Source organism: Boleophthalmus pectinirostris, unplaced genomic scaffold (assembly GCF_026225935.1).
Source record: "Boleophthalmus pectinirostris isolate CB_2022bp ecotype Guang Dong unplaced genomic scaffold, ASM2622593v1 HiC_scaffold_6, whole genome shotgun sequence".
NCBI lineage: Eukaryota > Metazoa > Chordata > Actinopteri > Gobiiformes > Gobiidae > Boleophthalmus > Boleophthalmus pectinirostris.
The window spans coordinates 22,615,518-22,759,696 of record NW_026571447.1 but is presented as its reverse complement, the minus strand read 5'-3'; the positions used below and the strand labels follow the sequence as shown (position 1 = coordinate 22,759,696).

The 144,179-nt window shown below is 38.3% G+C and overlaps 3 protein-coding genes and 1 non-coding gene across 4 annotated transcripts; 3 read left to right on the top strand and 1 right to left on the bottom strand.

The window, feature by feature from the left end:
- The first annotated feature begins 82,170 nt into the window (after positions 1-82,170).
- Positions 82,171-123,953, top strand: LOC110171466 (A disintegrin and metalloproteinase with thrombospondin motifs 16). Its single transcript, XM_020937176.1, has 24 exons — positions 82,171-82,314; positions 88,101-88,191; positions 91,178-91,530; positions 98,099-98,402; positions 100,577-100,779; positions 102,251-102,334; positions 102,720-102,879; positions 104,178-104,283; positions 104,367-104,504; positions 107,002-107,155; positions 108,823-108,918; positions 111,971-112,119; positions 113,392-113,564; positions 113,704-113,834; positions 113,976-114,099; positions 114,701-114,945; positions 115,087-115,222; positions 116,673-116,799; positions 122,201-122,405; positions 122,779-122,973; positions 123,055-123,111; positions 123,215-123,439; positions 123,519-123,666; positions 123,838-123,953. The coding sequence occupies exons 1-24, from the start codon at positions 82,171-82,173 to the stop codon at positions 123,951-123,953; spliced, it is 3,864 nt and encodes a 1,287-aa protein (XP_020792835.1).
- Positions 123,954-126,539: 2,586 nt separating this feature from the next.
- trnae-cuc (transfer RNA glutamic acid (anticodon CUC)) lies at positions 126,540-126,611 on the bottom strand. The gene has a single exon. It is a non-coding gene; the product is annotated as a tRNA-Glu (tRNA).
- Positions 126,612-127,116: 505 nt separating this feature from the next.
- On the top strand, positions 127,117-133,651 carry ice1 (KIAA0947-like (H. sapiens)). Its single transcript, XM_055164202.1, has 20 exons — positions 127,117-127,322; positions 127,477-127,535; positions 127,742-127,853; positions 127,941-128,017; positions 128,108-128,145; positions 128,262-128,344; positions 128,424-128,500; positions 128,616-128,653; positions 128,736-128,818; positions 128,898-128,934; positions 129,012-129,068; positions 129,160-129,228; positions 129,327-129,661; positions 129,782-131,920; positions 132,017-132,191; positions 132,300-132,460; positions 132,528-132,718; positions 132,800-132,900; positions 132,992-133,090; positions 133,176-133,651. The coding sequence occupies exons 1-20, from the start codon at positions 127,233-127,235 to the stop codon at positions 133,355-133,357; spliced, it is 4,203 nt and encodes a 1,400-aa protein (XP_055020177.1). The 5' UTR covers positions 127,117-127,232; the 3' UTR covers positions 133,358-133,651.
- Positions 133,652-134,201: 550 nt separating this feature from the next.
- Positions 134,202-140,894, top strand: LOC110171704 (terminal nucleotidyltransferase 4A-like). The gene is made up of 12 exons (XM_020937467.2): positions 134,202-135,099; positions 135,277-135,400; positions 135,953-135,999; positions 136,138-136,258; positions 136,768-136,875; positions 136,940-137,068; positions 137,281-137,494; positions 137,584-137,710; positions 137,792-137,895; positions 137,969-138,150; positions 138,235-138,375; positions 138,626-140,894. Exons 1-12 carry the CDS (start codon positions 134,408-134,410, stop codon positions 139,049-139,051), a joined length of 2,415 nt encoding a protein of 804 aa, XP_020793126.1. The 5' UTR covers positions 134,202-134,407; the 3' UTR covers positions 139,052-140,894.
- The last annotated feature ends 3,285 nt before the right edge of the window (positions 140,895-144,179 follow it).

Here is a 144,179-nt window from a genome sequence, read left to right as displayed (position 1 = left end):
CATCATAACCACTCACCGTACTTTAACAACAGATATACTTTCAGTACAGCCAAGTTTTGACCAGTGTTAAAGGCACAGTACCTGAATTTTACTGTATTAAACCGTTGAACTGAGCTGAACTAGTTCATTCTGAACTGTCCACAGTTGTCAAAACCTATTCTTCACTTCCCTAATGCATACCTAAAAGCCTAATTATTCCCTGCAAGGAGTTTATAAGTGTTTCTCACAACTTTCAATGGTAGTAAAGTTGAATGACAAGCTAGCTAGCAACTAGCATGCCAACAGCGCACTTCCTGGTTATAGAATAATAAAAAGCCCACAGCCGTCTCGTCTTTACTCCAGTCCGGTCACTGGTGAATCAGCCAGAGTTCAGACAGGCGTACTTTCAGGTGGATTAGTGACTCCTGGTCCATACTAAAACAAATATCTCAGGAGAAGTAAAAAAGATCCTGGAATCTAAGGTGAGAGAAATTAGATTTTGTTCTAAATGAGAGATGATAAATGGGCTTCTATGTTTCATATACATCACTGAAATAAACAAATGTGATTGAACGGCCATGACAAAGGGAGTGGTGACATGTATAAATATAAAATATAAAAAATAAATCATTCTGGACTTGCCAGGCAACAAATTCTGTTCTATTTGTGTATATTTCCTTAGTCTTCACAAAGATAAAAATAAATTACACACACAGTAGAATCTGAGAGATAATAAGGTGGACTGCATGTTTCAGTGATTGTAATGCTACTGTTCTATCACGTGTGTGGGTGTCAGTGTAATCTCTACCAAAACAGCCAAGCCTCCTGCCAAATGTGACCATTTGCAGATCATTAGCAGATTTCCCTCTCACACTATAGGGGTGTAAATGTGTGCTCCATAAGTCTGTCTGCAGAGCTTCCTGCCATTAGGGTCAGCTGAGGATAACAATATGCCAAAGTAATGGGAGGTTTACTCAACAATCGTATCGTATGCTTATGTGTGCGTTAAAAGTTAGAGAAACACTTAAAACAGCATTAACAACCAAATACTATGGAAGGACCTTTTTACCCTTTTGTGAACTCATTTATTCTATATAGTGTAACATAATTAGTCAATCAGCCATTAATTAAATGGCATAATAGCATAACATAATATAGAAAACACAGTAGCATTTTAATGTGGGTATTGTTGTGATTTATTGTATTTATTTATTTATTGATTGATAGATTTTTTAGCAAATCCCATAGCATTGCCCTGGAAGCACAAAGAGTGTTCTTGCAACTCCATGTGATTAATTTGGACTACACAATACTATGGAGCTCAACAGAGGCCACCCACCACTCAGTTCCAGACCGAAATTTTCCATTCATTTTTCTCATAGACTTTCCAAAAAAAAAAAATCTAAAGTTCGAAAGCTTGTTCAGGGATAATCAGCTATGTGGTAACTAATGTCCACTAGACCTATAATTTATTTAAAGCTTGATTTGGAAACTTTATAAACCACAAAGTTAATAAAACATTTCACATAATTTTAAATGTTCTTTTTGGACTTAAACAACAGTGATATGGATATTAGTGACCATGTAGCTGCTTAGCCTCCATGACGCCTTTCAATTATTAATCTTAGAATTTTTCTAAAAGTATTGGAACGGGAAAAATTCATGGAAATTTACTTCCGGAACCAGAGCACACGGTCACTGCTGAGTTTCATTGTTTAGAAGTTTAAATGAACTATGAAAAATGTGAAATGTTAATTAAATATTGACCTTTATCATAAAATTTAAAGTCTATAGTGACACTAAACATATATAGTAATGCATGCAGATATGTAGACAAGTTTCTCCTTTTGCTTGCTGTTGTGGAATAATTATTTTACAGGGAGACAGACGTGCACATCTCTTGAAACCTAATCCCGCACCCACCCACGCACACAAATGCACCAGGACCATCTCCCCTTGCCCTCATCTCTCAACAGCTTTTGAGGGCCCTAAGTATAAAATAGCCAGGCGCACTAACAGTATCTGTCCGTTGCAGGATACATATAGTGGGGTACGAGGAGAGGCTCAGGTAAGAACGCGCATCAATCTGTCACTCGCTTCCCTCCAGGCGATAAGAGAAATTCCAACAGAGAGATAACGCTGGACATTCAACTTAATTCCAAGGAAGAACTTTTCATCAGCAGGTCACATATTAGCTTTCAGAAAATCGGACTGCTGCAAGTTCCTGTCTTTTTCTTCTTCCCTTTGCTTGCATCGCCCTGTCGAAGTATGAGAATGACATTGTGAACTTGAGCTTATAACATTTCCCAAGCAGACAAATGTTTTTTAGTTTATTTTATATTATAGCAACATGTTTACCTATATGAAAGAAACTTGTTAGATAAGGCACTGACCATACCCTACATAATCTCCAATGTGTGGGGCCAACCTATTACAAAGTTTACAAGAAGTTTGGAGGTCAACTACATTTCTCATCTCCCTGGTTGGCTTAAGATGGTCTCCGCAGCTGTCCATCTGGTGGTGAAAAAAGTACAGTGTGTTCATCTCATTACAATAAAGTCGATATATAGAGATAATGTAGACCGGTTTATCAGTCGGCCGATATATGAGGTCGATATTTGCACTTTTTAGCAAATGATCAACCTTAAATTTTCAGCACAGGCACATTATTTTACATTAATTTACTACCAAGTAATCTTCAAAGCCTGTTCAAAATGAGAGAGAGAACTCACAATTTTAGCGGGTATGGAAATTTCAAACTGCCCAATGTTCGAACTACCCGTAAAAGTTTCTGTGTGTCTGTATATGTGGTGTAAAACTCTGGAACAGCCTGGATACACATCTCAAGCAATGCTGAAATACCCATAAATTCAAGTTGTTATATAAACATATGGTCTGGTCACAGTATATATAGAGTGGATCTCTTCTGTAGCGCTGGTTTATGTTTGTTGTTTTCTTATCATTGCTGGTATGTGCTGTCCATTACCATTGTTGGTATCTTTAAATTTCATTACCATTGTTGGTATCCTCATGTATTCTTGCAATACAGTTATCTTACCAATCTATAACAGTGACACTTTGTCTGCACTTGTAAATAGATGATATAGTTTAATGTAAAATGCCGGGAAAATTCGAACTAAAGTTCTTTGTGTTTGATTAGAAGAGGGGGGTGGCCCAAAATAAATCAATGTTTTGTTTTGGTCAACCTGCTGCCTAAAGAATATGGATCAAGCTTCATTTGAACACTTTAGTGCCAAGAGATAACAGTTCAAATGTGACTACAAAGTGCTCTTGAAGTTTTATGGTAAAAAGAGATTGTAGGCAAGTTTGTTTGACATAATTTGACAAAAATAATAAAAATTGTCCCTCATATATCGGCCCAAAAATATCGACAGAGCTTTTTTGGTCATTGGTTAATCTGGCTTCTAAACAATCGGTATCAGCATCAGCCATGAAAAAAACAAACAAACAAAAAAATAATAATATTGCGACACATACACATGCAAACATTCACTCACACATTCATTTACAAGGTTAAATAGACATTAACCATTTTGCTAATTGAATGCGTGTCTTTGGGTGGAAGAAGCTCCAGAGAGAACCCACAGTAACATAAGGGAGACATACAAATGTCATCTTTGCAAACAACAATTTCTCAAGTCAGCTCATTGTAATAAATATTATTTTGCAAGCTGTGGCAGTTACAGCTTACCATATGTGGAAAAAAACAAGCCCACATTCCTTCAAGTCAACACCAAAATCAAGAGAATCAAATCCGTAATTTGGGTGTACTCTGTACGGTTTTATTTATGGAGTTGAAAAGTTCAGCTAAATTTCATACGACACATGGAAGTCCAAAAACTCGTTAGTGACAAAAACTCCCATTGCACATGTTATTTTATGTTTAGCTAGATTTTTTTAAGCAGTTAACATACACTACACTAAACCAGTGGCACCATCATTGCAACAGCATCATGTACTCTCAAACAGACACACTGAATTGTACTTGGTAAGGATTAACCGCCAATATTTGACTCAAAATGACAACATAGATTTCTTATAACACTTCCACGATGTAAGGATGCTGAAAAAGTGTGAGGGTTAAAACAGCTGTTATAGTTATGTGGGAGACAAGCCGTTCCATACAGAGACAATTGATTAACTTGGTAGCACAGCGATAGCCCTTACTCAGCTGGGGTTGATGTGTAAGTGCTAGTCTGGCTTTTTTTGCACAAAGATCATATGGATCAATACGACATGGCACATTTAGGAGACCTCTACACTATACCCTGGGACTATAGGGCCTCACCACCACCTCTGCCTTTTCTGCTGATTGGAAGGGGGTTGGGTTAGCGTGACAATAATAGCCATAGCCAATACTCTATATACCTTTGTTCAAGTGCATGACCAAACGTTAGGACTGTTTTATTTACTGCGTCTCAGTGTCTCTTAGGGTTTTCTCAAAGCTATTTATTGCATTGATAAGTCACATACGAAATATGACTCTTGACCTTAAGTTTAATAGCTGTTTTTTGTTAGGTTTTAGCGAAGGGAGAGACGAACAATCAAGATGTCCCCCCTGCAAACAAAGACTTATGGGCAGGTGGAGAGGTGAGATAAACACAATTAAAGGTGACAGCAAAAAATAGACTGCCACGCACAAAATTGTCACTCAAGGGCAACACGAGGTAAGAGCTCAAGCTGCTAAGATATATTGTTTAGGTTAGTAATTGTTTTTATTTGTGTTTACGGACGTAAGAATATCATAGAAAAGTTACTTACTCAAATTTAATTGTGATGTTTGTGTTATATTATAATAAACTGATTACAGAGTACAGCAAAACATTGTGCTCCGAGTTCCAGCCCAACACCCAGAAGGGCATCTTGGGTGTAACAATAAATACGATTGACTTCGGGTTTCATCAATACTAATAATCACAAAAATAAGTAATTAAATAAACTGTCTATGAATAAAAAAAAACATATTTACAATAGCGTAAATGTGGCTTTAACGCTTTTAACTCATTATAACTAAAGATAATCTACCAAATGTGCTCCATCTCTGAATCATTATAAAACAGAAAGTAGCAGAGGCTAACACTGTGGTCACAACCCACTGTGTTTAATAGCCCCATGTTGAGTCATTAAAGCAGGATGAATTGCTCATTTAGTGCAACACAACACAAAAGACACAATTAAAACTGCTCCGCACCAGTAAAAGCAGTTGGACGCTGAAATTAGAAGTGGAACGAGCGTTATACATTCTCAGTGGGGTCACCGCCGCTGCTGCTAATATATTTCTTTATCTTTTCAACTGTGTTAAAAACAGCTGTTTGGGCCTGTAGCAGATAATTCAAGAGGGTTTTTTTGTCTGTGTGAGCTAGCAGGGAGACAATGGAGAGGCATCGATTGGAGAGGGGCTCGACATCCTGCCTTCTTGTCAGCTGAATAAAAAGACCATTACCCCTTCAGCTCCCGTTTGATATACACCGCCAGGAAAGAAAGAATTAGGACTTTTACTTCCCCTTCCATCAAGCCATATCTATTCTCTTTCCCTGTACCCTTTTTGTCTTGTTTTCCACAGTTTGTCCAATAATCATCGCAATCTTTTCCACATTACCGGGCTGGAGTTTAGAAACAATAGCGAGAGGGTAATAACTTTAGCTTGGAGGAGAAAGGCAGTGAAAATAAAAGGACTCCAGCCCAGGGTCATAGGTCAACTACTACCGGCGCATTTCCAAAGCCCTTTTGCTTCTCACCAGAAAGGACTAGTGTTTTTCATTACCTTTGGATAGGATTTAACCTGAGAGGGTGTCAAGGAGTAGAGGGTGTTAAGAGGATGATACGCATGGATATAAAAATATTGTTAAAAGGTACAAGTACACAAGATGCTAAGCAATACAAAGTAGATTAGAGTCAATTGTAAAGCTGAAAAAAATTAGATTAACCTGTCTGTGGAATAACATTGTACAGACACATGTGGTTGAAATGTGAGTGCACATAATACGGTACACAAAGGCCTAAATTGAAGAATGAATACTGACTTAATAATTGTCATTTATTTTTATCAGAAGTACTGTTATTGTCCTAAAAACTAACTGATCATGATAAAAAGAAAGTGTTTTTGCTTCATGTTTTAGTATGATATTCTCTTCTTCCCTAGACAGTGGGCATTAAGTGTGATAATCTATGTAATGCTACAACGTCAGTTTCATAAATACAGCTCATGGTTTTCCCTCTATACTACAGTTTATATGAACACATTACTTCACAGAAAGAGACAAGGGACCACATTGTCATAGAGGAGGGTTGTGTAACTCAGTGTAATGCGGTGTTTTGATTAAAGGGACGCAGGCCTGCAGCTTGTAAGGCCGTCTGAGGACACATTTATGTATCCAAACACAGCGCAAGTCCCTTCTCAGATATGGATCAGAGCTCAGATTTAAGTTGATATACTCACACCCTTCCTCCCCACCACCAAATTGATTAATACACTCCAATTTTCTGAAAGATAGTTTTCTTGCAAAGAGGAGATCTATTTCGCCCGCAAGATCGAAAGTTAGAAGGCGCAGCATAATTGATGACCTCCCGGGACAAGCGCTCTCATATTTATCACCAGCTGACCTTTCGTCCCGTCTCATCCATCATAAATTAAAGTTGTACAGCGGTGGCGTGGCCCGGGCTCCACTCTCAGCACAACCTTTTGTCCAGAGGTCTTCTCCTCTGCTTCATTTGGAGCTGGAGGAAAGAGCAGTGCTCAAACCTGCAGTTCAGCACCTCTGCTGTTCAGGGCAGATGGTCATCACCGAGAGCATCTGTCAAACTCAGGCCCGCACTAGTGGCCCACCGCACGCTGCCTCCCTCTGACCACTCACATAGACCTGTTCACATATTCTGTCCTGGTTGGTTTGACTCAAATTAATGTAACTTACAATTTCATTCACTATTTTCATATTGATTTGCTCAAATTGATCTTTTCCACTATTAAAATGACAAAATTATGTTGCACATACATAAATCTATATTAACCGTAAAACTCATCAACAAATTCAAAAGAAAGTAATCCCAGCTCCAACTAGTGCATTCTGACTCTGTGTCTTTGAGCAAAATACTTAACCCACTGGTATATGAATGAGTGATTAGTGGTTGGAACAGCAATGACACAGACTGACAGCTATGTTTCCATCAGTTAGCATCCTGGGCAGCAGTGGCTACAAAAATAATAAGTGTGGAAGTGAAAGAATAATGAAATGCATGTTATTATACGACTATTGGCCAAACCTGCCACTAGCTTTTCCTGTTTTAAATGTATATCTGGAATAACTTGGCAAACATGCATTACAACTACAGATCAATAGATAAGTTTCTGTTGTTTTTTTTTTTGTTTGTTTGTTTGTTTTTTTCATGGCCAATGCTGACTGTTTAGAATACACAGGAAATGATGGCGAATAAACTTTGCTGATTATTTTGCCCATGTAACTATGTAGAGAGAGAGAGAGAGATGCATATTCACGGTTTGTCCAGCTACTTTTTTCTATTTACCAATATAAAGCTTTGTATGTATTTTTTAAGAAGCAGATTAACCAAAACTAAATATTGGTCTGTGGTGGAGATTTAAGGCTGATAGTTGATAAGATAAAAAGTCTATTCAAATATTTTGAACTATTATACATACTGCAAGCTATTCCTGAAGTGACTTAGCCAGACTATAGGCCATCACAGACCATTTATTCCTTCTTTTTTCCAATCATCCAAGTCCACGCACACACTGCTCTCCCTTACTAAAGGCATCTATTAATATTGATGAGAGCAGGGCATTAATGTTAAAACTGAGCTTTGGGGCCGAGCCCTTATGACACCACTGTAGTGATTAACACAAAGCAAAGGAATAATTTATCACTTGTGCCATAATATTTGGGTGAATTTTCAAACATCTCTGGTGTGCGAGGGGTCAGTAATTATAAGCTAATATTTCAACCAATTATGGATTTAAAGAGTCCTGCCTAATGATGGGTTAAATTAGTATTGTATGGATATAGAAACATGCATTTTAAACATCTTGTCAGTTCACCCGGGGTCATATCAAGTCATTACTCTTGCCAGGGTGTAACATATTTTCATAAATATTGAGAGGTAATCATTGACATTATTATTTGAAGCATTACTTTTTATATAGAAAATCAGAATGAGGAAGAAAGGTGGAAGTATACTGATATAGTAAAATATCGCAATGGTTATGGTTCATATATTGTAAAGATTTTTTATTTTTTTTTAATCATACTGCATTCAAACAGCCCTGCCCAAAGGAGGACACAAGATCATGCAAGGGTTAAATCATCAACTCTGAAATAACTATTAATTTGAACTATTTTTATGAGGGCGCTATATTTCTTTCACTTTTATACATAATATTCCAATTCCAGCTTTTAACTATTTAAAATTCATTAAGCAAGTAAATATCTTAAATTTGCAGAAATAAACAAAGCTCGGTGGTGCTGTAAAATAACTCTTTGGCAGTGAGTGAAGAGCAGAACTGGGAGTGAGTGATCCCTGTGTTTATACATTGTCATTCAGTGCATGACTACCCCGCACTCCCACAAGAGGCAGCCTACCAGTGACCCCTGAAAAGACAGGGTCACTAAAGAGGTCGTGCGGAATGGCCCGGCTGTGGGCTCCAGCGCTCTGTGACAGCTTTAAGTAGATCTCTTTTTAGCCATTTATTTGAGTGTCCAGAGGGAGAGAGAAGGAACAGGATGAACAAGAACAGAGCATGACTTACAAGAGGAAAGGAAACTAGGAGTGTGGTGAATATCAGAACTCATAAATGTGTTTGAAAAGAAATAATGACTTCACAGGTTTGGTATGGGTGGCCTTGTTTGTCTTTATTACTAATATATTAACTCCAATAAATTTAAACACTTATATTTTAATCTGGTCAGTTGTTAATACATTATCAAAATAATCTAAAAGGGGGTACTTTTTCAGTTGAGGAAAAAGAATAAATGCATTTTCCTTGACTTGAAACTGGACACAAACAGATTTTTTTTTTCCCCCCAATATTGATTATGCATCAAAAACTCTTTCATGGCGTGGCTGTCCTGTACCTGTACTTCAAGAGGCCAATTCAATACCAACTCTCTTCTGTATAATGCATCTTTATCTCCAGTGCTCCAGCAGGCCATAGATTAGCACTATAGATTCTAATTTGAAGTCTAACATTGCTTCCCTTGTCTAAAATTCTAATTCTAGGAGCTGCCATCTGCTACAATAATGAGCCTGACAACCCTGGTAAATGTGCTTTTGACTATCATAATGGCCGGCGTATTGATCTTAATGGACAGAGCGTTGCTTGTTCTATCAGTCAGAGGAGAACAGTGGGAGACGCACAGCAACAACACTCCATATCCAGCCCTCATGGACAATTCATTGATATCATTAAGTAACCATATGTTTTGCTAATTCGCCATAGTTTTAGAAAGCTACGGACAGAAAGGCACGCTCATCGTGAACTTGCTTGTGACAAAGTGACAGAAAAAAGTACCTCATCCCTTTGCCTCCCCAGGGGATGCAAATATTATATCGATATCGAATATTGATATTCCGTGATACTAAATTTGTTGATGCAGTATTTTAAGTATAAGTATGCAGTATAAGTAGTTATTGTGGGCTGCTGTATCAATATATATTTTATTTATTATTTTTTTGTTTTTTGTGACCACACTACAATTTTGTTCTTAATTAGTGTAAGGAAACTTCTTCATGCAACACACTTGACATATTCACTGTTTTGATGAATAAAATAGACTTATTTTATATTCACTCAAGTGTTGTTTCAACAAAGAAATACTGTTGCTAAAATGTATTTGGTTCTTTAAAAACAGCAATATATCACAAGGTGCAATATATCAAGTATTGTGAGCCATGTAAATCATAAGCGACCCTGTGATTCCCAGTTCTATGCTGCATAAGTAGATAGAAAAGAATGTTTCATTATACTGTTAGTTAATGTGATATATTAGACCAAATGGATCAAACTGGTTTTAATTATGGAATCTGGCAACCCAACGTAAGAGGCTCATAGTCCTACAATTTGTATATCACGTGCAATGCTTTTGTAATTATGAGTATATCAACATTGCAGTCATGTAAACACATCATCTTAATAAAGTCTGCATACAATGTTTATAAAGTATTGAAGAATCCTTCTAGAGAACTAACATTTTAGGACTTAGGAAGTTATGTACAGTAACATATTACTGCACCAGAAGTCAGAATTACTGCCAACTTTTTCCCAAATGTTTATATGCCTGAAGCCAGTGTCCCATCCTTTTATCTCATAAGCAATATGTTCCTCCTTGAAAACACTATACAAAAAATGATCAACAATACCCTCTTGTCTCATAGTGGCACAAAAGATAGAATTGAGATTCTTCAACATGGAGCCATTTGTAAGCTTCACTTGTTACCAGTCGTGTTTGAAGTGGTGGGAAAAGATTCATCACAAAGTCTCATTTGTAACATCATTGACACGGCCATAATGACTCTTTGGCAGTATGGAGTAATGAGTGTCTTTGCCCTTTGACCCCAGCCAATGAACACATTTAGTTTAAGCCGGTGCTCAGTGATTTATTTGTGACAATATTATGGCTTCTGAAGTCGTAGAGGATTACACATTGGACATTGAATGGGACAATCATTAACTAGTCACGACACAGTTTACTTTCACTCTCAGTGCACTATATGGGGGCCATCTCTCACCTTTCGCACTGCTACTGGTTTATGGAGAGAAACTAATGGACCTGCTTTGGTCAAAATAATATATGCCAAGGCTAAATATTAAGCCATGTGGAAAATTGTGCCACTTAAAAATCACCTTGCAAATACGTAGATTACTGCTGTTAAAATTTCTCAAGCTATCAACAAACTCAGCTTTTATAGTTTTATTTGTTTAAAAAGTAGTTAAGTATGTAAAGTATCTTATTACAATGTACCCCATGGCAAGAAGAGCATCTGATATAGAATGTGAAATGTGAAAATGCTAATAATGAGCAAGTTGTACACAGAAGAACTAACAACCTTGGTGGCGCATGTTATTGACTTTTGGACTGTTCAAACAGAAGAGATCTGGTCCGTGTAATGACCTCATCATCAGGGCCAACTAAACCATTAGTCGTAACTCAGGCAGAGTCGCAGAATTGGGATATAGAGCCAGTGCCTTTCCAGAGATGTAGTTGCCCACTTTTTGTGCTTATTACACTATATCTAAGAAGAATAAATGGACAGAAGATGGGGAGAAGGATCAGGAGAGAATGGGACTGTATGTGTCCGCAAACAAATCACATACATCTATCATTGCAGGCTCCTGTAAAGGCCACTAGGTCACTGGTGTGTTTGCCCCGATCCCATCACTCACTCAGGGTCGGCAGCCAACCCACCACAGTCTGCTTTTCCAATCCAGTCAACAAAAGCCGGAGCGCTGGCACTGTCTGTTTAGCTAGAGGGGGAAACTGTCAGTAAAAGTAAGACGAATGAGCTGCCCTGATTGACTATTTCCTTAGATAGTGAATCAATGGGCTTATTATCACCGGCAATTACAGTACTAATACAAACAGATGCTTGGGGAGAGACATCTGCTTAGAGAGAGCAGACAACTAGATTTCCAGTCAATAGAGTGAGGAAAGCTCAGGCTCTCAGTAGCCCTTAACAGAGGTATTTGTATTCATAGAAGCCCTAGGAGCAAATACACACTCCCAATACATAGAGGCAAGAGGATTGAAGATATAATTGTCAAGTTAAAAGCATGGCTGTTAAAGGAATTAAAAAGGAAGTTGGCAGTCTGTTTCGTTAGAGGGAAAACTGTCAGTAAAAGAAAATCTGTAATTATAATATTTTATACTTACTGCAAATTCCTTTTAAAGAAAACAGGTGCAAATGTACTTGTAATGTAAATTAAAAATAAATGATTATGTAGTGCATACAAATGAGACTGAGATATTGTGCCAGAGCTAAGCCTGTGTAAATGTCAATTCCTCTATGCTAGGAGTATTGTTACTGCATTAGAATACAATAATTTCATAACAATGGCAGACAATCTAAGCAAGTATTTACAGAACAAATGAAATGTGTTACAATGTATTTTGGGACAGACAGCACTGTTTCCATTTATTCAAACCATTTCTGGCTCAGGTTTTAGGGCAGTTTCTTTTTGTTTTGTGACAATAGCTTACTTCATCCAACATATTTGACCGGGACACCAAACATGGCTGCCATGTCATGTCTTGTTGAAGGAGAATAAAAACCAGACGTGCTCCGGTTCACTTCTTTATTATGATGTGATTCAGTCCACGGATCTCAACACAGAGCCCCAACAGAGACACAATCATTTTTAACACTTTCCCCTCTTGGCCATTATATGTCCCCAACAATAGCTCCGGCTTACCGCGCCGCTCTCATTGCTGCGACAGTCAAAACCGCTCTATGGAGTTTCCAAAGGAGAGTGAGGCATATCATTGGAGCTTAGGCTATGCAAACAGCAAGAGGGCCCATTCAGGGTGCCCTGTGATGGACGGGGTGCCACTTGAGGAGGACATGGCTGACTTGCCGGTCCCTGACAACCGTCTGTGTTTGCCAGGTGGAGCATTGAGAGGCCGTGCCGTCCTTTTTGTCACGGTCTGCTCTGTTACCGTTTCCACGCCACACAAGCCCCATGCTATATAACCTCCAATGCTAGCACGCTCGCTATGCTGGCTAGCTCCACGCCTGAGCAGGTAGCCTCAAGAAGGTAGCCGTGCAGAAAGTTCCATCCCCTTTTTCCTCTCTCTTTCGAACATGGTTTCTCACATTTAATTATCCGATCTGGTCTCTGCTCCTGTTGGCTGGGAGGAGAAAGAGATTGCTCCTCAGGTCTTAGTTCTTTGGAGAGGTTTTGATTGTTCTTGGTAAAGCCTGCGATTCAGCAAATAAAGGGACGCCGTCTTGTTTCACATCACATATTAGACCTTTGCACACAGGCCAAGCATTAGAGGGCACCAGACTTGTGTTTGGAGTCAATGACAAGAGCACTTCATCCGTGTCACCACAATGCCTTCAGGAAAAGAGGAAATCTTTATTTGCAGCTTGGATGTAGGGAGTTATTGTGGTTTCATGTAAATTATTCTACATTTTCCAAATAAAAAATACAGTAAACAAACAGTTGAGATGAACATAAAATATCGCAATTCATACAAATCCAACAATAGGTCCTTCAGCAAGGTAGTCCTGACCCAGCTGAACTCTACTGACAGGTGGGATAGAAGGATGGGTCGAAGGTAGATGATAAAAACTGAGATACCATTTTACCTCCTTATGATTATAAAGAAACACTCAATAAATGTATTGTAGACAAACAGATTCAATAAAATTACTGTTAATCCTGGCATTATATATACATTTTTTTTTTTTTCTAATGTAATTTTGGAAATTGAAAACATGCCACTAATATTTTGGCATTCCCACTGATCTTCACTTTCACATTTCATTTTGATCAAATGCCGTCTACAAGGTACACCACTATATACTGTAAATAGAACCAGCAAATAAGCTGATAAGACCAGGGAGGGAAATCAACCCCTATTTACGTGGCTATTCTATTTGAAAATGGTCTAATTAACGTGATTATGTCATTAAGATTGTGGGGGATGTGTGCATTTCAGAAGCCCCCAGTGAGTCTGTCTGTGTAATAAAAGACGCTAAAGGACCTTAAAGGTAATTAATCCATTTAACTCCCCAGCTCCAGCTCGACATGCCACAGCAGACAGCACAGAACAAGACTGGGACCAGAGAAGAATGCCAGTGGATTGTTTTACAGAAGTGGGTCTTTGAAATATATACAGAAATGACAAGTGTGCCATTCTTCTGACGCACAGGCCACTTTGGGAAAATCACTTTTCCCATTTCTGCTTCTGTTTTCTGTGTGATTTGCCAGCTATTATCTCTTAGTATGTTATTGGAAAATTTGAAATTGTTTCTGTCATTTCTCCAGTAATTTATTTTCTATATTATGGTTAATAGAAGTTAAATCATTCAAAGTTTAGATGTTACTGATGTTAATATACTGATATAATATACTGAATTACATTGTTTTGAAGATATGCAATATCTGTATATTAGCTAATTTTACAGTCTTGTCCGACCCTAATCTCAACTAGTACATTGGAAGAGACGTTCTCGTACATTTCTTTAATGCGGCAAGTGTATTTTGATTATTTGTATTAGTATATTAAAAAAAATACCAATATACTTTTTGTTAGTATCACCTTCCTTCAAATATAATCAGGTATAAATACTATGACCACAAAGGTTAAGGAACACATCATAATGGCATAGAGGTTGAAGAAGTGTATATTTGTGATTGGCAAGGGTCAAATTGCAAGTAACACGGAAGAAGGAGGGAGAAGATAGATCAATGTATGTAAAGCTGTACACTAACACAGAAAGCATTTCCTAAACATTGGATGGAGGGTGAATTTCAATAACGTGCATAGATAGTCAATATTTAATCCACTAAATGCAACCTGTTGTTGTTATGGCTTGGTTAATTAGGAGGGAGCTGATTTATGGTTGTTTAGAAAAGTGAACCTTGCCCCTGAAAGAAAAATAATGATCCGAGATTCAAAAAAAATAGTTGACCGTGATATACCACCACTAGAGGGAGTATTTATGACTAGCTGTAGGTTGGCAATAAAAAGAGCCTAGTTAATTTTAATGCTTGTTTTTATTAGAGAAGAGAGTGTTGTGTGGACAGTTGGGTATTTAACAGGAAAATTGGCATGCATTAAATAATCATGGCAGATATTGTGAGTTCATTTACAAAATTGTGTAATTAATCTGATTTTAGTACAAGAAAATGTAGGTTGAGGTCGAAGATGTTGCATTGTTGTACAGTAAAGCCAGGTCTCGCTCTCATGGCTTCGGTCCCGTGTGATGTAATAACTCAGCCAGGCCGTCCTTGTCAAACCACCTGGGCCCATGATAAATATGTCAGTCTTTATAGCCCCCATCAGAGTCCCGAATAGATTCATTTGAGAATAAAAACAGGATTCCCCCGCCCAGTAAATCCATCAGGGTGATGAACAGTCATTTAAACTGAGTGCACAACTCCTGACATCTGACTTTATGTGTTCAGTAATTCTAGTTGAAAGGCCCACACTGGATTTTTGGCACACATCACCATCTGTTTGTTACAGGTAAAAGAATGAGAATATTACTTGTGATATACTGTACGTTTATATTTTTACAGTACAGAGCTAAAGGCTGAGTAACAAATTTATAGTCATATTAAAATTGTAGAATACCACTCATAACAGCGTACTAGTGTATTTAGCAATGATGAACCACCTCAGCCACAGGCCCTGGGGGATCGACAGGTGTATTTTGGAGCCAAACTCCAACAGATTGGCAGAACAGTGTGGTGTAGGCCATTTGGCACCAGCTCTGGTTCACTGGCTGCTCCATAGGGAAGAGACTCCATGACCTTATCCCTCACGCACTCTCCAGCTCAGAAGTGGGATCATACATACTTTTGTCCACTCGCCAACAAAGAATACTGATACCAAACTACAAACTAAGTACAGTCTGAATATCCATTTTAAAATTAAACAAAATCAAAATGCATCTGTTGCACATCATTTTCAACTGTGACATCTTAATCCACAGGTAACTTCTTGGATTTGAAGAGTGAGGTGGAGATGCTGCGAGAGATTCGATGCAGTGAGAGTATCAAGATGGCTCTGTCTCCAAAGCACTTACCAGTGGCTTCTAGCACGCGGTCTCTCTTTACCCCTAAACTGGTCTCCATCTCCTTCTAACGCTTTACTTAACTCCTGTTTCACTCACATTCACCCTTCTGTCAATTCTGCTCCTCCTTCAATCTCCTCGGCCGCTCACCTCCTCTAATACTCTGAGTGCAGCTCATTCCCCCCTGAACACACTAACATTTACCAGGCAGCGCTGGTGACTGCTGGGCTGTAAAATGGCCATATGAGGAGAAAGCGCCTGAGAGTGAGGTGTTGGAGTCTTGACAGCAGGGTCCCCCATTATCTCTGTAATCTGGTGATAATTAGAATTAGTGCTTGGGCACCCCTAGGGCCACACTTTCAGTGTGTCACAATGGCTCCAAAGGACCTGGAGCTAGCCCTGCACAGAACACACACACCAAATCCTTGACCTAACCTCGCTCCTTGATGCACATGCCCCAGAAGCACACAGTCAGTCAGTCAGCGCCTGTCCACTGCTCCTGCCCTGCGTCTGCCTCGCCCCTGGCGGTGCACAGCTGAAGGTAACAGTGGGTCACTGATGCTGGGAGTGTGGAACTAAGCCTTCACTGGCCATTAATCTGCTGCTAATTAGAATGCTCAATAGACTCCTAAAAGAGATGTTAGCTGCCTAATTATACTATCATCGTGCTAGCTCACTATTAAAGGGAATTGATAAGTGGATAGGAAGCGATGGAAAGTGTAACTGCACTTTCAGACATAGTCAATTTCACAGTCATGCCCCGTGGCTGCTGCTAAAGAACATGTAATTCACTTACAGATGATTTTAAAATGACAGCCATGTCACCACAGTGTTTCAATGAGAGCATAATAAATGTGCAGTTATAGGTGAGAGTTGGCTTATGGGCACAACACAGTCACTTGGCTATCTTGTGACCCATGAAAATGCACTGTTACAAGTCCATGTAATTTACACAAAGAAAATAAAACCATGTGACTGAACCAAAGAAACAAAAGCACCATGAAAAGTATGGGTGGGTGCTCTTGGGGGTGTGGTCATGGGTTAGTTTGGCCTTTAGCCGGTGTTGGTGCCATGAAATGTTGTTTTGGTGTCAGTCACAGCCAGTGTGACCCCTGCTGCAGTGACACAATGCCTTCAGTAGCTCTCAGCCCCTCTCGGCCCACTGTGCAGTGTATTCAAGCAGCCTGCTGCATTCCTGCTATTCATGTCCCCTGGAGACTCCCTTTCCCCTGTCTTCCTCTGCTCTCACCGCGTCACTTACTCTCACTGGCTTTCTTCTCTCACATGTTTTGATCTGGGTTTAGAATAGAAAGCACACGTTTGGAGGTACATTGAGATCTGTACAAGCTACTGAAGAACTTGAGGAAAGACACAGTGAAAAGGGATTGTAACATTTACAAATGTATTTAATAGTAAAACTTTTTCTCAGCCAATAAAAATAGACACACATAGGCACAATAAGAACTATTCTATTTTTTTTCTATAACCACATAAACTTGTATTATATTGCTTATTACATTAAGTCTTAGTCAATTAATTACAAAATGTATTTAATGTATGTAAAAGTATTTACCTTTGCTGCTCTTGAAAATATCTCCCAATCAATACAAACCACATTTATTAGACAGACCATTAAAGCAATTTTCAATGTCCAATCAATTTACATGTTTGAGGAATCAAGTGCTGACCTAAAGTAAAGTATGTCGAGGGAGGAGCAGGTTAATATTGATCTAGACCAACATGAGCTCTTTCTCTCTGTGCTCTGTGTATAATGCAAGACTCAAATTGACAAAATTGCCATTTAGTCATGAGGATATTGCTTCTTTTATGATGTCCAAACTCAATGAAACATGGATGTACACACAAAGTGAACACATGGGGCTAATAACTGCCGTTGTAAGTGCCTGTAGTCATCTAAAAAAATGCATAATATACCTTATGATTTGATTAAAAAAATATATATTATTTTTTATTAAGTTGATTTTTATAACGCAAAATAAATTATAGGAAAAGTAATGATACAATTTTCAATGTAATTCCATGTTATCCTTCATAAAACTTGACTTTATGCTGCTCCATGAATTTACTGTAGAATTTTAGGTTGTGTCATGATTATTTAAAGCATTATTTTAACATGTTTAATAGACTGCTGAATTGAAAATTTGTATCTTTGTTGTTTGTATAAACACCAAACAGTTGTATTTGCATTACTGATGGGCGAAAAAATCCATATAATTGTTAAATAAATGTAATTTAAATGTTCAACAAACTTCAACAAAATTGTCACTTCAATATTAATAAATCCAAATGAAAGGAGGGAGAAAGTACATATGTTCAGGTTTTGCCATCTCCATGTGCCACTGTCTCTCGTTGTGCTTCTCTCTTGCTGTTGTTTGGAGATCGATGGAGTCACCTTGGTTAGCTATTTGTAGCCTCACGGTTGGTGGGGTTATATGTGTGTGGGAGAGTGTGTGTGTCCGTGTGCACAGAGCACAAGCCTCAGCGCAGACTGTGAAGAAAGCCATGGGGATCAGCATTAGCTACAGACCCTTTTTGCTCCTCTTTAAAATTGATCAAAGCGAGGAGTAGTTGAAACCTATTAAGCACGTCCTTCTCAAATGTGCGGGATAAGAGCACTGCATATTCAGGGGAGGCACGTCATTTTAAAAAGCCAAGCGGTCCTGTGCACTTTTGGGGGGCGCAAAAGCCAAATACATAAAAAGAGTGCACTGAAAGCTACACCTTTGAAATTATAAAGGGATTCATCCACACTTGCTAAATGGTTTATCAAAATTACTGTGACGTTTTTGCTTTGTGCTCAACTTTGCAAAAGTAAATTCCTCTTCAGTGAAATAACATTTTAAATTTAGAAATCTCTTCACAGTACCTCATCACATTTGAGGTGAAAGAAGCACTAAGATAGAGCATATATGTAATTAAAAATACTTCACTTAATAGGTTAAATAACAATGTATTAATAACAATGATAATTGATTATTTGAAATGGAAATAAAATTTGCATTTATTAACATGAGTCTGAATAAAAAATATGTCTTTTTTACAATTATGTAATTTACATATTAATTTATGCCTTATTTTAATAGGGAAATACTTTGTAATATTAAACTTAACAATACTTAACATTAATAAATTATTTAATTTTATTTTTTTAATTTAAGATATTATAGGAAATAAGGCAATATTAGATAATGAAATATTATATTGTTCTGTACTTTTCATTTTTGATCAATAATCAAACCAATGAAATAATTATTCTAAAGCTACATAGGATCAAAAATAGCCAGAATAAACAGCTTTGGATACCGGACACAGTCAGCAGTGATACAGTAACATATCGTTTACATCCTGCATTAAGATGCATCTTTAGCTCCCCTATTCTGTGTCATTAAAGGCTCAAACACAAACTGAAATTGGTGGATAGACTGAAACAGATCCACATATTTTGACTGAAATGACAAATTGTGAATGGGTGAGCGGATGTTATAAGGAGAGCCATTACTGGTGAAGGGGAATTCCTGCAGCCACTTAAATAGCTGGTGCATGTGGTGCCTGGTTTCTCCGCGCCTCTCCCCAGTCCTCTAGAGGGATGAATTAGAATAAACATATATAATCAGATAATTAAGCATTCATCACTGATCTCCACACGCCGTACTGCCTGCCTCAGGCTGGGAAAGCTACCGAGAGCAGATTAACAGATGTTTAAAGACAGTACTGGGGACCCATGTGTTACTTTTTGTGCAATGACCAAATTAAGGTTTAATATTTTGATATTTAATCACAGAACAGGTGAACACAGTTACTGAGAAACCACCTTTATCTCTTGTGTAATAATGAATTATAATTTTGTCTGGGAGCTTCAAAGATACACTTGTTATTAGGGATTACAATGTCAGCTATTATTTGGAAGCTACAATAGACAATATTTTCTGAGTGTGTGATGTTGTCAAATTAATACCGTCATTAATTTGGCTCCAAAACAGGCTGTGACCCGCTAATACAAGCCCACATTGATATCAAATCAAGCATGTATACCTGTCACATAAATTCTCATATCCTGTCACATTTCTTATTCAGGGAATCTGTCAAAGTTAGCACAGCCTTAGCCCTCTACTCCTCACAATGAAAACAATCAACCAGGAAAAGATATGCATTTGACAGTTATGACAAACCAGAAGGGGGCTCGTCAGCTTTTCAAGATGGAATGACTGCACCCCCTAAAGGCCTGACGAGGAACTTCCACCATGCCAGTCACTTCAAAACGGTCAACAAGCTCCACGCAGAGAGGAAGGGAGAAGCACAAAAAAAGTGTGTGTCCGCCACGCCACCAACGTCATTCTGTCCCTCTCTTGCAGCCAGATCTCGTCGCAGTGCCGGGGTGCTTATGATCCATTTTCCTGCAGATATGAGAAAGTTGCTCGCTCAGAGGAAGAAAGCAGTCAATCAATGCTACTGAAATAGCCCCACTCCATTAGCAGTCGGTAACAGGAGCTGTGCCCTTGCTTAGGGGACTTTGGCTCAGGCGGCTCCAGTCCCCCTAGTCACTCCCTGCTGTCTTTCACTTACTGACACTATTCGCTATACCTACCCATCTACCCCCATCATTCCAAAACTGGATGCAGATAGTTTTACATTTCCTTTGTCCCAACAAGTTCATATTGTTTTCATTACATTTTAGATCAATGCACACATGACATTGGAAATTCTTAAGAGAAGTGTATTTGGTTACATTTTATCACTGTTACTAAGTGTATTGTATTAAAATTTTATTAAATTCACCGATTCACTACCAGTTAACTAATCAATATTTATTAAATATATTTATTAATTAATGTAGCACATGATTTTAAATTTTTATTATTATTATTTTTTTTTACAGCAACATTTATGAGTGATTTCTATATCTGCAAAATGTCTGGTGCAGATCTTAAAAGAAAGGCACATGGTAAAAAAGGTAAAGTAATTTGTGTGTTTTCATTTTTTTATTAACAAAACTATTTCATAATTTCATGTACTTTTAAATGTGTTAGTGTGCTTTAACCATTATCTGACAATTGAATTATTGTACAGGTTTCACTTCAGATTTTTAGCTAACCCTGCCAAGCACTGGTTCAAGCACTAGTGAGCCAGAGCGGTGTTCCCCTGTGTGTCTCTAAAGACCCCTAATTGTATTAAAAGTACTCCCCTCTGCAGACCCTTACACCCCAAGCTTTGTGTCTCCGAAAGCCGATCCCTCAAAGCTCCTTTTGTTTTATACAGGGGAAAATCGTTTGGGAGTGGACCCGGGCTTCTCCACCTGGCGCGCATGCCTCTCTCAACTGCAGATTATTACAAGGAACATCTGCTCTGGGGTCATCAGTAGTGTCAGTTGGCACCGAGAGATAGGCAGCGTGGATCATCTTGAGCTCCTGGTGCACTCCCCTACTGCCTATCCTAAGTATACAGAGTAGGCAAGTGCTGAAAATGTTTGTGTATTTCTGCTAAAAGATTGGATACCCTCCCTGACACAATCCTCTCCATTTATCAAAGCATGGAACGATGGAGTAATATTTTGATGTGGCTGAAGTTCTACTCTCGATACCCTTTCAGATCCTGTTTATTCACAGTTAAGATTGACAGGCTGATTTGTGTTCCTCTTCAATCTGGATTAAAGTTTGTAAAAAAAAAAAAAAAAAAAAGCAAGTAATAATAGGGGTAAAATGTATATATATACATCATTTTAGGTGCCAAAATAGACGTGTATGGGTGTTGAAGCTACATTAATCTCTGCCCTGTCTACTGCTGTCATATTTGATGCTGTCCTTCCGGAGGCACACAGACCCTACCCATACCCCCGGCTTTATCCCACACCCCTCTTTCCCCTCTCCTCCCTTTCCCTTTTGCCTGTCCTGAACCAAATCTCCGCTGGTCGGCTCTTGAGATCGCAGCGCGTGTAACACTGTGTCAGGTGCTATTAGGGGCTGTTAGGTGGCAGCCTCCATCACTCTCCGCCTCTCCCCTGTCCACTCCAGGGGTGAGCCAATGCAATTGGCTTTACAGCGGTGCGTGCTGCAGTGTACTGACAGGAAGGCCTGATTGGCAGTGACACTGCCATGTTGCAGCGGGACTAGCCGGGGAGATAGAGAGAGAGACAGGGACCCAGGTGGTGTCAAAGCGGCTCCGTGGGGTGTTATTGTATCTATCCTGGATGACCCTAAGAACTGATGGGAGAATGTGTGTGCGTCTGTCCCAGGTGGTAGCATGGCCACTTCCCCAGGTGCTCTGTTGGGACATATTACATATACTGTACAATGACAGAGATGGCCCTGGATGAGACTGGATGGACTGGTCAGGGGAAAGGTGCGGTACAACATGTGGAACACTGAAAGATAGACTTGTTGGATCTCCGAAGAGAGCCCTTTCTCTGTAGGCGACAAATCACTGTTCGTGAATACTGCATTGGGCAAGACTGAAGCGGAATGTGTTAAAATGTGTGACATAGTGGCTAGCTTAGATACGCATACAAAAAAAGTTCACAGCTTTTCAATTTATTGAAGTTCTGTGTGGCTGAAAAAGCTTACATGACTAATATGAATTTGCCACAGTGGAACACTGCAGTCATGTACAGTCAAGATCACCAATACAGTTTCAAAAACAGTGTTTACTCTTCTTCACTCTAGATTACATCAGATTTAATGAGCAGTGATACACAAATATTACAATGATGCTTAATGAGATAACACGTGTCATAAAGAATCTTACAATAGTTAATGGAATTTACATTTTGGCAAATATATTTGTCAATCTTCATGCATTATATTTTATTTATGTACTGTGTTATGTGTGTATTAAACATTTTCATATACAGCACTGCTGTAATAGTGTTACTGTTACCTTCCACAGACAGTATATTGTGCTCTCAATTTCACAGGTCACCCACAAATCGGATCCTTCACACAATAATACCTATACAAGTAATTGCCTTTCTTTGGGGTATAAGGCCCCGAGGTCCTCTTGTCCACTGGAGGCTTTACTCATGAACTCCTGATTCTCAAATTTGATCATGTGAAAGCTACCATTGTTATACTTGTAACAGAGCTGGATGATACTGTGTGTGCTAAATCTCCTGTTCACTGCATTGTGTCCTAAATAACTTTGTTAACTTCTCCAAAAACAAAACGCTTCTGCAATGCTTCAAGGGAAGTCATTTATCAAAGTTAAAAGAAGACATATAAGGTACAAGGAAAGGCATGTTTGTGTGTATGCAACTTCAGTGTGTTGGTCAGATTTTGAGCAACATCATTTCAGATATTTTTAATTATTTTCAATATTTTAAATGTGATTTTAAATGACAGAGATAAATAGTTGTTTTTGTTAAATATAGCTTTGTGTAATTTTTAGCTTTAGACAGCATGGTTTGTCATTTCTTATTTGATTGAGTCTGTGTAAATTACATTACAATCTTTGCTTTATGTTGCAATGTCGCCGTTGGCTATGTGCCAGATTTGTTGACAAATCAGGGCCTACAAATGCATTTAGCCGACCTATTGTGTGCCGAGAAAGAAGAATCAGATTTCATCAGGTATATATGTTCTCCTCACTCACCCACTTATAAAGCCATGTACTTTAGTCATACCCTTACACTATTATGACTGTTGTCACAATACTTGCTTTAGCTCAAACTGCACAACCCCCTTTCTATTTGTACCACGCCGTTATTAAAGAAGATGACAAGCTAATATGCAGCCATGTAATTAGGCTTATTTGCCTTAATATATACTGCACGGCATATCACCAAATGGCCCCTTCACCTTGTGGGAAGCACTGGTGTCTGTTTACACTAGTAGTTTATGTTAAAAGGGACAGACCTTATTAGTATTTGTTTGTCCTTTCGCTTGAAAATCTAAGCAAATGACAAGGGAGTTCATTTTGAATCCTTTTTGAGCTGAACATGAAAGAAGTCAGTGGTAATTAGTATATAGTCATTAATGATTGTCAGCATCATAGCGCCGTCTGCTTTCATCAAATGGCCACAAAAACATATATGTATTGCATGCCCCCTTTATTCCCAACTGAGCACGGTTTGTAGATCTGAATCCCAAAGCAGACCAAGGAAAAGCAAGTACATGTCACACAGTGTACGCTTTTTGTATAATGATATTTGTATGGTCCAAAGATAATTAGCAAACAAGACTTTCATGCTAAGAGTATTTGCCACATTTATGGTTATATTATTCCATAGGATTATGAAGACAAGGTAAGCTAATATGTTTAGGACACTAACAGCATTTGAGGAAAAATCATTGCTAATTATTTCAGGCAATACACTGATCAATCCTTCAAAACTATTGGTTGTGTAGATTTGCGTCTCAAATCTGATTCTAGTAATGTTTTTAAACCGGCATGCCTTTAGGATTTTTATTGGTTTTATGGATTTTGTTAAACTGAAGAGCATACGTCAAATTCTGTCCTGAAGGAGAAGGTCTATCAAAGTCCATTTGATTAGCATGGCAAAAAGTTCAATAGAGAGATTGTTAGCTGTAATCTAATAACACTCAATATAATGTTAGCAGAGGATTTAAAACTGAATACCCAATATTCTCTTTTCTTTATTTGAATCATAGTTGTGAATTCCTCCTGAGTCCTTCTCGTCTTTTACATTTTCATGAGTTTTGAAATACAAGGGCGGGCATATGGGTATTAGCACCCCTGGAAATGTGCAGCCCTGTGCATTTATAGGGAGAGAAAGCTTGACTCCTGCTTGGATTTCTTGGAGGTGAAAGGTGCCAAATCCCTCTTTAGATGGGTTGATCTTCTCAGGCCCATTATGCCCTTTGAGTGTGACAGACTGGAAGCCCGGAGGCAGCCAGGGTAGAACTAAGATAAAGAAGCGGAATTAAAGAGGAAAAGTGAACTCAACTTTGGCATTTGTATAACTTACCCTCCTACACCTGAGCATTAGCACTATTCCCTTTGTATTTCACTAGAATGTCTTGTTTCCCAGCATTCTTTGGTACAGATTTTTCATTCTTCATAGCCACAAAAAGACAATCCCAGCTTGACTAAGTATTAGGGTTGTGAAAAGATCTATACAAAAGATACAAATTATTTCTAAATCTAGAGATACTAGATACTCAGTCTTGCTGTATGTCCAAAAAACATGGTAATATAAAAGACAGCTCTATTATCTTGTGCATTTATTGTCTAAAAAAAGTGTGTGTTTCGTGATTGTCGTTTTGAAATTGTTGTTGACCTTTATTTCCAGCTCTTATGTCAAGTAGGTGCAGAGCGGCTTAGTGGTTAGGGCACTATTCGTTTATTAACAGAGAAGTTATGGGTTCAATCCACGGTCTCTCCATGTGTCGACAGGAAATCCTCCTTGTGTTACTGTGGCTTTTGCACCATCTGAGAAATGTGTAAGTAAATTGATAAGTGGTATATATAAACTTAATGAGCGGCTATCAGGGTGTGAAAAGCGCTATCATCATAGTGTGATTGCCATGGTGTGATGTTGTAGACCCTCAGATACACATATCATTGAATGCTAGTCATTTTGTGGAAAGTGCTTAGTAATTTCCCTTATTTAGTTATCCCCATATAGATAATGTGTTATTATTACTTAAATAAATCACTTAACTGATACAAATACAACCTGGTTTTGTAATATTATGGACATTTTGGATGACAGGTCACATTACCATCTCATAACAATGCACTTTCTGTCAAATGAATCAAATATATTACTATTTTAACAGATTTATGCAGAGAAAACTGTTCCGACAATGAGGCCATGTAGAGAAGATCTGTGAACAAAAGGTGGCAGGGAAATAACCTTGACATTTATGTACAATCATAATGGATCTTTTTAACCTTGGGTTTACACACTGTCCAGTCCTTATTGCAGTACAGGACACCTCGTGTGCTTCATAACTGAAGACATTATCCAGGTCCTCTGAGAGCGCAGCCATTGGGCAATGGGAGACCTGGGATACAATTCGTCCCCTGGAGCAGTTGATCACAACACAAATGACAAATAATTGACTGGATGATGGATGAAGAGATTAGATTTATGGGTTCAAACAAGGTCAAATATCTCACTCCCATCTGCTAAACCACAACACTGCTCAAAATGAAGGAATCAAAATGACGCTTATGTGCATAATAATTCTCTTATCATAGCCTTGAGAAGGTTGTTAAGGACTTGCGTGATATCCAGTAGGTATTGAGTTTAACAGCCTGCTAGGTCAAAATGCAAGGTCAACGTTACAAGGAGAGCCATCCATTAATGCTCCTGGGCTCGAGTGAATGGACAAGTTCAGCTAATGTTCTTTCAACACTCTGTCCTTCGGAGAAATAAAAGACACATTAAGGTATTCCCACTTCTCAATTATGATAATATGGGATACCATGTTAAGACAGAATCAAAGATTTTGTTTATGCATTTTTATTGTCTTCAATGGGTCTAGTGTAGAGGTGCTGGAAAAGGCAGGCAAGTATTAAAGGTGCTTGAAAGGTGCTTAAATTTTAACATAACCAGTTAAAAAAACGTAACAAGGTACGTTCCACTGAGTTTTTAACATTTGTTTAGATGCTTGTGCGTGAGTTTGGTTGCTAAGGCAGTTCTGTTTGGTATAGACAGATTATTTGTTTATCAAAACAGCAGATGCGCACGCAGCCTGAGTGCAGAATGCGCCGCTGTCTGTGCAGTTAACATGAAGTTTCAACGTTACCTAGCACTGTTGTCAGCGGACTAAACAGTGTGACAGAATAAGTTATGATCCTAAATGAACATTAGTGAGTGGGATACATCTTAATGACTCATATGTGTTAAATGCAGGTGAGTATGAAAATGACAAGAAGAAATGGCTCAAACTTCCGTAGCTGGACATCCACTCATCCCTGATCAACACAACCAACCTAGTCCCACGGGAGAGCCTGAAATCGTACTGAAATCCTATGAGACACTTACATGATACAAGATAGAACACCAGCACTTCCTGCAGGAGACATGCTCAGTACAGAACAAAGTGACATAGACTGATAATCTCTATAGGTCAAAATTGGGTAATTTTAGTCTAAAATTTTAGTTAATAGTATTACTTGTAATGATTTGACTATCTGAATATCGATGTTAATTTTGTGCCATTATTGCTAAAAAAAAAGTATTTTTCACATTGTAGAATGCGATGATGCCATGTTCCCAGATGGGGGAAAGAGCCGGATTTTCCTATTGATTGCATTGTACTTTAACATGAAATATCCAAAAGGTAAATTCACAAATGCTCAACTTGGTATTTTCAATTATTAACTAAACTCAAAATCTCACTGTATCACAACATCATTTTGCATTTTAACAACAATAATTTTAGCTGCCCCCCATCTGTATTCATTAATATTGGTCCATTGAATTCTATGATGTCATCCAAAACCATGCAATAAGAAAAACACAAATTGTTATGAGATAACAAGTGAAGACTATCTATATAAAATCATTAAGGGCTCAGATTGTACACTTGAGTGCATGAAGGCCATGCTCCCATCTGTGAGGTACTTTCTGGAACCACAATGGACTCCGCAGACCCGTTTAAGTCCCTACAGTTTTATGAAGAATAAATGACCCATTTTCTGGGTCTCCAAGTTCACGGATGGTGAAAAAGTAAGATGTGTTTACTATTTATAGAAGCTGAGTAGTTAACTTTTATATGTACTTTGGGAGTTTTTGCACTGTTTGTCTCCTTCATCCTTTGTTGCTCTAGGATAAGTGAGCTGTTAACTCTTGAGGGCCAATAAAAGTCTTATTGCCTCTATCTTTAACATGCGCTGAAAGAGCAGACTGCAAAAATGATTAACAATTGTCGGTGTAATGTTTATTTATGAGTTGGTGGTCTCAAGCAGCCAGCCATATTTTGCTTTTTCCAAATGATAAAATTTTATGCTTGAAATAAATTCAAAATATCCTTGTCAGCTTATCTTTTGACTTTTTTCTATCTTTGAATAATAAAAAAATATGATTTATTCATTCAGGAGAAAATGTGCAAGACCATTCAATGTAAAGTTAACTAATAAACATACTGAAACTAATATTAATTCAAAACGGTAGGCTACTAGTGACCATAAGTGGTTAGATATGCAAAGAGAGCATATTAAATATATTTCCAGTATTGCCTAAGCAAGCAAAACAAATGCAATGCATCATGTACGACGTCCATCCATATGGTACCTTTATGAGAGACCAGCAAGTGAGTTTTCTGGAGAAGGGTCATTACTTAAATAACCAATACATACTCACTGCTTTTGGACAATAATTCATCAAAGGCCAAAATAAATCAATGCACATTTAGAAAACATATGTTAGTAGATTTCGACAAGCTGCAAAGCCCAGCTCCATTATTAAATTGAGAATGTGAGGATTCATTACTGTATGGATTTCACCAGCAGATCCATGCAAATGACAATGAAATGCAAATGTGCCATCAACTAAAGTGCTCAGAATAGATTGGTCTAAAGCAAACATGGCCTGCCTACAAACATTTCCAGCGCTGAGCTATCAATCCAAAAATAATAATGTCACCTGTCTTCAGCAAAGGCATACATTATGTATCTGCTTTAGCTGTTAATCTAAAGTTTGTAAGCTCAAGCAGGCCCACTTCTCTGACAAATGGCAATTTAACCTTAGACTGAAGTTATTAGTTTTCCTTAATTACCCCTTAAGACCGCAACACCAATTATTAATCAATGCATGCACAGGGGAGCCAAGCACTCTGTATATTTAAAGCCATAAATTGCTGTATTATATTCATATTTATTCTAAGTATGTCCTCATTGTAATTGGCATGTTATTAGGGTGAAGGCTTTTAGTCCGTATCAAAGTAATTCAATTAAAAAAGTGAAATATAGATCTGTCAGGGATAAACAAACAAGCCAGCTGTAATCTGACAGAAATGCAGTGAACAGTCTGGTTAAGTAGCTCATTATTTTTAGCCTTCCTTGAGGAAAATAGCTGCTTCAGGAATATAGGGCCTGGTTCTATTGTAGCAGTAAGGAACTCTGGAAGCACCTCATCAATCCACTTATCCAGTTCTGTTGGCTGGATAATCGCAGTGTCTGACACTAATGGTGAGGTTGCCTCATGACTGAGAAAATAGAAGAAGCAGCTGAACCCCTCCTCTGTTCTGGTCCTCTCATGGTCTCTGTGTGCACACACAAAACATGCACACGTACACCATCTCTCCTTCGCTTTTCCAATGTTCAGTCAAGAGGGTAATCCTAAGCTTCTTTACTTATCTCATAGAGGAATTTCCAGCATTAGTCATGATAAGACACAGGTCTTCACTGATAAAGCAGAGGAAAAGCTCTCCAAAGCTAACTAAGAAGTAGATACTTATGGAATGCACTTTCTGTAAGAAACCTGTTGGATTTGGATGAACTGTGTGTGTTATGTATACTTAACATAATGAACATAATAAACGGCCTTGCTTGGATCCATCTCTGGATAGCAGAATGCCTGCTATAAAAATATACAATGGTAAACTAACTGTAACACTAGTTGACCTGTAGATTATCGAAGTAAGGCAAACATGAAAACGTAAAGCCAAACTCTAATACCTGATATACTCTTACATTTCCCACGGTGCTGGTAAGCTACAGGTAAATCATATCAACAGCACAAAGACATGCACAAGATTCTATTTATATGCACACAGTTTGTAACATGGACACTGCAGACATCATGATTCAAAGTTATTGGTCTAAGATGGGCCTCTCGTCTGCTGTAACGGTGGCGTTTTCTTTGGTAAGAGCTCGTCATACGTCATGTGGTGCTGCATACTGTGAGGTGTACAGGTCAAAGTGATTTAGGCCTTCAGAGAGAGTTTGGCTCAAGTGCGGGTGGAGTGGAGCTGTGGGAGTGGAGTTTGGGCATTTATTTAGAAGATTTATCATTACTTAGAACTTTTTTCTAGCGTCATGCCTTATCCAGAAACAACAACACAGGTATTTAACCTGTTCCTTGTCAAGAAGACGTGCCTGGAAAAGCTCCATTCTTCTTCAGGGAGTCGCTGGACATTTGTTTATTTTCCACTTTGGCTAATTGACCAAACTATCTTTACCACTTTCCAGTCAGAGAACTAAAAGTACATGACGGATATGAACATTGTAGAGCAGAAAAACACAGGCTGATGGATGAGAGGGGTTCATGCGGAGGTGAGGACTCGGAGCGTGGATAAACTCAAACAGTGGGACTACAAGGGTCCCCTGCTGCACCTTGAGTCCTGCGTTAAGGGAAGAACTGCTGCCACATCAATCTTAGATGGAAAACTTGTGAAGCAATTTGTTGAAGGTCAGCAGAATATGTGATAAAAGTGTAGTCTTGTTAAGCATCCATCACCGACTGATTTCGATTTTGAGCAAAGATGTAGTGACAAAAATACACAATGGGCTCAAGGTAATGGCTTTAGGCAGCGATATTGGTTTGGGTAATACAGTTAATAGGGCCTTGGATCAGGGGGCTCTTTTAGGCGGATATGAGAAGCATCGCAGGCTGTCATATTCTCCGAAGAGAGTATGCATTAGAGCAAACTCTATTTAGTAAAAGACAATTCAATCAGGAACTATTCAGAGACCCAGGATTATTTCCCTAAGGGCAGCGGCTCATTCCAGGCAATATTCAGATTTCATTGTGTTTCCAAAGAGGAGAAATGTCGGCGGGCTTTCGCTGCAGTCCACAGGCCTGTATGGACATCCATATTTCAACAGTCAAACAAATGAAGACAGAATTTTCTCAATATAGTCCTCATATACAGCAGCAATATTTTATGGTTTGAGTGGCTACATTCATCTTGTGGCACAGGTGATAATGGCCTGACCTGTGTTCACCCTCGCTAAAAGCCCACTATTGCACTAACTTAATCATTGTGAAAACCATAACAGCAGACAATGCACTCTGAAACTGTGTAAGAAGTATGTTAAAGAAAATTACACTACACTGTATGTGCAACTAGAAATCACCACTTTAGCCATTTCATTTTTCAACATTCAATATTTCAATCTTTTCGCTAAAATTACAAAAGATTATCTGTATGGACAGTGTTGGCCTTCCAGTTGCAACAAGCTACACCTGTGACGAGTGGTGAGAGTGATACTGGATATGGGGAAATTGTCTCTCCAAACGTGTACGCAGGGTCACAGAGGCCGACAAACTGTCAAGCGGCCAGTTAGGGAATGACCTGCCTAACCTAGTCTTGAGTATTGTTTTGCACATACTGTAATTCAGATAACAAAACAGTAGTTCTTTTCTTCTTTAACCACTTTTCAGTGAGGACACTGATCCAAAACCGCAATGGAAAAGGATCATGCATACAGTTTAAAGAGAAAAAACGCATTTTGCCATTCTTTATGGTGAAAGTACTGTACTACTATTTTTCCCATGCTTATAGCCCACAGTTTACATTCATAAATTTTCTCTCATGATAGGTCTGAATTTTCAATAAACACACATGCTGCTCTTACATGCGAATGGCTCATATATCCTCCATCATCAAACGTGGAAGTTATATTTCTCCATACATATACACAGATGCTGGCCGTATCACATATATCAGTGCTGGGCCTATAGTATATACACTTAAACATTCTCCTCTGTCAGTGCATTGGGGCACATGTCTCCTTATTACACACATATGTTCCACAGATCATCAGACATGGAGACTACACCTGTCTACATGAAACCAGAGCCCCACGCCAGCATCCAGTGGGCTCCGCTGCGTACCGACAATGCATCTGGGTCACCAATAGTCATAAATCCAACCTCCTAAGGATATTATACAAGTAACTGAAGAAGACGGCAAATCAATTCACAGTTTGGTAAGGTGCTCATAAACTGTCTTTACTGGAGCATCTAAATCCAATCAGCGTGATTCCCCGTGTAAACAGAGAAGGCAATTATAGCACGTAAAGATACTTCCTGCGGATGGCATTACAACAGAGCCACGGCGCAGAAATGACAACTGTTGAACAAAACAATTGTGAAAGTTTAACCATGATCAGTTCAATGCAATAAATGACAATGTGTATCACAATGCTTGTAAAACAAAAATGTCTGAAATATAATTAGGCAAGTATAAATATAGGCATGTCACGATAAATATTATATCCAGTTATCATTCAGTACGTGACAGATGGAACAATAGTTTTTTGGGGGTCAGCATTTGTAGTGGGAACTTTTTCTTTGTACTAGTGGGACATTTTTTGGTACTACAATGAGATTAGAGCTGTAGAGGGTTGATTTATTGCCTCTATGATTTATTATAGACAGAAACTAACTACTTAAGTGTTGCTATTTATTTATTGCAGCTCATATTTTTAGCAATATTGTACATTTAGAATAGTTTTTGAGGGATAATTCTGCTTTGGTTTCAATATTATCGTTTATTGTTTACATTTTCATCAGCAATATATCGCACTTCAAAATTTGTTATCATGACGGGCCTAGACAAATGAAGAAAACATTGCTTTAGAAATCTCAGTTAAATAGCCGGTATTTTTTATCTTGTATTGCAGTATTATCTGAAATAATAAACGTAATCGGTAGCTTTTAGTTTCCAAACTTAAAGAAAGAGCATAAAACACTCAAAAACTTTAAAATGTGTCCAAATAATGAAATACTACATGGATAAAAAAGGAAAGGACAGACCACTTTACAGGCGGAAAGAAACCAACAGAGGATGTCTCAGTAGATTAATTCATTGTATCCACAAAGGTGTTATTACCGGGAACAGCTCCAAGATTTCTATTTCACCACTCGACTATGATGATAAACTACCTCCAGTCCAAGACATGAATATAGCCATGCAAGAGTTAGAGGGATTTTAACCGTGCATGTTAGATATGTCCATAACAGACATATTGGATGACAAAATACATGACATGATAGTGGCAGGCTACTGAGATTTATTCTGAGATCCAAGCATATCACATAACTGCTTTGAGAACCGTAAACTTAGTCCCCGACTGACATTCTCATTTTATCCTACACTGAATTATGTCCTTGCTATGGTTCTGACTGAAACTGCAAAAAGCTATGAAGCATTTTGACACTGGGTCAGATTACATATTTTAATTATTATACACATGAGTTTAATCCTATCAGCACCGTCTGTCCAGTGAGAGATGTAAAGAGATGTTGGCAGGTCGTTCTGAACTCTCAATGACACGGCAGAGAGCAAATGTTCACATGTCCTGTAGAACAAAAGGACTTTCTATGGGCAGAATGCTTAGGCCAGTGTTTCCAGCTCCTCTCAGCGGGGTTAGCATTTTGCCTCCAACTGCCTGCACCCGGTCGCTGCCCTTCTCATGGTGTGGACATAAACTGGTCAGTGTCAGAATAACAGGAGCAACTTTGACAAGGTCTTAAATCCTCCTCGTGGCAAAGTTTGAGTGAACCTTTTGTGTGGAGACAAAGTAAGAGGCAGAGGAGAGGAGAGAAGAAGGGGGAAAGGGGACACAACAGCGACCATATGTTCAATGTGACCCTCATTATTCTCAATTAGGGCAGCCATCCATGGAACGGTCTTGCTGATAACAGCCCATAACACCTTCAGTGGATGGAGCGCAATCTTCCAGTGGCACCATGAAGGCTGGGGGAGATGAACGCATGTGTGTGAGTGCTTCTTTAAGTCTGTGTGTGGCTCAAGTACACTGGGTAAACTTACATGTCAGTGTGCGAGTGCATGCTAATTAGACGGGTGACGGCTGGTGGATTTGTGTTGGTGGAGTGGGAGGGCAAACAGGGAGGCCTTGCCAGATCCTGGTAGGTTTACAGGGGGTGTCCAAGGGCCACAGCCCGGGGCCCCAGGACGTCTGGATGGATGGCTGATGGAGAGTAATGGGGTCACATTGAGCATATGATATCAAGGCTAACTAGCAGTGTTATGAGATTGTCCATGCTATTCTTTATGCACACCTAACACAGCGTGTGTTATGGTTACTGGATATAAAATAATATTTGTTTTTTTTTAATCACAATATTTGTTATCACTTACTGCAAATTGACTTGGTACCTTTTCCAAGTTCTTCTCCTTTATTGACTTCATAATTACTTCTATGAAATGATTCAATAACCACAAGGTCTTGCACTGGTAATAAAACTTCTCAAAGCTCATAATTTATCCAGCTGTTCATTTTAGTTTATAGAGAGTAGATTGACTCATGCTATACGTTAGAAAATATTCAGTGCTACCAGTCATTTGTGACTCCTGGCGTGTTTCCCGAGCTCTTACGGTAACCTAAGGAAGCAGTGACATCACCCTCATTTCTTCTTGCAATGAATTCTGAATGGCCCAGGTGATTAAGTCAGCTATAAAGAGACAGGAGTCAGTGCAAGGCCGTGGCATTGAACAGGCTCATTGATTAAAAGCAAACAAGAGCCGTTAGCATAGTGCAGTAGCCACAGAAGCACAAGCTACCATTCACGCTGACTGCTACACACCATTTGTCTTTGAGCCCATCCGACCGCTGCCTCTTACTGTGCTATCTTATATACACATGTATTAAAAAGCTCTTTACCCTCTACATGATTACAGAAGTAAAAGCAAAAAACTAATAAATAAATAAAAAACAACAGCTGATGTTGATCTAAGCTCATTATAAAGGCAAAAAACAAAACAAAAAAAAAACTTCTGTCCAGTTCCAATTTATACAAATTCTCTTGAAACATGGCGTCTGGGATGATAAAAAAAATATATATTTTTTTTAGATTGTTGCAATAATAATAACCATCCAACTGTCCCTGCTGTGATTTAAGGTTAAAGTGTTGCTCAAAAAACGAAAACTGACAGTGATAATAGTGCATACTGTTAAAGGGCAATTAAACAAAAAAATAAAATATAAAAATGGTTATTTAAATTGTTAAATCGCTGAATTACTTTGTATAAAAAATATGCTTCAATATACTTTTGTTTACTAGATTTTGCTTACAACACCCTTGCTGAAATCCAAATATATATATAAAAATGTTGTATTTACTCAACCATGTCTGCCCCCTCAAGACTCTTTGTGCCCTTATGGTCTGTGTCACAGAAATGAGTTGATTGTACAACAGCTAAGGTAAACCTCAGCTTGTTTGAATTGTTTCGGGACATTTTATGGAGTGGATTTATATATAAACCAAAAAGCCTCCATAAACAACTACAATCAAGCCGCAGCCCTGTGCTCTTGCGTACAGCTAAAACAGAACAAGCCAGTACAAGTTTGAAATTGATGAGTGCACCACCACAAGTTCATGACTTAGACCTCCGGGGCATTTGATCCCTTGACACACAGTTTATTTTTCGAAAGCTACAGCTTGATATTTCAGCACTTAATTTAAGAGTGCAGTTAAATCACAGAAGCCATAATATGTCAGACCATCCCACAACTGGGGGTAAAAAGACAGCAAAAACGTGGAGGAGGGGTGTGGGGAGGGGAAAACAGTAAGTAATGAAAAAGCTATGATTGCTTTTCTGTCCCTCCAAATGACAGTTAGCACCTCAATGACCTGCTCGGGGCAGGGCCATCTAGAAATGACACGCTAAGGCACAACGTCATCTAACTGGGTAGTTACAAAAATCAATACAAAAGCCATTTCAAAAGATGCTCGGTGAGTGTGTGTTTGTGCGTGTGACAGAGTGGAGGGGAGAAGGACCTGCTGTTATGTTCATTTATTGAGCAGGCCTGAGGGGCACAGAGCAAACTTTTCTGATATACACATTACCTCGCCAGCAAAGGAATTCTGAGGGCTAAGCAATAACTGTAATCCACACTATTACTGAAGTTATGACCACAGAAGAGGGGCTTTCACTGCATGTCAAGTACGGCCGGATTTCAAAGTCACTTGCCCCCCAGCCCTGTTGGCCGTCACACTTTCAACTAAAGTAGCTATTGGCCAGCAGAAGAAGAATGACTCCGTGTCCGCTGGGGAATCGATATGCAGCCTCACTGACATTCAGCGAGAACACATGTAAACCAGCCAGCCCGCCCGTACAACTATCTCGTCTTGTTGGGATACCGCCAGACATCACCATATATTATCCCCTTTGATTTGTTGTCAATAGCCAATCACGGCGAAGAGGTGCAGATCTAGCGGAGCACAAAGACGCTCAGGAGTGTAAAACAGACAAATGGGCTGGGGGGACATCAATCCGAAGGGTATGTCAGCTGGGCCCCTGATGAAATAGGGCTGTGTGTCGATGGCTTAAATTTATAGAGAGTAACATGTGAAAGTACTCACTCCTCAGTGCCTCCGGAGAGGTCAATAGCCTGATACCTCTGTCTGAATGGGCTTCTCATTAAGCCAGCTCATTCAAGGTCTTCCTTTCTTTCGGAGCACAACAATGAAGAATACAAGGTTGTTTGTTGTTTCAAACTAAATAGTTCAACTGCTTTTCTCTACAGAATGCCTTATTTCCAATGAAATTACACAAGGCGTACACTGCCCACGTCTTGCATAGATTGGGCACCTCTTAGTCATAATGAGTGTTTGCAATGGTCTTGAAATATAATATAATCTTCAAATAGATTATGTTTTGGAGCTTCCAACATGTTTAATTAAATGTATAGTTTTGTCATGATAGTAAGCAACACTTTCTAATTTAAACAACTAATTGTAACTGGATACTTGTTGTACATTCAAATACTACAATACTATAACACGACTTTGCCCCATCCTAGAAAATGGCTTATGGCATTCCAACACCAGGGAAAATATGAGAGTGAAAAAATATAAAACTAAAACAATAATGTTAATAATAAAAGGTAGTATGAAAAGTATACCTTACTTTTAAAAATAACAACTGTCATCAATTTTATCACATACTTTTGTGTGACCGTGTGACTAAAAATGCAATAGCGCCCAGACAGAGCATAGACAATCAAAAAGAACATAGTGGTACATTGTCCAGCCTCCTCCACACAAGAACGCATACATGCACCTATATGCAGACAGAAAATAAATCTAATGTTGTCACTGGTGTCACTGTCACTTGAGACCACTGGCAATTCAAAGTAATCGGAAAGCAGCATAACCAAAATAAATTCAGGGCTTGACACAGTGTTAGGAAACAATAGTAATCAGCAGATTTAATGCATTTCTGATGTATGTTTAAGACACTGGCTGTAGGCCACAGATGTACATGTGTTGGAATTCTATTTTGCAAAAGATATGGTCGGTGATAACCTATTACAGGACATCGTCAGACGCCCCACATTCTGGACCAGGCAGAGGAAAAATTCTATCACTTGCTCTGTCTCGGAGATGTAATATTGAAACAAATTATTGCTGAAATTGAAAAGTCACAAGCTTATTCCATCTTGATCAAAGTACTGCCATGTGAATAAGTGCAGAGGAGGAGAAACTCCTTTTGCATTATCAGCACATGGAAATGGTGGTGCAATTTTTTGTTTATATAATAATGCATAAAGAATGTGCAAATTAATTACAATTGTAAATGCGAGAAGAAAAAGAGTATTTGAAAAACTTGTTCTGAGGAAATGAACTGAGGATTTAAAATGAGAAATAATTTTAAAATAGTCACATCATTTTGTGACAAAAAAAGATATGAATGCAGTTCTTTTTATTTTCCATTTGATACGGTTCTCTTATTTAGCTTTTGGGACTTGACTTGAATATACAGTTAATTTCATGCAATTTTATTTAAAGCTTGAGATAAATAAACCTGCATGTTGTTTTTTTTGCTGCAAGCTTCTGCTTTAGAGACTCTAGATAAATAATAATAACAACATAAAAAAATAAATATAAATATAAAACTTACTATTGTTAGCAAAATTCTGTTATATTTTATGATTGTAAGGCTTCGTTAAACATTGCTGTAAAACAAGCCATTAAAATGTCCATGTTTTATTTGGTAATTTGTAAGATATGATGACAACATTTGTAGATCCATGCAGTTGTAGGAATAGCAGTGGTTCCTTCCAGCACTGGGGCCATAATAAAAAGCCTCATGATCCGGGTTTTATGGGGCTATAGCATATTGAACCATCTGAGTGCTGCCTGGCTCTACGGTGGCCTAGAGGCACTTATTCTTTCAGCGATGATCAGGCCTGACACATAAGAAGTCTTCTGAGACCTAGTTAAAGATTTCTATTATCATATCAAATCACACAGCACTGCTCTCATTATAAGTGACACATCTCAAACAGGGGATAAAGGCTGGTCTACATAGTGCATAATTAGAAAGTTGAACATTTTTTGAATATGCTAATATTAGATAAGAGGTGGTAAAAGCTGATGAAAAGCCTTGGTGGGAACATTAAAAGATCTAACACCAGTGTGGAGATTATAGTGGACTACAGTAACCTTTGACCTCAGATGTATCCCACTAGATGTTGAAAGGAAGCACAGACACCCATTCTGCCTGTCCTTGCCAAGACCTTGTTACTGACTTCGAAAAAAAAACATCAATATTTAACTACAACGTGGTAGAAATTCCAAATTCACATCTGCGGTGCAAAAATGAAAAAGGAAAAGGAAGACAAAAGAAGGTGAAAAACATCATGCAAATGAAACGGTGCCATAATGGATTACTATTTAACACTACTTTTAAACCAGTCAATTACATTCTTCATCTTTATGAGAGTGAAGACACAGACAAACGTATGCATAAAAATGAGATGTATAAAGCAAAAGAAAATTTTAAAATAATACTTATCATTCATATATACTTTCTCCACCAAGCCACACAAATATATTTTAGTTTTACAACAGCAAAAACAAAACAACTAGTCAGAGAAACTTTTTGCCAATAATGTAGAAGTATAAATCTGTGTTGTATTGTACAGCCCTGGTGATTTCATGCTCTTGGCTCAGACTCCCTCTCGTCTGCTCCTAAACAGCGCTCCTTATCCCAGTACCTGCCATATGCTTCTCCTTTATGCATTTCTCAACCCCGGTGCCCTCTCCTGTTCATTCGACACACTTGAGTCAGGGAGCAAGAGATGGCCTTTACTATTTTATGAAGGTGTGAGGTTTCTTGCCAATGCTAGACTTTTCAGTGTCTGACAAAGTCCACTCAATCATCAGGGGGTATCGTGAGACCTGAGTTACATGTTCAGTTGAACTTCAGTACCAAATACAAGGTGTGTACTTTTTTCTTACCACATCTGATACACAGTTTACAAAAGGTTAGGGCTGCCTATATTGCAAAATATACATATATATTGCAATATGAGTTAACACAATCATCGATATTGCAACAAATTATTATAGGTCTTAGTGTTAAATAAAACTTAACTCTTAATTTAAATAAAGGCTAGTATACTGACAAGTAATCTAATTTATTTAAATTTATTTTTAGTTTAATTTAACTGAACATGAAGTGTCAATATCTATGAAATATCACATTATTGGCAGTGCAATACAAAACATAGTTATCAAGTACTGCATATTTTTTCAGATACATACCCATCAGCAGTTGAACAACAAACCATGATAAATTAGACAATTTCATTAAAAAGTGTGTGTTTTGTGACAACAAATTTTAAAGAAATTAAAAAAATTGTCAGAAGCTTACATCACTTTACATACACACCCCTAAGCTGAACATGATCGATTCAGTGTCTTAATGAAATGGTAAAATATGCATAGGTTCTATTAAACGCCAACCCTTTGGTATTTGAGCAATATGTTTTAACTTACAGCAATCAGACTTATCAGCTAATACATTTGACCAAATCACTTGCCAAATCCGTCTTATCCTAACACTCTGGAAATGATTTTACCCCTGCCGATCACCCAGCCCGTCCCGCTGTGTGTGGGGTTTTTGGTTCACTGGAGGTCAGGACGATCATTCACCTCAAGGCCTGGGGGCGCCCATACACTCTCCCTTTAATGGCCGCATAAAGAAAGCCAAGTGCTCAAGCGTGGCTGATTAGCTGCTCTAATATGCTATTTGTGACTAATTTCAGGGGCGCTAAGTCACAGGTGATGTCGCTGCGCCGTAAATCTAAGTTGGTCAGCTCAGACTTGTGCACGTTGCTGTATTTGAGTGTATGCCAGTGCGTGTCCTTAGCGCATGCATGAGCAGCTTTAGTGGGGAATATGCAGAGGCCATTTAGGTGAAAGGCGACGCATAAAAATAATAGATGGTAGATGAAGCTGTCTCAGGTTGACAATTGGACTGGTGCTCATTGAACAGGAAGTGTGTATGTGTGCAGTGGCATGTAAAACCCACAGTATGCATGTGATTGTGTTTTAGTACAATCATTACTCCTGGCCTCCAGCGCTGATACTTTTACTGCAGATATTTGACTGGTGTTACATTTGTTCATTTTATGTGCTGTAACCATTGACTAGTTCACACGATGCATATAAGAACTGTTTTAAATGGTTAATCAGTGTCTTTGGAGTGGAACAAGGTGTTTGACACGTAAAACAGGACAATTGTGACCTTGTGCCTTGTGCCTGTTCTGACAAATGCCTTCATCAACGTAGCATTGTTATTAATAATGGTAGGTTTTTACTTTGTGTTAAACAACACATTTTTATGAAATAATTTTAAAGACATGTATTGTGCTTATTTGAAAATGATTGTAAGCTGAAAGTCAGTTCAAAGACAATCATTCTTACTGTACACTTCAGACAGTCTGTACCTTTCTGTAAACTAGAGGCATTTTTCAATAAGGTAATCTTATACTTTAAACTTTTAATCTTACATGATACTAAAATCTTAATACACACATTGAGTAGGCCTGTTCTTGGTAAAGCAAGTGAGGAACTATTTGTTGTTTCTAGAAAGAGTTACAATGAAAAGAGAAGAGCCACTCACAGATTTGGAACAATGTGTGGTTGGACGCATGAGTGCTTATGTTTGTGACCTCCACTGTCCTCCAGCGTGACAGGGTCCTGTCTGTGTTGTACACCCACAGTGTGCTCCCCAGATGGGCTGCTTTATGAAAACCTACCACTAGAATCACCCTTCGTCGGTTAAGAGGTGCTCCCACTGTGTACCCTAACACCACTCCAGCTCCACAAGCAAAAGGTTAACAACTCTGCCAGATGTGGGGGTCAGCGGTGGAGGAGAATTGCATTATTTCTGTATGAATGACGATGCCTTGAGACATTTGAACTTGTATTTATTCAGTAGAGCTGACAGAATAAGGTATCCCAGGATGTTTGGCTATGAATACTTGAAATATGCAGTAACAGTAACTGCAGACCACTTTTATTATTATTCAACGGATGATATAGCACACTTTCAATTTTTTTATATGAAATTTACTACTGGGGCACAAGTACATTTACCCTGTTTTTTGTTTCTGTTTCAGTTCTTCTTTTTAAGTAGTCCATAGGATGAAAAAAAGATTATTATCGTTTCTGTTTGGCCAGTTCTTTCTGCAGCTAACACAGCAAATCATGTTTTCCCCTGTCATAAAAACAAAAATGCTCCTGGGCACTCATAGATTATATATATATATATACATACATACGCATACATACATACATACATATACAACAATTTGACTAGATCAGAGCACATAACCAAATTTACAGTATTTTTGCCTTGTACTTAATCCCAGGAAGCACATAATCTTACCTGCTGTCTCTAGAGCCCTGGGAAAGCAAACCCAGGAGAGTCGTAAACAGCTCTAGTCTCACACAATTGAACAGGCAAGGTTAAAGAATAGTCCAAATAATAAGATGCAAGACTCCGAGTTTGGTAAATCAGTGTAAAACGCCTTCTTCCCTGCAGCCAAAATCCTTCAACCTCCTCTGCCTGTTTTGAAATCATAAACAGCCCACTGTCCCCTCACCAATGGTAATAACATGCAAAACAGTGTTTCAAAAATATCCCTGGCCTTCAAACTGAAAAACACTTTTGAAACGCAAGTGGCATCGCGTAGCACAAACACAGATTCTGTCTAGAGCTGAATTATGAACATTAAAAAACACAGACAAGGAACTTGCTAATTATTACACCTCCTTACAAACAGAGACAGTCAAGCTACAAAGCGAGCATTGGCTGACTCCCAATGTCACTTCAGCAGAATAACAAATACTCAAAGGTCAAAGAGTGGAGCAGTGCTAAGCTCACCGGGGCCAAGTGCTGTTTGTCCAAGTCTCTGGAGGAATCTTACCTCTATGCAGGCTGTGCTGCCACCTGCTGCTCTGGGTACATACACAGTGGAGCAGGCAGTAACACAAAAAAACAGCACAACACTGTAATAGAAAGGGAGTATCAACGCACAAAAGAGCCCACGTTCAATTTGTTATCAAGAACCCTAGTCCTATATCAACTCATGCGTCCAAATATAGGCCAAATACAGCTCATTTTAAGGACAGATTAAAGATATTGATCAAAAGAATTGTATGCATGTAGGCCTGTCGCTATAACTATTATTTTGACTCGAAGTTAGATGAACAATACATTTATTGTGTGGACTTTTTCCTGGAACAAGTGAGGAACTTTTTTGTCTGTACTATGACTCCACTGGCTCATTATAGATACAAATCATCTACTAAAGTGATTCATTTTGCTATTTATTTATTGCAGTTTGTGTTTTTGCAATTACATTGTACATTTAGAAGATTTTGGGGATAATCCTGCTTTAGGGATTTGTCTCATTTTGTGGCATAAATTAATTTCAATATTATTAATTTATTGTCAATATCGTCTTCAACAATATATCATATTTCAAAATTTGTTATCATGACAGGTCTATATGTATGAGCAAATATTTCTTACAAAACACGAAACATGTATGTTGTTTTATATTACAGAGCCAGTCTTCATGCACCTCAAGAATTACACTCCACTGTGCAAACTAAACTTTCAACACAACTTATCTTTTCATTAACACAGGACTATTCCATCACTTAATTTCTTAATTTAATTCAAATTGTCAACGTAAAATAATTGATTTAACAGGGTATTATTTTATTCGCTATTGGGGACGTCTGGGATAAACTTCCATACAATCAATTATCTTGGACACCTGTTTATTGTTGCCACAGACAGCAAGATGTACGACCCAGCACCAATTAACATATTAGATATCAAAGTGGCTATGTCAGAGCAAGAGTAATGGCAGCCCACGTGACTTGTCGTAAACAGAAAAAATGAGGGCGGTGAGTGACCTCCAATGCACGGATCCTCTGTATAACAATATTCTGATGCCTAACAATGAGCACAATATGCAGCATGTTTTTTCCTGAAGTGCTGTCTCCCACAAAGAGCGCTGAACTTTGGACTGACATTTGTACAGATGTGGTAAGGCTAGGAGGCACCCTGTAATTAAAGCACTCACCCTGGGAAAAAAGGTGCGATCCTCTGTCATATTTTGACAAGGCTCCGAGCGCCAGGCAAAGTAATATAGTTACATGGTTGGTAGCAGCTGGGAGAAGAATGACTGTATGTTTGATTGCCTGTTCGCCCCCAGCTAGTGTTTCTGTGGGTCCCTGACATGGGTATACTGAAAATACGTCATAAGCTTTTGGATTTGAAATTTAAATCTATTTAAATGCTTTTACATTTATTTATTATTTACTTTTATTTCTTTTATTGTTTTACTTTGACACTTTGGGGTTCATACTCCATAACTATCATGTAGAATTATGCAATTATTAATTATGGCAGCGAAATAATATGCAAAAAAAAATTCAGTACAGCAATTTTCTAATTTATCAATATTACATGAAATTAGTGATATGCACCATACTTTTTTTTTTTTTTATCAAGCAAACAAAAATAAAAATAGACAAAAACAAAATAAAAACCCTCCCACATCGCACACTCAACACATACACAACAAACACTACACAAAAAACAATGGGTACATGAACATCAAATGTCAGTCCAGTTAAATACACATTTTTTTGTTTTCATTTCATTGTGTGGCTGTAAACTATTTTAGCATATATTTTTGCTTCCACTATCCTCTACATTTATCCAGGCTTGGGAACAGACTATACAAAGTACACCAAGTTATGACACCAACAGCTAAAGTTCAGAATAAAAATGATTTATTCCCATTCTAATGATACATGATACAGAAACTCGATTTGGCTGTAGGTCGTTGAGCATTTGTGTAGATATATTGTGACTTAACATCCCAGTCTTGTAGCAACCTGAGACAGACACCATATATGCTCTGTCAGAATCATTAAGTCAACACGCCGTCAGCTTCAACTGCGACTCTCTCGTCTGAATTGGAGAATGATACAGCCTGACGCGGCTTGAACTTTGCGTGTGCCAGGAGGGGCTATTCTCTGCCTCCTTGCACCATTCTCCCATGCCTTTAAATATTGTAGGCATCTCAGGGATGTGGAGACGCATTTGTCATCCCACTTTGACAGGCTTGATGAAGGGGTTGTCTGTCAGTGTTTCACAAATCCGAGCCGACCGCAAGCCCGCAGGTGGCACACACGGAGAACGCGGCAAGTGCCTGGGAGTTTCCTCATCTCCTCCCTCCCTCCAGCGCAGGGCTTCACAGAGTAATTGTGATAATACTGGGATGGAAAATTATAGAGGAGTGAGCTAAGGAGATACTTGTGTTAAATGCAGGGGCTTGACACAGAGAAGGGAGTGTGGGTGGTCTGAGGCGGCAGGGGCAAGTTGTTACAGTTCATTCCTAAACGCTTTGATAGTTGTAGCACTTACATGTAGTCTCGTATTAAATTTAATATGCTTTTTTTACAATGGTGGAAAAATACAGCTTTGAAATTGGAGCGCTTTTGCTTGACATAAATGATAATAGCATCAACTATTTAACAATAAAAGGTTCCGCAAAATCATTAATTGCAAGAGCTGTTTTTAAAAATGTAAAAACACTTTTTCCCGGGCTCCCTCACATGCTTCATGTGTGACATCAGGGTCAAGCTAGCATATAATAGACAAACTTGGCAGTAAGCTCGAGCTCTGAGAGAGGTCTGGGAGATTTATCAATCAACTGGCCACATTAAACGGATTTCCTAATGAAGTGAAGTCTTTACAGGGATTAATCCTCTACCACCTGCAAGGAGCCACCTGCTCCACTGCCATAATTGGCATGGATGGCAGAGGCACCATCAGCAGAAAGAGGAGAGGCAGCACACAGCGCAGAGAGAACCAGGGAGAGAGACGGACGGAGAGGAAACAAGTTGGAGAAAGGACAAAGAAGCCAGACATCGGGGTGTCAAATTCATGCAAATGATGACACTCAGTGTGTTGCAACGACACAATGAGGGAGGAAAATAAATAAAATATTTTAAAAAAGGAGACGAGACAGCGCCAGGTCTCTTATGACACCGCGATGAGCATCCAGCCCTTAGTTTGTGCCAGTCTTGCAGCATTCCCAGACCTTGACAGCAGCTCCTCGCTACATCTTCCAGCTGTGTCAAATCTGCCTATGTGCTAATGAATGTGTCAGCATCCCAATCGTGTCATTGCTGTGTGTGTTTCAATTCACCTCTGAGCTCAGAAATTCTACCCAGGGTACCAGCTTACGCACATTCACAATTCTGCATCAATAATTACACAGCCCATTATAGCCTACCAGCACCGCTGCTCAATGGCCAAACCAGCTTTTGATTGCTTTTCACTTTTTACAAGCCAGGACTGCAGCCCTATACTTGTACAAGCATAAACTTTCAGCTTCACTTCTCTTTAAAAATACTTAGTTTTACTTTATAATATTATTGTAATGGATTCCCAAATTGAAGGTTTCAGTCAAATATACTTCATTAAATATGACTAGTGCTGTATAAATTGGGATAATATGACACATTATTGCACATATTTCACTCTGTTGTTTATGCAAGCGAAGCTATATGCAGATTCATTGTACAAAATGTGGGAGACAAACACGATGACTTGTGAAACTTAAAATTATTATAAAAACATGCTTGAAATTAGGACTGGGGAAAAATGTCAATAAAAAATGAATTATAGTCTGATTCTACAACAGCAATCTGCAAATTTGATTAGACTGTGAAACTGTGATTCACAAATGTTCTGTTTAACCTAGCTTTAAACTTGACGCTGAGGTATGCAAGAGATGATGTGTCGCGTAGGTAGCAACATTGCTGAGTGGTCCAAAACGAGATCCTCCTACAAGATTTTCCTGCAACTCAGAGCTGAATTATCTGGAACTGAAACACAGTCATGCTCTGAGTGAGTGACAGGTAGATTTAACAAATCTCAATGAAATTTGAACTCTCAGAAGCAGAAGATGGCATTAGTTACCTCTTAAAAGGCAGATAAATAGTATACAGACTGAATGCATTACTCATGATAAAAATAACATTATGAGCTTTGGCTGTACATCTTACACGTGCCTACTTAAAATATGACCGACATATGGCAAACTGGAGTTTGAATTATTACATTTAAATATACTAAAGTGTAGTCAGGTAAAGTCAGACCTGTCCTACTGATGCTGTATTAATTACCCACTTCCCAGAGTGCATGCAATAACCTCTAGGAATTGAGGCCTTAGCCAAAAGACCGAGACTACTGGCACAGTAAAGGTGTCCCTCATTTGTAGTAGAGCCACAGTGCCACACTGCCAAAGGAGGTCCAGGCCAAGGACAAACAGTGCCTCCATGTTGGTAGGAGCCCAGACCCCATGCCAGCAGCAAACCTTGTTGACTGGTCACGCATAATTATGTGGTGAAAAGTTTATGTTTTTAAGAACACGTTCTAGTGTCCTCATTACAACTGTTGATACATAGTGCAAACTAGCTTTAATGTTATTGCACATTAAAAGAAAACTTCTGCTAGAACATATCACACACGTCGAGCCATGAATATAACTCTATCTGTGGTGGGCTTTATCTGACAATATGGGGATTTTATGTGGCTCTGTACTGTTTGCCAAAGACTTAATTTCATTGAGAAGTTTTTCTTAGTCCTGTTCATCATCATCATTAGATGTAATTACAGTGCTTTATCAATGCAGCTTAATAATTTAAGAGAATAGTCCCACCTTGTGTTGAGTGAAGAAGCTACCCCCAACACACATGCACTAAGCACTTCATCCAGCTCCTTCTCTTCTGCCTCCTCTTCAAGCTGTGTTGTTTGGAGTAAAAGAAGAACCATCCCTAATCCACTTCATGGATCAGTTTCACAGAGACGGTAAAGCCATTCTCCCTCCGAGCTAAAGCAATTCAGATCAGACACCTTGATGTCTCAAAGAGCACACAGTGAGCTCTTGTTTTCTGTTTTGACTGCTGGGAATCCATGCCAGACAGCAGCCCTGATTCCAGCTCAAAGATAAAACTAATGAGCTTTTCATTCAAGACTCTTTATAACAATAACTCTGGCGGCCATGCTTGTTTTCACTACCACCCGAGATTTTGTGATCCTCTAAGCTTTGCAGCATATTACCACGATATTTAATACTTGTAGCATCCTAGCATGTGGAAAAAGTTAGCAAACAGTTAATGAACCACCTAGTGTCATTTGTATTTGACACCTGTAAGTGCAGTCACAATACACCCCTAGCCCTATTCAGGTCAGTGCTGATGGCATTCACAACTTAATTCGCCACTAATTGCGCAGTAACACAATGCTAATAATAGGGATCAACAGATTCCTTGATACTTACCTGACACCTTAGACACACATGATATAGCCGTGGTGTGTGGCTGTTTCTACAGAATTTCCCACAATGCTCAGTGTCAGTCTCACAGGTGATGACGGTATTAGCAGGTTACTTGAACATCAAAAAGACAAGACTGTAATCCTTTAACAATAACTCAAGATGTGCCCACAAAGACATTGTTTATATAGGCACCCCAGCTTTAGCCACCTCTTCTAACCTTTCCACAGATGCCTTCAGGTACCTTCAGGTGACTGGGATGTTGGCAGTTTTTCTAACACCAGGGATTTGCATGTTTCAAAGAGCTCCGTGTAAGACAATACTTCACTTTTATGTTCGGGATGTACCTTTGCAAACAATACAAGGCAACAACAGTCTTAGTTTTCTCTTTTTGTTTTGCTATACCATCTTTGAACCTACATAAAATTACTGAGTACATTTCAATGTTTGTGTGTGAATCTTAGAGCACCTTTAAATTAAAAGTTGTGGTATATGTAATTTTTTGGTTGGGGGTCCATCACCAGCTTGCCATTGCTCAGAATAGTTCACAATATGACATCAAACAGCTCTACCTTGCATTTATTAAATTACAGGTAGTTTTATTGCTCAAAAATACCTTAAAAACAAGTATTCTAACCGGGGTTGCCTCTTCACAGATCTGACCTGCAACTTGGCCTTTTCTAGTCTCCAGGAAGATAGAAAGGTTTAATGCCATACTGTGAAACATTACAGACAAAGCAATAACATGGAGAAAAACATTTGACAGATTCTCCACCAGAAAGGTTACACAATGCACCTTTGAATAAATTAAATTGCATTATTCTATTGTAATTCCAAAAATTCAAACAATATATCAACTGTATATAAGTCAGTGTGTTTGGAGTTTTTTTTTAAATATTTCTTTGTTTACTGGCCCATATCCCTCAAAAAGTTGTCATTGGCGTTTAAGCCTTGATTAAAGTAGGCAAAGACAGTACAACAATTACTAATGTGTATCAAACCAAAACCACAGCTACCACCTCTGTGTTTCATCAGTAACATGACAAAAGGCAAACTTTTCCACAAAAGAAAGATTGCCTGTGTATGTTCCAAAAGTGTGAAAAGTTGGGGCAATATAAAGCTGATAACACCATTTAGAAAAGAGATGTGTTTTCTTCTGCTGTTCCTATCCAGAGGCATAATAACTTGGTTGAACTAAGTACAAACCTTTTGGCCACAGCATCCCCAGTAAACATAAATAACACCACGTGGAGCTATGCCCAAATGGTGGCAGGTGGTCTGATGGGACCAATAAAGCAAAAGTATGGTTTATAACAACTTGGACAAAACACACACAGGCAACTTTCTTGTGGTATAATCACCTGGATTTTTTTTATGTGCGAATGGAGTCAGAAGAAACACATCCAACTCTTCCAGGAGTAGAAATTAAGTATTCAATTAATTAATCATTATTGCTTTGTTAGCTTCTGTTGTTGTCACTATCTATTTTATATAGCTGAGATTTAAACTTGGATTTACAAGTAGCTGCAGTAAAGCTATTTAAATGAACAATGGTCAAATTAAAACTTGCTAAATAGGGTCTGGGTAGAAATGTCTGTATTTGTACGATTCTTTCTTATTTACTCATAGTTATTGACAACATAAGCTCTTCCTGATGCAACTATTACAATGTATTTAGTCTATCAGTTTTATCCAAAATGAAGTGCTAGTTCCAATTATCACGGAAATACTGAAGCGAGCACTGCTGGGTTGTTTGAAAAATTGAGGTTTCGAGTTTGCCCCAAAATCAGAGGCTCAGTTAGCTCTGACTTAAACCTTATGTAACTGCTGGCTTTTGACAGGCAGACACCTCTCTTGACTACAGATAGGTAATTTGTTTTGATCTGTGATTATAGCCCGGGTGTTCAGAGGAAGATGTAAACCCTCTTGTGAAGCTGTTAGGCAAATCCTCACATTGTGAGGAGATGTGCCCCTGGGGCTCTCAAGTTTGCACTCTCCTCTCTTCCTCTTCACTCAGTCTTCTCTTTTTCCTCACAGTTTTTATCCGGTTGAGAGACAAAGCCCGCTGCCAAACGCGGAATACCCCTAGGAGCTCATCATTCGGAAAACTAGGGCTCCTGTGAGAAGAACGAGCAGACAGGGAGTAGAAGGAGGAGGGCTTGGATAAAAGTAGGAAGTGGATTTTAGTGTATTCTTTCTACATTGTTGGAAACTGCTAAGGGCCTATTTGAGCTAGCCTCTTTGAGCTAGCCCCTTTTGACTCCTATTCTTCAACATTGACTTTTTGGGCCATTGCCTCACACACACAGTGCAAAAGTGTAAAACCATGAAGACCTTTGACTGAATTTGCTACAGTGTTCATTAAGATTTAGCTATGAACCAATGCAAAAAAACAGGGCAAGCGTTATGTTTTACTGTGACTGAGAAAATAAAGGATTACAAAACAAACATGTATTCATTAATTTTATTTGCCATTTGTCAATGTATGTAGCTTTGCCTTTCTTACTTGGTCTTATACTTGCACATCTGCCTAATAATTATGTCTTAATGTTTGTGCGTGTGGGTTGAGCAGCTCACTTAATTGAAGAGGCCGCTGCACCTTTCCTCTCAAAGTACGACTTAGCGGTTAGTGTCAGCTTAGGAGAGTGGATTATCTCCCAAAGCTCATTATAATAACACCAGTAATTATGCTTTTTGCTTACTTTTATGTACATCTGTTCAAACGTGAGAAGTTAATCAGGGGATGACAACAAATATGTCAGTGGGCCCTCTGGAAATCCCAATGTGGATTTTACATGAGCTGTATAAAGGGCATGGCACCTGCATGACTTCACACGGATGGCACTACAGCAGTAATGGCAAAAATTGTATAATGATTGCTTCTATTGTTTTTCTCCTATGACATGAAACATATGCTACAGTCAAAACCTCCGTATCCCTAAAATGGTGTGGAGCAGCAGTGAAAAGGGTTAGTGGGGGACTTTGTTGTAACTGTATTTATGCAGGATAGCAATACATCTCCTCCCGCCAACAAGACCTTTCCCCATAGGAACTATCTGGCACCAAGAGACACGCTTTAATGCAAAGAAACAATGGCTAATGAGCAGAATAATACACCAGACGGGAGAGCGAAAGAAGAACAAACACTTTTGAATGATGGTTATATGTTGAGGCGAAAGCAGTGAAAATACACAGACATGAGACCGGACCAAAGATGTTGAGCTGTCAGAGCTAATGAGCGAGTGTGTGTGTGATGTAAGGACAGGCGCTCGCTGATGGAGATTTAAACAAACATTTGAATTACATTATCTGTCTCCTCAGGATTATTGTTTGTTTCTGTTGCTCGTCTTTGTTTCAGGAGAATGATTATTCCACAGAAAGGAGCCAGTCTTTTTGACAGTTTTGGTGAAATGCCACAACACTGGTTTAGAAAAAAATACGTAGAACTTAAATAGAAAGGAAACATGGTACACTGAAATAAAGTCACTCAAGTTTTGAAGCTATACATCTCTAGAGTGTAGACTGATGATTAGTTAATAAACCTTTAATCATAAAGACACTAGCTGTAACATGCTTTCTTTCCTCAAATGTATTTTTTAAAATACATTTTTAATATAAATCACAATGGAATCTGTGCACATCAATTTAGAGAACCCTTTTGGGTTTACCTGCAAACCCAAAATAAGTAACTTATTGTTGACCAAATTCAGATTTTGTTTTGCAGTGGAACCTGCCTGGACGACTGGGGGATTATTACAGAGATATTTTGGAATTTAGTTGCTTTACCTCAAGTGTACATGTTTGTATGTATTTTTCACACAATTAGTGCATTGCCACGTCGGCCTGTCATAATAAATTGCTACACAAATATACTGCAATAAACAATATTACTGAAACTACTTTATGCCACTGACACAGTAACAATAATGCAGAATAATCCCAGTAAACCATTTTTAAATAGACAGTGTCATTCAAAAGGCCTGAAATACAACAAATAAATAACAGAATGAACCAATAATTAGCCATAGAAGTTAGTTATTAAACCCTCTACAACTCAGATCTTATTGTATTGCAACAAAAATATTCTCCCCACTTTTACAAAGAAATTGTACAGACAATAAATATTGAGCCCCAAAATATATTGTTTCATCTTTACATATTGAACGATAAGACAATATAATAATATCATGATAGGCCTTTCTCCAGGCCTATACATACAGGTCTAAGCCAAACTAATATTTTCCTCTAATTTCTTTGTTCCTGTGTGCGTCCGTGTGTCTGTGTGAGCTCTCTGAAGCCTCCTCTCAGTGGGACAGCCCCAGCTCAAACACTCTGCACTTCTCCACATTCACATTCCACCTGTGTTTTGACAACACTTTTCACACAACTGATCTGAAGTGGTTTTATAGTCTCTCTCTCTCCCCCCATTTATATCAAAGAGTGATGCTGGAGATGGCAGAGCACTCAGGGCTCTGTGGGATGGATTAGTCTAACATTAATAGTAATCCCCAGAGTCTGCACTGTTTCTCAGGCAAAGAGAAGAATAAAACGCAACACGACTGGATGTCTTTATTTCGAGGTTGGATATGCCCATGCACCTTCCTGTATGAACTGTTTACACTGATTAGAATAAAAGGCATGACAAGGGTAATATTTATCATTACATGCTTGACTCCCAGCCACCTCAAAGCAAATAGAGATTAAAGAAAGATTACTCTCTCTTTCATGCTTGTGCGCGCTTGTAGCAATTGCCTTTTCACATGCTAACAATTTTAAAATGACAGAAGCCTTGATTAATATGTTCTATATTGAAAGGTCAAAACTAGTTCATTTAATCTTTGTTACAGTAATTAACTTCTGTATTTCAAAGACATGTTTGATTTTAAACAAAAATATTTTCATTTAGATACAACCATTACATACAACTATTAAAAAAAAAGGATAAACATGACCAGATATCAGTGATGCACCGATCTGATACCTGATAGTGGATGCGGCTGTCGATAATGAAAAATTTGCTGAATCGGATATCGGCTTGCAAATATCAATTCAGTTCATATCCTAGTTGGACATATAATTTAAAGTATTAAGACTATTTACTGGTCATAATTGGCCCAGAAAGTCTCAATGTTTGAATTTGTATTCATATAAAGCTGCTGAGTAGTTACCTGAGAGATAAACAACTGCTACATAACTCTTTTGGATCACTCTTATTTTATTTATGTTTTAAAGAAATAAATGTTTTCATTCTCTGCACTGGTATTGGTTAATATTGGGTATCAGCAGATACATAAAGATACAGCATCACTATCAGTATTGGAACTGAAAAAGCAGGATCGGTGCGACCCTACTAGATATACAATCTGACAAGAGAGTAGCCAGTTCAAATCTAAAATGCACAACCTGACACTGTGTCTGTGAGACCCTTCACCCCAGTTGCTCACTCACAGGGAGTGTGATTGTAATAGGAAGGGCATTTCATCTAAAATGGAGACAAACTAGGAAAAAAAAACAAAAAAAAAAAAACTTCCTTTTGGAGATTCTGCATCCTAGGAAGAAACGTGCTACAGAAATTGGTAAAATATGCACATGAACTATTAGGCAACCTTACATAATAGCTCTCTCACAAGTGCCACTCATTTTTTAAACCTATCTTTAGCCAAGGAAACTGAAGAATAAGAGTACATTTAAAATAAATTCAGAGATACATTACACAGTCACCTGTATGGGTCAGCTAAGCCATGTTCAGCAAGGCAAGATTGGCAAACCACTTCACAAAGACCCAAGCCTATCAACCTGCTCGAATCAAGGCAAGTACTTTTACAATTTCCATGTATGAGATATAGCACTCAGTTTCTTCTGATTAGCATATAATCTGGATTATTTCACTGTATGCAGATGATGGAGTGCACTATCATTTGTGTATGAGAACGTTGGTCCCTTTTTCGGTTAACCTTGCTCTGATAAAGCCATGACTTTTAACACTGCTCTGCTCAACAGCGGCTAATGATGTACCGTCTCTTTAATTATGTAAAATATTGGGCTTAGTCAAACCCACTGGTGTGATTATGTCTCAAAATCCTCTATGCAAACTTCTACGTAGTGATCCATTTAAACCTTATCTTCGAGAACAAGAGTTGGAAGTTTCTAGCTTTTTACTATGTTAAGAAAATGTCACGCATGTTAAAAGGCAATTAGTATTCCGGCTCTATCGTACTGTTAATCAGAGGGATGAAAGGATTGATAACAGTTGTTTTATCGTGTATTCACTACCAGATATTGCTTTATGAAAGATGAGACTGAAGATGAGACATTTTTATTTTTTTAAAACTGCGACTGGCTCCAAACATTTTTGTTGAACATTTGATGATTTTGATAAGATGAAAGTAGTGATATGTACCTATGCTATTTTATCAAGTGTGGAGTTTTAATTACTAGCGTACACTTACAGTCTCGCTGCCTTTTTCAAGTTTGTTAGTTCAAAAAATATGAAAAATAAACAAGCCATCCAGACACATGAAAATAATAATCTCCCATTTTGGCACTGATTCGGTCAAAACACAGAAGACAGATCTCATTATCTCAGCTTGGAAAGTACTGAAATGTTATCTTGAAACAACAGACAAAGTGAGATGAGCCACTCTTTTTAAATTTGAGTGTGTTTGTGTCGAAAACACAAACAAGAGGCGCGGGAGAGATGGACAGAGAGACAGACAGCGTAAAAGAACACAACAGAAAAGTAAGGAGGGAGGAGAGCATAACTAATGGCATTGGAGCGAGATTTATTCCAAAAAGGAGGTAGCAGGAGGAGGAAGGAAAGGAAGCCTGGATGATTCCTAGCCCCTTCTTTTGCCTGATTATGAAAGGGAGACATGGCGCAGGGTCGAGGGTCAAGCCAAAAGGAGACAGCATTGTGTAGGAACTGTCACGCACCGCCACCTATTTTGACATGCACGGGGCCGTTTGTTGTCTGTCGAACATGCAAATTGGCGAGCCTGGGCTGTCATAAGAAAAAAAAGGCAACCCAAGAAGATATGCGCCAGTCGGTCGGTCGGGGAAAATGAGAGACCACCTGTAACCAAGAGAATGGGGAGTGATGGACAAGCATTCAGTCAGCGGCTTGCTTGTCATTTCCAGCCCGCCATTCACACATCAGCAGTATACCCCCCTACCTCTGCCCACCAGCGCCATCAAAATCACCTAGCACCATCAATCCCATCCAGCCATATATACATGTAAAAATCTATTCTTAATATTCAGATGCGACAAGTGAAGAGAAATAAATATATGATGGGGGTTGCAGGGGGGTCGGGAGGTGGTAGTGGTTTTTTTCAACCTGCTGGCTGCCTAATAGGATCCAACATGGAGACAGCTGAGGGTCAGGCCTAGATAATTAGTTGTCCACAGAGGAAACATCACTCTTCTACGCAGTGTGGACAGGAAAAGGGGGGACACTGTGAGGACACGACTAATGTGCTCAAAGTCCACCAATGTGTCAAGTAATCAACATTATATTGTCTTTTGTCCCGACTGTGATGGGGACGAAATATTTTTAGGTGCAAGACAGGCAGTGGACATTCAGCCCCTGGACATGCAGGATGTTGCAGTCAGATATGACACAGCACAATGTAAACTTGTGTGTAGTCCAACAGTGGAAGGATGGTCAGGTAATTGGCTATCCAGTAGAGACACGGGCCGTCCGGAGGAGCAAGACTCAGGCTTGGAGAAACACAGCAGACAGGAATATGTCCTTTTTATTGCAATAATACAGGTTTTGTATGCTAACACACACCTTAATGTGCACATAAAATCTTGGTTAGGCCACATTTGCACATTAAAAACTATTTTTGTTATTCGTGAACAGTATGTTTGCATGTTTAAGATCCAGGCGATAAAAGATACAGCAGACCTCTGTATATTTAAATAGAAGTAGCATTAGTCATTAAAATAGAACAAATTATGAATAATTAATAAGGCATTGGCAACTGAAAACAAATCTTATATGTCCAATGTCAAAGAAGGGTTCAAAAACATTTGAACATTGCTGGCAATGTTATTACACTGAACTAATTCGCATGACTAATTAGTGAACAAGATTAATTAAGTTGTTCTTATGCTGGACAAGTGTATGCTGCACACTATTGCAAAATGTAATCCATCTACCTTTACTGAGACAAAAATATCACTTAATATTGTACATACATAACCAATATTTTTTAATGTCCTTAAATTCTGCATGGCAACAAGATGGATCATAATCTATCAGACTATCAGAATGGTCACTAATTAGCAAATCACAAAGATTGAAATGATTTAAAATAACAACATCAAATCATCCATGGGCTTTCGAGGAAAACAAATTTTATTTTTTTAGGAAAAATTTTATGAAAACTGACCAGGTGACTATTACTTGTAGCATATTTCTTAATATACTGTGTGTTTATATAATTGCAAAATTATTTTAATTTTTATTTATATTTTAAATTGAGTGCATCTGTATGTAAAATATGTTATGCTGCTACAGAACAGATAAAATTATCATGGGTACATGTTAAAAGAGAATCATTTATTCCCCAAGAACACCTCCTTTTTGAACTTCACACCAAAAAGGGTGTGCCACACTTGTATCTTTTCCTAAGTATTTAAGCATAAATCATTGTCTGTAGGCTAATCACTGCTGTCCACTGTTGTCACTGCAGCAGGCAAAACATATTTCTATGGCCAAATGATCCATTAATATTGAAGGATTAGGGTGTCATTGCTGTTATGATATAGGGCAGAAAGTGTCCTCATTATATTATTAAGTCCAGTCAAATGTATTCAAATGCCACCTTTATTACCCTGGAGGTGCTTTGCATAAATTGAATAAATCCGACGGATACTCGGCCTGAATCAAACATATCAAAGGTTTCCTGTCTTTGAAGTGGGGGTTGTCTCTAATTCCAAAACAGATTTTCATGATAAATAAATACATTATTTATGAATTGTGGGGTTGTGGTGGTTAGAAAAAGGACGATGAAGACGGCCAAGAAGAACAGGGAAAAAATCAAAACAACACTAAAAATGCATAAAACATTCTAGTGCATGGAAATGTCAAGAGGCAAGGAGTGACAGAGGAGAGAGAGTGGCACTGATAAACAAACTGATTAGCATATGCACATCGGAGCATATGTTGTGCTCATTTGCTTACACAAAGTCTCAATCAGAATAATACGCCACACTCTGCGCGTGTCATGGAGTCTTCAAAATGTTGATGGCAATGATGAAGGTGCTGGAAATGTTTCAATTATTTCATAACTGACAATTATACTGACAACGTGACAACGTCTACAAGCAGCACGCAGCGCTCTGACTAATTGCCCTCAAGAAATTTATGGAAATCGCAAATAAATAACAACAAACTGATGCTGACCAAATAATGTGCAGGCTTTTGCTATTCATAGTAATGTTTCTCCACCGCAAAAATATGTTTGACACAAAATAAAATTTGTTGTAAATATTTATAAATGTAGTATATGCAAAAAGTAATTGATTTAAAAATGTTTCTTTTGAAATGATTTTCTCTATATTCTCAACGACAGGTCATAGGTAAGCACCATAAACATAATTTTATTTTCTAATCTAATCTGTCAAGTACTTGCCTTAGGACTACACAGACCCAATCGGTGAGGGTGATCATTTAAATTGCCTATTTTGCCTCTATCCCAAAGGAACACAGAAAAAATGCTTTAGAAATATTACCAAAATGTAATGAATGGAATGAAGGGGATTAATCAATTAAAGCTTTGAGTAAATAGGCACCAGAGGGATCCCAGAGCAGGTAAATAATGGAGGTTCCTCACCTACGCAAACGTTCATTTAACCTGTGGACCACAAGGTTATTTCTGTTGGCACTGCCGTTGTGCACACACACGCACACACACATATATGCACATGCACGCACACACACACTCAGATGAACGTGCGGGCTGGAGGAAGGATGATTTATGTGGGAAGATCCATCTTCATCATCTTGCCTCTCACCTTGGTCTCCATCAGTGTTAATTAAAGGAAGGTCAGTGTCACACTCCCTGCTCCCCCCAACCAGCCCTCTTTTACATAATAAATCACAGCCCATACACAAAGGGCCTGTTGACATAAACAGAATGCCCCTAGCTAACTAGCTAACTGCAGTTCGTTGGGCTGAGAAGTCAATTCAAAGCTGGCCATAAATAATACTGAATGTCACACTGTTGTGTCTTTGTCTGCGAACAAAAGCTTATGGACAAAGCCTGGCTGTTCTGGGACTGAACTGATCTATATTGTATACAATGTATACAAGTATAAATCAGAAATGTATTCAAAGATGCAATGAGGAAGGGCACTCGCTTTTCAAGTCTCACACAATCTAATTTCAATTCACCTTCATATTTGGCTACATTGTATTTGTCTTTTTGAGTTAGTGAGCAACTATTAGAAACCCAAAAGAGATATTCTGCTGAGAATGTCTTGGTTGGGGATGATATTAAGAGAACATTTTATCTATAATCATATCTGACTGAAAACAATAACCCCAAAAGTGGTCATTATGCCCTCGACTTTATGCATAATGTATAATTTTAGACCAGCCAGCTCAGAATGAGAATGTAGGTGTTTAAAGAAAATGCCCATTGGCTAGATTTCCGCACCAGCCCAAACAGTACAGCAGTCTGTCACAAGGCTTTGGTCAGCCTCACACTGTCTACATCATTACTTTCTCAGAATCAATTTTCTCTCCCAAATGAAACAAGAAACACATGCTTTGTATTGTGTACAATTTCCTAGGTTTTTAGGTTGCTGTCAGGCTTGCATAATGAGGGCCACAGCGCTGCAGAGTTCCTCTCTTATCACAAACTAGCATGCATGGCCCTGCTGCTCTCTCCTCAGTCATCAAGCAATTGATGTAATTGAACCAGCCCTTTGCTGTCAAGCAAGCAGCGCAGCTCAATAGCATATGCTCTGAACACTCTGGACAATGAGAGCCACGTATCCAGGCAGGAAGGCAGCCTGCCTCACTGCAGTTATGTCAATAAATTTCAATTTCACTAATTGCCCAGAATTCATTAACTGAGCTTTGGAGACAACACGGCCCCTAGAATACAGCATAACAATATGCAGCAGAAGCACGGGCGGGTTCAGTGATGTCAGAGGCTGGTTCACTGTCTTATCAACTGTTGTTTTTGCATTGTTGTTTGAGGTTTCAGAATATGATCAGGTCAAATGAGTCTGTGGATTTTCTGTGTGAAGAAAAAAATAAATAAAAATGAAGACACCAAATTACCAAAAATTGCAACAGAATATTAGTTGTAAAATAATGTAATAGTAATTTTGTGCCTGTCATTAATACTAAGTCTCAGTCCCTCCTGAAAACTCATTCTGACCACATACTTCCTGTAAAACAACCCAGTAATATTAAGTATTTTCCAGTGTGAAGTCGCAGACAACAACGACAGCAACTTCTCCCCATGTATTATTCCTTCAGCTGATTAGGCCTGCTTTCCCTGTGTCCTCTTTGCCCTCTAACCAAAGTCCTCAATGTCCCGTGTATCTGCCTAAGCGACCAGGCAGGGGTCAAAGTTTACTGGGAGCTGCCACTTCCCCTGTCACTATAACAAGGCTGTTGTACTATCGAAGAAGGGCAGAATCTGAAAGGGAGGGAGGAAATATTCAAAACAAAACAAAGACACTGAGCTACCTGGAATTACACTTCCCGTCTAGACGACACATAACTACTGTCAATACAAAAAGTGCATTATAATTATAGAAAAGAGAAAAGGAAAAAAGGAAATAAGTAAATTAGTTGGAATAAAAAATAATGTTAACAATGGTTCCTGACAACACTTAAAAGTAATATACATACAAAAAAAATCTAATGATCTAATGAGTAAATCAGATCTTTGAGTATTTAGTCACATTATAAGTACATGTTCGGATTCAAATTGACCACACAAATGTTAGGAGAGAGCAGTGGGGTTGTGGTCGAGTAAGCACTGAGCCAATACTGCTGCTCTAGAGAGTTCATGGATCACATTATCAATCATAAGGAGCTCTACTACCACACTGAAAAACACACAGTTTCAATGGGTCCATAGAGGTGTGTTTTACAGGGAGATGCCTATAATATAACAGCCTTTATTAAATAAGTGTAATAACTAATATGTATTTAAACGCAAATAAACTTGAGAGATTTTTATTTTCGTGGCAATAGAGTCATGTTGAAAAAAGTGGATATTTTACACAATTCACTTATTCTTAGTAGGGGTGACCAAAGCAATAGTTACTGGGTACACTGTCATCACTTTATTTGCAAAAGAGCCTAAACACAGTTATGTGAGGTGGAAATGACTATTATCAAGTCACTTCCAAATGACTGACGAAAGACATGGGCAGTTACCAGAAAACCAGACACCCATAGATTCTATGTTTATATGTTATTCTATAGTCTCCATCTTCTAGTGTCACACAGAACTGCCTTGAATAAAAATAAAATATCAATATGAATATCCTTATGGAAATTAATACAGGTCACAGATCCATATCAGCATCCATCTTTTTCATAAATTATAACTAGCTATCTTTTTCATAAATTACACCTATTCCGAAAATCTCTAAATCGAATGATTTATTTAAGTACAGATACTAGGTCAGAATTGCTCAATAAATGGTTTACTTTAAATGTGAAGTTTTATTTTTAACTTAACTGTTAACCATTACTCATTACATATTTATTCCAAAGTGAAATGTTCCAACAAGTTTTAACTTCTTTGTTAACAGACTAAGGCACTTACCTAGATGCTGTGTTTACCCAAAACCTTGAGACTGCACTGCCCTCAAATGGAACAATGAGGTCAATGCACAACTCCCTCCTCCCTATATCTCCTTCAGGACAAAGAAGCATTAATTAAGCAGTGGCTATGAGCAGCCGTGAAGCATAGCATGCAGTACACGCACACACACACACACGCACACACACACACACACACACACACATATATACATTTAAGACACTCACACAACCAGTTATTTTTCCTAATAACTGTGAAATTTCCTCTTTTTACACAATGCCGTAGAGAAAAATTATTTTAGTAATAAAGCTAATGGGTTTAAGTGGGAGAGAGAGTTGGAGAGGGGCCAGAGGCGGCAAGGGAGCCATTTTCAAGAGGACATTGCTGAGTTGGGGATTAGAAAAAAGCGGGGAACCAGTCTTCCACATTGTTTCATGATTAGAATGTAGAGAAACAGAAGGTCCTTTTCTACCGACTGTCATGATACGAATGCAGATAAGAGACACACTGTGCACACACAATAGGAGGATTTGAAATGCTGGTTAATTGTATTGATAAAGCCAAACTATTGTACAATGTTTGTCCAAGATTACGTTTCTTTTTGGTGTAATTACCATAGAGGGAGTTAAAGTGATGTGAGGCTTCCAGGCAATCTGCAGTGCTTGTGGACACATTGTATCTCAGGTCTCTAATGAACAAAGAAACACCCAAACTGATAGAGAGATTTATTCATTCTTCTAAATTATTTCCACACTTAACATCTGCAAAGCCCATAGAAACACTGTCCTTTATTTTGTCTCTGATGATCTAAACACAAACTGAATGTTCAGCATGTGAGGGGATGCAAATGGAATCATTATGACTTCCATGGGGCAAGAATTTTCTGTACACAGGAATAAAATGGGTTGAATTTAATAAAAACACAAATAACATATGCATTTGGTTGCCATGTCAGATTTCTTTAAATTGTTTTCAAATATAATTATTGATGAAATAAATCATTGTGAAGCTTTAGTTTTTTCAATTATCTGTAAATTATTGTCAGACATTTAACTTAAAATAGCAAACATGTCCATCTATCCACACTATCCACAACATTTAGCAATCAGTATATCAAATATAATATTGTGCTTAAAAGTTCAGATATTTTTACAAGGTTACTTGAGTTCAAAGTTCCAAATCCAAGGTCCAACTGTACGTTCCAACTGACCGTGCTGGAAATGTTGCTTGAGCAGTTACGGAAATTCTGAACCGTGCAAATCAGAAAATTATGTGACGAATGATGGATGTGATAAATAAACAAACAGTGAAAATATATCCTTAATGTTATTGATCCTAACAGTCTCCTAATGTAATTGCATTAGGTCGGAAACTTTCATTATGTAAAGAGACTGGAGAAGTGAGGCGAGCAGATGCTGACTGCAACATCAAGAATTAGCTGTCAAATTCTCAGCAGAGGCAGGACTGGGGCCAAACGAAGGCCTCTTTCTGCCCTGCTCCTCTCTCCTCTCCTCAGCAGTCAGCCAAGCATCCCAGTATTAAGTGAGGCGAGCAACCGAGATATGAATGTGATATTCCCTCTGGTATTTTTAACCGCTGTATTGAATTCGCATAAAACACTTAAAGCTGCTCAGCTCGTGCCTTATGGGAGCCTCTCACACAGCCATCCGCACCAGTCTCTAGAGAGGGCGTCTCCACTGCCATGAAAAATTCCAGTTTCTCCCCTCTCCATCGCGACCGTCTGCCTCTGCTCTGTGATGCATATAGAGCTTCCATAAGGAGGACTTCTAGCACCACTAGCACCCAATCTCACTCATAAAAGCATAATGATGTGAGATAGAAAAGTTCATAAAAATCTCATTAAGGGTTCACTTTCAGATAGGGGAAATCAAACTTAGAAGCCCTCTTGAGGATAGGAGAATATACTCTAGTGATAAGTGGCAACAAACACACCAAGACTGTGCCACTTCATGATATGTACAAACAAGGTGGTCAATCCGTGTTTGTTCTGACATTAATATTACAGGAAGCAGATTCTATAGTTTTGAATGTCAAGATATGAACAAAACATGGCCTGAGTAGACAATATTGCTGTAATGACACCCCGTGGTGGTGGAAAGTCCTGATGGTGCAGCCTCACTTCCATCGGCCCACCCCAGGGCAGCTGTGGCATATGGAATGAATAATGCGCAAAATTGGAAAAGCGCTAAATAAGACTAAAGCATTTTTATTTGTCAGAACTTTGTTTAAGACCAAATCAACCAGAGACAAAAAGTCTTTGAATTCAAACTTTAAATAAGAAATGTCTTATCCTTATATGAAACACATGAAACAGTCATAGCGGTTTGGCCTCCATTATGAATAATAAACAGTCTCCTGCCCTGATCAAACTCCACCTTATGAATTATACCATGAATATTACCATGGTTTTCAGATTTATTTCTGGGTCCAGGCTATTTCTCATGCTTGAGCGAGGCTTATCACTTAACAATCAATTATTAACATGTGTCAGAATAAGGAGTGCTATTACAGCGATTGAGATGCATGTTGTACACTGGGCTGAACTGACAACACTTCTTGTACTCATACTCGCACTCGCCTGTCTGTAGAGGGAAGCTGGATTTTAGGTGGAAAATCACATTCTTGGCTCTTAATTTGTGAATAATGCATCGAATTGAATATGCATTATGCTAAAAAGTACTGTCGAGGGGAGGAGAAGGTACATTAAAAAGATTTTTTCATACACAAGCTTGCTTTTAGTTTTAACTTGCTTCAATACAGTGCACGAGTCTAACTAAAGATTTAGAAAGATATATGAATGTACAAAATGATAACCCTGAAATAAAAGACCTCTACCAAGACGCCGGTCTGATCTCCCAATTTATTGCAGTGGTAATGCCCTTTTCATTATTGGTTTCTATTTAAATAGCACAGAATTCTAACTTAACATTGTTCACTTGTTAGAACTTTTGTACACCACAGAAAAAAAAATGGTTGAAAACATGCCCATCAAAAGTTCACGAGTTACCATTTACCTTGCTATTATTTACTTTTAATTTAGACAGGCAAAGCAACATAACCTGCTGTTGCAATGATATGCATATATTCAAGCCTAATTTATTCATCTACACTGCCTTATTAGGGTTAAATCTGGGTGGCCTGCCGTGAATAATAATGCTGAATGCGTGGCAGTCAAGAATATCCTCGTCAGATCCTCTTGTCCATCAACAATGCTACAGATGTTAGCACTGGTAAAACTGGTAATCGTTAAAGACCTTATTCATTATGCACATGGTTCATCTCTGCATCCTCATTCATTTGCATAAATCACAATCTAGCCTATTTGTATGATAATCTGACGCTAGATGACAAGTGCGTATGTTTTGGACTGGTGTAGACGGACAGACAGAGCCAGAGAGGAGGCGGGTGTGTTAATGCAACTTTTGAATATGCAATGTGTGTCTGACCTCTGTGGGTATATGGAGGGAGAGCCATGTAAGATTTATAAGTAGTCTACAGTCCCCTGATTGACTAAAACACAGGGGATCGTTTAGATAATGCACAGCGCTTCTAACAGCTGCTTAGAGGGTCAAAATTATAGAAGTTTATTGACAGCTTAAGTTACACAAATGTTACAATCCATAAAACTTGTTCATTCTGCTTCAATTTAAAATCCTGCAACTCTACTGTCACTGCACAATAATACCTTCAAAAATACTCCTTATGCTTGAATTTAGGTCAGTCTTTAAACTCTGTTCTCAGTTCAGGCTGGAGCCACCTATGATCCAAAGTCACAAGGATGGACTGGACTATACACAAACCCCAAAAGTAAAAAAGAGGATGAATTAAGAGTTCATTCATTCAGAAAGAGTTCTTGTTAGACCTGTCAATTACGCCAATATTTGCATACTATGATTTATTTGGACACATTCGATTAACACCAGATTAAATGCACAGATATAGCAAATATTTCTCAAATTGGTTTGAACCATGTTGAAATATTGCCATATCATTGTATATGTCAACTATCAATGACGTTTGTATTAGAATCCTAGTTTAATGTGTATGTGTGATGATGATCTGATGTCATATTTTTGTATGTGTGACCTAAAATCATCCAGGAGGGGAAGGGGCTGAGGTCCTTCACTTTTTTTTTCTTTGGCAATCTGGGTATGAGAGATAACAGAGTGAAAAATGTTGGAAGCAATCCACTGTGCCTCCGAGTAAGACCTTTACGATTTCACCACTTCATTAGGAAGTGGCTAATCTCTGCGCTCGAGAGGCCTGATAAGGACTCGCCGCTAATGCAGGGGAGTCAAAGTTCAAACAGCCTTCGATGTTTTGATGCTTAACTTACTAAAGTTCCTGTATGTTCATTAGACAGCTTTATCGGGCAACTCTTCTCTTACATTCCCCAATACCCATCAAGATTGGAGAGGGACGCTATGGTCGAGGTGGCGTGGAGGGGAGAGCGGTGCAGCTGTGAGGAGATAACAGATAGCACAGATAGCTTTTGTAGAAGGAGGGATGGAGGGAAGAAGTCCAGCGAGAACCAGAGACAACCAGTCACTTCTCCTGATCGCTCCATCTCGATTAAGCCCTCAGCCCTCACAGCCAATATTGTGTGTTTGTTGTGCGATTTCTATTCCTGTTTGTGCATACTGTCCATATTTGCATGTATTGAATGTGTGTGCGCGCGCCATGCCTTGATGTCCTTATGCAGTCACATCTCCATCCACGCGACAACAGCGCAGGCCCCTCCACTCATCAATTTTGCATTGCCATTTAAAAAAGCCTATCAAAAACCCCCATCAGTTTCACAGCGGCCCCTGGTGCACATAAAAAGCCCTATTTACACTGATCTCCTCTCCCTGAAATTGTTTTTCAAAGGGAAGATATTATTTTGTGCCCTTCTAGTATCAAAGGCTTGTCAGCACTCCAGAGATTTCACCACATATATCAAAGTATCATAGGAGCAAGAGGACACATCGAAGGAAATGGCATTGATATAAAAAACATATTTACCATGAACTACTTCGGGATGTTTGGGCACTCTTATTTTTGTTTACTGAATCTGAATTCTGTCACTTTGCGTCAGGCGACACAAGGGCTGCCTTTTAATTGGGCCTGACATGTTTCTCATCTTAGACTAACTTTACTGATGTACCAACATGCTGTTCAACCTTCACAGAGGAAGCTGTGGAAGATATTGATGACAAACTCTAGAGAGAGACTAAATCAAAGGTTACAAAATGTTCAGACATAGTGAAGTGCTAAGATGGGTTTAGTAGAAAAACTGTAGTTTTATTGACTGTTACAGACTTCTTCCGTTTAGGTGTGAATGGAGCACTGATACATACGTGATATACAAGATGATACATTCAAAACACCAAACTGTAACTGTGTAGTTGTACTACCTTTTCAATCAAGGGAAAATTCATGATGAGCTATTGAATGTATATATATTTTTTTTCAAGTTATATTTTTTGTTTAAGTCAGGTCAAACCATAGTTCACTTTCATCCACCATCTCATTTTGCATGCAAGTCCTCAGCTGTCAATGATCATGAAAGTCACTATTGCTTAGAGTAGGGAACAGTCTACATTTAGTTTAGTGGGCAAGTCATTCCAAGCTATATTTGAATTTAAAAAATTAAACATTTTTGTTTAACAATAGAATTACTTGCTTGCATCATTTGCATGACAAACAAAGCAATTACAGAACCGTTTGTTTTTGTCCATTTTCTTCACTGACAAAGCAACAATAAGCGCCACTCATTTCCATGTGTAATATTTTATGTTTAAAAACAAAGTAAACCACATTCATGGTGACATTTTTGCAAACACACCCAGACTGTACATCCAGTGTATCTCAGAGACGATAACAAATGAGAGTTCCAACTGGGCCACAAAATGCTGCCGCGATAATCTGCTATCAGTGAGCCTGGCTGATCTCACAGAAAAGAAATAAGGCTTAGAGGGCGAAGTGTCAACACCTTAGATATCTGTACAAACTTAGAGCAGGAATCAAAGGGGCAGTGGCAGGGCCTGCTCACTGCTTAGCCTTATATCTCCCCTGAAGTGACAGGTCCAAGTGTCAACTGGCTGTGAACTCTGGAGAGAAATGGATTCTATCTTCAAATGTGTTTTAGAAGTAAATGTTTTGACTATGGATAAAATACCTGAAGAGACAGAAGAGAAATCAAAAGCATAGGTCTATATTACTATGTACGATGTTGACAAATAAAAATACAAATACAAAAATATTAAAGCATCAGTGCATGTATTTCTTACACTTATTACCTCCGCCAAAGAGGTTATGTTTTTGCCGGCGTTTGTCTGTTTGTTTGTTTATTTGTTTGTCTGTTAGCAACATAACTCAAAAAGTTATGGACCGATTTTGATGAAATTTTCAGGATTTGTTGGAAATGTGAAAAGGAAGAACTGATTTCATTTTGGGGGTGATCCGGAAGAAATCCTGGATTCTGGATCACTTTGAAATTTTACTTAACATTGTGGTAAATGGGGCCAAAAATTTTGTTTCTCAATATCTCGGTTAATTATTGACCAAACCCCATGAAATTTGACTCAGGGATGGACAATGGGATCCTCTTTCATATTCCAAAGGCTGATCCGGATCTGATCCAGAAGACTGATTTTATCGCAATTTATATAAAAAATGGGGGTAGTCCTTGGCGGAGGTCTGCGCTCTCTGAGTGCTTTTCTAGTTTCAAATATTCTCATTTTAGAGATCAGGAGACAGGCAATTATCACAATGAAATGTGTTCTATCCTGATAGTCTACACTATGTGAATACTGAGTAGATGTTAAATTTGTTCACATACTGTGTCTGTAGGTCATTCCTCCAATACAAACAAAGCACAAGCCACCTCCACACTTTCTCCTTCAGCCTTGGAGCTCAGAGCTGCATCTTCAGAAGTTCTCTTAATCAAAGTGTAGCAGTGAGGCTAATCAAAGGGCCCTAAATAACTCCATCTCCCAACACAGGCCATAGCAGGATTAAAAATCCACTAGCCAGAACTAGGTTTCTTCGATCTGGGGGCTGCTAACGCCTAATGAGAACTCCCCAAAGCCACGGATCACAGCTGAGCTGCTGGGCACAGCATGCAGAGGCCCCTCTTTAAATCCTTAAAAGATCCTATCAGGACGAGATGAAAATAGATATTGCCCTCTCTGGGTGTCAGATGATTAAAAGAATGGCAGAGGATTATAGAGTCCAGTTTGGATGTAGGTTCAGGGAAACTCAAAGTGTTTGTGAGTCTTTTACAAGGCAATAAGACCTTAGCAGATAAGATGGTCTGTAGCAAGGGTGAATGTAAAGGCAGCTCTCCATTATGCATGCTCCGAGGCCCTACATTTGTTTACTCAGATCTTACAGGGATTACAGCACTGTTTGCAACAACTACATTAAACACACGGCTCTTTCAAGACACTCTGAAGTGAAATCTCTTGTGTTTACTGCCTGGACATTTGAACATAGTTTATCATCTACTTTTTTGAAGCTGCTGTCAGTTGAAACCACACAAACTTAAAGCTCCACTGTGATGTCCTGTCACAATAATTATAAATCAAGTGATCATTCAAAATGTTAGATGGAACAATCTATCTGGGGGTCAATAATTATCGTGAAAACTTTTTCATTGTACTTTTAGGGAACTTTGTGATTTGTCTATTCTATGATAAGATTTGAGCTGTAAAGAACTTCTATGACTCATTTAGACAGATTCATGACACACTTAGAATACTACTTAATGCGCTTAATGTGTCAGTAGCATAAATTTGTTTCAATATTATCATTTAGCTTCCATATTTTTGGATTTTTCTTATTGCACATGAGCAGTGTGAGGAGGCTTGCATCTCCACAAATCTGACACTTATTTTATGTGGAAGTTGGCCTCCTCCTGCTTTTTGCTCATCTCCTTTTCCTATAATATTCCACTGTATGGCATAAATAAAGGTATATTCTAAAGAATGTTCTGAAGTGTGGGTTTAACCTTCTATTTCCATGGAGTCATGCAAGTGACTTTCCACTTCCACAATGTTACACAATGTTGCAATCGGTTGAAAATATGATGTTAGACAAAACACCAAACATCAACTCAGTTTTATTATCCCAGTCTGTTAATAATTTTGAATTTGAATACATTACATTGTCATTATCTACAATGTCACAATTAAAGTAATTTCCTCTTTGTGCAGTTAGACAAATATCCCACTAACAGAAGTCTGTGTCTGGAATAGGAGCCTCTGTATGCTCTAACTAGACCAACGCAGATCTGACAGGGTTGTGTGCACCTGTCATGTCGCACTGTCCTATAACTTTAACATGTTCATGTCTTGGCCTGGCAGGTCATTAGAATAAATGAGGTGGGCTCAGTGGACAGCCGGTCCCCACTCCTCTCCTCTAATGGGAGAGAGCAATGTGACTGATGCAGAGGGCTCAAAGAAACTAGTTAAAGTGGACAATTAGACTTGTGGGGGGTACACTGTGTCTCCCTGCCAAATCACATGAAATGTCCCCTGTTATTTTAATAATTCAGACAGTGGCTAATTTCTACAGCCCAACTGTGTCAAGGTAATATGTGCCTCACGTATCTCCGTTGTGTCACTTTGAACTGGTTAGTGCACTTCCACTTTAACATAAAGGTTTTTAATCAGAAATATCATCACTGCTTCCAATAGTATCAGGTTATTTATTAATCAGTGGATCATTGTTTATGCAGATACCATTCCACTGTGTCATGCATACAAAGTTTTAATCAATTTTTTGTTAATTTGTTAAATGGATTTCAGTAATATATATTTCTTTATTTTACTACTTCATAAAATGCAAGCAAATGCAGTAAGAAGCAAGCAAACATACATCCCATTTCAACAATAACTAGAATTCAACACAGTAAAGGCATAACATACCCTTCTGGGCCGTATCGTGCCCTCTCAGCGGTAACAACAGACCTACACACATACCTTGATGCTCCAGTTTAAGGCTGTTAGACCCTCTGCTCACATCTGAAGTGGCTTAGCACAAGTGCAAATCTCTCCAAACCAGACCCTGAGGACTCTATTTCATACACCCGAGCTCGTCTCCCTCTTCCAATATGCCTGACCTAGACGTCTGTGATGCTTTCATCCACATTCCCATGGAAACTCATTTAGCCTAGCTAGAGGGTGAAGCCAGCCTTGGGTTCAATTGGCTGGATTTACACTTGAGATATTATTCATTACATTAGCTGCCATGCTGATCTCTTCCCTCTCTCCCCCTGTGTCTTCTTCTCCTCATTGTCTGGTGCCAGGGCTCTCAATATATTTCCTTTCTTAAAATTCATGGACCCTATCTCAACACAATTTTCACTTTGCCTCTCCTGTCCCATTGCTAGAACGGTATTGCATTTGTGAATGTCAAGAGTAATACTTTCAAGGACAAATTATAGCAATGACACAAATGATGAGCTTAACAAAGTAAACTTGAGATGCAAAGATTTCAACACATGGCAATTAATGAGTTCTTTTTGGCTCATACAAATCTAGAAATAATTGAATTGTAGACGCTTGTTAAGACAATTCAACATGGTGTCCAGGCAATGTAACCGTAAGAGGATTTTTTTTATCTTCAAAAAGCAATATGTGGTTATCACTGTAGAGCAATGTAATGGCTAATTGTCCTTGCTGCCGCAGTTTTTATTGTCCTTAAGCTCATTATATAATTGCTTTGCCTGAGTTTCCTGCAGCCTGTTCCCAGCTATAATGAGTGTCAGTGTGCATATCAAATGAAAGGTACTTTGAATTCATACATAGTCCACATACTCCCTGCGTATTTCCTTATTGGTAATTTATTTAATTATTGGGCTGCTCTGTTGTTTCCCAGCTGTCAGGATCTTGTCTTAAGCATGCTAATGTATAATACCTGGTGTGGAATTGAGCTGTTATTTAGCACAAGGCATTCAAAACAGCCCTAGGACAAGTAATGTTGAGCAGAGGGTGGTTGACAATAATTAGTTTGCACTAATCTCTCTGTCATCTCCCTGGGACATCATCCCTGTGCCCCCATACAAATATGTACACTTTTCCCACATGTACTATCACTATATTTTCAAGCCCTTGCAGAAAAATGGGTTGGTATATTTAGAGATAAAGCATTTTAAACCATAACTTAAATACCTCATAGCTATCAATAATACATAGATGACATATATTTTCTTGGCACTAAAACACAATAAACACATGATAAAGTATTTCCAACAACCAAATGTAAACTGCAACAGGGGAGCAACAGAAGCATCTGAACCAGAACACCACACATCCCAGCTTGACAATATTATTGGGTCTCAAAACCAGTGGTCTTTAAATTTACCCATTTCAGAATTCTTCAGAATTACAAGTTAAAAAAAACACGCTCTCATACCAGACTGAGCATGCCAATATCACTTGGGATTTTAGGCAACTAACCGTTTATATTACAATGCTTAAGATTAGCCCAACCAATCATATGAGATGACTACACAGATGACTGCACACACCATGCAGAACATGCAAAACACTTGCATAAAAGTCAATATGCCACAGAGCCTAGTCATATTTATCACTACAGCCCAGTAACACAACAGCCAAATTAAAGTTGTACTCACTTTGATGGGACCAAACTGAAGTGACCATCTGAGCTCAGGTTTGCAGTTCTAGTAGATCAGTTTTCTTGCTCAAGTGGTGATGAATATCCAGTCCCCAGTACCCTAAAAAATAACACAACAAACAGAATGATTTACTCATAACATATAGAAGAAATGCAGGCTACAGAGTATTTGCCAAGTGGTTAAAAAGTGAACCAGTCTACTTGGAAGTTTACTTTTATTCAGACCTACTAACTTTGGAGCAAGTGGGTCATTTCAAAACCTGTCAAAAAGCGCGCGCTTTTACCATACTCATCCCTGTCTTTTTACATAAACTTTGACACTGTATGCCTGTTGTAGCCAAAGTATCCTGAGATATTTTTTTCTCCTTTAATCCTATCAAGCATCTGCACAATCCGTTTCAGACACATCCATTTTCATCAACTGTAGTGAAGTATCAAAATACTGAAATACACAGTATATTCACCGTCTTGATGACAGCAGAAGTTTGTGCAGGTAGTACCATGGGTAGTACACAGCAGCAGGAGGAGGATTGGTTTGTTTCGCTCCCCTGATCCTGCCATGGATCTATTAAAATAACCCGCTACTATCACGCGAACTTTCAGATGTTCTCGAAACTTTTAGGCCTCTACAAACCGCAACTTTTTCTGCATCGCTGCGCAAACAATGCACTCTAAAGCCAGAAGTTTCCCAAAACCGCTGTTAACTTCGCAGAGATAATTTAATGTGAGGTTTGCGTTTTGATAAACAATTAAAGCATATAGTTCCCATAAAAAAGGCTTAATTGTTTTACTGGGACGTAAATCAATGTGACACACCCTGTACATGGCGCGCGCACGGGAGCGCCCTGCTCTCTTGTTTGCAGGTGAGTTTGGTACGTCAATGGGTCCGGCAAGACATGGGGTGGGTCAAGTCACCAACTAGCTGAGTCAAGGTGACCCATTTGCTTTTAATGAATCAGGCCTATTTTGTTGTGCAGTCTGTGCAGTGACCCAATACAATTCAGATTTTGATTGACACCGTCAGACCTACAGTATATAGGCTATAATTAGGCTTCATTTATTATATTATATTATGTATGCAACAGTCTTTTATATTTGCAAGTATGCATTGCATTGGTATAAATTATTTGAAAATGTATCTGGAATTTAAATCTAGAAGATGTACATGCTGTAATCAGTGTTGTTTATTGTCTTTGTTAAAGCTGTGCCCTTTTAGTGTCGATTTGGAAACCACTTTACCTGAAACTCTACAAAGGGGACCATAAGCATCATCAAAAGTCTGCAAAATATAAGGTATTGATTTCTTTATTATAGCAAGTGACATTACATCATATATTTGCAAGTAGTCTAAATACTATATGTCTGTGTAACTTAAATAAATAAAATAAAATAAAAACACTGTAAGGCAAAACTGTGTTTACCTCTGGTTTAATGGCTGGTCAAAGGAAACAGCATTCTTTCAGAAAACAGTATTTTTAGTCTTTCTAAACATAATATACCATTGCCTATATGTTTCTGCTGTACATTGCAACATACAGCCCAGGCCATTATAAAATGTGATGTCGATGCAGAACCACAGCCAGGTGAAAGTGTCTTTGTGAGTACATATAGGCCTTTGTATACACACTGCACAGAACGCACACATGCCTCATTGTCATGGAGTGAAGGGGGTGTATCCATCTTTCACAGTCCATTTTTTGGAGATAATGACGGCCATTTCTTCTTCTCAGTGACTGATGACAGGCAGAACTAACTGCTAATGGCATGCCAGTGCTGGAGCACGCCACTTATGTTATTTTTTCTGACAAGGCTCAGGGGAAGGCTTCATTTTTTTGACATTTGACCATGCAAATTCACTCCTGCTACATTATTCCACATTTACATCCATCTCTCAACCCCAGACCCCGAACCACCCACCACCTCCTAACCCCCCCTGTTCCCCTCCCACCTTATCCTCTGCCTCAATATAGACTACGGCAATGCACCTTTTTTCCCTGAGTGGGCTGCAGACACTAAAACCAGGTGTAATAAAGTACTCTGAAACATTTCTATACCATCTCAAAAGAAAAACAAATTAAATGCCTTTTCAATTTAAACTTTTAACTTATATGGCTATTTTAGATCATAGAAAGACATGAACCTGTCAAAATAATCACTGGAAGGCATTTTTGTACCAGTTATCATTTGTCACAACAAAATGAATTTACCTTCACATTTGTTGTCTTTGTTACATGCTTTTCTTTATCATGAATATACTCTAGCATTTTTATTCATTAATTAAAGTTACACATACAGAACTGATTTCTGCTTTCTGTAGTCTTCATTGAGGGATCTTTCCTCTTGTTTGTCTGCAGTCTGTCCTGAGAGCTCCCCCTGCATAATGCGTTGTTTTCATTGTTTGCACACTCAATTATTCTGTCAGTAATGCAGCAAGTTGGGCTCCTCAAATGAGAAATGAGTTTTCTGCATATGTGTGTGTGAAGGTGTGTGAGTGGAGGCGAGACGCAGGGGGTTGATAGGTCTTGGTGGGTCAACACACCTGCTGCGGCTACAAGCACTCCGGGACAGCTAATGTTCTCCGGGCTGACAGGAATCTCCCCTCCAGCCCCATGCACCGCCCTCCTCCTCCCTGTCCCTGCCCCGCTAGTTGGCGCTCAGATAGATTGCCCTTGTAACTGTGGCTAATAATGTCCCGCAGACTGCTTTTTTTAATAGGGTGGACTTTGATAGGTTTTCCAGGACACGGAATAAGCCAGCCCAGACAAAGACATATGCGAAGCGTCAAGACGAGAACGGACACACACGTCGACTCGCTGTGAACTTAAGCAAATGCGCACATAACCAAGCACACACACTTTCCCTATCTATCTGTCTGCTTGTTTTACCACATTATTATGGCTGGCAGGGGGTCTCAGGCCCTCCACTGTTCTCCAAAGGCAGCTGTAATGTGTCAAGAAAAAGAAAATGAGGAAGGAGCAATTGGAAAGAGGGAAAGAAAGAGAAAGGAGGAGGATATGGACTGCCAGCTGACAATGAAATAAAGCCCATTAGAGGCAAGTAAAATAATGTGACAGGCAGCTTGTTACATACAGAGCTTTACTGTTTTAACTACTGTCATCCCCTCCAGGTGACAGCCACACGCTCACTTACAGGCCTATTGAAAAGCCCAGTCACATCCAGCCCCTGTAATCACGCAATACACTCGGTGCAAATGAGGGACACACAAACACAGAGTTGACATGCTTCAAAACAGCAAAGAAATTCAATGCAATCTGTGTTTTGTTGTCAACATTTGAATTATAATTTTAAACATGATGCTTTTTCATTAATTGGAACTTGTGCACTTTCCTGTCACTGAAAACATTATTAAATGAATTACGAGCTGAAAACTTTCTTTTGTAGGCCGCAAAAGTCACACCATGGTGTGTAGTATATACTTCCACTAAACTACAGGATTCTGCTATTTTCACTACTCAGTGACATCTATTAGTACTAGTATACTAGCTGATGTATAAGAATGCTTTTTGTGTGGTTTGGACTTCACCTTTTCATTCTGTGCTTATAGCAAACTGACTCTGCCTTTTATGGTGTATTTTTTATGGCACAGTGAGGGATTATGGTCACCACCACAGGTCTAACAAACAATTCAAAGATTGGTGGCAGCTTATACTGTTGTGAAAATGTATATGTACATGTATATGTATATGTAATTTTACTGCCCCTCAGTAACAAAGTAACAAATGCCAGTGATTCAGTTTGATACCAAGTAATACTGTGGCAAGTATGCAATACTGTCAGCTATTTTTTTGTGTTTTTGTAGAATAAGTACTGCTGTATTAATTTCACATTGAAGGTATTTTTCAAAAGGCTCTAGTGCAGAGCATGGTTTGCAGGAGCACATCAAATGGCAGGACTTGTAAAAGGCAGATCTCCCTAATGTCCCTGTCACCACAGTCATTCATATGCATGTTTTAAAGGGACAGGAGGTTGACCTGTCAGGATAGATGGACTTTTAACTGATAGAGACAGAAGACTTGTAAAGCCAGGTCTCACTAATACTGTGAAATATTGATGAGCACCTCCATCAATGCATGAGTGAGGCATATTCTAATAGATATTCAATTATTTACATCCAAAAATAAAGTCCTGCTTACGTAGATGAGGACTAAAAACCTCCACTCTGAGGGTTTATAGGAACAGGCTAATAATGTATGTATGCAAAGGCCTTCTGCTGTTCGGCCACACCTGCACATTAAATCCAGCTTACGGTGCAAGAACGGCTAATGTCGTGAGCAAAAAGTATGGCAGTCGGAGGCCCTCATTGCTTATTCAACTTTTTGGACCTTTACGACAGCAGCTGCTATTGCCGGGTCCCTGCATATTTTAATATGTGATGTATGTATGATGGCCAGTTTGTACATTTTACTCCACTGTCAAACTCTAGGCGAACCAACACATAGATATACCAGGAATCTATGAGTACCATGGTTACTTTCTAAATGTGATCATAAATAATGGTATTATGTAACTTACTTTTTACTGTTAATTTCTTAAAAATAAATCAGAATTTCTCAAGTAGCCAACTATTATATAATCCCTGTTTTGCAAAAGCCAATGTCCTCTTTAAGATGACTTCAGAAAAATAATGAATTTTGTAACCAATGGCATTTGCAGTCTCTTAATAATTAATCGAATAAACAAACAAGTTGGGATATGTTTTGGTACTGCTCCCCTTTCCTAAAAAGCCAAACAATCTATAATTTCTACTTAAAATATTAATAAATCAAATTATTCATAGATGAAATTATCCCTTTATATTAAAAACAGGCAAATATCCAGAATGTCAGGATAATTACTACATCGATTTTACCGTTAAAAAGCTGGACCAATATAATTTTGGTGTTAAATATTATTAATATTATGTGTGTATTCTCTTTGCAAACGTATGGAGATTTTTTCCAATTTTAATGTATTGAGGTGATGTTTGAGCTATAGAAGGAATAAATAACTTTTATTGCTAATTATTGGTTAATGTATTTGTTGTTTTATGCTTTTTAATGATATTGTATGCGGTATTTAAAATAGGTTTACTGGGATTATCCTGCTTGTATCAGTGGTTTAGAGTAGTTTCAGTATTTTCATTTATCACAATGTTTACAACAATCATAGTCTGTGGTATGAATATATTGTGCTTCATTTTTTTATTTATTTTTTTAAATCTGACAGGCCTTACTATATGATTGCTGATATATTTTTTTTTCTTTTTCTTTTTTAGTAAAATCCTGGATCATTCAAGTTTTTCTCATCGGATGTTTGGAGTTGACACAAGTCAGACAAGGCAAGGTAAGTCATTTTAATTGCTCGTTTATTGTATTAACTTATATTTTACATTTAGGGCCACAACTTAAACAATCTAGAAATGAAAGTATTTAGTTCATTGGAAAACATGAGCCTGCTATGCCCTCCTGTGGCCACTGCTGTGAATCATTGCTTTCCATATTTCTTTAGCAGGTGATGACTCAAGTTTTTATATTAAATTAAAGGATTGCGTCATGTTGACCTAGTTTTACTGTGGTGCAAAACAATTAAATACTTTCACTCAGGCTTTTATGTTAACAAAACAAATAAATCAAAATAGTGTGCTTGTTCCACTTAGTAGTATTGACATTATTCTGACGGAAGCGGACTGTCATACAGTGGAGAAATGAGCTACAAGCTGCCTACTAAGGACCGCATCTCCACAGTCTGAGTCTTGGAGTGACAAATATGAATCATTTTTATTCAGATATCCAGCTACCTTTAGTCATTTACTGAATTACCTCAGCCCATCCTCTACCAGGCATGGCATTTGCTCCATTCACAATCAAAAAGCAAACTTCAAATCAACTATCAGTCTCTTCAGCAGTCAACACAACAAATGACTTAACCTCTGACAATGGAGCAAACACTCCATTTGGAGTAACCAGTACTCCATATTGTCAGTATATTAGCAATTTGTACATAATTCATATTATTCATCATTATTATTTAGAATTATTTATCCACCTGAAGTAAAATGAAGCACAACAATCTCTGGCTGTTGTTTTCATGATAACCGTAATGAAGTAGTTGTCTTTGATGCTGAATAAACTTCTTTTTTATTACACCATATATTCATTAACATGTTTGTACCAAGCTCATATAAATTGAGAGAAGTGCATCTGCTTTAAAACCTGTACTAGGTTATACGCAAACCAATACATACTTAAAAGCATTGCAGTGTAACCATCCATATCTGTCTATAGGGCTAGATACTACACATGCTCTTTGAAAGCAGTCATTTCTTTGCGGTAACTGTAGGGCTAAGACATAACGCTTTGAAAAGAGTCAACCATTTATGAGTGGCCTTTTCACATTGGCATAAATACAAAGATTTGCCTGACACTAAAAACACAGCCACAATACGGAGAGCTGACATGTGCCCATCTCTTCTGTTCTGCCCTGGGAGAATCTAAATGCTAAACGTATGTGCATATTTTTTCATAGCAACAGACATATTAGAATTTCCTCAACCAACCCCCATCTCCATCCACTATCTCCCACACCGAGGACATGAAAGGGGCTGCAGCGCATAATGCTCCAAGAATTAAGGGATTCCTTGGTGTCTCTGAGTAACACAAGCTATCGTTATGACAATATAAGTCTTAAGCGATTTACCCACCCATGTCTCCTATTCATGTCTTTGCCTGAATATCACATTTTATATTAAATATTAATCTTAAGGTAATGTAATCATTTGTTTGTAATTGAAAAAAACTGTCTTTAGGACAGCAAAAGATCAAATTGTCTTCTATGGTCAAATAGCTGTCCTTGCATTTGTGCAATAACAATAATATTAGCAAAAATTTAATTATGTGTGTGTGTGCTTTTTTATTTTCATCTTAATTTCATTACTTACCAAACTTTAATTATGTCTGTGTTTGAAAATTAATTTTGGCACAACTCTAACAACATCTTGCAGATGTAGCTATTTCCTTTTTAGATGTGAAATTGGTGCCAACAGTAGACATATGCTGATATGTGACCTATTAGCTGGATTACTTATAGTAAGTAAATATTTATAATTACGACTATATGTGCATATGTCACTGTATATTTCACTCTTTTATTGTATAATAATAATAATTAGACTTTTACCCTAGAAAGGAGATGGGTGTGTTGCATGTGTTTTTATTAATGCTATTAATCTATCCAAAGAAAAAGAGTTGAAGAGACTAAATCCAATACAAAAGTGGACACAAGAACAAGCGTCTCCATTGTCCCATGTGAGATTACAGGAGGTGATCTCACTCGTCTCTTTTATCTTCTCTCAGTGATGGCTATTGATCCAGGTCAAAGAGAGTAGCACTAATTGATTGAGAAACTCAAGCATAGTCAAAAGGGATGGATTCCCAATGTAGCCACAAAATGGTATTGTATGTTAAAATACAATACAGGCCACTTACAGATGCAGCAGCACTGTCAAACATTATAGACAGATGATCTCTCACAAGAGTCCAGTAGGTCACACACACAGTTGTTGTATTTATTTGGTTTGTGTGTGTGTATGTGAAAATTGCTCTTACCTGCTTTGTTTAAATTTATACAATTATACATATTATATATGTATTGTAACCGTTCTTGCTATGCCTAAAGGCCATTTGCAGCTATGTACCACTAGAGGGAGACATTTGTCTGCTAATATGATATAATGCGAAATCAGTATTATGCTGTAGCTTATGCACCTAAAATGAAAGAACACAAGGGGCTGACATTTCATCATAGTAACCAATTAATTGAATATAATTAAGAAAATTCATTAATTAAATAATAAATCACCATAATTAGAATGCATAAAATAACTTAAAACACCCTATACTGTATTTTTTTATGAGAATACAAGTTTAATATGTTTAGGAATGTGTTGGACCAATTGATCAGGAACTACATTGCCTCCATGCTACCACATCTGAATATAATTTCTTCCAATATTATTAGAATGGTATATTAATATTATATATAGCTATTAAATTGCTACATTTTTCAGTTGGCGTGAATTTTTCAACATTTTCATTCCATGTTCATTTTCACCTGAACTGTCAGCCACAAGTTGAATGTGGCGGACTTAGGTTGTACTGTAAGGATTCTAGTGTGTCAGTTCAGGGTCATGTTTAGTGTTAGTTTTGGCATTGTTCCCTCGGAGGGGGAGAGTGAACTTGTGTCAAAATGTCACACTCAGCCACTTGTCTTGATCAAAGTTGGCACCGGCCCCACACAGGTCGCTCTTTCACCCACACGCTGTCAGAAATATGCAGGCCCTAGTGTCTATGTATTGTATGCTGCTTGTATGCTGCAGGTCCATGCATGAACATACTTGTATATTCACACATATAAGACAAGCTTCACCAAATATGACAGGCAGTGCGGAGACTGTACAGGCCACACACGTCTGAATGAATGAAAACTTACTGATACATAGAAAAGGAAAGAGAGTTGGTTAACTTGTGTTCAGGGAAAACATATGCCCTGTTATGTCATGTTAATTAATGTATGATTTTGAGTTTTACATCAGATGTCCTTAATATTACAGACCTTTTATTCATGAAATTACTTGGCACTGTAACTCAATGTAATATAAATCATAAAACACATGTACAGTCATATAGCACTTTTCTATTGCTTTTCTAGAGTTTTCACACCAGTGTACTTAGGTAATATAGAGATAATGTCGATTAAGACAATGGCGGCATGCACAGGTGGCAGCTGGGTTTCAACCTTTGACTTTTAGTTTGGTAAATGGACGCTTTACCTTCTGAGTTACTGTTGTTTATGGTGTACATCTTACATTATCATAAACACATTTACATCTCAATCGATGTGGTATTCAAGTAATGGTAATAATGGAGTGGAAGTGGAAAAACAGCTTTCCCTGTCTTGTTGTTTATATAATTTGTTAATTGACAGAGTGAGTTCCTGGTGACCCTGCTGTGATTGTCTAACCCCAGCACGCCCTGCAAGCTTCATAAACACTTCCAAGAACAATGCATAGCTGTCAAGTCTCCTAATCATTATTTTGAATATAAATGGCCAGAGTTATAATGTAAAAAACATCACTGACACACCGCAAAAGTAACAGAATAACACAGTAGTGACATAATTATTGATATATTTCTATAAACCAATATAATCCAAAATAAAAGTAATATTTTCTCAGCAGCATTTGTGTACTTGAGTATTTTAGTTATCTTATTGTTTTTGTTGGGTATATATGTATGGGATGGTAACATAATATGGACAGCTCAGTGTGTGGACGGCTGACCTGAGATGGATGCACAGCTCCAGTGTTGGCTTATATTTTAGTGCAGCTTTATGTGCCTCTTCAGGAAGCCTCTTGTGGATCTATAGGACTCTTTGTATGAGCCACCACGGCCAGCTGTTCGCAAGTTTTATAGCCGAAATGGAAGACATCTTTCCCTGCAATTTTCACCTCCTGGGCCAAGCATGTGTCAGTTATGGAGAGCCGTGCTGGGGTTTCCCCACTGAGCTCAAAGAGTGTGTGGGTTTCATCACTCTCCTCATGTGATATTAGATACTTTTCACACAAAATCACACCCGGCACTAAATTATTACTTTACTGTGTTTTTGTTTCTGTTGTTTTTTGTTAGTAGGTGAATGGTATGATTGGATCACACATGATGGCAATACTTGACTACCCCTGGTGGCATCAACAGGCATATAATGTGTGACAGGTGTTAGCAAAAATCATCAGCTTCAGTACTCAAGTGAATTCTTTCCATATATTTAAGGTACAGTTTATTGTCCCCATAATGAAATATGTTCTCTGCATTTGACCCATCCTTCAGTAGTGCTGGGGCACCTCCTTGGAAGCTTTGAGCACCGCAGGAGAGAAACATGCAAAATGCTCAGGTAACCTGAGGAACAGACCCAGAACCTTCTTGCTGTGAAGCTTAAGTGCTCGCCACTCTGCCATCTTAAAGGCTGGTAACAAAAAAAAATCTCAGTCAGATGTTTATTTTAGAATGCAAAAGTGTAGTAGGCTTTTGTGTTTCCAATAATATATTCCACCTTCCATTGACTGGAAACTGGAAAAAGTTTTTATTTAAATATTATTATTTACATTTATTTAAGATGGTGGGTCATTTAATTTTTCAGCTGATTAAAATGCATCCTCAGATTAACAATTTTTTTTTGTTGTTGTTTTTTTTTCTAATTGTTGCATGGCCATTTGATCAATAGTGGAATCAGTGTCCCTGTGGTAAGTGCTTCCACAAAGCTTTTGTTTTTGTAGGGTTTTGTGCAATTTATCAAATTACATCTTTTGACAGCACATAATTGTTTCAAATAATCCTGATTTCAATGATGTCTCAGATAATTATGATCCTGTTCATAGAAGAGCCCCCTCCTGTTTCCACATGGTCATTTTCAGGTTCACCGACACTGCTTTTACAAACAAATCTCAGGACCTTTGAACTTGACAAGAAAAATAAAGCTTTGATTGTGCCACTGAGAGCCACATATTGTGTCCCTGATGAGGACACATGCTGACAGAGCAAGTGACCTGTAATGATGGCTTGTTGTTGTCCTCCGATCAAATCAAGAGGACTTTCTCACAAAAAAATCAAACGGGCATAGTGACTTTTTTAATGACTGATGTCAGCATAGAATAAAGGATTTTTTATTCAGTGTAGCTCAGCTGGTAGAGTGTTTGTTAATTGTTCACAGGTTTGAATCTCTCTCTCAGCATAAACATTGTTAGAGCGGTCAGATCCACAGGTTAGCAGTGCGATTCCAGCTTCCACAGATCAATGCTGTTGTTGAGTTCTTGGACAAAACACTTAACCCATCTCATCCTCAATGACTGCGTACACTGGTGTATGAACGTGTGTGAATGTGTGAGTGGTCTCTTGATATAAAGAGCTTTGAGTGGCTAGAAGGTGGAAAAGTGCTATGTTTAAATGTGAATATTTACTATTTAAATGGGCTGTAAGACTTTGATCAGAACAACAATAATAATAATAAAAACGAAATAAGCGAACCCATGAAAGTACTACACAAAATTAACCTTTTCCTCTTGGTCAAAAATCTCAACAGACTCACTTCTCTCACAACAATAATAGCCATCAAAGGAGCGGTGCTTTCAGTTGTATAGAGAAATGCCCTCCTGGTCCTGAGCAGCTCGTGTGTTTGTGATCCTGGGTGGTCTGTCAAATTTTGTTTCAGACTGAACAATGTATGGCGACAGTGGGATTTTAATGTAAACCTCTTCTATAAGTGAGTTAAGTCCAGGTTGTCTACTCTTTTGTGTAACAAAACAATGAGAATGTTGAACCAAAAGTTAATTCAGTGACTTTTTACCACAGGGGCCATGGAGGTGGGAAACACGCTGGACAATGGCCACTTATTTGCAGGGCTGACGCAGACTTACATTGCCAGACTCTTACAGGACATTACCATCTACCATTTGATTACAGGACATTACCATTTATCACCTGGCACCCACAACCCCTTGGTGAGAGGGTGAGGAGAAAAAGGAAAGTGGTAGGTTGAATAAGGTTTTCTGCACCATAGAAAATCCAATGAGATCCTCAAAACGATAAGTTCTAAACACCAAATGAGTAGTTTTAATAGACTTATAGACTTAGATAGTCTGTTTTGTAAAGTAATTATTTTTCTATTAGTCGACAAGAAAATTTCTTTGACATGGGGAAAAATGCAAACCCATTTTAACCAAATGAAAATATACTGAATGAATGCATCCATTAAAGTGTTTACAAATGCAACTAATTCATTATCAAGATAATTTTGGTTTTTATTTCATAATGCCAAGGTATTTATCATTATTAGAGTCTATGAAGTCCAAATAAAAAATAAAGATAATTTAAAATGGTCAACGATTAGTTGAGTCTATAAGTTGCAGCTCTATTTTTCAATGATCAAAAATAGCAGCTAAAACTTTCCATTCCAGTTTCCAGTCTTTTATTAAAAAATCCCTGCTTACACAATACAGAGGTGAGGAACTTCAGCAGGCTCTCACACCTGCAGACTGTCATGAGACTGGCCACTTTGTTTTCAAGGTTCAGCCCTTTAAAGATGCTCTTTCTGCCTCACTGATCAAATACAGCCAACTACCAACAATAATTAGCACAATTTCCATGGCTTCTCTTTTCATCTGCAGCTGTAGGTTTATTGTGAACCCTTTTCAAAGGTAAAGCAGGAATGTAGGTCAAGAATGCTTAAAAAGTTTTCAAGAAGATTTTACACTTTGAGGTTGTGAACATCTCATATTCTGGTTCTTTTATCTCTCTAGATCTTTAATAGTGGACTGAACAAGTTGGGAATAATATCAAATTTCAGAAAATGAACAGATTGACTGAAATATGAACAGTTAAACTAATATAAAAATCACATTTCAGAACATTTGCTAATGGCATCCATTCAATTTGCGATATCGAATTGATTGTGATTAATCTTGCAGCCCTAGTGCAAGAGCGTGAACAAACACTCAACTCAAACTCACACAGAAAAACCTTCTCTAGAATACTACTGTTACTCAAATAGAGAGATCAATTCACAGAACATAACTAACTCACGAATCACAAAAAAATGCATTTAGTTTTAAAAACCATGCTGTGTGTGGTAATAGTGGCTAATTAAACAAGGTCCTGAGTCCTGACATGAACTTGAAGTCCTCACATGACCAGGACCGGACTCCCCACTCTGCTACACTTGACTCAGGCTCATTCATGAAGTGCACTTTTATGTGAGGTTATTATGACCAGATCAATGCTTTTCTATGAGGACTGGGGTCATGGAGTTGAATCCAAAGGGGAACAAGTTTCGAATGACTTGCTGGAAAGAATTTTAAACTGGTGGCATTGCACTTGAGTGGTGCTCCTATTGACCTGATACATGAGTTAAACACATAAAAATAATAATAAATCATAATATAGTTACTGCACAGCTGCTGATCCTCAATTCTCAATTTCTATTTGTTCTCTTTTTGGTCAGTCATCTATAGAAGATGCAAAATGTACATTAATCAACAGTAATATGCAGAAAAAGCTTAAGCTACTGCCCCAGTTCTACACTGCCACATCATCTACGTACTGTACATCTTCATTTTACAATTTCCAGAGGATTGATAAATGGGCTTGAGTCCAGCGCCGTAAGGTGGACTTGTGCACCATCTGCAAAAGTTTAGGAGAAACAGTTTAGACTGATAAATTCAATGTGTGCCGGTACACAGGAAGGTTCAAATCAATAAAAATGGAGGCATCAGTATTCTTCGACAGTGCAGCAGCAGTCCTGCGAAAACCCAGACTATACCTTCAATCATCAAACAAGTTGGCAATGTCCACCACCCCATGCTCAGCTCTCACCTCCACCTTCCTATCCGACCTCCCTTTGGTCTCGCTCCCTGTCAGCTCCCATCAGCCTCCCGTCTGTGATGCTCTCCAAGGAATTTTACAGCTGCTGTGGGCTTCATACACACAGGCAGTGGTAGCTCGCATGTGCACTAACTAAAACCTGCACTGAAAGACACGCTTGCACATAAATCCCCTAGCAAGATCAGGGCTAGGATCAGGCTAGCCAATAACCACACACACATAGCTTTGTTGACAGACAGCTAATTAAATAATGCTGTGATGGGGAAACTACCTGGAGTGAAGGAAGCAACTGCAAAACGTAACACCAATGTTGTGTTACTTAGTTCTTCTATTGGGGGATTTCTTCATGAACTTTGAAAAGGTCTGCAAGCAATTTTTGTTCAAGTTGGTAAAGGTGCAGTTTAATTATTGTACTATTGTGCGGGTGTTTCATTGCAACCAGCAGATTGTTATTACTGCTAGGTGGTCCCTGTTTCATAAATAAGATGCAGATCCCAACAAAACTCAAGAATAAATAACACAAACAATGTTTACATGTTAAAATTATCAACACTTTAGGGTACATGTACCAAGCCCAGATCATTTGGGAACATAGTATACCTCATAAAGACAACTTATTATTGACATTACTCCACTCTTATTGCCTGAGGTCCAGAATAGACACAATACTTTACGAAGATGTGAGTCTGGTCATCGGTGAATCTCCCTGAGTTCAGACGGACATGATTGACAGGTGGATTAATTAATCAGCGAAATGCATAATTTCTTATCAAAACAAATATGGCTGAAAAAAGAAAGAAAAAACAAACATCACAGGGACCTGAAAAGCGCTTCAGATTTGATGAAGATGAGATAAATAAGCTTGTGTTTTTCAGTTAGAGGTATCCAATGAGTTTCTTCATATCACATACTTTTGAAAAAAATAAAAAATATATTAAAATTAAACCGAGATAGACACCAGAGACAAATAGACAGAGAGCCATACAGCAGCTGACAGACAGGCAGACTTAGAGGCATACAGGAGCGCAGATGTCAGAGGTCAAATCACTCACGGCAGTTTGCTCGCTTTGGACAACAGGGGGCATTCTTGGTGTTTTGATGTCTAACAGCAATCTGTCTGTTTTTAAAAATGAGCCCTCCAACATATTGATGACAGTAATGCTGTCCCTATTTCAGTTGTGAATTTACCTAGTAACCTTGACATTTTTATTTGCATAGTATACTAAAGAGGAGAGAACTTTTACTTTAATCTCCACCTTTCAATACTAAAAAAGGTATCGACAAGGTATATCATCAACATCAGATGTTCATTTTAGGTTTAGAATAGCAAAAAGGAGTGTAGCGCTAAAAAAAAAAAAAAAAAACAGAATCTGATCTAGATGCTGATATTAAGTTTGAATCTGTGTCAATAAGAGTGCGTTCGCACACAGTTTAGTTCTGCCCTAGTCCTGGTTTAGTTCCGTATTTAGATCCAGTTTAGTTCCATGTGGTAAGTGTCCAAGTATGAAAGCACAGTAACTTGGACACCTGCTGGCGCTATAAAGTTTGTTGAGCCGCTGAACATATGGGAGGAATTGTCTCTATTATGCCATTTTTATCACTGATTAAATCCAGGATTAGAAAGCAGAAATCTGGAAGTGGGTTTATACATGTTTTCACTTTTTATAGGAATGGGGTACATTGTTCTCATGCAGACAATGCCCTGACTTTTGGGGGCATTTGCATTTGAAGCTTGAATGGTCAGAAAATTCTGTTCATGCATCCCTGCCACAGCACTTAGGGTTCTTAGCATTTTAGTAATTTAAAACTATCATCATTAAAATGATATAAACTGATGTGGTGATCTGTTAGTTAGTCTCTTCATGAGTGTTCGATGCAAGTACAGTGGGCTAACGTAAAGCAGACCGTGTTAAAACAGATCACCTGGAACACCTTGCTCTCCTCTGGGTTCAAAGGAGCTTCACTAATTAAAGAATGTGAGACATGACCTGTTTTTTGCTTCTCTGTCTTCCTCATCTCTCTTCACCTTTTGGTGTTTACATTGTCATTCTGCTGTTTATAAAATAAAAGCCCAATCCAGCCCATATGTGTCCGTAGACATGGTCAGTGTGTAAATCATGAAGACTTAAAATGTGCTGAATTAAAGCAACACTGTTTCTCCTACCACATACCGCTGCTATAGTTACTTTGGTAATAACAATTGTGAGAAGTCAAAATTCAGTTGCAATTACACTTCCCATCACCTATGTGGCTTTAGTGCAACAAAACATGTATTGATACTGGTTTATTTGTTAATACTGCTGTAGGCCTATTGATTTATTGCCATGAGTAAAGTTTAAATGTTGTTGTTGTTGTTGTTGTTTTTTTTGTTGTTGTTTTTTTATTACATTGCTTATTTGTGAAAAAATATTTTCACAATATAATGCTAATGTAAAAATGTATTATTTTGTTCCTTTAAAAATGTGATCTATTGCAGGTTATCATGTGCACTACATCAAGTATTGTGACAATGTTATCATGAATTATTGTATTGCCTATGAGTGAAGTGGGCCCACCCTGTGAATCCCAGCCTTATCCAATACTTCCCATTTGACCAACTTTTTCTTGGTGAATTCCTCTGAATATTCAATAACAAGGTTTTTTTATTTTTGTTTGGGTGGAGGGGACAAATGCTTCATGCTAAAAATCAAATAGACACGATCCCCCTTGGCTCCCACTCTCGTTCAGCACTTCCATGAGTGATTGTTGGGGAGTTAAGAAATGTTGGCACGATTCCTATCAGTGCAGCTGCAGCATTCAGGGGAGCACAGGGAGAGCAGCAGCATAGGGGTCACAGGGCAAATTTCACTCTGAAATTGATCACAAATTTGTGATTCTTGCTCCGGCGTATCATTTTTAAATCAACATTTTGGCTACTGGAAGTTGTTGTTTTGGTCTGTAAAAACAATTTACTTCAAACTATTGTTGCACTTTAGTTAAGTTAAGCACTAAATTGTTTGCTTATTTGGGTCTGTTTGTGGCCTGGGGATGGTACAAAAGTGAACTAACTTGTGACCACTTGTGGAAGATGTGGCCACTGCTGCTGCCACCTATTTCAGATTTTATACAAAACAAAACGCATGATAAAAGGAGTTTTCAAGATTCTATGCAACTTGAGAGACTGCGCACCTAAGCCACAGGTGTCAAATGCGATTGGCTCCTGGCTGTAGGCTATTCACCAGCCCATGCGCCCCTCACCAAACACGCATTCACTGTCCTCCCCCCTTCAAGCAACAGGCTCTTCTGCAGACTGGCCCCGGCGCGACTTTCATACGGATTTGCTTTTACCGCAGGGACAAAACAGCCTAGTTAAGACAATCACATGATTTCGCTGGGAGTCTGATCGGTTCGCGGGGGTTACTGGGTAGAGAGGGAGAGAGGTGCAAAGCCAAAGTGTGCACGTTGATACAGTGAAAGAGGGAGAGAGAGAGAGAGAAGCTGTCACGATCTGATCCACTGGGAATTAAACAAAATGTCTTGGCGCTGGAGAGAACTGCAGCTGGAGCGATTACCGGTGTCCTGCGCTTCTGAATGAATGGACGTGCAACTGAGAAATTATTGATGCATCATTCCCAATCACAACCAAAAGACTGGACTGCTTTGTTGACGCTTGGAGACGCATTGGAAAACGTGATATACAGAAATGGCCCGGTTACGGATATTTTTCCATCTTTTTCTTTTTCTAAGCTTGTGTGCACTCGGACAAGTAAGTCACTTATCTCCTCTCCCCCTTGCTCCTGCACGCACATGCACAAAGTTCACTAAGTTGTCAACACTTGCCACGACTGCTGCGTCTTAGGATCATTTTCCAATTTGTTGTCGGCTACGCACAAAAACTAAGTCCAGTGTACTTTTCCTTTGCTTACAGAACTCACGTTTGAGTAAAGGTGATGACAGTGCAGAGCAGCACCGAGACACATTGACGCTCCTGCAGTCTCTCAATTTGCCTCAGCATACAGGTACGTGAGTGACAGTGCGTAATGGCAGATATGATGAGGTTGTAATATGGTATTCAATGCGCCAGTGTTAAAAAGACAGACAGCTTATGACCTGGCTGCAGCATCTATCTTTGCTCACCTGAATGTGTATTACCTATCTTCACCGATAGGAGGCAACCTAGTCCCTGAAACTGTAGTATCTGGTGCACATTTAGCTTTCTTACTAATGGCACTTGGGTCTGCAATTTCAGTGCGTTTATTTTTTTCTCAATTAACTTCTAACAAAACAATTGGCATTTAAAAAGCAATTTGTCTCTTGATAACAAAAAAAAAAAAATACAATTCCCATCTATTATGTTGCTATGTTGTTACTACAAGCATTATAGCATCTTGCGCACTGCTGATTCAGCATATGTCTTGGCTGGAATCCCTGCAGACCCTTTTTAAGTAAGGATGGAAAACAGATAGATAAACAAATAGCCTAAACAAAAAGCAGAGACGATTTCTTTGTGCACATGGAGATGAAGAGAAACACAAGGATTTCCCCCAGATGTTTTCCATCAGATCACAATAAGAGTTTAATCACTGCTGCAGTGTGTCAATGTCTTCATATGGCTTTGGTAAAGTGGGTTAAGGGGGAGTTCATGTGGAATCTGTTGTTTAGTTGAAGTTAGTCCACTCGTCTGGTTAGACACTAGGACTAATGGCACTCGGGAGCCACTAAACTAACAAACTCACCACTGATCTTGTCTCAGTCTAGCAGACAACATAAGTGTGTGCCCTCTGTTTGTATGCTGCCAGACATGGGTCACTGCATCTGTGTTTTGACTCAGAATTGGACAAACAGGCTTGCATGGATGTGAATACCACTTTCTAAAGAAGGGGACAGGGACCAGCATTTTGAGATTGATTCTTTCAACAATCAAAGCAGTTTTTTCAAAGGCTGCACAGGATTGCAAATATAATGTTATATATTGTTATAACATAACAAGAATAGGCATGAACATTTGTATTTATTTGTTCACACTATGTAATATTTAACCCATTTAATAGATGGCGCAATTTTTTCACTTGTTGTAGTATATAACTCTTTTTTTTTTTTGCTCATTCCAATGTGTAATGAATCATTATATTACATAGATATTTGTTCAATTATTACACCTGAACACTAAATTCTTCATCTCAGTAAAGCAGATGTGAACATGAAGCATGATTTTGTCCACATTTTGAATGTCAAAATGTCAAACGTTGTGGTTGTCATTCCCACTGCTTTATTTACTAGTTTGACCACAGGGGGAGTGGAAATGACAGCTGCCAGAAACACACACAGACACATGGAAAGCAGGGCCATGTTCTCAATACAATTTAATATTGTAGTCTCTGCAGAACCAATGATAGGAAATTGTTCAATAATTAATGTGTATAATATTTTTGTATGCATTATTGTGCAGCCTCAGTCATCCCCCTTGTTCAAGCACATGCTGTCATTACGACAGCTTAAGTAATGCTTCCACTAATAAGCATATGACATGACGAAGGTGCTAAAGAAGGATTTAGTGGTCAGTGCCAAACCCGAGACATCCACAGTGATGACACACTGTCTGTCACCCTGCACCTCTGAAGCAGCCAAAACATGTCCCCCTGCTATATTTAATCATCATTAGTTTTAAAGTAGCAGATACACAAATGAGTGCTGTTGGAGAAGATATGTTATGTTTTGTTTTTTTATGTTATGCACTCAAGCCTCAAATCCATGACAATACAGAGTTCTTCAAACATGCACGAATCCATCAAAATGCAACTCTGAGTAAGCTAATGATGAGGAAATAATGTTATTCCACGGTTAAATACTCATTAAAGCTGATTTAGCATAATATGCCTCCTTTATTTTTTTTTACAAGTCATGGTCTTTGTGCCACTCCCAGCTCCATAAACAAAGAATAGATTTTGGCCTAATAATATAAATCAGATGTGTTCATAAAAAGAAAATGTTAAATTGTTATAAAACTCTGTACTCTTAAACTGTTCATGTTCTGTGAATTTTTGCAATTATCCCTGGAAAAGTTGTTTGGGTGCTACCTCAAAACCTCAGCTACTCTTTGGTTTGACCTTTTGAGATCGAACTGTTATTTTCTGTGGTCAAAGCACCATTCAACATGGCCATAGAGACCAGGCCTGTGACCTGCCACAGCTCTCTTTACAGCCAGCAGTTATTCAGGCCAAGTTGTAGTAAAAACTGTAGTAAAAGATTCTGGCAAACATGATTCACTTTCAACTGAAGGGGATGTGTTTGAATGGTCTATAACCTCTCATTTTCTTGTAACTCTTCCTTGACCCCTACAGCACAATGTATAACTTGGGTCAGTGATAATTTATGTGGCTGGTGGCAGCCATATTGAAAGGTCAAGTCAAATCTAGCCCGAAGGAACACACTTAAGTCAAAGGGTAGGACTACTTGGTAAACATTCCATTGAACATTTTACACATAATGATATATGATAGCAAGTGTTAGTAATCATAGAAAAAGTTAATTTCAGTTTTGTTTCTGTTTATAAATGTGCAAGGTAATCTGAAGTTATTGTTTCAAATAGGGCTGAGCAATATGGGGAAAAAATTAACATGATTTTTTTCCCCCTCATATTAATGATCAATCTAGATTTTCAACTGTATTTTATTTAGTCTTTTCAGCAAAATGCAAACACCTCTTAGTAACAATTTCATGAACAAAAACAAAACAGACTTTTAATCAGTGCAGTTTAGCCCAAAGAAATATTATATAATATTTTTCAATCAATCAAAAGGTCCACAGCCAATTATCTGTCCCAACTCTCCAACCACATTGATGATTATACATCTTTTGATGAATTGCCCAGCCATAGTCTCACACTATTGTAAATTAAAATCAAATCTTTGACCAGCATGTCCATGTAGTGTATTTTGTATATTGTTGTACCAATTCCCAACAGTAATGTGCCAGCTAGACATTGTGTGTTTTCTTTATGTCCAGAATATGAAATTGTTTCACCATATGAGGTGACCCATGAAGGCACATACATCTCCCATGAAGTGTCCCACCACCAGAGGCGAGCCCGATCCCTGACCCCAGATACAGGCTTATCCCGGGCTCATAACGGCAGCCAAATGGTGCATTTCCGGCTCAGCGGCTTGGGGCAGGACTTCCACATGGAGCTGAGGGAGGCCTCGCACAACCTGATCGCACCTGGCTTCACCGTGCAGGTCCTGGGAAAGAACGCTACTAAGAGCCTGAGGGCCTACCACCGGGACGACCTTTGCTTTTACCAGGGGTCACTGAGGGCAAGGGTCAACTCCTCGGTGGCACTCTCCACATGCATGGGGATGGTGAGTCCAAACGCGCCTCACTTTGCATTTTGTTGCTTTACTGTTGGAAGATGCAGAATGGGAGACAAAAAGTTTCCTTTACTACCTTGTGCTAATGGCATGTGACGGTACATAAACATGTGGTAATACAATGAAGGAACATGAAGGCACATGTGTTGAGGCACAGTATATGCATACAGTATCTCTTTTGATCAGTTAAGGAGTAGGATATTTGCATGTTCATAAATTTCCTTTTATCATCCTACAGTTTGGAAATAATATTCTGCTACTGCTTTAACTTTCAAATTTTCTGTGGGAATCCAAGCTCTACAATGTCAAAGAACCACATTCAGGAGAGGACAGTGTTTTACTGTAAATGAATACAGTACAATGAATTGGTACAATCTTCCCTTTGTTATACAGAGTCTTTTTAATGCACATCACTCTCCACTTATCAAGAGGCCTATTTAGTGCTGGGAAGTACATAGCATTGGAGTCAGCCCATTGTCCAGCTGGTCAAGCTTTGCACTCTCAAACGCATGCAACACAAGCTGACATATAGGGCATGGCTGGTGAAGTTCTTTTCTGCCACCATTCTCTGTCATTAGCTGAGACTGTGACACAAAAGCTCTGAGTTGAACAGATCATTATCGTTTGCCTCAAACTACTTTACCTAGAAAGTATATAGTATATATCTAAGTAAGTAAGTAAATATAAGTATATATCTGTAAGGGAACCACCCAGAAAAAACATACAGTGTGTAATTCATTTCTAAAGTAGTCTGGACTTCAACAAAAGACAGTATGGATATATACATAATCCCTTCATTTTGAACTATCATACACAAGAGCTGCTCCATCGTCAAACTTCAAACGAAGACAGAAGTTACTTAAGTGCTAAATTTGCTATGCCAGGTTCCCGGTACCAAAGGTGTAATTGTACATTTTGCACTATAGATATGTTTTGCAACTTTAATTTGCTCTACATAAGTTTGCTTTTTGTGCAAGCCCCGCGCCTGTTCAAATTTAGAAAGCTGCATTTTCAAGGGCATCTGACTGTAATTACAGAGTTTAAAGGGCAGACAAACAATGAGCCCTTATAGACACAAATAGAAAAATATAATACAAAACAGTTTAAAGTGGTGCCTGATATATGGGTATGATTACACACGATTAGGTGTGGTTAACGTGCCAGTTTGTCATGCTTTGTGCTCTATTTTGTGTGTAAGTCAAGTCTTGTTTATACAGTATGTTCAATATAGCCTAGATGATCTCTTTGCAGTGTCTGAGAATTGCCCCTCTCTCTAGTCACAGATTGGCTCCCCTCCTGGGATGCTTCTTTTTCCAGAGAGTGTCGGCATTTCAGCCCAACTCCCAATAAAAGATTTAGCCAAAGGGTCTAGGGTTGCAGAGTCTATAAATGTGGTTCTCACGATTAAAAGACTAGAAATGACTTGGGTCAGTGCATCAATGGGAATCTGACTTCACTCAGATGTGAATTAGGGAAAACCCTGCAATACTAACTGAATCTGTCAATGTCAGTCAGTCATTGTATTTGCAAAGAACTGGCAAAGACATAACAGAAAGTATTATTTCTATAAAGATATTTTGTTTCTTCAGTACGGCTAATGTTCAAAGTCTGTTCTTGATAGTAAATGACTCAACACCGCTATGCAGATAAACAAGATTAGAAACACCCCATGTTCAGGAGGTTGATATCTGACTAACTGTTGCACATTGCCTTTTTTCCGATTGGGCATCTAACAGGTAAATATTGACCAGAGTCCCCTAAATCAATAGTTTTCTCATGCAACCACCTGTCTCCAAAGGTAGACGTATGCCCTTCTAGACACCTGCAATATTTATCAGTACTGATGGGATACTTTGTCCAGTTTTGACCCTGACACAAGGTTAGAAAAGCCTACTATGTGTCACTATTGTTTACTTGTTCACCACAGAACTTATCTGCAGCTTGCATTTATTTGCATACTTGCAAAAAAAAGTGCAAGACATCCTTCACGGTGTAATACGGACAAAAAAGTACAATTGATTTTGAAGCCAACCCCTGTGGCTGCATTAATTAAACTATTTATCCAAAATCTTTTACAGCAAAACCCATTAAAGGAAAATCTGAATTTGACCCCAACAGACATTTATACTCTAAGTTAAATCTTCTTACGTAAACTTGTAAAACACATACAGTAAAACCATAGCCCTCTGTACTTGTTCACGCCGCTGTACCTGTCTGTTGAACATATATCTAGGACTTCTAACACACACCTTGCCTTTGCACCAAAGGAAAAAGTCTGCTGCCCTACTGCAAATCACTCTGAGTTCATGTGTTTTCCTCTTGTAAAAAGATGGGTGTGTGTATAGCCTCAGGACAAGTAGCAGTAGTAATAATAGAATATGGCACACTCCCCGCCTTTGGGATTTCCAACAATATAAGAGACATCATCACTTGATGTGAAACAGATTTGATGAGCAGGCAGTGTGGTCTTGGCACACAAGTATAATCATTTTCCAAAAACCTGTTTGTATTGTTACAAGTTTGTTGATTTCAGGCTGAAAGCTTTGGGTTTTTGTTTGTTTTTGGCCCCTTGCATATAAATGTTGTGTAGTCTGTTTTGAGCAAAAAAAAAAAAAAGAAAAAAGTCATTTTATTCAATATATGCATGTTGCAATTTTTTTATGAATTGCCAAAACACAGTTGTCTTTATGCTGTCATTATGGAATCACTTTGCTTATCATTTCCATTTGTTCAATGAAGGTCTCCAGAAGTTCAGACTATTGAAAAAAATATTTATACGGGTGTGACTGTGATTGGTTGCAGTTATTTACACCATTGCTTTTAAAGTGAAACAAACTGCAGCATGACTCTAAAAATATCCATGGCCTAGAGTATTGTATGTAAAACAAGTTAACAGATCTTTGGCCGCTGTCAGGTGCACCTTGTAATGCATTTAGAGCTTCCTCCACAGTTCCGTTTGGTGTAGTTTCCCGCCTGCGCCCTCTCATTCCTGTCGTTGCTTGTCTGAATGCGTCTGACTCCAGAGGGTCCAGCTGTTTGCGCCCTCCCATGTAGTGTTTCAGTATTTTATTACTGCTATTTGCACCTCGTCCACAGCACTGTGTAATCTGATGACTCTGGATATTTAGGAAAGGCTTTACAGTGACCTAATCTCAACATACTGACTTGCATATAGTAGAAATGAAGTAATGAGTAGAATATAAATGTGTGGATATTGGTGCTGATATTTAAAAAATTGGTGAATCAGCTTCTAAGATATGGGATCACTTGATATCCCAGTTTGGTCTATAAATTGGTGTAATAAAACAAAATGTCTCATAACATTAAACTTGTATTTTATTCAACTTTGTTAAACGCTTTTCTGTAGTTACAGAACACATTTGATATTGATAGATTGTTGTACTTCATGCTGTTTGTGTAAACAAAATACAGCAGATACTTAAAGCCAAAGTATCTACATTGGTATCAGAAGAGAAAAACTTGGATTGTGCATTCGTAATTTGCAGACAGATTCTGACCTAGAACATCTCATGTCTCATCATCAATGTTTGAAGATTTATTCATATAAAGCTGTTCAATAGTCAGTTGAAGGATAAATAACAGTCATACAACACAATTGGATGTCATGTGTAATAAATTAACGGTGTTTCCTGTCCCTACACTGGTTCCGTTATTGGCAGATACTTAAAGTATACTTAAAGTATCAATATAAGAACCTAAAAAGCTGGATTGGTGCATTCCTCAGTATATTAGTGGTTTGGCTGACACCGCTGCCCCATTACGCTACCCAATGAGTGCATTTGGTTTGAGTGTGACGACAAGATGGCAACTGAAGATTCTAGATATAGAAAGTGTAGCATGTGACATATGCATGTAGTGGTGACAGCAAAAGACATGGGGGGCCGAGAGTGGATGAACATTTTCAGATTAAAATACAGTCAAAGCTATCATGATCTTGTTGACATGGGACAGTGGAAGTTGTTTTCAACAACTGCAGCATGGTTCAAATAGTTGCATGATGTTGAGTCCCTGCGCATGTACATGCAGCATTAAAAACATATGTACTGTACTCGGCACGCTTTATGAATTTAACGGGCCTCTGTGTAACCTTCTGGAGGAGGTCTGCCTACTTATCTCCGTGGTGTCATATATATATTATTGCTTTGCCTAGAATGTATCACAGTTTGTTATTAAAGGTCGGAATGGTAGCCGAGTGCCTAGCATTCATGCATCACAGGCCTTTCTGTGCAACATTTGCATGTTCTTCCCATGTCTGGGTGGGATTCTACCGGGCACTCTGGTTTCCGCCATCAATCCAAAACATGCACCATAGGTTAAATCCTACAGCTAAGGTAGTCCTGACCAAGCCTAGCAGGATCAAGGAAATTGCTCCCCAGGCACACTACATACTGCCCACTGCCCCTGAGGAGATATCCCAGCGGAATTGTAGGATGGGTCAAATGCAGGGGACAAATTTCTCTATGCGAAAAATAAAGTACCTTTCTTTCCTTAATAATATGCAAAATTGACTCTTGTGAGTTTAAAGCCATGTTATAATGTTGTTACCTCATCAAAAACATACGTGGAGTTGTGTTTTATTCCACATCTTTGAGTAGTCCTGCATTATTAGTCTGACTACATTTTGTGTCATTCAAGCATCAACCATTTGTAATCACCGGAATACATTGCCTAGTTGGACCACATTGTACTCACTTGCTTATATTTTGTTTTGTAACATTTTCATTGCCTTAATGATTCAGTTTAATAACTGAGATATAAAAGGGTGCTTTCAATGTTTTCTTTTAGTTTAAAAATATTTAGTTGTTTATAGATCAAGTAAAAGTGATTGACATGTATTATTAATTATTCATCGTTTTTAAGAGAACAGTAAAGCTTTTGTTATATTGCCAGTGTCCTAACATAAACTGTCCCAAATAGAGCTTTAATACATTACCATATGTTTCAGGTCAGGGGTTCCTTTCTGACACACATTTAAATTATTACAATTGCCTGTGGTCTGGTGCCATGTGGATTACTGCAGCACACACTGGCTGTCACAAGTGACTGTTACCAACCATTTTGGCTCAGCATTCCTGACCATTATCATTATTATGTCTTTTTGGCTAGGAATAAAAAGGATGATGAAGACATTGTTTATAGATTCGTACCCTGGCATTTGCTTGGATTTGTAATTTTTTGGATGTAGCAAAACATCTGCAGCTACTGAATGGGAGGAATGAGTAGACAATAATGATAGTGGCCTAGTATTTTACTCATACAAAATTGTGCTGACATGGCAATACAGCTCCACTATGAGTAAAGGAATTCTTTCTACATTGCTCTTGTTTTTGTTTATTTTTACAACGTGAAAAATATTGTAATCTTCTCAATGAGTAGTGAGACTGCGGCATGTTTCCTGTTGTACAATATTATAAGGTTGCCTAGTTATTGCATGACTGTGGTTATGTTTTGTCTCAGAAGCATCAATTACTCTACAATGAGAAATGACACAACTGTGCACAAAATACAGCTCAAGTCTGGTTACGGGGAAAGACATAAAAAGTAGTGACACATAAGTAAAATGAATAAGTTGACACTGCACTGCACTATATACCCACCTGCCTAAACTTTTGTTGTAGCATTATTTGACAATACAATTATACCATACAATCACATGACACAAGTACTGAATATGACATAGTGAACTCATTGTTTTGTTTAGAAGATACTGCAGCTCGTCTATGTTGGATGTGCTATGTGCTTCTGTTTAAGGCTGTGCAATTAATTGAATTTTGATCACGTTTTCGATTTGTGTGTCAAACGATCTCCAAACTTATATAATCAAGTTGAAACAAAGTTTATTTTGGATACATTTATGTTTTTCTATGCCTTTCATGTTAAAAGTATATTTGATTCATTTTATGTTTTATACATCACAAAACTGCTCTAAGATACCTGTTTGTAGCCTGTATTTATTTTCAATTTGAAAGTTTTGCATGAATGATCAATAACAAATTTTGAGAGAGAAATGCTGAATAAATGCATCACGCAACAAAAAAATAATTGTTTGAATAATCATGATTTCAATATTGACCAAAATAATGGTATAATGGCCAATGATAATGATTTTTTCCATAATCGAACAGCCCTACTTCTGTTGTAGGGTCCACCACCTTCTTGTCTCCATTGAGATTTCTTTGCTTGCAATCTTCTATAGTGTGGTTATAAACTTAATTTCTCTGTGGAGAGGAGCATTTGACACCACCTGACCTAGTTTCAGGTCAGATATGTGGAGGTGCGCCCCCACTCAAGTAAGAATCCACATTTTTCATTGCATTTTAAGTAAAAAAAACGCACCTTCTATTGAATTAATGCAAGATAGATATGCCTAATGCCATCCAGTTGAATATCTCAGACAAAGCAATAACTTCTCCATGGAAACAAGCCAGGCAGAGACTCTCCACGGGAAAGTTATATAGTGCACTTTTACTTTACTGTCCACTAAAAAAGAACTTCATCAGTGACTCTGTAGTTATAAGTGTTTTATTGTTTCCTTTAGTCAGGTTTGATCCGAACCCAAGATGCAGACTACTTCCTGAGACCTGTATCTCACAACCTGGCACAATCCGAGAACTTCACAGCTCCCCCTGGTCACCAACCACACATCCTCTACAAGAGCTACAGAGAGCCTCAGACCAAGACAGGACCCAAGAACCACAGTCTACAGAAGAGATCTTTACACTCTACAGTCTTTGGAACCAAGAGTACACCTGACGATCAGCCAAACAGGAGACATCACCATAACCACCACTACAGGCACGGGGAGAGGCAGAGGCAACACTTCTGCGGGAGACGGAAGAAATGTATGTAAGGGCAATTTCCTAACTTTTTTTTCCTGTTGATAGGAATTAGGGCAACAACTAATGTTTATTTTGCTAGTGGGTGGCTGTTAAGCACATATCAAAAAGCACGTACATATGAGGTTCATTATTATTATTCAATACATTATAAAAATGATACCTGCACAAAAGAAAAACAATGCTGACCGTGATTCTAGAAAAAGGGGTTTTATTGTTGATTATTTACAATTGATAGAACTAAATGTTTTAGCCATAGTAGAAACTGCACTTGTGTTAGAATCTGTCACAAGTGATGTCAACAAACATGCATCTTCTTCAAAGCTCAAGGCCTATAGTTTGCATGATCTAGGTCCAAAAGAATGTGTAAATTAACCCAAAGCTCAAATCTTTGACAATGTATTTTATGGCACCATTTGTGGACATGCAACCATATTGTTAAAGGACATTATTTAAACCTGCTGCCGTCTTTTCCAGTGTGTTTCTCAGTTGTTCTGTGAATGATTAATCTGCACCTTTAAATCATCTACTGCTCATATTTCACATGTTAGGCCTCGTAGCTTTGCAAAACAATATATCATTTCCTATACACTATGCAGCATACACATTATGCATGTCTATTGTCCTACATGTTATCATTGGAGCTCTGCAAGGACTCATAATAATGAATGTATTTCCCAGTATAAGGCGATGCACTTTGTAATTACACAGCACACACATTTATCATCACAAACCAAAATGTTATGTTATTTTATATATATATAATAGGTGCACAATGTAACTTTTCTGGTCACCTGTTTGTGTCAGTGGAAATGTTATTGGTTTGTATAGAAAGCAACCCATAGTTGGAATCATAGCAGAAAAACACCTATTTAAACTTTAATAAATGCAATATAGAGTTTATGTCATAGTGTGGAACATTTTTGAGCAAAAGGTATCTTCATGAATGAAAGCAAACCCCCCCCCCCCCAGAAAAGTTACCTTTAATAAATTGTAATAGTTTTATTTAGTCTTTTACAGCAATTTAGTTAGTTTGATTCTCTTGATGGCTGCTCTGAACAATATCACTTACATTAGGATTTCATTTGTGACTTATCATATGATGTTAGGGGAAATGTTGTATATACTCTCTCATTGACTCGGTCTGACTAATGTTTGCTTTAAGACGTTATCTTCAGATCAGTTAACATGGGCCCGTGCAGAAGGGGTCATTTCAAAGGGAGCACAAACTGGAAAGGGTCCATGGACGTTACCCTGCAGAACCCCAGCTGTGTGTCCCCTGAGAAAACACAATATTGTTTACATTCCCGTGGGGTGACTGCACTGAACACCTGTGCCATGTTTTAGGCAGAGAGAGACACTTTTGGGTCCTCACCTGCTTTCTGCCTACATAAGCAAACTTTGAAGGTTTTATGGTTTCCAGCAAGAAGTAAAAGTACTGATAGAAAAACATAGCTTCAGACATGGGGTGAAAATGTTTACAAGATTTATTGCTAAGCTGCGACTTACTGACCTCATGTCATAGGAAAGTAAAAGTTAAGCCACAACAGAAAATAGTTTGTCTGTGTCTTCACTGCAATGTTGAGACTTGTGACTTATCCTGGGAAGGCCCCGTTAGTAAGGCTGCACAGACACCGCCTATCCAGGAAAAATTGCTGGATTGCGCTATCAGTTCCAAAATATTTTTCAACTGATAACCTCTTTGAACCTCTAAATAAGTGTAATAAGACTATTGACTTGACTGTTGGTCCAGAAAGTCTCAATACGATTTTAGCTTGTATTTATTAAAAATGGCTCTGTAGTTATTTGAAGAATAAATAATGATTACATAACTTAATTTGATTCATTTTGTGTTTTAAGGAAATAAATGCACTAGGATTGGTTAATATTGGGTGTTGGCAAATATGCTACTTCAAGATAAGGTATTCGTATGTATGTTGGTATTAGAACTGAAAAAAATGTATTATTGATTCCTTAGTTGTTAAGGTAGAGTTGCAAATATTGCACCATACACTTTATAAAATTGTCTAAAATTGCGCATTTAAGTTAAGTTAAGGTGCTGTAGCTTTTTGCATGTCAATTTTATACTCGCTGTCATCAATACATGAACCAAGAACGAAAGAGTGCTAAATATTTTTTAACAGTTTAATTTTAGTTTTCCACTCTCCTTCTGTCTCCAGTCATGCCTAAACCTCCAGAGGAAGACGCGTTAGTGCTACCAGATGAGTACAGATACATGCCAAGGACCAGGAGGGCGGTGCTTATGAAGCAGCAGACCAGTCAGAAGCTGAACGTGGAGACGTTGGTGGTTGTTGACAGAAAGATGATGGACAACCACGGCCATGACAACATCACCACATATGTTCTCACTGTGCTCAACATGGTAAAATATGAGGAAAATCTACTCAAGACTCAATTGTTGATAGAGGTGTCAAATGAGCTGTAATTGGTCTGAAAGTCATGCGTGAAGCTATTACATCTTGTTGCTTTAACATTTTGACACCATTCACTTAACAAAATGTGATGGTGATGAGATCACCATGACCACATTCTCAGGGTTTGGCAATACTTGAAATGTAAGCAATGTTGGGAAATACCTAAGACTTCCACGCAAGTACCTGCTTTCAATGCACATATTTAAAACAATACTTTAGTAGCATGTTTCAAAAAAAAAAAAAATTTGAAGTGATATTGACCTGTGAAAGTAGCAGTAGTGGTATGTGTAATTCTAGGCACACCTAAACTGTAGCAGTGTATTATGGTAATTGCATTTATACTACAGTAACCCAAGTAATATTTTTGTAATAACACAATACAAATCAATAAACTTACTACATATATTTAACTGTACATTCACTTAATTTTAGTAATTCTTCACCTCTGCGCGCTTGTGGGTCCTGTCGTACGCCTTATGTTTTGATTGACTGACAAATCCAAAACTAATTGGTGTATTTTGGAAAACATGATTTACGCCACAGATATGTTGAAGCTGCCAGAGGAGGAAGTCATATAAACACTGTGTTAGGTTTCCCACAACATGAATGGCCGCACACCTAAAGGATAATTTAATATAGGCTACAGTTACACACCTTTAACATGTTTCATAGATTGTTTTCTTTAGAACTAAGTGTAAAACATGAATATATAGTATAATTGTTTGTATAGTTGTGGAAGTAAAAACAAGGAATCCTTTAAATATTGTTATTGTGCTATCCTCCACCATTTGTCAAACATAATAGTTCGATCAAAACTCTTGATTACCTTCAGGAACCTATAATGTGCACTTGGCTTTTGCTAACAGACTCCAGCCTTGTGTCAACACGTGAGTCAGCTGTGCACGGGAACATAAGGAATGAATGAAGGTGTTCTTGAAGAAAAAAGGGGCTTAGCAAGTGTCATCCGAGGAATTCACAAAGCACTCTGAGAAAGACAAGGGCCCACTTTCAAAGCTCCAGCTGTTTTGATTGATGTTCAGATAGTCGCTGCTCAATTGGAAACAGGGGCTGAGGTGGCCAGATCAGAGAAGGGTCAATTTATGCTGAAAGATTGTAGTGATGGGATTGCCATACTGTTGTCATTGAGTGTTGAAGAGCACATTTGTTACATCATGCAGTAGAGCTCATTTTTTCTTATTAAAAAGACTTTTTGATCAGTGCCACAAATACAAAAATAGTTCAGTTTATTACTCCAAAGTTTGAACTCTCATCCAAACCACATGCTTTTGCTGATGGAGCATTGGTTGTGGAATTATTTCTCCATGCAAATCACTTTGAAACATTTGCATCTAGTTTTAAATACAGTTTGATTTACTTATAGTAGCATGTTTTTATTGTATTTCTGTTTTGCTTTTTCAGGTTTCCAGTTTGTTTAAAGATGGGACCATTGGAGGAAACATCAACATAGTCATTGTGGGTCTTGTGCTTTTGGATGAAGAACAGGTACTCAACGACAAATAGTTTTCTTTATGTCTCAGCCACTGCATATGCCTGTACTTCTGGTGAATATAAAAGTTAATTGATTGAATGCAAATTCTATATAAAATGTAACAAAGAATCTTTTGTTTAGTTGTGTGTGTTTGAACTGGAAGAGTCTTTTCTACCTTGTATGCTTTCAAGGAGATTCCTCTGTACTTACTAACTACAAGGACTTTTTCATTGGTTTAATAAAGGGGTGTGTATGTTCTTGGATCATATTCTGAAGGGTTTTTTTCTGCGGTAAAAGGGTATTTAAAAAAAAAAACCTGAGGATGTATAGAGAATAGTAAAGAAAGTCCAATACCAGCATATGGGGATTAAAATGCCTAATGGTTCGTCTACTCAACAGAATGGCTTAGTGATCAACCACCATGCAGACCACACACTCAACAGCTTCTGTCACTGGCAGTCGACGATGGGAGGCAGAGGCGGGCGAAGACACGATCATGCCATCCTCCTCACTGGACTGGACATCTGCTCCTGGAAGAATGAACCATGTGACACTCTGGGTAATACTATTGAATGGGATTATTCACCTCAGATTCCAACATAATATAATAATATACGTGGTAAAGCATAAGTCACTGTAAAGTCAGGAAGAAAGATAAAACTCAAAACAAATGTGCCATGTCCCCATCCCCTGTGACTATCATGTGTACCTTTGGGAAGGTGCCTCTACCATCTGTCCCTCCCTCTGACACAGGTTCACTTCACCCAAACCAGATGTCCAACAAATCTGTTGTTTTGACATCTCTGAGCTCTTGAGTTTCACATGATATAACAAAACACACTGCTTAGTACAATGACAATTGATCATTAGGACAATGTAACATTTTGGTATTTTATACATTTAATTTTTTTGATTATTTGTTTGTTTGCTCTACAGTAGACTTCAATCCAACAAAGTGCAAAGAAGAAAGTTTCAACTGGTATTTTCTGATCTTGCTCATGATAAGATACTTTTATCTCAATACTAGAGTGATTTCACACATAGACTAACTTAAAGCAGCTTGTTTGTTGTAATGACTATGTAGGCATTGGCCAGTGTGAGAAAAAAAAAGACAACAAGTCTGTATCCATGTACATGCAGTGCTCTCAAAGGCTTGCCTTAAGATGTGACTTCAAAGTGTAGGGTCTAGCATTAGGCCTAATCATGGCTATGAAAGCTGAGTTCAAAGACTGTGTGTGAGCTAGTTCTTTAGGCTACTTAGAGGTGAATGACCACAAGCACCACCAGGCCATATAACACACTTTATTTACACAACTTTTGTGGACTTTTTCTCTTGTGTTTTCCTCATTTTTCAAAAGAGCAGTGTCAAACAGTGATGATTTCTTCGTAAAAGTGAAACCAAATAGTTGTTCTCACAGTTAATCTGCCTGCCCATGTTTAACGTCAGTGTCCACATTAGTTATATACATGAGAACATATGTCTGCAGCAAATGAGTTAGGGCCGTGAAACAGCAACACATGGCTCAATTCTCCCAGAGACACTCAAACAAAAACCTTAAAGGAGTCCCTCTGGGGTTCACCAGTCTTTTGATTCACAGCCAGAACGTTGTGGGCCTGTGTGAGGGAAGAAAGGAGATAGTGTGGATAGAACAAGAACGTTTACCCACAGTTTAAGCCAATGTATACACGTTTATTCTATATGACGCTAGTGCAAAATCATATCCCTTCTAGAGTGCAAGGACTTGTGGCCTTTTGTGGCTGGATAGACTTTATGTTGTCTATACTCCAAGCTGAGCATACTGAGCATAATAGATTTCTGTGTTGCTTTATATTTATTTATTTGTTTGTGTTTTGTAGGTTTTGCCCCAATAAGTGGCATGTGCAGCAAATATCGGAGCTGCACTGTCAATGAAGACACTGGTTTGGGTTTAGCATTCACCATTGCTCATGAGTCTGGACACAAGTGAGACCATATCATTGTATTGCACATCAGTGTAGGCTTATACTGATTTCATGAACTGATTCATTTTCCTTTTGTTTACGTAGTTTTGGGATGGTCCATGACGGGGAAGGAAATGTGTGCAAGAAGTCTGAAGGGAACATCATGTCTCCTACATTAGCCGGTCACAACGGGATCTTCTCCTGGTCTGCTTGTAGCCGCCAGTACCTCAGCAGATTTTTGAAGTAAGAGCTTTGTTATCAGAATTTCAAAATAAAACTACAAACGAATCAACAAACAGAGTGTTACTGAGAGCATCCCTTGTCGTGGGAAATCTTACAAACCTAAATGAGAACCACAGAAGAAAGAGTCCTGACCCAGCATGGACAGGCTTTCCTGGACAGCTGTATACACCAATCTGTCATAACATTATGAGTACAGACAGGTGCAGTGAATAACACACATCAATCTCAGCATTATGCCACCTGTTAGTGGACTACATCAGACTGTAAATCTTGATGGTTAGAAACATGGAAAGTGTAAACAAGGTTTTTGGATTTGGGACCAGTTCAGCTGGGTTAGGGGCTTTCAGAGTATGTCTCTACAGATTGTCTGAAAAAAAAGAGTTAGCAAAGCAAAGACAGCACAATAATTAGTTACAATTCTAGTTTGCAATGGGGAAAAGATTTAGGAGTTGTTCTAGTTACATAAGTCAAGAGAACCTTCATATCATCTTTGCTTTTCCAGACATTATATCCATGTGACAGATATGAGTAACAACCAGACCCTCATGCAAGTTTTCATTGCGTGTTTTACAACACAGGAAGAGTAATATATATCTTTGGAGCCCTTTTTCCCAAATTGCAGTGTTCTTATATGATGCATGTGTGTTTATATCAGACATGTGCCGCTGATTAACATGGGTTTCAGAAAGCATGGGACTCAAAAGTGTTGATCTACATTCATAGTGTCTGGCCTTTCTGTCTGTGAATGTGTAAGCGCTTGAAACGAGATAGGTCAAAGCTGGTGCCCGCCACTAAATTTACCAACTAACTGTCAGGTCTCCCCTCTCAAAGTGCTGCAGACAGACACTGCATTTCCTGGCTGAGTTATTGGAGCTGTAGTGACCTCACCCTTGTTAGGTCTGTCAGCTTTATATTAAAACTCCCATCACCCCCTGGGGCCTCGCGAAGGGAATCTCTGAACCAGTGAACTCTCTACAGTCAACACTTTATAAAAACACCTAAATTATGTGTTTTTGACTAATTATAATCAGCTGAACATGAAGATAAGTTGATTGCAAGTCATCTGGATTGCTGTGTTTGATTAGGCAAGCAAAAAGCCTCCTGTGTTGTTGCAATGCACTGAAAAAGAACTGCAGTGGGTAGATAGTAGAACTTTTTCATTGCACGCTGTTGTTGTGCCAAAAAAAACCAAAAAACTATCAGGCTGTAGGAAAAAAGAAAAGAATTAGTTCTTTATTGAATTTTGTTATTGATATATGTACATAGTAATACAAAACATGTCTGAAAACAAAGTATCTGAATTTAAATCACTGTGGTTGGAGTTAAGTTTCAAATTTTGACAGAGTTCAGCACAATGCAAGTTTAGCACTAAGGTTTGTACTTGCCATTAGTCATGCATTAGTTCAACTTTGATTGCCAAATAAAGCTAGAGCTGGCATCTTAAATTGTAGTGTAACTTTCAGCTTTCTATCCCATCCACCAAATTTGTCACCTCCTACATTTTGCCAGAGTGGGTTTTGGTTCTACTGTATGCATATGTTTTAGGTTAGATTAGGTTAGGTTAGGATAGGTTATTCTTGGACAAGGATGTCGTTTGTTACCATTCAATAATGGACAAATAGGAATAAAATGAAAACGTATATCATCCCTATACCATATATATATACATATTGACTTATGGCTCTATGATTGATTGACCAAGACTTTACACTTCACTTAGTTTATTATCTGGATAATGTATCACTTAACCGCCTGGTAGGTTTCTGACCCAAATAAGTGCTCATGCAGAAAAGGCATTGTTCTTTACAGACATAAGGGCAATAAAACAAAGCACAATCGCACACACTACCTCTGCTAAAGCCATCAGAACCAATCCGATATTGGACTTAACGTGCTTTTACCATATTTTGTGTTGTAGTTTCTTGGCCTGCTCTACCAAAGCTGTAAAACATCTCTGTATAGAAACCAGTGATATCAGTTAACACTGGAAACCCCCACTGGTGAAAACATACGCGTGATATGGGCAAGGATTTCGTGACATAATTAAGTGCTTTATTTGAGCTGAAGTTTGGCATTTTGATTTTGTTTTGTTGCCATGGTTATGCACATGGGTACTCTCCCAAAAGCACTACAATAGGACCTACACGTTGAGGATTTTTCCCCACATTAATTAAAAAAACACATTAACAGCACTGAAGATACTATTTGAGTTATTTTTTATTTTATTTTGTTGGTAAGATAAATTCAACAAATTAAATGGAATAAATTATCAATGCATCTATTAAAGTTCCTTTTAACAGGGCTCGTTCATCTTAGGTGGTTAGTTGGTTGTAAGTTCCGCAGTAGAAAAGATTGTGTGATTAACGTCATGTCATCCTCATCTGTACTGACTTGAATACTTTAAACGACTTCTTATGAGTGGATATTTGTACACTGTAATTCCTGTGTATGGCGTCCAAAAAATTTAATTATTAAATTGACTCTGTTTTGTTCTCAGTACTGCCCAGGCACTGTGCCTGTCCGATGAGCCCAAAGCAGTGGATGAGTATCAGTATCCAGAGAAGCTACCTGGAGAGCTGTACGATGCCGATACACAGTGCAAATGGCAGTTTGGCGAGAAGGCAAAACTCTGTACTTTGGATTTTAAAAAGGTAAAATAGTACATTGGTTCAAGTACAACTTAAAGCATGCTCTTAGAGTTGAAGTCAGTTATGTCATTCCATGGTGGTTTTTAAACAGCTAAAATATTGCCAAGCCTTGATTCTCCTTGGACTTTCAGAGCACACCCATGTAACACGAGTGCTTTGTAATTTAACTGTGACAGCACAGAATGAGTGTATATATAAATAGATGGGAGAATATGTTTTTAAAAGTTTAAATAGCCTTTTGTACAGTAAATTCTTCTTACTCTTTCTTAGGAAGCAAACCGTGATAGCCTAAAGAGCAGCTATTAAAAAGCCATTGGAATAAGTGACTGAATGCAAAGTATTCACTGGAGCTTTGCCAGTGGGAGTCTGTCCATTTGAGGCACTCATTGTCTCATTACTACTCGTGTTGCTTTTGGAGTCGCACTGCCAGCCTTTTCAATAGAGTCTAATTTTGCTGAGTGTTATAGTAATGATATAATAATAAGCATGTTCTGTGTCCTACGCATTATGCTACAAAACATCTGGATAACAAATGTCCCAATTTAACCTCAAAACCTCTTAGTTTGGGGACCAATTCTAATCTGATTAAACAAGGACATGCAACAGCAAAACATATATTTATCACAACCATGGATATATATATATATATATATATATATACACACACACACACACACACACACACACACGCGCACACACACACACACACACAGAAGACAACACACACACTAACATTTTTGGCTCAGTTCAAGTGTGAGAGCAAAGTTCTCACTCAAGCTGAAGTTGTTCCCTTAACACTTGTCACTCATAAAATGACACCTTTATTACTACACTCAGGGGTGTCTTTTGCCATTTAATGAGTTCACATTACATTAATCTTATTGGCCCAGTGATACCTCCTAGGAGCCACATGATACTCTCAATAGTGTGTATCCACATAGTGAAACATTACCCCATAGTATTTAAAGTAGTATAAAATACCTTTCTTTGATCTGTATCTATTTTCCATCTTGTCTCATTCTTATTCTTGCATTACTATTGCTGAGCCGACAGAAACAGCTGGACATTAGCCTTGGGATGAATTCCTAGGTGGCTCTTGGCAGAAAGATGGAGTGCAGCTTGACGGCATCTGCACTGAACTGTCAAAATCTGATATAGTCATTCACGTATTAATAGAGAGGACATGTTGAAAAGTAGCAGAAGAAGTTTCTCAGACATTATGAAAGTAGAAATCACACAATTCTGTCATAACAAAGAATAAGAAGGTAACTTAAAAAAAAAAAAACTATATATGGAGTTAAAAACAATCCATCAACCCACACGTTTTATTAATTACTAGTATAAAGGTAAATAAACCTTTATTTGATACATATACTATAAGTTTTTCCTGAGCTGTCGTCCTAGCTACCGGAACATAAATAACTCCAAACAAAGCTTACTGCTTACGTAGAGATTGCCAAAATATCATTATTCAAAGAGATACGTCTGCAAGTTTAGTCAATGTATTTTTTTTAAGTGCTCCTTGGAGACAGAAAGCATCAGTCTGATTTATGGTTCTTTGATTTCCCGTGTCTGGTGTTATTAATGTCTGTTTTGTGATGACTCTGAGCATCCCTCTTTAGTCATTGACATAATTTAAATCTCCCTCTGTCTTCCTTTACCTGATTCAGGACATCTGCAAGGCCTTGTGGTGCCACCGTGTTGGAAGGAAGTGTGAGACCAAGTTCATGCCAGCGGCTGAAGGTTCTGCTTGTGGTCCAGATATGGTGAGATTACACTGTGTTTCTTCTATTTGCATGAAGTTGGAGAGGTTTTTCACATGACTGGCACGAGGCATCGTTCACTTTTCATGTTGCAGAAAAACTGGAAATTGACCTAGCTCTTATCCTTAAATGACTTTAAAACCAAGCTGAAAGCGTTAGAGACTGCCTCAAAATGTGAACTTTTTTCTTAATCTCTGATCCTGTCATTTTATTGTATGTTGTAACTATGTGTCAGACTTTGCTGCCTCTTGGCCAGGACTCCCTTGAAAAAGAGGTTTTTAATCTCTGTGCGATTTCGCCTGTTAAATGTTAAATAAAAGAAGAAAAAATAAGAAAAGAGAACTTGCAATTGAAGTGTTCAACAAAACAAAAACTTCTTGCAGTTATTTATAATAATGATGGCAAACAAATATTTACATTTGATTAATTATATCAAAATGTGATATTGTACATTGATAAATGTATGATATTCTCTGCCAAGTCCACATAATATAATATACAGCCCCAATAAATTTAAAGATTTAAGACTTTATCTAAGTTTTCTGTAGATTTTAAGACAGACCATAAACATACATAAGACAAGTGGATGAATGCACTTCAGGTTCATCTCAGTCCATTTGAAGTGGACTGCATCATTTTACTTCTGGCAGCAGCTGGGTCTGGTTTTGGTGCTGACCTTGCAAAAATGTGCCATTGACTTTCATGCCAAAAACAAACTATCCACTTAGACTTGATTCTGTTCTCATGCTTATTTCAAGATGATCCCCCGTAGGGGTTTGCACTGACCCTCTCTCCCCCGACAGCTTCTCATCAACAGTGCTTCTCAATATATTGAACCTGATGTCTTAATCCCGCCCCTCTTGCTTCATGGGGCAATTAACTCCACACACAAACAATGACAGGCGCACATAGGAATCCCAGCACTCTGCCACAGGGGGGAACTCTGGGAAATCAGCTGTTCCTGCTTTGAGCCCAAAACCACAAGATTAGAAAGATAGTAGATAGTAGTGCTCCTCAAACTTCAGTCTGTGGGATGGGTACTACCCTTTGCACCTGGGCTATATCTGGTGAAGTCTTAAAGGGCCCATATTATGCCATTTTCTGATCTACTACTATGTTATCATGGTGTGTCCTCATGGTGTGTTTTGTTTCATTCACACATGTTTAACACACAAACTGAAAACACAATACACTACAGGAAGTGCTCCATTGTGATTTTACACCCTATATACCTTCACTAGAATCATTTGGATCTTTTCAGTCCTGGAATTACCAGTCTCTCCTGAACTAAAGGTAAAAGGAAGTTGTTAACTTGAAAACTACCACTTCATGACATCAGAAAAGGGAACAGAGCATTATGAGATGTAGAGATGTAGACAGACTCATAAACCATCATTACTCAAACTTGTGTGAATGAAACAAACTCCAGGTATATTTCTGAGGAAGTAACAGCATTATAACATGGCTAAAAGCTCACAAGAATCCATTCTATGTGACCTCTGAACCAATATGGATGTACTGCTGTACTCCAGGTTTTGTTGTATTCTTGAATATCTTAAAATACCATCTAAATCTCTACTAGTTAAGTTTTGGTTTAGTCCAGATTGGTTGGTTGTTAAACCTGTTTTACTTTGATTAAGATTCTTATTTAGTCTAGATTAGAAGAGGGTGTTATTATCTTATCTTTAGAACATGCTTATTTATAAACGTTATAAACGTTATGCTTAGGTTCAAACATTACTCAAAATGTGATTGCACTGTAAAACCCCAAATTTCTCGAGCCGTTTTCCTCTGTTAGGACATCCAACAACCACACAATTAACGATGTCGATGAAACGATGAAATAAAAGCGATATGGTTCAAAAGACTAGAAAAGATCAGCTTTGTCAATAGACTCATCTCACTGGGAAATCAAACATGGCAGTTTGATCCTCACTTTTTCGGAGAATCCTTCCCAGTATGCATTGCGCAATGACCGGAAGTCCGAGATTCTTGATGTGTCTATAGGAGAAATATTCCCTAGAGTTTATACATATGCATGGTAATTCCTATTTTTGCAGAACTCCAAAACAACAATATCCATTCCTCAATATATCTTTCACCTCTAATTAATGCAGATTTAGGAAATACATTAAAGGCATAGGCCTACTAAATGTTTCTTGGCGTGATGCTTCATGTTACTAAATCTGTACTAAAGCATGTTGGGTGCACTGTATATAGTACTGGTTGCAGCCCGTGTAAAATGAGCTGTTAAAGGGCATTGTGCGGATGATGCAATCTTAACACAGACAAATCCAATTCAAAGGCAGTACCAGGAAACTGCATTTGACATAATGTTGCTTTAGGTAAATCCCAATTTGGTGAAGTCTTCTAGTATTACATTTAGGGGGTTTTAAACATGTGAGTGGTTGCTTGGTTAGTGACTCAGCTGTTTTGATACACTTTGGGAGTTTCATGTGAGAGCGTATGTGAAATTTGTATGACCTCATGCATGCCTTTTTACATTATTCTAGAAATCTATTTTGGCCTGCATTCTCATCTGAAAACATAACCATGTAATAAGATAATACAGTGCTTATTATTACTTACAAAATAATCACTATTTTTCCCAAATTAACTAAGTCCTTGCAGCATATAAAAATGTGGTAATAGTTTATCTATTTTTTGAAATGCTTTGCCCTTTGCCTTGGGTCCTCATAAAAAGACACTGATTGTGACTTGCATATTCAAAAACAATGACCTTTTTGTTTGTTAGCCTTCTGCTTGCTATCTTTTGTGTTTGTTTACCACTATTCATTGTGCACGTATCACCTCAAGGTAGCCTGGTCTCTTAGTAAAGTTTCTGTGAAAGATCAGCCAGATCTGGGTCTATCTCATAAGACTTAAACTTTAAATCCACCCTAATAGCTTCAGAGGCAGTGCTCATAAAGATGATCTAGGGCTGGGTCAGTTGGAAAGACTGCGCAGTTTTGACACTTTTATAACACCTTGTTCTGAGCTACCTCCTTCTTTTCTGTCTTTTAAAGAAATCTGTTTTCTCTTTGTTTCTATGAAGTGGTGTCGCAGGGGCCAGTGTGTGAAGCAGGGTGATGAAGGCCCTCGTCCACAACATGGACAGTGGTCAGAGTGGTCATCCTGGTCTGCCTGCTCCAGGAGCTGTGAGAGCGGGGTGTCCCACAGAGAGAGGCAGTGCAACAACCCAAGGTAAATAATGCAGAAACAGCACTCAGAGTGGTTAGCACATTTGTCTCATAGCAAAAACATGAAGGTTTGACCCTGAGAAAAATTTTCATGTCCGTCCCATAGTATCATTTGGTCACTTAGATTGCATTAGTTTTCTGATAAAAACAAACTGAGAAATTGAGAGACCCTTCTGCATCATGAGCAGGTATCTCAGCATCCCAAGCATTTCCCCCCTTCAACCTGAACGCTTCACCTGAGTAGGGCAGCAAAGACTAAGCGTCACCTGCAGAAGGGTTCCAACTCCAATCTTTTGTTAGCCACAGTTATCTTTCCTCAAATACAGAGGCATTCCCCCGCAAAGCCTTCTTCATCTGCCTGAGTTCTAGGCCGATGCTTTGGAGAAAATGATGCACAGATGATGAAGGAAACCTGCGTCAGCCCACTTAGATGGGAAACAGGGCTGTGTTCCACCCTCTGGAAAGGGCTTCATTTGTGAGGTCTTTATTCTTTTTTTTTTTTTTTTTTTTTTTTTTTTTTTTAGACTTTTTCATCTTTTAAGGGCTGCCACATTTGCAGCATTCAACTTTTTGGTAAACTGTTTGGCTAATAAATGTTGGAGGGAATTGTATTTTGAGTAAAAAGAAGTTTAGGGGCAAACCTTTTGGCCACCTCAACCTCACCTCAAAACCAGAATAAAGAGGACAAAAGAATTAACAAAAATACGGGTATAATGTGCATGTTTTGCAGCTTTACAGTCTCAGTGCAGTGATTTAACACAGTGAGGATGGTTCTCACAGCCTGACGCTTGGGCCTTATCTGTCCGCTTTAGTTCCTTATTCATCAGTCACTCAGGATTACTTGCACTGCCAGTCAAGGGGCCCTAGTACCGCAGAACTCGGGCCTCCTGTTTATCATGTCATGCCAAAATCCTGACAAGTGGCTGGCTAAATTAGACTGAGAGTGATGAGAAGAAAAAGAAACACTGTAGAATTTTGTTAGAGAAAAAAGACAATATAGAGATGCTGGGAGAGTGGGTGTGGGGTGCGATGGAGCAGATAACAGAAATATGAAATAAGAAATATGAAATGTGCAGAATTTAAGGGCATTTATAAGTGACAGTGTGATTGGCTGGAGTCTATTAAAGCTGCAGTTGTCATGAAAAAGGGGGTTTCAAGAATGTCGCCTGGGGATATACACCTGTGATTGAACCCACTGTTGATGTATTGTATAAATCACCTCTTATGTCGTGCAACTATGCAAGTTACGACAAATATGCCTGTCATATCTTTTCAGGCCAGCGTATGGGGGGAAATTCTGTGAAGGTTCTTCCAGGTCATACAAACTATGCAACACTGAAGACTGTCCTCCCAACAGTATTGACTACAGAGCGCAGCAGTGTGCCGAGTTTAACAGCAAGCAGTTCAGAGGGTGGTACTACACATGGAGGCCCTACACTAAAGTGGATGGTAAGACAAAACTGGAACACAGCTTTAAGTAAGATGTATTATTTCTTTTGATCCTATGTACCAAATCATATTACATAAGTTTGTTATATGTATTTATTTTAAAAGTGGCCACGTTCCATTAGCTCTTATTTTCTGACAGATCAAGACATATGTAAGCTGTACTGCTTTGCTGAGGGATATGATTTCTTCTTTGCTCTGGCCAGTAAAGTTAAGGATGGTACACTCTGCTCACAAGACAGCTCAAATGTGTGCATAGATGGACTTTGTGAGGTAAGAGTACATTTGAATGCCAAATCATAATAAATCATTGAAGGTGTGTCTAAAAGTATACCATAAATTCTTTGGGGCAGGGTGAAGGTTTAATCACAACATGATGCAATATGTCATCTTCAAAAGACTTTTGTTTTGCAGAAAGTCGGTTGTGATCGAGTACTTGGCTCTACAGCTGGGCTTGATGCCTGTGGGGTGTGTAAAGGAGACAACTCCACATGCAAGATTTATAAAGGACAGTATACTAAACAGCACTACACAAACCGTAAGTTAGTAACATTTATTTTTAACTTACTTAAAAATAAATGTGGGCATACATTTACTAGATGATTTACTGGAAGATACTAGATAAAATAAATTTGGTATTTCACTCCACTCTATAAGGTTGAAAAAGGGCAAGTGTAAGTATTACAAATTTGACACAAAAAAATTATGTGGTTGTATACCTAGTTCCAAGACTCTTGTCTGCTATTCCCAGCTTCTCATCATTTTTGTGGCAATAGCCATGTTGTGGCCTTACCACTTTGCCAATGTCTGATCTTGTCTGATGTAAGAAGTAAAGCCAAATTGGGCTGGGTTAATACTTGGATGGGAGACTGCTGGGAATACCATGTGTCATGTTGGGGAGCAGTGGCTTTAGTACATTCTGTTGTTGTGGCAAGACACTTCACCCTTGGTTACCATCACTCAGTTTGGAATAACTGAACAATGGACAGAATTGTAATCTGAAATCATCCTGAAAAGCCCTATATAAGACTAATTGTTATTATTAAAAGTGCATGAAACAATGGTAGCAGATTGGAAGAAATGTTTGCCTAATAGTTCTAGCTATGTTACAAGTATTTATATCTCTATGTTTATTTTAGAGTATTATGGAGTGGTGACAATTCCATCTGGGGCAAGGAGTATTCGTGTGGTGGAGTTGAACACATCCAGCTCATATTTGGCTGTGCGTGACACACAGAGACGCTACTTTCTAAATGGGCAGTGGACAGTGGACTGGCCGGGCAGACACTCGATTGCAGGAGCCATCTTTGAGTACAAAAGGCCTTACAATAGACCAGAAAGTCTTATATCATCTGGGCCAACTAATGAGACACTAGTCATAGAGGTAAACATGTTTTTATGGCTGTACTTGTGTAAAAGTAATAATCATGATACTTAACTAGTCTGGTTGTGTGCTTTACAGTTGCATGCATTGTGTAGTTGTGCAATTGTTAATACATTTCATTTATATTCATTGTCTTTTCAGATTTTGCTTCAAGGTTGGAATCCAGGTGTACGCTGGGAATACACCTTGAAAAACTCAGATGAAAAGAAGAATCACATAAAACACAGTTATACCTGGGCCATTATTCGCTCACAGTGCTCTGCCACATGTGCAGGTGGTAGGTCAAAACTAAACTAACTAAATATACTGTTTACCATTTTTCATGCTCTTTAAACCCATGGAAACCAGACAACCATGTTCCTTAGTAAATGTTCAACTTGTGCATTACATGGTCTATATGAAGAACAGGACGAACGCTGAACCATCTGTGATCTATAGCTCCACAATAAAGCCTTTAGCTGCAGGTTTAAATGGTGAAGAGGAGCCTTCTCATCATTACAACATAAGGTTTAGGCTGGGACATCTCTTTATTCTACTGGCCCACCATTACACACACGCATTTGTTTAACTGGACAAGTAGACACATGCACAGCTGCTCCCACTGCCCTTTGTCCCACCACAGAACCACCATTAAAGCAACACACACAACTCTAATGACATGGGCTGCCCTTCCACGGCCAGGGGTCAGCCAGTGGACCAAGGTGTGTCCCCATATTAGCGTGTTTGCAAAGTCTGGTATGCATTTGTCATGTTGTGCTACCAAATGGGGCTTTAGTTGTGGCTTTGCCTGTGAACCTCAACAAAGGATTCAGTGTCTGGTTGGTATTGATTAGGTTAAAGTTCCCTGCTGTGTTGTGTTTGGGTCCTCCCTGATCACCCCACCTTTTGTGATTGTAGGTCGTAGTAGACTGGTAGGTCATTAGCTATATTAAAGACTGTTAGTGACCTTACTCTGGCCCACCAAGTGACCTTTCCTGAGGGAAACTGCTAACTTGAAATAGATTAGGTGAGGGTTCAAATTTCACATAAACAAAGAAATATTGACACATTTCTTTGCAACTAATCTAATATAGATTTATTAAAGTTCCAATTCAATTTAATGAAAAGTTTGCATTCAAGCAATGTGCCATATTTATTTCATCTACCTTTATTTGCACTTGTGGAAATTTAGTTAAAGGTCCTATATTATGCAAAATTGACTCTTTAAACCATGTTACAATGCTGTTACCACCTCAAAAACATACCTTCAGATACATTTGAATTTACTTTATTATTAGTCTGTCGGACATCTCCAAAGCTCAGAATGCTCTGTTTCACGTTGTGATTTCATGTACTGGTAGTTTTCAAGTTAACAGCTACCTTTTATCTTTAGGTTAGTAGTGTTTTAAAACACAGTGGAGCACTTCCTATGTTACCACATGACAGTGTTTTCTGTTTGAGACAAGAATTCAGCCTAAATATGCCGGGGAAAAGCCTACATATACAGGGTTTGTGTATTAAACGTGTGAATGAAAGAAAACACCACACGGTATGTTTTTGATTAGGAAAAACATTATAACATAATGTTAGTATAATAGTGTAATATAGTGTAATATGGACCTTTTAAGATGTGAAGTGAGTGTGAGTCATTTATTGTATTTTATGATATTAGTATGTCATATTTTTAAAGCAATATATGGCTCTTCAAAGTTTGTGATGGTGACAGGCCTATGCATGTTTACTTCTAGGTGAGATGAACACCAAAGCAGCATGTTTCAAAGACCTCCGCGTGCAGGTGAACACGTCCTACTGCAACCCAAGGACTAAACCAGCTACTGGACATGTGCCCTGCAACACCCAGCCCTGTCCACCCAGGTTAGACTCATAGCATCTCACCGTATTCACTTTCAAACGTTTATGCTGTCAAACTAATACTCTGTGATGGGATTAGGATTTAGACTATCACTATTTATATACATCATTGCTTAATTGCGGTAATGTGGAGCATGTAAAATACTACAAATGGCTTGGTCATTATATGCTATCATGCAGACATATCGTCATACATTTTGGAAAGCAACAGATTTTACATTCTTGGCCATCATTATCTCTTTTATGTTTGCAATTTCCCATATTTTTCCACTATTCTGTCTCTACCCACAAAATGTTCTTCTGACATGCAGTTTTATAAAATGCTTTTTATTGGTTGAGTCAACTCCTTCAAACTTCCCACACTATCACCTTATAATAGTCAATGAAGGTTGTCAGGTATTACTGACTGTAGTCTCCTTAATTTTTTCAGTCCAGAAAACCTGTACATGACATGAGTTTTTCCTCTTAAAAAAATAACTCTTTGACCAATATTTCAGAAAAGGGAAAACATGATTGAATATTTTGTTTGTGTTTTGAGCTCAGTGCTTCACCAGCTGTCAGCACTGCTTAGCTTCTGTGTTTGTTTAAAATCGCAGGCCAACGAGCTAATTTTTTTCACTTATAACATCACTTTGGAGCATTCAAGAGCCACAAGAGATACTATTTAAAAAATGAGCAATGGAAAACTAATCAATTTGAAACCAGACTCACAGTTTGGCAATAAACTCTGTCCAGATCCAGATTGTAGTGGACAAACGTTACTTTATGATGTATGGCCAGGCCAAACAGAAGGAGGTAAGCATACATGGGAGACTGATAATGACTTGGTGGTTTTCGGGTGGGGTCTGATGACTGTCTCTGCCCCTGGCGAAGGCATAGGGTCAAACATGGCAGCATCACTGGGCGGAGTGTTCTTGTTGACAGGCAGGACGTGTGCAGACATACTCTAATGGGTTTACACCATAGGGAAATGTCCCCTCCCATGTCCGTGCTGCTCTGGACACTGTCTTTTAGAGTAAAACTGAGGCCAGGAAAATGTCAGTGACTTTTAGAGATAAGACTGGAGGTAATGAGATGGAAGATTAAGATAACAACCAAACCCCTTGACGTTTGTTTAGACAGCAGTTAACAGGGCTACATATTGCATACATATAAATAGGATCTTAAAGCTGCGCAATGCAACTTTGTTGGAGATTGTTTTTCTAGAAAATTACATTATGTAGCTTTAACTAATTTAGATCAACAAATCACAACCACAATTAAAATTTGATTGCAGTGCGGAGTGACTGCAGTGATTTACATACTGATTGAGTAGATTACCTGTATTATTTACCTAGCATTGGGGTCAGCACACAGCTATTGCAATTGCAAAAATTAATTTATGAACCATAGTGAAATTTTTAAAATATATTTTTGTATATCTTTTTTTTATTTTTGAAATTGTTGAAATATCTTATGTGGTGATGTGATTACAGGTTTATGTTTTTGGAAAGTTAAAATATATTGATTCAGAGTTGGATTAGTTCTTCTTTGAGGCGTCATGCCCTTTGTGCTTCTTTTCCGTGTTTTCATGTGTCTGCTCTCAGTTATATTTTAAAATATCTGCCAGAAATTTGCAAATGATGGTGTGATTAATGAGGAGAGAGGGCTTGGCTGCAATGCTGCAATCATCTGGGCTGTGCTGAAAGCTGGTGTCCTGAAAATAACATGTAGTGTAATGGTAAATGTTAAAGAGCTGGATGCAGTGGTGAGCTGAACACTGAATGTCAAATTCCTTGAATTATATGTTTTATGGGATTTTCCAGTTTTTGAAGAAAACACTCACAATGAGAGCAGCACTGAGAGCATTTCATGATTCCTAGATACATTTTAAAAGATCTATTTGGTATATTAAACATTCATTAACGTACATATAGATCAGTAGAAATTACAGGCTTTTGTGGGATCAGGAAATGCATTGGTTTATGTAAGATCTAGATTAGATAAACAGTGAAACTGTAGGAGACATCAAAGAAGAAGAGGGAAACACTTACTCACAGACGACAGCTTTACCACTACAACACAAACAATAGCAGCTTTATGTCCGTGTTTACAGTGTGTGATCGCAGTATCATTATGTGGCAAGCACACACTGACTGTATCCTTCTGTAAGGCCCAGACTCCACTTATGTGCTTACTCATGTCTTGGGGAGATGTAGGTAGAGCAGATGGATCTTCCCACCAGCACATACCACGAGTCAGCATTTTTCTTTCTCTGTCTGTACTGTTTCCTCTTTTCCCGCTGATTTGTCTGTCATAATGTCATTAGGTGCTCTCCCCAGTCCCACCTCTCACCAGCCCGTCTTGGATCAAAAGCTGTTTGTATTACCTGAATGACCGCAGGCTGTAAAGATCTCCTTTGTGATCTGCATATCTGTGGTCTGTGGTGTGCAAAAAGGCACAGCTGTACAAAAAGACACAAACCATGATAAGTAAAAGATGGAGAAAACATTACATTTATATTGCTCTTTAATATGTTTTGATCATAGTGATTATGGCTGTTTACCAGTACACAGAATTAAGAGTAATCTTGCAATTTGTGACACAATGAAACACAAAATATGGAATGTTGAGCTACAAAAAACAGATAGTCTGTTTCATATCCATCTAACAATGCTTGCCATGTAAAGTCCAACAGATCTTATTACACTACCCGCCTCAAGGTAATGTTTATCTTCTCTCTCCTTTAGTTTGTTTTGGAGTCTCTTTGGTAAATTTTAGCCCTGTTTTCAAACATGAGAACACACCAACCACTTCATAAGTCCGCAGTCTATGAGCCTGTAGCCCCTAATGGACTGCCATTGTTTAGAGAGTTGAGTAGAAGCAGTGATAATTGTGGCTGTAAAGTCATCTGAAAACTGTTTACACTCTTGTCTCAGGCAGAATCAGCCTCATTATCAGCAGCAGCTGCTGCTTAGCTTTGTTTAGTGAGTGCTCTGGATGCTCACTACAAACACAATGGACTTTTACGAAACTACACTTCTTTCTTTTACTAAATACTGAAGTCATTTTTTGATTTTTTTCTGTATTCATTTTGTGTATTTTGTAAATCTTTAAATCAGCAGTCTTAGCGATAGCATTATAATGCAGAGTTATAGTTATAGTTGTATAGAAATATTTGAAGTAGTTGTAGTCCTTTTATTAAAATGGTTAAATGTCATATATTAGACTCAGACTTAGACAGATTTTATTGATCAACAAAGGATAATGAATTGGACACCATAGCTCACACATCACAATATAGTATAATAACAAAGATCAAAAAATATAAATGGTAATAATAAATTCCAAAAAATAAGTTAGAGACTGGTGTAAGGCACAATTATATAAATGTATATGTACAAGTAGAAATAAAATGTAGAAATATAGTCATACAAATATATCTCACTAATATACAAGCGGTCATAAGGAGAAACATTGCATAGATGAAATAATGATTGACAGGACCTAAGAGTCATTATTATTTTGGTTGTGTGATAGTATTTCAGGTACTTTTATTTATTAAAATGGTTCATAGTCATATTTAGTTTCAGTCATATTCATATTCAGTCATCTAGTCATATTCAAGAGCAGAGTCTTAGTGCCCTAATTTAATCTTTCTCAATAACACATACCGTACATATAAAATTACATGAAATGGCTTGAAGGCCTATGCATACATTGCTATATATGGTCCCATCAGGCCAAAGTGTACCTCTTCCACCACTTGCTTGATATAAATATTTTTCACTAGCCCACATCTGTGTGCATATGTTTAATTTTCATTCCATCACTAACACATATATCTTGGTGTTTACAGGCTTTTTCTAATGTATAAACTGTTAGCTGAGACCTGCTACATGAAGGTCACCAAAACACACATTCAAAGCTAAACTTGCATTGCTGTGTTTAACAATCTATCCTTAACTAGACTATTCTGAGCCATGCACATCTTTCATTTTGCTGTGTCGGCTTTAAGCCAGCCTGGCATTGACATTACCTCATGGAAAAAGGTTTCTATTGGCAACTCGCATTAAGAGCATGATATCATCTTGTCTTTGAAGCATCTACTGATGTATAAAAGAACCCAGGCATGAATTTAAAACATGCATAAAAAGTTACACGCGACAGTCCCATAAACAGTGGTCAGAGGTTATTTTGTGCACTGGTGCCTCTGGTCAGCAGTGTTAATACTACTATGCTACTAGATATGACTTTAAGTTCACAGGACATCTGATCTGTGCTGCTTCTGAAAGCGTGAGGCTCATCCATAAACACCCACCACAAGTAGCCATGGTCATTGTAAAAACAGGAGTTATATGCCAAGCACATTATATTTTTGCATTTACTCTTAATATTTTGCCACTGTTAACCATTTCCTTTTCACACTTTGCTTTGGTATTTGTTTATTGGTTACACTGGTTTTGAGTCATAAAAGTCTTTAACTTCCCTCCAGCTGTGAGGGAACTGGTGGCTGCTCTTGTTAGGCTTTACAAGTGAACATAAACAGTGCATCAAAAATGTGCACTCTTTCTAACTTCCATTTTGCTCTGATGAGACTTGTGTATCTTCTTGGTGACAAGCCATAACTCACAACCAGATGGAGTATCTCTGTGTGGATTATGCTGTGCCTTTACTTCACATTTTAGAGCTTCTTTACATTCCAAGACAGCCTTTTCCCATGCAAACTGCAAACATGACTATATGAAAACATGGTCTAAAACTTGTAAGCAGGTTTTAAGTGGCCCGTGGGTTATAAGAAGAGCATGTTTCCGAACTTGAAGTTTTGACTAACTAACATGGTATGGAAGAGAGGCTTTAAGAAAAAGGAAAATAAGGGTCTTAAGAATAATCCTTTTTAGAATATAGTCTTACCACAAGTTTCAATAAGAAATATTTGGTTACAACTGTGAGTATTAACCTGACAATATTCACAGTTGCAACCAGGTATGGTTATTAACTTTTCCTAAAAATATTATACATTGTTTAACCAATATATTATTAATGTATTTTGGATATAATCTACTAGACCTATATCTGTAAACAAAAGTACTGATTATAACAAAGCACTATGGTGACGTTATCAACCGAATGTCTGGATAGACTGTCCAGAACAGCTCCTATGAACACTTGTGCCAGTAAAGTGTGGAAGATCACCTCAATATGTTGGGTGTGGGACAAGGGTAAATGCTCTGCTTTTCTATCAACAATGTGGGTTCTTGGCATCCTAAATCTCCCCATTACACTTGATCCAGTCATCATTCTTATTGTGTTCATAATAATGAAGGGCTAACTAAACATATGTCCCACTAGGGGTCTTTAAATGGCCATCATACTACCACAAGTTTGCTTGTGTTGACTCCGTTCTTGTTTTCTGTGATTGCAGCTGGTCTTTGGGAGAGTGGGGGGAGTGCAGTAGGAGCTGTGGAGGTGGGGAGCAGACACGGCAGGTTCAATGTGCTCAGAAAACCAGCACTACCAACATGGACCCTGTGCCAGATCCACAGTGTCCTCAGCCAGCTCCAGACAGGAGGCAGAGCTGTAACTCACAGAGCTGTCCTCCTGCATGGTCCACTGGGCCCTGGTCTGAGGTATGTCTAACTCACTCTAACTCTACTGAGAGCTCTTGATAATTGTTCAAGGCATAACCAAAAAGAGAAGTTTTAGCTAATTGTGTGTGTCTTGTAGTATTTAGAGTGTCATATCATTCTAGGGGAGTAATAAACTTTATATGTGCCCACTAAGACCATTTATATTTTATTGTCATTACATGTCCGATGCATTATATGCATACAAGACTACTACCATTAATTACTACTATTTAGCATTTTATTTCAAGCGTTCTGAACATGTTTGCCAGCTCATGTTGTTACAATTATAATCTATACATTATAATAACCATATTTCTTTTTGGATTATTTAAGTAACACAATGCACCATCATTACAATGATTTATCTTTTCAGTGTTCTCGTAAATGTGGCAATGGTCTGAGGAAGAGGACAGTGCTGTGTTCCAGTACTAATCCAGACTCCCAGGCCCACACAGTGTCTGACAGTCTGTGTTTCAGCCTTCCTAAGCCCACCACCCAAGAAACATGTTTCATCAAACGCTGCCCAAAACAGCGCAAAGTCCAGTGGTTCGTCTCTACATGGCAACAGGTCACTTAAATGCATGAGATTAAGACTCTCCATAATTCACTTCAATAAACTGCAAACATCTTATATGTTTTGTTCTTACAGTGTTCAGTTACATGTGGTCGAGGTGTTCAGACTCGCTTCATCAAGTGTGCAGAAAAGGTGGGTATTAGTGTTTTTGTTTTTTTTTTGTTTGTTTGGGTTTTTTTTGTTTTTTTGTCTGTTGTGTGTGATCATCATTCTTGACATAACTATTGTGGTCCAGGACACTGCAGGAAAATACAGAGAACTCGCAACCAAGAAATGCCAGCATGTCCCAAAGCCAACAGTAGACTTACAGAGAGCTTGCATTTTGGCTGAATGTTCAGTGCGCACAACCCCATCACTCTATAGATGGAAAAGCCACCACCATCACACCTCCCCTCCTCAGCCTGTCCCTGTCCCTGCTCCTGCATACAGACCAGAGTGGCATCCATCTGCCTGGTCTCAAGTATGTTTTAGCTCATCTGCCATTGCACACAAAGAGATTTTATGTTAATTATTTATGTTAATTTTGTGTTCATTCACAGTGCACAGTGACATGTGGAGGGGGAGTGCAGCTCAGGTCAGTCCAATGCCTTGCCCAGGGAAAATCCTCCACTGGTTGTTCTGTTCTTTCAAAACCTTTGATATCTCAAGCCTGCAACACCAACTTCTGTCCTCAACTGGAGAAAAAAGGTATGAATGTATGTATACAATGTGCAAAGTTTGAATGGTGATCTGTTTGTCTAATTGGTTACTTTAGCGAAAAATACTTGGGAAAGTTTTTCTCAACCAAGAAAAGTGTTTGTTATTCATAATTTTTAATCATCTTGACTAAACAGTGCCTAAAATTGTTTCTCTCCGCAGACATGGGGTGCAGGGATTACTTCAACTGGTGTTACCTCGTGCCTCAACATGGAGTCTGCAACCACAAATTCTACGGCAAGCAGTGCTGCCAGTCATGCTCCAATTCTAACCTATAATCTTTCACAATCCTTGTCAGAATGTGATACTGACTGACATGAGTGACATATTCTAAGGCTTGAAAGACATTTTAGCCTTAAACCTGAGGCCAGCACTGATCCAAAAGACAATGGACGCGACCTTGCCTTTGATGCCGGACATCTGGATAGAACACAGAATGAAGAGGGTGCAGACACAATTCAAATACTGGCATAAATGGGACTGATGTGCACGTGACATTTAGACAAATCCCAGTTTGGTTTATGTTTTAGGGCTGTACCTGATGTTCTAGTCAAGACCAAATATGTCATCATTGTAATGCATAGAATGAAATGCACATATAATGAGAAGGGATTTTCCAAGTGAATGAAATGGAAATAATAGGACGCTAATTCCATTTCTGGACAACATAAAATGCACTGTTGTGACAAAGGATTCAAAGAAGTGCATGTGAAAAAATGTGAGATGTAGAAAAGACTGATTATCAGACTTCATGGTGCTTGTATTGTGTTGTATGTGTTATATGTATGTGTGAAATTAATGTGAAATCAACATTTCAGGAAGAACCGTCTCATGAATTGTGTGACTTATGTACAGTATTTTTTTTATTTATTGGCTTTGAAATACAACTGTTATGTTACACAGTATGAATGCCTTTTCTTACTCCAAATGTTATGTTTTGTATTTGATGTACCTGTACAACATGTTTCAGTTTAAAATGCACATAGACTGGTTAACATGAAAACCAACTAAAGCAATTTGTAAGATGCTGCAGTTTGAAAGAGACCAGGGATTCATTCAAGCAAAGGTGTAATTAGCTATTGAAATCCATTTTATTCACATCATGGAACCACAGATCAAGTACCTACTGGTAAATTTTACAGGCCCACCTTTATATTACCATTGTGTATGTTTAGGAATAATAAAATCTTCACATTTAAACCTTTTGCAGTTTACTAAATGATTGTTCTTTTTGACTTTTTTGTGTTTCTTCTGAAATAATGAATTCATTATTCATTCTGAAAGAACAAATGCTCCCAATTTTGCTCTTTGCACATAACATTGCATAACATAGCAACAGTTAAACTACATGCATGTCATACTAATATTCAGTTATATTTAGCCTACTTTAGCAACTTTTTTAGGAAAATTGTAGTTCTGTTCTCATACACCATACTTTTATTCCAAATTAAATCAAATTTAGCACCACTACACACTGCTCTTGCTTTGGTAAATGTTTTTGTTATGCTTACCATTGAAAATAAGTGGAGAAGTAACAAAAACTTTATGCGGATTACTTTAAATTTTGTGGGGTTCTTTTTTTTTTTTTTTTTTTTTTTATTTGCATGGCTTCAGATAGGATTTTGTTTTGATCACTATTGTGATTGATTTTCTTTTTGAAAATACAAGATTTAAGCATTTCAATGTCTTTGTCCTGTCAATAAATTAGATCTTAAATCTAGCTATAGCTACTCATAACATTTACTAGAAATGTGTTTTTTCCAAATACTTTTTAACTGCCAGGAACCTGCTATTTCAACACCTTTATGGCTTATAGAACAGAGAAGTAATTTTTCAACACGTTAAGGAGATACACAAATGCCCCTCAAAAAATCACCATAATCCTCTGCCATTGCTTTGTTGCCCTTGGAGAACACATTGGTAGAGTTTAGTAAACAGGCCACCACAGGCTATAGTGAGGATGATGGAGAGTGTGAGGGAGCCAGGGTGGAAAGGAAGCAATGAATGCAGACAGAAAATGTTTTTGTCAGGTCAGTGTCAGTTACCTTGGCTATATGTAGCCTATTAAATTATTTTTTCATTATTATTTAGTATTACTCTTAATATAATCGTATATAGGCATTGGCTGATGCAAAACAAAAGCCCTGTGTGATAAGTGAAGATGAGAACACTTCCTGCAACATTCAAGAGTCTGGGGGACTGTCAAAGACAAGAAGGTGTCACTGTAATGGCCCCTCACCTGAACTGTACACAACTATGTTATCTTGAACCAAATCAGTTTCAAAGGACATGGGTCTTTCAGCCTTCAGGCTATAGTCAGATATAATCTCTCCATCAGAGTGCATCTACATGCCATGTACAACCTTTATGCAACAAAGATGTAAAATCAGTCCTGTAGCCTACTTCTGGTTAGGACAATTAAAAAACTCATATTGTAAAATGTACACTTGCCAGCCATTGAATGATCTAAGCAATTAGGCTTATTTTAGTGGTAATTTAAGTACAGTGCAACCAAAACAAAACTAAACAAACACTGAGATAAACTTAGAATTAGACTTAGACAATGCAAAGAAACCATCAAGTCTGCCATTGATGATAATGTGACCTGATAGGCGCATGCATTTATATTATGTTATGTGTTGCTTTGAGCCTAAAAGTATATCGACCAATGACAGCTGGGCAGTTTTTTGTACAACAGCGCCACCTTTTGCCGAATATGTAAATTTGTTTTACATTTTTTTCCCCTTCCTACTGGCACGCCGACTACTGATAAAACGCAGAGAGAAATTTATGTATTCAAACCAACTTTTTGACATTCAAACTACAAGAGCATTGAGCAAAAGAAAAAAGAAGACAAAAACTAGTTCCCTGACCGGGAATCGAACCCGGGCCGCGGCGGTGAGAGCGCCGAATCCTAACCACTAGACCACCAGGGAAAGTTACGCATTGACTCAAACATGCAGAAATTAAACTTTTATACAAACTGTTATGGTGAAAAAAAACCATTCAGTCTATGGTAAAAAAAAAAAAAAAAACTAAGCCAAACTAAGAAAAAAACCTATGATTTATCTATCTAATCTATCTGTGTCTGTGTGTGTGTGTGTGTGTGTGTGTGTGTGTGTGTGTGTGTGTGTGTGTGTGTGTGTGTGCGTGCGTGCGTGCGTGCGTGCGTGCGTGCGTGCGTGATGCCATGATGCAGCGAGCAAACGCCTTCATGTAAAGAAGTGCTGTAAATAACTGCGCCAGATGAGAAACACTATACTAACATTCTGCACTTCATAAAACATGTAAAATATAATATTATCAATATCAGAATTTCACAAAAAATTATGAAAACTTCAATGCTAGTTGTTTCTTTATAATTTCTTCTTGTGAAAGCAAGAAAGAGTTGACAGGCATCTTTGAGACACCATTTCCAGGGTCCTTTATCGGGTCCTCGGTAAACGTGGGATTCGCGAAAAATGTGATGTTTTGATCTGAGCAGTCTGGAATTTACACATCATATAATTTGTTCTGTAATTATCTAGTGGATTTTGTTTCTTTTGAATTTTATTACCATGATGCCAGGGGACAACCAATCCAAAATGGTGGCAATCGCAGCGGATGCAACGGTTGGAAACTGTCAAAACTGCTCTGTCCTGCACCAGGTCTGAATCAGTACAATTATTGCTACAGTTATCAAGTTATATTTACCTAACTTATTTGTTGTTTTAATGTGTCTTTTAGCATACCAGGGTGCTGCATATTTCGACTCCTACAACTCCTGTAATATTAAACAAACTTTTTTTATATATATTTTAGAGCCTTAACGAGTATGTATCGTCCTTTCTGGCACTGAAACAAAAGATCACCATCACCGAGTAAGTGGTTAACGTTAACTGTTACAATGTTTAACTTGTTACAATAAAAAAAAGTATGATATAAATGACTGATTTAGCTAATTACAATCTGTACATAAATGGCATTGCTATAACTGCATTTTCCAAAGCTCCCGAAAGGTGGCGAATTGTACGTAATTTTGCAATAACAACTTTAACGCACGTCTACTGTGTTTTTATAATACTAGTGATACCTTGAGACTTCAACAACAAATCAAGGAACTGCAAGGTAGACTGGCATCTCTTGAAAAAAAGACTGCAGATTATGAATCCCTTCAAGTTGAGTTGCAAGAGAAAAGGGTATGACTGTGTTCAGAAGAAGTAACGTTATGGCACAAATTCTGAATGCCCAGACATCGTAATTCAACATCTTGTTTGTAATTTCAGGATGCCTTGAAAGTTTATGAACAGATGCCTGAAGAGATGGAAAAAGTTAAACAGGAAAATGCAGAGATTAACTCAGAGTAAGATACCTGTAATTATTTCCCCCATGATTAATATGTTATTATCAATCTATTACTGTGTATTTTATGGTCTTTGTGTACGTTTTATAGGAATGAGAAGCTTAAGAGTGAAATAAAAAACGTTAAGGGTAAGATTCTGATTTATTTTCGGTCTCCGTGATATGCTTTCTTATTTTAATATTGCAAAGCAGGTAATAAGTTTATTTAATAATACTTTTTTTTTTGTTTATTTTTGTTTTTTCAGAATTTATAGAAGCAAGGACTCTTGAAAATGCTCAACTCAGGCGGGAAAAGGCTGAAGTTGAAAACAGTTTGCTAAATACACAGGTGAATTACCTATTTTTAACTTGTTAAATATATGGTTGGTCAGTTATTATTATTATTATTATTACTGTGTTTGCTTCAGGCATCATTGAAGAAAGTCCAAGTTCAAGCAGATAAAGTTGAACAACTAATAAAAGACAATGCTGAGACCATGAGCGTGTAAGTAGTCACCACATATACATCGAATGTTTTAAATCCATTGTCTTTGTTCGGTTATACTACATTTGAAATAGTGTTTAATATGTATCAACTAATAATTTGATATCATCTGCAGTAAAGAAAACCTTGAAATAAAAGTGAAACAACTTGAAGGTTGGTGCTTTATTTTAAATATGATGAAGCAAATTGTTTTTTCATGACCTGCGATGACTTTAAATGTGTGTCCTGTTTTTAGATTCTGTTTTCAAACAAAATAACTGTATAAGCCAACTATCACAAGACAAACGTCTGCTTGAGCAAAATATTAATGATTTACAGGTACAGTGTTTTGTTTTTTTTCTTGACTGATGTTTTTAACTGTTTTGATTTTTTTTTAAATGTGTCAATGTGTCCACAGAAAAGAATATTAAAGCTTGAAAGAGAAAGGAGTAAAGGTAAGAAAATTATCACTAAAACAAATACATTTAAATGTGTATGTGCCACTTACAGTGTGAATCTTCTATATCTGCAGAATATAAGAACTCATACACTCAAGCAAATGTGCCAGAGGAGCCTAAAGTTGACAAAGGTACGCAACTCACTTTGTCAAGTTCAACTTGTTAATGTTGTTATTGTTTTTTCCTCTGTAATTTAAACATTTGCAAAAACTTTGTATTTAGAAAAATTCCGTGTACTTCTAAACAATTTGTGGGCCTGTGTGGAACCAGGTCAAAACTTGGACATCACTGGTGAGTATGCAGTCATGATGTATCCTATTGTTATTCTATTATTCAATACTAAAGCAGTTCAAATGAATCTTCAGTTATCTTATATATATATTTTTCAGGGTCTCTATGCAGACGTTTGCCCTCTTCTCCACAACACAATAAACCATTTAGTCAATCAAGCTGCCCCACTCACTCTCTTAAAAAACAAGTCATCCCCTCTCCTGACAAAGCCAAATACACAAAGTTAAAAACATCTCCTTACTTACACAGAGTAAGTGATCGACAAGAATGTCCACCATGCACAAATACCAGGCCGCAGACATCAAAAACACAAGAGAGGTCACCAAGAAAACAAAAATCTGAAGAGTTGCCTGTGAACAGCAGTATATCATTAGAAGAGATAATGGAATTATTTAAACCTTTGTTTCCTTGTTTATCTCCAATACCAGATATGGTAAGAATACACTCTGTATGCTGAGAATATTTTATTGCATAATGATAATTTGGATTCTTATAATTATGATGTATGTTTACTAAAGTTATATATAATTGTTGGATTGTTCTTGCATATCAGGATACATCAGTGGAGCCTATGGATGTGACCGATGGAAAGGATTTAGATGACTCTAAACCATCAGTTCCACTTAAGCAAGAGTTTCCCTTTCCAGATTCACCAACGTCATCAATTAACAAATGCCCTATTCTAGAGGAAACATTTGAAGATGTGGAATTACCTCTGGTCGATGAATTATCCGAGGTCGATGCATTATCCGAGGTTGATGAATTATCCGAGGTCGATGAATTATTCGAGGTCGATGCAGTCGAAGCACAAGAAAATGAAGCCGCAAGCAACACTGAAGAAATGTTGCAGCAGAGTAAAGCCACTGTAACAGGATCAGCCACCCTTTCCTCTCCCAATCCATATTCTTTTAATGTTGGAGTTGAGAACAATATTTCAGATAAGGACATGCCAGTAAGCAACAGTGACTCAGAGAAAACAATAATCTCTGAACACGCTGAGTTGGAAGACATGCTGGATACTTCAGATATGACTTCTTTTGATAATGAAGAAAAAACTTTGAAAGAAGACACTTTGCCAGTCCCTGAAGAATGCTCAGATGGACCACTAGGCAATTCCACTGAGTGCAATTCTTCTAGTCAAGATTTGGAGACAGAAACTGATATTAATGTCACTGCCACAGCAGACAGTGTTTCAAATATAAATGTAGAAGTGGAGAATGAAGACACATCTACATGTTTAAATAACGAGGACCACTTCCCAGCATCTGGTGATGCTAAGCTGCCACAAGATAACTCTGGTGCAGGACCTCAGGATAATGTTGAAAATAATGGATCAAACAAAGACAAAGCAGAAGATCTCTGTTTAGAGGAAGGAACAGTGGATCAAACAGTTTCTCAAATAGAAACTGATACATCTACAAATCTTCAAGAACCTCATAATGTCACCACTCTTACTCCTCTCACTTCAAATGATGACCCAAAATCAGAGAGCCACGAAGAAACAGGTGATCAAAGCTGTTCTGTTGTGAAAGAAAATAACACTATAAATTCGGAATGTTTGAAAACCTCATGTAGTCTTTGTGAGCAGCTCGCACCCTCATGTTTTGCACCCGCCTCAAAACTGCAGAAGGTCAAAAACAAACCTAAAACCATAAAAGCTGATGTCAGTACAATTTGCAATGTAGAAACCCCATCAATCCCTAATAAAGATGGACATGAAAAAAATGGTTCTGCCAAAAATGAACATAAATCATTAACCAAAATTCAAGCTACAGATGTTATCAGTAAAGAAATACCTCAGAATGTAGCAGCACAATCTCTACCACCTCCAGCATTTATTGGCCAAGTTCTTACTGAAATGGGCCCTCCGCTACCTCCTGTCCTGACCCCTGTTACCACACCTCCCAAGACAAGTAAACAACCAAGAAATGCCATAGGGAAATTGTCTTTCCCTTCACCCATGGACACTTCTAACTCCAGCTCTAACACTCCAGTTGAAGCTTGCATTACTCCTGATGGGCAAACATGTGTTAACAGTCCACTTCGCCAAAATGTCCCCTCATCCCCTCTTCAGTTTGGTTCAGCCACACCAAAACATGCTGTTCCTGTTCCAGGTCGTCTGCCATCAGCCGCAGTGAGCTCCTCCCCCTCTGCTTCCTGTAGTCCATCTCAGGATAACTCCATGAGGATTCTTGATACAATGTACCCAGAGATGTCTGCACGAGCACGAACTTTAAGTATACTGAAAGGCAATGTCAATCTAAATCTTTGCTCACCAGACAGTGGGACATTACCAATACCAGCAGAAAATCACTCAAGCTTTAAAACCATAAACTCTTCATCAACAGCCTTCACCAAAACTGAGAGCAGAGGGGCGAAAAGGGCTTTGAATTTACCACATCTTAAAAACAAAATTCTTCGACTAGATAGCCCTGTAACAACTCTTTGTTCTAAACAGCTGCCCTCAAATAATGACAAAGTCACATTGTTAGAACAGGATAAGCATGAAACATCCAGTGAAGAAGGGACTTCACCTCCACAGACAAAGGCTTTGTTACAGAAACTTGAAAACCAGTGTTTTGATCTGCTGCCTGTGGTTCAAAGCCACTTATTTGTTGGAAATCTGCCTAAGAAACCAGTTCTAAGAGATCAAGAGAAAGAAGTCATATCTGTGATATGTACCAGCAATACGGTAAGCGTGTTTTATTTTTCAGAATAAGCTATAAAACTATTTGTGCATGGCAGTCAACAATGCAATACAAATGTTCTCCAAATTGTACTTTACTAGCCCCCAGCAGATATTATGATGCCAGCCATTGAGCAGGAAATAAAAATGATGCACAGAAATCCACAGCTCAACACGAATCACCTTCAAGCCTTATGCAGAGTTTACATCGGCATTTGTCGCCAGAGTAAAGACTGGGAAAGGGCCCAAATCTTCGCTTACAATATTCTCTTTGCAGGTTTGTATATTCCACTGCATACACTAGGACAATGAGTCTTGAGTCACCTAATTAGAAAAAAAATATTAAGTGTGTTTTTGTATTTTTTTCCCTGTGATTTTTTTTTAGACTATCCAGATGCAGCCAAAATGATTTTATTCATGGTTTCCACGTGGCCCAGTGTTTTCTCATACAATAGTTTGTTGTGTCAGGCAATACATGCAGTCACCAAATTTAAAACACCCAATGCGCTTCTGAAATGCATGTCTGCCTATCTTGGCTGGGATAAGGTAAGATTTTGTGTAAACTAATTGACAAACAAAAAAATGTTTAACATGGTTATTCTCCTCTTTGCAGAAACCTCCATGTGACATTGACACAGTAATTTCACAAACTCTGTCTGAGATCCGGTCTGGATCAATGCTGTCATTTGTAGAACATGATAGATATGGCATTGACCTGGGGCCGGATGCTTGGCAACACATTTTTACTGTTCAGCTCCTGTGTACAAACAAAGATTGGAAATGGACTTATGAAAATGTTTTGAGGTTTGCATATAATGACACTTAATTTAATAAACACCATACAATAAAACCAAGATAAATTCTTAATGTTGATTTGGTTGACAGTAAAGAGTTGTGGCCCCTGATGAACAATTGGGTGACGCAGTCCAGAAACCAGCAAATGCCCATTTCTGACATTACAGTTGCCACTGTCCTTAGACTCATTGGTATGTCTTTTTAAAATCTTTATTAAGTTGTACTTGCATATGTTAGGTGGTATGTGATTTATTTTTATTATTTTTCTTGTCTTCTAAACAGGACGACTTGGTCAGATTGGAATCAAACAGAAATGTGTTTCTTCTGTGATGACTGTTGCTAACGTCATCAACACGTTTGGAAGGCATGGGAAGTCTGAAGGTAGGACATATTTCAACTTAAAAATAAGTTGATTGATCCAGTGATCTAAACAAATATGCTTTAACATACCTAATATAATTTACAGGTGTTCCTTGGGAGGTTCAGTTAGCTGCAGTCTACTGCATTTATGACTTGTCTCCTTGCAATCCCAAACATGCCCTTGAAGCCCTCGCTGGGTGGAGAGAACAAATATCTCAGAGAGTTCCTCCTGGAATCACCAGCTGCATTAACCAAATGGCTTCAGTGTGTCGACAGGTCAAATCTTGATATCTACAGATGTATACCTGCACTGGTGAAACACTAACATCCAAACAGTTACATTGAGTCTTGTATAAAATTATTATTATTGCACTTTTTTTTTATTTGTGCACCACATTTTTAGATTGTAAAGTAATTTTATCAGTCAATTTACTTGAATATTTCTAGTTTAAACTTTGTATATATAACTTGGATGTGTAAATAGGCTACGTATAATTGTTTTGTAAAGATTAAAAAAGACGTCAAAGAAAAATGTAAAATTCAAGAAATCGTTTATTAAAGGTGTATTTTCTGAAACATCAATTACGTAGCCTGTTTTCAACTATTCTAAAATACACTTTTTAGAAAGGTTTAGACATTTATACATGTGTAAACATTTAGTACATTAAATACATTTTGTAACCAACATTCAGCTATTTATCGACAAATGCCTCATGTCTGGATGATATGACACCTACGGGTGTTTCAAGACAAGACTAGAGAGAAAAAACTCCATTATATAGCATACCTTTCACCCATTGACCGTATTTATTCACTTTCGCTTAACGGGCTTAGCGAGAGCTTTCCGCACAAGATCTTCAAAATAAAAGATAAAAAAACGCACTCGAGAAAATGATGCATGTTTATTCGTCATCTACAATAGAACATGAAAGATGATCGTGAATGGTAGATTTATTCATGAAAACGTAGGTGCGTGTGAGTTAAATACTGTCGTAATTTACTAAAAAATATATTGCTGCGTAGATTTTCCGGTCGGTGTTATGGTTGGTTTGTAAAGTTTGTGACTTGACCAATGTGAAGTCGCTGAGGGGTGTGTTCCAAGATTTAAATCCCTGAGACATGCGCAGAGACCAGTCCGTGCTTTGGGTGCGCCATATTGGCTGGCTTACATGGGGAGTGGAGTTGGACAAGCCGCTTAAAAATCCGAAGCAGTTTCCAGACATGGAGCACGTTAAGGGTAACAAAAAACTACGCTAGCTACGATTGTTTCGTTACCTTGAATACAACGTGCCAAATTTACTTGCCATTGTGTTGTAAGTGGTTGTCTTGTGAAGTCCAATGGATCCCAGGACCTCTTGGTTACAGCAGGAGCATAAGCGTCCTGCCAATCCCCTGTGGATGCACATTTGGGAAAACTCTCAGGGATACGGGGCGAACTCCGGTAACGACAACCACCTTCATCATCAATGCAACATCGTGACTCAAAACGCTTACAACTCCCCGGACTTCAATGGCGAGTATTGCAAAAATGAAACCGCGACTTCGGAAGTAGTATTTGGAAAACTGTCGAAACGAGACAGTAGCGCGGAGCGGGGAAGTGTCCGGAGGAAAGGCTCGTTGTCGCCGTCCTCCTCCTCCCTGGACTCAGAGGCCGAGAGCTCCTCGCCCTCCGGCTCCTCTTTGCAAATAGACAATTTGAACGCTACAGATGATGCCAGTCATTTTTTACACTACGACGAACATGAGCTGAACGAGAACAATCTCAGACGCCCCCCTCCGCTTTTCCATACCGTTCAGCAACACTGTCGCAGCATGCAACAATCTGCCGGCCACACCCCCACCGGGATGAAAAATCAACATGGAAGCAAGCATCATCACCAGTCCCATTCAAACGGCCGCAGGAAGCACTTGAACAGAGCAAACACTTTTCACGGCATCCATCCGCTCCTGACATATGGCTGCAATGGACACCACGGTGATTCCTCCAGTAGCCTGTGGAAAACACGACGTTACAGCCCAGGCATCAATGGGTAAGCATCACTTGCACCAGCAGCACACGTGAAGCACCTTGAGGGCGCCTAAATCAGTCCCAGGTGTAACTAGCTCTTCATTTTGTGTTCTGGTAAGAGCTTTTCAGAGCCTATGTGCCATGTTATGGCACATCTGGGATAACCTTTACCTTGTTGTGATTCTACTTCTGTTTACAGCCTCCATGAAGAAATAATGGACTTTTTCAACTTCATGTCACCACGGCCTGAGGAGGAGGCCATGAGGAGGGATGTTGTCAACAGAATAGAGAGTGTCATCAAAGATTTGTGGCCTTCATCCAAAGTAAGGATACTGCACTGAATTCATCCTGTTAAAGTTGCCATTTCTATATTAAATCTTAAAAAAATTCTCAATGAAATTTCAAAAAGAATCTTTCCTCCACTACAAATTAACCTATGAGTATGTTTTATTGACTGTTTTTTTCAATGTTCTAAAGCCATTCATCCTGTGTGCTGCACATCCAATCAGTTCTGTACACATAAGTCCTCATGTTACATTACATCTGTCACGGATGGATTAACGCACAAAACTGCACTGGTTCTCATAGCATTTATTGTCAGTGTTCCCAGATTATGCTGTAGAAATATTTGACATTCGTGGTAGTGAATTTTTTTTCTTCTTGAGGGTCATGTGTGCTAAAATGTCTCAGGACAAATGGCCATTTTTGTCCTGCTTAAGACTTTCCTTGTCCTCTTTTTATATACATTTTTTTAATTGCAAGTCTCTTCTGTTTGTTTTTTTTTTTTTTGTTATTGGTGTTATCTCTGTTATCTTGTGTATGCCCAAGACAAATTTCCCTCACTAAAGTTTAACTTGACTTGACTTACTCTGCAGGTGGAGATATTTGGCAGCTTTAGCACCGGACTTTATCTTCCAACAAGGTAACTACTGTTGTCTTCTGGAGATTTAGCTGGTATGAAATGTTTGCCGCTTACTACTTCTCTATTAGAAATGATTGTATAATGTGCATAGTAAATTTCTCATTTGAGATTACAAAACTGTTGTTTTTTTTTCTCTAGTGACATTGACCTCGTAGTCTTTGGAAAGTGGGACCACCCCCCACTGCAGGAACTGGAACAAGCCCTGAAACAACACAATGTCGCTGGCCCTTACTCCATCAAGGTTCTTGACAAGGCTTCTGTAAGTTTACATCTTAACACAGTTGTATTTGACTGACTGACATTTACTCAATTGACTAGTTTAATAAAATTATCATGTTAACTTGTGCAATTATACAAAAAGATGCATTAAATATGAATGAACTCACATTAATTACATGTTCTGTTTTGGCCAAACATGCTCTGATTAGTTCTTTAAAAAGGGATGCAGTGATATAACCTGGCTCCGTAAGGAAATAAACTTTATGTTTGAGCACATGTTTTACAAACTACTACAGAACACAGGAAGACTCCAGACTATCTCTAGCATCTTCAACCATAAAGCCATACCAGCAAGCAACTGTGAAGGGCCTTGACCCCAAAAACTGTTTGATCATGTTCATTTACCTGAAACCAATGACCATAGTTTCATTATGTCTAGACTTGTGGACTGCTTTCCAAGATAATGTGCATAAAAGTTGGTTTGCAGTTGGATCAATCAAACTTTAAAGGTATAAAACAATTGAAAGCACTAATTGTAACATTTTTCAGGTTCCAATCATCAAGCTTACTGACCATGAAACTGAGGTGAAAGTCGATATAAGCTTCAATGTTGAGACTGCTGTAAAAGCGGCTCAGTTCATAAAGAGCTATCTTAAAGTAAGTCACAAAATGTAAAATGATTGTTGGCCCTCCATTTCTTTACATGTCATTTTTCTTTCAGAAATACCCAGTTCTTCCACCTCTCATCTTTGTCCTGAAGCAGTTTCTATTGCAAAGGGATCTAAATGAAGTATTCACAGGAGGCATCAGCTCTTACAGCCTGATACTAATGGCCATCAGTTTTCTACAGGTAATGAGCATTTTTGTAACAGAAATCTCAGATGTATTTATATTATGAACGATTACTCTAGTGTCCTTGCATTCTGGGATAGCTAATGTGGTCCTTCTTAAACCAAAATTTGTCAATTTTTGGTCTGCTATGAGATGAGGTGAAGATTTTCTGAACATCAATCTTGATGTTCAGAAAATTTTATTTCTCCATGTTTTCTGACTATTTTATAGCTTCACCCTCGAATTGACACACGGCGTTCTAATATCAATCTGGGAATCCTGCTTATTGAGTTCTTCCAGCTGTATGGTCATGATTTCAACTACATGAAGACTGGTATAAGAGTGAAGAATGGAGGAGCCTATTTGTGCAAGGAAGAAATGCTTAAAACTATGGGCAGTGGGAATCGGCCCTCAATGCTCTGCATTGAAGATCCCGTTCAACCAGGTTGGACGATTATCTATGTAATTTCCTTGCATTTGCAAAAAAATTATATGCACAATGACAAATTTCATAACGTATAGACCTGTCTACAGGAAATGATGTCGGGAGAAGTTCATATGGTGTCCTTCAGGTCAAGCAAGTGTTTGACTTTGCCTACATGGTGTTGACTCATGGAGTTTCTCCATTAGCACGTGCTTATCCAAACAGAGAATATGAAGGGTATGTTTATGAGGGTTGTTAAAATGTATCTTAGTATTTAAGTTAAATGCTGAAGATTTATTTATTTATTTTTAACCCCAGTACCCTGGGACGCATCATCAAGGTCAGCCCTGAAGTACTGGCCTATAGAGAGTGGACAATCAAGAAGTGGGGAGCAAAGCAGTATGTTAAACAAGAGAGCCATGGTAAGCTGACTAGTGTTCAGCACTCAACATCATTTGTTTTTGGAGTTATTAAAATTTAATTTTTCACTTGCAGTTGACATAGAAACTTGTGAGCAGGACCTTGCAAGGCTCATGTTGGTTTCTATGGATGACCAAAGGGACACTTCTTCTCCACTGAGTGCTAACTCCTCATCACCCTCTCCAGTCTTCCTCCCGAGCCCCCATCATTCTTCCTCATCCTCTGCATGTTCTCTGTCCTCTTCAGGAAGTGATGCTGTAAGTGGCATGTTTAACATTGTCTGCTTAAACCAAATTTGACATTGACATTGGAATAATAAAAAAATGTATTGCCTGTTTTAGGAGTCTGATTCGCCTCCAAGCACTACTCCTGCGATCCACCCGCTTCACCCACTCACACTGGCCTCTGTCCACTCAGTTATCCAGATGGCCACGGACCTAAGAACTACACTTCCACCTGGCTTTATTCCTAGTGCACCTCAGGTGGGTTTGTTTTTGTAATATATTTTTGTACATAGATTTTAAAAGCAGATTTTTAGCCTTTGCAAACTTACTTCCATCTGCAGCCCTTATAGGGAAGTGAATGTGTGTGCTTGCGCGTGTGTGCGTGCGTGTGTGCGTGCGTGCGTGCGCGCGCAGACACTTTCTACTTCTTTAATTACTTGTATAGATTCTCACATTTTAGTAGTTCTGAGCAGCTGTCTGTTTGACTCAATGACTCTATTATTTCTAGGTTCAGATGCCCCTTCCTGAAGGCTTGAACATCCCCTCAATATCAGAGTGCCAATTCTACCATGATCCTCCTATTAGTGTGGTGCACCGCCACGCGTCACAAGCTGCACAGATGTCCCCACACACGCTGTCACCTCTGCCCAGCCCCATTCACCAGCTCCAGCACCATCATCTGGGAGGGCACCACTACCCCATTAGATCCAATTCAGTTGGGTCTATTGAGCCACATGCTTTCAGCTTTAAGCACAACCAAGTCAGCAGTCTCCAAGGCCAACATCCACCTCCAGGTAATTTCAGTCCAATCCGTTTTGGTCCACAAACTCACAACTCTGCACCAGTTTTTCGAAACCAGCAGCAACAGTGCAACAAGAACACCTGGCGCCGCAGAAAGAGGGAAAACCTTCAAACACTGAACCAGAGTAGATGAGCCTAAGCTACATGATTCATCCAACATGTTTTTAAAATCTCAACCAAGCCTGCCGTGACACTCATTGATGAGTAGTTGTCATTAGTACATTATTTGAGACAGGCTTTGAAACATCCACAGTGAGTTGCCCAGAAGATTGAAATCAATTCAGGTTGGATCCATCTAAACGAACTGAATTATTTTTGCCTTATCCTTTGCAAAGGACCCACTGAAATGGGCACACACATGTGAATGGGGACAAAATGACAGGATATGGCAACCTAAGGGAAGTTCTTCAAATGAGATGCACACCAGCACTGTCTTAAGTTTATTTATGGTTTTTATGGCCTAGATCAACTCTATGATCATTGCCATGTAGTGTCTCTGGGGAGTTTTATCAAGAGCTATTTGACTTGAAAAGTCTGTAGCATCGTCATGTGCCATAAAATGAACAGGTTCTCAGCCTCATCTTGTCTCATTGATGTTTGTACATCTAACTGGGTCTACAGCAGTTAGGCTCTGAATGGAAAACTTCTGTGTTCTTGTTCCAGCTATGACCATCTGCAAATGGTCTCCTGGGGCGGAAGTAAAGCACTAACTTAAATACCTATGCAGCAAAATGCTGACTTTGGTGTGATGGCACAAAATGGACCTTGTCTCAAGTGCTTAAACTGTGATTACCTGTTTTGAATGTACCAAGTGTTATTTTTGTATGTGGTTGTTCATGTTTTTGTCACAAAGGGAAATTTTCTGTTCACATTGGCACTATTTTGTTTTGTACAAAGTTATTTGCATTCAGGTGCAATAACAACTTTTTATGTTTTTATTTAATTTATTTCACTTTTTACTTTCTGGGGATTTCCCCACTTTTTGTTTTATTTCTAGACATCCAACAGTGCAATAGATGGATTTAAGGGCCTTGAAGGAATGACTGTATATTCAGCTTTTGGACTGAGGGTGGAGCTATTACAGCATGTGTAATGTGCCAAATACCCTCTGGTCCCATCCTCCTGTTTATTTACCACAGTGTTGTCATCACTTGAATTTTTTTTTTTTTTCTTTTTTGCCTGTCCAATATTTTTGCAACACCTGTTAACACCAATACTAATATTGGCGTTTGGATTGATGCCCTCATTGAGGGTGCACTCTTTGAGCTGTGTTTACATGCCATGACATAACAGTTGGTGCTACCTATTACCAGCAAAGTGCTTTTTTGCCTTTTTGTACTTAATTCTGTTAAAGCAACAGCTTGACTGCCTCCTTTTTAAATGACCAAACTATGCCCTTGTCCAGATTTTTTCCTCACTGCCAATTTTACCCCTTGCCCCTTGCTAGCATTTTTTTTTTTTTTTTTTTTTTTTTTTCACACATCTTCCAGGTGTAAAACTCAAGAGGTTGGCCTAATTGCTTTAGCATCATGTCACCTTGAATTTCACTTAAAGCAGACACTTTCAAAGGTCAATATAATTTTGGGGGCTCCCCTGTATTTAAAGTATTTAAGACAAGGTTCCAAAGCTGCACAGTTTGCACAGCAATCCATACAGAACTTGAGCTTGGGACAATACAAAGTTATTCTGGCAAAGATGTAAAATATCAGTCTTTAACGTAAGGTTGACTAATGGCTTGCATTTCAATGTCTGTGGTCATGACTTGATACATTAGCATTATCCTTTTTTCTGTGCAGCTTTTTATCTCCTCATAGAGGATAATTGCTTTTTTTTTTTTTTTTTGCCAAGAACCAAATCCCTTGCTCATATTTGTGTCAATAAGAATGGGTTGTAATGTGTAAATACTTGATATAGATGTGTACCTTGTTTTTTATGTAAAATTTTCTATTTTTTTAATAAACATTTTAAAAGTCTAATCTGATTTGAGTACATTTTATTTGGCACCAGCTTTCAGTGTACAGGCAGCAGAATTATATGATAAACCTTGTTGATCTGTGTATTTAATATGTTGCCCTTATCTTAAACACCAATGATATTCCAAATCCATTTACAGTTATCACCCTGCAATTAACTGCAGATAATACATTGAATTTATTCAAAGTGTTTTGATTTAGTTTAAATGTTTGTTTATTATTCCACTGTTGGATTTGCTGCTGAACTTTAATGTTAGAGCAATGCAATTTGCCTACGATGGAGCCAGTCTATGAATGGGACTTCTGCTAGCCTCACCGGAAAAGCTGTGTGTGCCGCGTGGGGGCGCTATTGTATCATTATAGTCCCCTAATGGTTCAGATGGAAAAGGTAAATGAGGGATTAGAGACTGTTCTTTTGAGGGGTGGGCAAGGTTGAAGGTTAAAGGTTGGGAGCTTTGTCGTTTTAATTCATTATGAGAGAAAAACGAGTGTCTTTTTTTCGGACCCTTTTAACCTTTTTTCCTGCTGAAATCGTTGACTCAAAGGAGACTCAAGGAAATTAGGTTCTAGATAGGACGCATTTTCGCTTCACCGAAAGTGCAGGTACTTTGGCACTGGCCTCACTTCAGTATATAATCTTTCAAATGGCCTTATCTCCGACAGCCATGTTATACAAATTGGGCCAAATTAATGAAGCATTAATGAAGTTTGGTCAAGTTCCAAATGACGTAATAGGGCCAGGCTTTAGAACACATGCTCGATAAAACAATGATGGCTTTGTTTTTCTAATAAGTCCAGGAGCTGGTGCTAAATGGACTGAAGAGAGAAGCACAGTGCACACATGAGGTGAGGTGAAGAGTAGCAGAGACAGGTATGCCTGCTTGTCTCAGGCAGGCCATTTACCAGGAATCCTCTAAAGACATTTTACTCATAAAAATATGTAAAAATGTATATATGTATATGTTCTGGCATAGCCGACATTTTTAAAAAGATCTAAATTTTTTCCATGAATGTATGTATTCCCTATAGTAAATGACCTGATGCACAGCTGTTTGAGTAGCAGTGTTTTAGGCACACTACTTATTAGGCAAAAAATACAGTTGGCTAAATTACCTGTCCTTGAAAATGCTAATAAAACTTTAATAAAGCTTTCCTACATCTTTGCCATGTCTTTGTTGGCATCACACACACAAAAAATCACAAAATAAATCACAAAAATTTGATCAAAGCTTCCCTGAAAATAGGTTTAGATGATACACTGTTCACAGCTCTGAAACCTCAATACGGTCTGCATGACATATTGGCTGATATTATACAGTACATTTCTTGCTGATTTTTTTTTTTTTTTATCAGTATTCATAGTGCTACATGATAAGATTATTGTCCAGTAATGAATGGAGCTGTACCTTCCCTTCCTGAATTGATATATAGGCTAGTTCTTTTCCTATTTCATATAATGCCTTGTTTTGTAGGAATGTGTTGTTGAAAGCCATGCCTGCAGGACAACAGCTCCTCTACATCCATCATGATTCATGTCACAGTCGTTACAACATGGTGAGTCCTTTTCATTTCTTTATTTTTCTTGAAGGAGTTAAGAGGCCCGTGGTGCTTGAGGATTTTGTATTCCAAAGAAACTCCCATCTGTCATTCAGGATAAAAATCACTAATGTAGCCTACTAATGAGTCGTAAACAACAGCATTAAAGTAGCCCACACAAAACATCTTTTTATCATTTTGTTAATAATGGTTCCACTCCAGATCTTTAGGCAACACATCTATTCATGCTTGAATGAAACAGGAAAAAAACATATGAAGTTCCAGGTAATGGCAGTCTCTCTACTTAGTCCATTTTAATAATGATAATGCACTTTAATAGCACTAGTTAATAGTTAATAGTTTATTTATAACTCAAAAGGACAGCATTCCTATGTCTTGGGGTTTTATATCTATCAAAAGCAGTCCAGAAAGGAACAGTGGTAATAGAGGAAGGCAGGGTCAGGACTGTCTGGACTACTCTGACTTGTGATAAAATCTAAGCCCTTTAACTTTGTACAGGTTTGTGAGAACATCTTGAACTACTGTGAGTAATAATCTGCAACACAATGTATTATTTATGAGAAAACCACTAAGTTCCTTATTAAAGCCTACAGCAAAGAAAATGTATATTTACTTTATGTCTTCACAGGCTGATGTAAACAAAATTTCTGCTCATCAATATGTATGATTCAAGGAAATGTTTCTGTAAAGCCTGTGTATTTATAGACATGGGTATTTTTAAAACACAGTTAATCGATTACATTTGACTAAACCAAGGCCCTAAATAATATTAGGTTTGTATTACAATGAAATTAGTGCATACTCAAAAATCAATAATTCATGACATACATACATACATATATACATATAGACATACATACATATAGACATGCATACATACAGACAGACAGACAGACAGACAAGGGAGTCAACGGGGGGAAGTGGGGTCTGTTGGTCCCTAGGCCCTAGGGTCTTAGAGGTTCTGAGTTGGACCCTCCTATGAATTTAATTTAACCCCATGTGAGGCTTCTTCCCCTGAGCCCCAAAATTTCTGTTGACAGTTTTGCATACATACACTACAAACTTACATACATAACAATTGCTAGCTATACAGTTCAAATGTGCAAATGACAGGGTTAGATGAAGGATGGTTATTTGATGTGGCAACCTGTTAAAGGAACAGATCAAAGATAAAACAAGATGCAGTTTGAGCTCATCATTTTTACTCTCACAACCAATGACTCAAATGACTACATTTCCATTTCAGAAAGTGCATTACAAGATTCCCCATAAAAAACAAAATGCATGCTTTATGAATAAAATGACAATACCTTCACAGCTGTGTCATCAGCATTGTTGGCAACTGGGAGTAAACTCTGTTGTGTTTGTGGAGCTCTGGCCCCATATAAATGAGGCATCACAGCTGAGATGAAAGTCATCACAGTGTGAAATAGAAGCAGTTTGAAGATGATATTTCAATTTGACAAGTGGGTTGAATATAGCCTGCAGTGTTAGGACATAGGGAAGAGTGACAGGTAAATTGACTGTTGGATGATTAATTTTCCATGCATGGATTCAGATCTTCCTTAAGTGTCACGCAAAAGGAGTTTTTATGATGGACGCGGATAGCTTATAATTGCTTGATTTTCATGTGTGCTCAGCTTGTGGTGATGCAATAGATTAAAGACAAAGTAAATATTATGGAGATACTCATCAGGCTGATAAGTGAGGCTGAAAGGATGAAGCTGTTAA

What these genes read in the sequence shown, in the direction of transcription:
- LOC110171466 (XM_020937176.1), top strand. Translation starts at nt 82,171, where the DNA reads ATGGAGGTGGGAAACACGCTGGACAATGGCCACTTATTTGCAGGGCTG. An exon ending in TGCTTTTGGATGAAGAACAG is followed by an intron (nt 102,335 to 102,719) that starts GTACTCAACGAC and finishes TCTACTCAACAG; the next exon opens with AATGGCTTAGTGATCAACCA. An exon ending in CTGCTTGTGGTCCAGATATG is followed by an intron (nt 108,919 to 111,970) that starts GTGAGATTACAC and finishes GTTTCTATGAAG; the next exon opens with TGGTGTCGCAGGGGCCAGTG.
- ice1 (XM_055164202.1), top strand. Translation starts at nt 127,233, where the DNA reads ATGATGCCAGGGGACAACCAATCCAAAATGGTGGCAATCGCAGCGGAT. An exon ending in AATGCAGAGATTAACTCAGA is followed by an intron (nt 128,018 to 128,107) that starts GTAAGATACCTG and finishes TACGTTTTATAG; the next exon opens with GAATGAGAAGCTTAAGAGTG. An exon ending in TGAAATAAAAAACGTTAAGG is followed by an intron (nt 128,146 to 128,261) that starts GTAAGATTCTGA and finishes TTGTTTTTTCAG; the next exon opens with AATTTATAGAAGCAAGGACT.
- LOC110171704 (XM_020937467.2), top strand. Translation starts at nt 134,408, where the DNA reads ATGGATCCCAGGACCTCTTGGTTACAGCAGGAGCATAAGCGTCCTGCC. An exon ending in TGGCCATCAGTTTTCTACAG is followed by an intron (nt 137,069 to 137,280) that starts GTAATGAGCATT and finishes ACTATTTTATAG; the next exon opens with CTTCACCCTCGAATTGACAC. An exon ending in CCTCTTCAGGAAGTGATGCT is followed by an intron (nt 138,151 to 138,234) that starts GTAAGTGGCATG and finishes TGCCTGTTTTAG; the next exon opens with GAGTCTGATTCGCCTCCAAG.